Source organism: Gordionus sp. m RMFG-2023, chromosome 3 (assembly GCF_954871325.1).
Source record: "Gordionus sp. m RMFG-2023 chromosome 3, tfGorSpeb1-WG-v2, whole genome shotgun sequence".
NCBI lineage: Eukaryota > Metazoa > Nematomorpha > Gordioida > Chordodea > Parachordodidae > Gordionus > Gordionus sp. m RMFG-2023.
The window spans coordinates 18,413,330-18,542,162 of record NC_088777.1 but is presented as its reverse complement, the minus strand read 5'-3'; the positions used below and the strand labels follow the sequence as shown (position 1 = coordinate 18,542,162).

Below are 128,833 nucleotides of genomic sequence, written 5' to 3'. Positions count from 1 at the left end.
AAGAGGAAGTGCAGATCTTGGAATTTTTTTTTAATATGAATAATAGAATTAATCTTATTTTCTAGAAGGGTAAGATAGTGCAGAAAGTGAGTATGTAAATAATGTTTTAGATGAGATATCTGAACTTTATTATTCACATAACAAAAGCAAAGTTATGAATGTATATGACATTTTTATTTAGTATTCATAATGCTAATTTGAAAAATAAATAATCATTAAGAAGGCTAGAAGTCATTGAAGAAAAACAATTATTTAAGCATAATGCTATCTAAACATTAATTAAAAAATATTTCAAACCAGTTAATTAATTTCATAAAATTTATTTTTCTTTATTAAATATAATAAATAAAATATCATACTTGTAATTATGATTTTGAAATTTATTAATGTTAAAAAGTTTTTTATAGTTGATTCATTGATTTCCGTGCCTATGATCGTATGGACACTTCATCGTAAAGTTTCGTCCAATTCTGTGATTGGTTCATTAAAGTGCGGGAAAAGTAATAGTTTAAAAATATTTTTATTTATAATCATTGTATGGAAATTAAAACGGTATCAAACAACATCAAAATTCTTCTTGAGAAAATAATTAATCCCAATATAATTCAAAGTTAACAATCTAGATATAATCAATTTACTAATGTAATTTTAGAAAACAAAATTACTAATAAAAAATCCAAAAGAGGACCTGATATTCTATGTTTTAATGATTTGGAATATACAATGCATAGAGTAATTAATTCCAAATCATATTACCGATGTAGAAAAAGAAGTTGTTCTGGATGCAGGGTTAGATATTCTTCACTTGAAAACGTGAGTTTTTCTTAAATAATAATTAATGGGGGACTTCGCCCTCCATACCCCCCAATTTGCGGACCTTTGGCCCGCTTTTGCCCGGCCTTCGGCCGGGGTAATTGATGTATCATACTCATCTAAGTTAATATGTTATATTTAATATAACAAGATTTTAAAGACAATGAAAATTCTTTATTGATTTACTAATAACAATTATGATATATAATTTTCTCATGTTTATAAATATAGCATAATATTAATTATTATATTTTATGGATGATTTTAAAAGAGGCAATAAAAATTTCCCATCGGCACTGTGGAGATAGGCTGTGCATGAATAATTATATTTTGTTTAACCATAAGTTCAGCTTCCAATGATGACGTTCTTTTCGCCAAGCAGTAGTCAATAGACTGAATATTCTCTTTGATGAAGCATTAGAATGCGGAATAGAAAATAAAAAATTGCATATTTTCTCTATCAATGGTGAGTTTTTATTAGAAAGAAAATCCATCCATTTTTCTTGGGTATTCATGTGATAGTTTTTTGATAATTTTTCTTCATAATAGGAATTAAATTGTGATTATTCCTCAAAGAGAATTTCTGTATCTATGTTTGGTATTTTATAATTACTAATAATTTTTTTTAATTGTTCAAAATCTGGACATTATTTTAATGTCATAGGGCTAAGATATTTCCATATATTATCTATAATATCCTAACGTTTTACATATTTTATAATATTTTTTATAAATATCTTTGTTTCATTTTTGAAATTTATTGCCTTTCTACACCATTATTATGTTGTAATATATTTTTAGAAATGTTCCCATAAAAATTTTGTAGAATTTTTAAATTTAATGAAATCTTTAGTTTTAAGATAAAATCATGATATATTGCTAATACATCTTCAGATTGCAATTGTAAATTTATGTTATTGACTAAAGTGTCAACGTTAAGGACAACACCTAAATATGCCTCTACAAAATCATCTCCAAAAATTATTTTAAAAATTGGTGGGGTTGCTGATAATGATAAAAAATATTCTTTAAGGGGTTGAAAATACTTAAGCATCCGCTTAATCGCTGGGATTAATGTAAGCCAGCATGTTGGAACATGGCGAAGTGATTCTGACCATTCTAAATTGCACCATTCTACCAATTCTTTTAAAATTGTAACTCTTTTTGTCGAGTTGCTAAATTCATTATAGCATTTAATTACTATACTCTCAATATCATATTTAAGAAAAATTAAGGCCTTTTTAAATGAATTGTGAAGAATGTGGCATATACAACCCATTGGTATAATATTATTACTATGGCCTTTCAATTCTGTCCAAATACATTAATTTTTCCCAAAGTTTACAGAAGCGTTATCTGCACAATAGGCCGTGACATTAGCAATATTAAGTTCAGCGAATTTTAAATTTTCTAGCAAGCATCTAGATATGTCTTTAGGGGTTTCACTGTCGGACGAAAATTTTTTAAGTAATTAAACATTTATTCCATTCTTTTTGTTGAAGTATCTAAGTAATAAGGGAAATGTTTTTATATTACCTTTATTCTATGAATCCCTTAGTATTGAAAACTGATGATTATTTTTTAGATCTTTTATAATATTTGCCCTTAATTTATTTCATTTAAAATTTTACGAGTTTTAATATAAGATTTATAAAATCCATAAAAGAAATGTATAATTATTTAAATTCATATTATAATTACACTTTTGATAAACTTTCTAAAAATTGAATTTCTGTTGTGGGTAATCAATGAATATGATTGGTTAGTTGGACTATTAACAAATACTACAATTTTTTTAAATATTTTAAAATAAAATTAATTTAAAATTTTATATTTGTTTTTAAAAATATTTTGAAAAAATTTAAAAACGTGAGAAAAAGTGTGAGACTAAGTGTGTTTATTTTAATTTACTCAAAAAACGTGAGCAAAGCGTGAAGTGTGAGAAAACGTGGGTAAGTAAAAAATTAGGTATGAAATCGTGAGAATCACAGCTAAATCGTGACATCTGGTAACCCTGTCTGGATGGGGTATTTTCCAATCAGTAAGTTCACAGAAACTCAGGATCATACCTTAGAACAATGAAAATCCCCTATTGGTAAGTTTTTTTTATAGATAATTCACTATAACACCTATTATTTAGTCACTAACCTTCTACTTATGTCTGATAGTCAACCAATAACTCAATTCCAATTATCTCAACAAATTATACAACCTTCATTATCAAGTATCAGCTAACTCAATCTTAAATTCTAGCAACGCCCAACATGCAGTCTGCTAATACCATATCAAGTTTCACAAAATAAAATTTCTATAATCAATTTTTTTAGACAATATGTTTACTCAGTCTCAGTTCTTTGTTAAAAACTCTCAACCAACTTCAACTAATATCATCAATTATTATCTTTTTATATTCATTACTTTAGGTAATATGTTTGCTCAATCTCAACCCCTAGTAACACCTAACATGCAACCCTTAATGCCATATCAAGTTTAACAAATTATCAAATTTTATAATCATTTAATTATTAGGCATTATATTACCTCATAGGAATGACTCTAAAAAAACAAATTCCAAATATATCCTAAAAGGAAGAAATTTGGAAAAGCTGACTACACAATATAATAATCATATTATTAATAAATTGGAATTGCTGATAAATCATCAGCTTATATTAAATTAGTATACAATTCAAATGTATTTGATAATATTTAATTTATATTTGTTTTATACATGTTGAATAATTTATATTTATTTTAATCATATTTCTTTGTTTTATTATATATTTTAAATAATAAATATTTGTCTTAAACATTATAAATAATAAATATTTGTCTTATACATTATAAATAATCTATATTTGAATAATAAAATGCTTCTTAATTTGCTGTAGAAATTGAATCCTATAATAACATAAATACCTTTCCAAATGATTCAATAACATTTTTACCATTCCAAACCTGTTAAATATAATAAATAATACATTAAAAATTAAATTTTTACCAATCCAAATGAATTAATAACATTTTTACCTTTCCAAATGAATCAATAACATTTTTACCATTCCAAACCTGTTAAATAATACATTAAAAATTAAATTTTTACCAATCCAAATGAATTAATAACATTTTTACCTTTCCAAATGAATCAATAACATTTTTACCATTCCAAACCTGTTAAATATAATAAATAATACATTAAAAATTAAATTTTTACCAATCCAAATGAATTAATAACATTTTTACCTTTCCAAATGAATCAATAACATTTTTACCATTCCAAACCTGTTAAATATAATAAATAATACATTAAAAATTAAATTTTTACCATTCCAAATGAATTAATAACATTTTTATCACTTCAAACTTGTTAATCTCCATTATGAACGAATTGGACGAGTTGGACGAAAAATATGAGGAAGTGTCTTACGATCAAAGGCATCCCCCCCGATTCATTGAATATAATCGAAATTTAGTTTTTAGGAATTTCTTTTATTTAAGATACATGTCAGAATTCCCTAATAATATAGAATCCACAAGCCTTTCTTAACCGACTAACTAAAATTTAGACCAGTGGCGTTGCTAGGGTGGGGGGAGCAGGGGCTCGAGCCCCCTGAAAAATTTGAATAGCCACTTGAAGCAAAAATTTTTTTTTTAATGACATTAATATCCCCTTGAACTAAAAATAAATTTTTTTGATACCCCCCTGAATGATTTCTTTTATAATTCCATTAAGTAGTATATAGATTTAATCTTATTATTTAGAAATAAATAAGACTATTTAAATTTTTATTAAATGAATACTATTTTAATTATTAGAAGATTAATACATATCAATCAGGCCCGTACGCAGGAATTTGGTCTGGGGAAGGGGGGGGGGGTTATAAATTTTTTTATTAAATATTATTGTTATTTAAAAATATCAAGCATAAATTTATTAAGACTAATAACTATTTCTAATACACAATTTTAAATTATATATTTCATATTTGTTAAATAAAAAGAATAAACCTTCATAAATTGATTTTATTTAATTTAGCGTATATATTTTATTGGAATAAGAGTATCGCCTCTGATAGCGATACTCTGGCGATACTCTGAGTTAAAATTTTGTTAACTTTCTCTTTATATTTTTTTTTATTATTATAAAATTAAATTGAATCAAAAGTTTATATAAAATGAAAAAGTGATTTTTACAATTTCGTTAATGTAATAAATATCATCAGTCATTTACATAAAAATTAATACATCTGTTAAAATAAATCACTTTATCAAATAAAATATACATTAAAAAAGTGTACAATACAACATGCCACCCATTACTAAACCCAAGTGTTAGGGGTGATTGAAAATATATGACCAATAATATACGAAATATAAATACACATCTGACGTTTTTCATTTACTCCAAACTATATATTTAAACATTCCGCTTATTTTGGTGTCTATAAAATTTTCGCCGAAAATAAATTATCTTGATCGACTTTATAATAAGAATTAAGAAATGCGGCTTTATGTCCATAGGAGGACGCCGTTTGATTCGTCTCACGAATAAGAATAAATAAATGCGGTTTTTTTTTGTCCAAAGGAGGACGCCGTTTTAGTCGTCTTACGAATAAGAATAAAAATATTATATAATTTCTCCTGCTACAATTTCTCTGTAATACCGTAAATTTATATTTCCCCAATTTGCATAAAGAATAGAATATATTTTTTTAAATATTTCATCATAATTTTCTCCAATTCGAATACAGAATATAATGTAAACAATTTATACTCAAAATTTTCATCCACATCTCCCCATTATTATCGGTAAATCATTTAATATAATTTCGAATATGATTAAACATTATTTGAATATCCTGGAATAATTTCCTTATATTCTTGAATAATTTTATATAAGGATTTAAATTTTTTTTACGAAGTAAACATAACGTATACAATATCTTTACTAAAAAATGGTTTTTATAGGAATTTCATTTCTTTGAAAGAATACCAATGAATAATGTCATAGATAATATAGAAGGTTAGGTAAAGATTTCGAATAATTTGATGCATATATTTTATTCCGCTATTACTTTAATAATAATATTCACTTGAAAACCTCCTCCCAACAAAACAAATATCGAATAAGATCCTTTATGAAATTCTCTTTTTTTAATATTTATTATTTTATTTTATCTTAATAATATTAATTCCCAATTTTGGAATATTTATCTTTTTTTATTTTACCTTTATAATATATTAATTCCCAATTTTGGAATATTCATCCTTTTTTTATTTTACCTTTATATATTAATTCCCAATTTTGAATATTTTTATTTTTATTTTACCTTTATAATATATTAATTTCCAATTTTGGAATATTCATCCCTTTTATTTTACCCTTATAATATATTAATTTCCAATTTTGGAATACTCATTTTTTTTATTTTACCTTTATAATATATTAATTTCCAATTTTGGAATATTCATTTTTTTTATTTTACCTTTATTATATATTAATTTCCAATTTTGGAATAATTTGCCTATAGTGGCCTTCTCTCAAAGTCGAATACAAATGAGAATATACTGCACCTGAAAGAGTGATCATTTCGCCGCATTGATAATATAGTAGGTTATAAAATTGCGAACTGTGACCGCATTAACCCAGGTTCGAATCCTGGTCACGGCACCATTTTCATATTTGTTGAATAAAAAGAATAAACATTCATAAATTGATTTTATTTAATTTAGCGTATATATTTTATTGGAATAAGAGTATCGCCTCTGATAGCGATACTCTGAGTTAAAATTTTGTTAACTTTCTCTTTATATTTTTTTTTATTATTATAAAATTAAATTGAATCAAAAGTTTATATAAAATGAAAAAGTGATTTTTACAATTTCGTTAATGTAATAAATATCATCAGTCATTTACATAAAAATTAATACATCTGTTAAAATAAATCACTTTATCAAATAAAATATACATTAAAAAAGTGTACAATACAACAATATAAATTATAAAAAAATTATATATATAAACAGTCACATAAAAAACTATAAAATAAATGTGAATTGAAAAATATAAAGTGAATATAACCACCATATGGATCACTTAAATGCCCAAAATAGAAATTTGAAATTTTTAAGCCTTTAAAATTTATATATAAAGTAAAAAAATTTAATGTTGGAAAGTTGGAAATATAAATATTAATACACAAAAAGTTTCTGAAGAATAATTGTATTTTGTATTATATTTACAATGTAAAATCCAATCTTCGTTGGGATTGAGCTAATTTTTCAATTACTCATCCTTGCTTGGCGTCAAATGCTTATAAATATTTAAAAGATCCAAACCATTCAATCCACTTTCAGAAGTTGTACTTCTTAGGTATGTTTTCAGAGAACTGCAGGCCCGGTTCCCGGGTCGGATGGTATTTTAATTTTTTAAAGACACCTGGGCAGGGCGCAAAATTTTTTAAAAAAAAACAGCCGGGCCGGGCCTGATTTTTTAAAAAAAAATTATCCGGGCTCGGCTATATATTTTAAATCTAAATATTTGAAATTAGCTATAAAAATAAAAAATAAATATAATTTCTTTAAAAAAAAAAACCGGGCCGGGCCGAAAAAAAATCTAGGCCGTGCCTTGCAAATTGTATCTCTGCAGGGCTCTGTTATTCTTCTTAAAAAAAGAGAATGTTCTCTCATTAGTTTACTAATTGCTAATATATATAATTTTAATACATTGGGAATAAAATCTAAAATGTGTTTGAAAATATACAAAGCATCATAGCATTTTTTGGGACTATATCTTAGTTAATCTTTTAAACATAGTTATTCAGCTAAAAGACATAAAACAAATATTATTTTTTTTCTATCACCATTTGAAAAAGATTGGGAAGGCTTTTGTGGAAGTAATATCTGCAGATTGGTAAGTTCTGCATGATGAATTAAAAACCATTCATTTATTTGGATTAAAGTTTTATAATACTTTTCTTCTGATTTTATACTAATGTTTTGACGATGAGCTTGCCTTGCTGCAAATCGAGTGAGACAAATATTAAACACGTATAGCTCTCCTTTTGACTCAACGATAACATATAAAATTATTCTTCATCAACATTAGCCATAATTTCCTTGAGTTCTAATAAAATGCTCTCCGCTATTCTCATCTTCTTAAAAGTCAATGTCATGTTTTTGAAAAGTATTACATAAAATAGTTGTATAATTAAATAATACATTCTAATGAGAAAAAAAAATTGAAATAGGTATTGAATCCAATAATTTTCTTGCTTATTTGGAAATATTTCTTCAGTAATAGCTTTAATAATCGGTTCTTCTAACTCCATAAAAGCTGTTACTACTTGATGGCGGAGACTCCATCTCGTTGGACAAGCTTGCACTTTCTTTCTCCCTGTTGGACAAGGATTTTCAGAAAAATTATTATTTGACTAGAAATATGAAAATGGTAGATAAATAATACGCCACTAGAAATTTGAAAATAATAGGTAAATATTACGCCAATGAAAACTTGAAATCGAAATTAATTGATAAATAACTTAATAGATGAATGTGATAAATAAATGTAATTAAATATATATTTAATATGAGATAGGAATAAATATTAACAAATATAAATTAATATAAACATTAATATTTTTAAAAATCCGGCATCTGCATTTTTTAGCTTTGGGGCTGCTACGCCAATGATATCAATTATATTTTCACTATGTCAGCTTGCAATCAAATTCTGTATGAAAAATATAATATCAATATCTCATTTAGTATTAATTTATCTTTAACAGAAGTTTAATTGACTTTTATTATTTAAATTATTATATAACCCTAATTAAATAAATATAATCATATTATTTGAAAATTAACAAATTTAATATTGTAATTAGCCGAGTTCAAAATGACTAATCAACTGTATATTTATCTTTAAATTTAATTATCATACCTATTCCTAAAAATATTTTTAATTTCCAAATAAGTATAAGAGATTTCTTTATAAAAAGTATATAAATAGAAATATAGTTTATAATCCTCTATTATACACAGTTTGTTATAAAATATTAGATAAAATACCACTTTTATAAAGGTATTTGACAGTTATATAATATATTACAGTTAATATTATAATAAATAATTTTACTAATAAATGGTTTTGATAATAAATATGGTAACAATTTGTATTCAAGTATTTAACGCCATCTATTTTTTTACATTATAATTTAAAAATTAAACATTTTATTATTCATCCTGCAATAGATGTAAAAAATTTGATATATTTTCTTCTCTTTTTTACGTGTTTTTAGGAAAGCTATTTTTTATTTTTCGAAAAACAGTTTTGAGTTAAATTTTTATTGATATTATTACAAACTACTATTATTTTAAGATATAATATACGTGGTGCGACATATAAAATCTTAATTTTTTCATCATATCTCCTTATTTTATAGTTAGAAAATGTTTCATTTCTAATATGGCATTACTGTATAAATAACTCCAGGCTTCAATATATTTGCATAATTATTTCTTCCAAAGATTTTTAGTGTTTATATTTTATCAATTTATCCAACATAATAAATTCTGATATAAGTTTACATCGTGAGTGTCATAGCTATTACTACAAATTAACCAGTATCTATTATTTGTGTTGCTATGTAATTTAAGATTATTACAACAACGGCTGAGAGCATATAATTGCATATTTTAGATAAACAATAACCGTCAACCGTGTAGTTAAGTCATTTATATATCATTTAAAATGGAAGATAATCTTTTAGAAATTTAATATCTCACGATAATTTTCTCGATTATTAATCTAACTTCCATGATGTCATCTAAAAGGAAGCTCTAACCACCATATAGTTTTATGATTTGGATTGGTCGTTTACTCTTCTTCAAAAATTGTTGATTTGGTATAGGGCTATAAATTTTTCCTTATTAATTTATTATATAAAATATTGTCTAAAATAGTAACAAAGAGTTATATTAGTTTGATAACCTTTTGTCAATGTAAGTTGCTAAGAATTATATTATTGCATTATGTGGTTTTTAAAAACCTATAAAATGAGGCATATGTATGAATTAATTAATCTTTTTTATCACTTGTAATTCTTTAGACGCAAATTTTTTTTTATATCAGCAATCGAAAATACTTTATACTGTAATATATAGATTTTGTATTAAAAAATATTATTTTTAGAAATGTCTTGTATGGTTTTAATTATTTATATGCCAATTTATTTTGTATGCATAATATAATAAATGACAAAATATGAAATTGAGAATAATTATTCAGAATTAATAAATTTTTAAAAGTATAATATATTTATAAAAAACCCGGCCGAAGGCCCGCAAATTGGGGAGTATGGGAGCGAAGCCCTCCATAAAATTTTTTTAGTTGAACCCTCTGAGATTTTAAAGGCTAGCGATGCCACTGATTTAGACTTATAATTGCGAAAAAATAAATTTTTTCAATCCCAACGTTTCGAAATTACCCAGTTTGGACTTTGATATTATATATTTATAAGACACAATACACATTAATACAAGTATGAATTAGGTCATCTATTATTAATATTTATGGATTTGGAAATTTATATTCTTAAAAATCGTCACTTCATTGTTTGTATTTTTATTTTCTTATTGCTATAATAAATGCTAAATTAATCCTTGCAGTAAAATATAAAAAATTAATATAAAAAACTTCTATTTTTATAATATATGATATAGTAGGTAATATAAGTGTTTTAAACCTAACTATATTCTAATTGCGTGCCATATATTTATTTAAAAAAATATGCTTGTTAAAGTGTACTTTCCCCAGTGTCTACATGACAAGATTTTCATTGGATGCAAGCGCCTCTCAAAAACCTATGCTTACCCCTTAAAAAATTTTCGCCTCTTATTATAAATAACCTCTTTTTAATTATACTGGTACTCCATGAATTTTAAAAATAACTTAAATCATTTATGCTTTAGTGCCAACTATCAAAATATTATGAATATAAAAGAGATATTATTTAAATCAGGAATTAATTCAAAACTCCCTCATTTACAATGAAAACATTATTATAGAATATTGTTTGGCATAAATATGAGTTTGTTGAGAATGTCTAACCCTTTTAAATTACATTTAAAAGATTAGTAGAAAGTTTTATTTGGAAAATAATAGCAATATCAATGTATTATAGTAGGTCTATAATAAAAATATTAATTTTTACAGCAATATATTTTGTCCTATTTCATCTAAAAATTTAATAGATAATACCCCAATTTATTCTACTCCCCTTAAAGATGCCTACCCCTACCCCCTCCCTCCCCTCAATAAAAATGGATACAAACTACCCCCCCCCCTTCCTTGTTCATGAAGACGCTGCTTTCTTTCCCGACATTGTATTTTCATTAATTATTAAAAAAATGAAACATTTATATATTTTGTTCCTGGTGTCTAGGTAATAAAAAAAAACACCAAAAATATTTTTAATATGGGCATGATTTTTTTAGAAAGAGAAACAATTCGCGATTGTTTCCAGAATGTATATTTATTTATTGTACTAATAAATATAGTAATTATTTTTAATGTAGCATAAAATCAATTATTAATTTAATCTAAAAATATTTTTAATAAAAATGGCAAAGAAAATTATGAATGATACCCTTGCTTTTATGGATGTTTCTTCACGTTATGAACTAAATAAAAAGTGAGAGCAGAACCATATTTATTTTTTGCAGCATTGTATTGATCCTAGTTTTTATTTTAGTTAATAAGTGTTGTATCTGTTATTTTTATTATTGTCAGACATTTTATTTTTATTATATTATTATTATGGTTCATAAAAATAAAGATTGGACAATTATCGTATTTGACAATAAGTATAATAAAATTTAAGCGAAATTTAATTTCTTACTCTATTCAGAATTTTCATATTGTCTAACCGCTTTTAAAATCAATTTTATTCTATAAATATACCTTTTTTTTTTTACTGAAACACAGCAATACATAATAAAAATAATTTATATAAATTATTAAATTTAAATTATCAATATAAAACAAAGTATTATTTGGGTCACTTGATAGGTTTTTTATTCATTCATTATCATGCCAGAATTGTAGGGTAAGGATGATATATAACGTTAGAAAAACAACTATCACAGTATTGATAGGACCTATTTAATTTTCAATATATGTTGACGGATTCACGTGGTCGAGTTAAAGACGGAAAGTCCAAGTTGGCTATAGAAAAAAAATAACCCCTGCTGTATTAAAACCCTGAACTATCGGATTGTGATAAAAGTACTGAACCGAGTATACCAAATGCTATTCGATAACATCTAATTTTTTTGTATATAACGATAATAATACAATGCTATATGAAATATGAAGTGGATATGTATATATAATAACTAGGAATATTCATGTTTTGATTCAATCAATTTATTTAAATTTAAATCTTTTATATATAATATTCAGAATATTCAGTGTGAGTAATTTAAAAAAACAATTATTTTATAGTGTTATTCATCTTAATAGTCGCTCACAAGTGTTAATAAAATTATATAACAAACTATTAAATTAAACAATCAATCATAGGTTATGGTAAAATTAAGATTCCTTTTTTTTAAATATTATTATTTAAGTAGAAAGCCCGTCAAAAATGACGGGGAATTAGAATTTTATTCGTTTTTTTACGATAGATGTTACCTTTTATTTAAAAATCATATTCAATTTATATTCCTTTTAACCCCCCCCCCCCTATTAAGGCCAAGTCCAACCAATGTCATCGAGTTCAACCCATTAGGACTAAGAGTGAAAACTATTTTTTTAGTCAAATATATTTAAATGAGCTTTTACCCCATATCAAAGTTCTTTGTAAAAATATTTCTGATTAATATTACATAAGACTAACATTTATTATTAAAAAATTTCAAGCCAGGTCCAAGCTCACAATATTTGGAAAATTTCCAAGCGTCCAAGACCTTATAAATTTGAAAAATTTTCGCAAGCCCAGCTCAACCCATAATAATTTTTAAAAAAATTTCCTTGCCCGACCCATAATAATTTGTAAAAGATATTTCCAAGTCAGGTGCAAGCCAATATTAATTTTGAGAAATATTTTCCAAGCCCAGTCATATCCATAATAATTTTGAAATTTTTCCCGAAGCCCGGAGATAATTTCTAATTAATTTATCATCACATGAAGGGATCACTGATTACCAGTTAGTCTACGGGTTAACTCCTAGTTATATATGCAAAAAAAGCACGTGAATTCCGTAATAAGGGAAACTGGGAAAGCCTGGGCGAACCACTTATTAGAGAATTATGACAAAATCAGGTCTGCCCTATTATTATTATAAAAAATATCTGATCTTACTTCGTTTTATTGGAGATAACCCCAAAAATTAAGTTATGGAGAAAAATATGGAATAAAATTATGTCCACTGAAACAATTCTAACAAAATTTATTTTTTATGATGCTTAATGATTCATGTTTGTATCATTATTTGTTATCCATAAAATAAAAATGAATGATTCTTATACTTTTTTTGTACTATGATCAATTAAAATTAAATCTAAAAAATAAATTGTTGTTTATTATATTGGGTTATTGTTGTTTTTCAGATAAATTTAGTGTATGTCTTGAATTTCCGAAATTATTTATCAAAGAATTTGATAAGGGCTATCTATATCTTTATGTTAAGTAAAAAAAATGCTATCTATCTAAATTACAAAAATGACATTCAATACCAATGAAACTTATATGCAATTTATTTATATATTTTTTAAGAAATTTGTTTTTCTTGCCATATAAATCTAGGCTAATTTTTTTTATAAAAAGATGTCTACATTTAGGTTACTGAAAACTATTTTTTGAATCAAAATATAATTCTTTATAAAAATATCATGAGACTAATATTTAACATTAAAAAATCCCAAGCTAGGTTCAAGCCCACAATATTTGGAAAAAATTTCCAAGCATTCAAGACCTTAATAATTTAAAAAAATTTTCTCAAGCCCAGCTCAATCCATAATAATTTTAAAACCCAAGTCAATATTAATTTTGAGGAATATTTTCTAAGCCCAGTCCAACCCATAATAATTTTGAAAAATTTTTCCCAAGCCCGGAGATATTAAATTTCTAATTAAAAGAGGAAATCTCCGATTTACTAATTGTCTACGGGCTAACTCTTAGTATACATACAAAAAAACACGTGAATTCGTAATAAGGGAAACTGAGAAAGCCTGGGCAAACCACTTATTAGAAAATCATGATAAAATCAGGTCAACAAATCTTACCTCGTATTATTGGAGATTGTTGTAATGGAGAAAATATTTTAAGATTTTAACGTTTTATTCATAACCATAAACTATAAATAATAATTATCAAATAATAAAAAATTATAAGAGAAAGATTAAAAAAGAAAGTAAAAAAATATAAGAAAAAGTTAATATTAATATAAATTATATGCGAAAGATAAAAAGTTTTTATTTTAATTTTGTATAACCATCTTTTATATCTTTTTTTTTATCCAACAATTATTCAAATTTTATAATCATTCATTTTAACATCCAATTGATCTTTAAATTAAAATAAAAAACCGTTTCTGAAATATGAATAATACAAAAATTAATTTCCTTTCTCTTGAAAACAAAAATTTTAGTGATGTTAAGGTAACTAGTTACTTGTAACTTTGTAACTAGTTACCTGTATTGGCTAAAAATAACTGTAACTAGTTATATTTTTAAAATTGTAACTAGTTAAAATTTTTGAAATGTAACTGCCAAAAGTAACTAGTTACTTTTAAAGATATATTCAAATAATTAATTTTATTTTTAATATGTTGTGATAAATTAATTTTAAATTAAATTTATTTTTTAAATTAAATTTATTAATTTAAAATTTTGTGAAAATGTCTGATTGTTCCCAACAATAACACAAATACTTATATGTATGGCAGATGTGCAGGGATTAAAATATTGTCAACCTCTAAAGGATACTATATTAGCTAGTATTGAAAAAAGGTAACTAAAATCAAATAATTATTTATAAATTAATAATAACATGTTATAGGTTTAATAATCTTTATGATAATGACAACATCATTGCTGCAATTCTTCACCCTTTATTTAAAACTGACTGGCCTTGGATTAGGCAAGAAAGGAATAAAGCAAAAAAGGAGGAAATTTTAAATTTAATAAATACCTTAATACCTCCAAGTGAATCCCAGACAAATGAATCATGCTCAAAACCAACATCACTTGATGTAGTTGGATTTTTTGACCTAAAGCGCCAAAATATTCTGGATAATGAACTTATAGAAAACTTTATCAAATCTAATAACAACACTTTTTCTTTATATAACGATTTTCCAAAGTTAAAATTACTCTTTATTAAATATAATGTTGTTCTAACATCAAGTGCTCCCGTAGAGCGCTTATTCAGTCTAGGTAAGCTGGTTTTTGGAGATAAACGAGCACGTCTCCTAGATAATAACTTTGAAATTAATTTGTTGTTAAAAGCAAATAAACATTTATTAGATTCTAATTTTTATGAAAAATAAATGTTTTTTTTTCAATGCAAATATATATTTTTATATTGGATGTAAATATTCAATTTTGCGATATTTTTTTATATAAATAAATTGTATATTATTTTAAATAACTGATTATACTTTGTTTATCCTAATTTTTTTTATTTTAAATAAATGCATTCAATAAATAAATAATGCGCATATAAAGGATGTATAAAGTAAGTAACTAGTTACTTTGGAAAATAACTGTAACTAATAACTAGTTAATTTTGAAAATAACTGTAACTAATAACTAGTTACTTTTGTAAAAATGTAATTAGTAACTGTAACTAATTATGTTTTTGCCAATGTAACTGTTGTAACTGTTGAAAAAAAGAAGAAATAAATTTAATATAATACATCAAATGTCAGTTATTTTCTGACAGGGGAAATAAGTTTTCCTTGGGGGAAGAAGAGGAGGTGATGAACACATGATGGGTTGATGGGAAAGGATTCTTTTGTTATCCATTTTGGGATGAAGAGTTTGGATTAATTCGAGAAGATGTCAGCGAGGAACTAATAATGGACCTTTGGGACATGAAGAATTAGATAATTAGATATTTATGATTTGTAATTTTTTTGATAATGTATAGATATTGTTGTTGGTGTTTTTTAATAAAGAAATTTGAGTCGTATTCTTATTATTATTATTATGAAAGGATGACTTGTAATAGTAACTAGTAACTGTAACTAGTTATGTTTCAAAAGTAACTTTTAACATCACTAAAAATTTGCATGTCTACAACAGAGATAACTTCAAAAATTAAGTTATGGAGAAAAATATGGATTGAAATTGTGTTCACTGCAACAATTTATTTTTTATAGTGCCTAATGATTAATGTTCGCATCATTATTTGTTATCCATGAAATAAAAATAATTGTTAACCATGAAATAAAAATAAATGATTCTTATACTTTTTTTGTACTATGATCAAGGTTATTATTATATTTTGATTTTATAAATTTATAAAATGCTTTTTTATAAAAAAAAATAAATCTTGAAATTTAAAAATAAATTAAATAAGAAAATTAATTTTGAATATTGTAATATAATGAAAATATTATGTATCATATTACTAATTAGTAGATTGAAAAAGGGGGTAGGGGGGGTAGGTCACATCCTTGTGCTAAATTCGCTTAACACATTGACAAAAATGAAAATAGCCACCCTTAATAAAATGTGTATTTAAAATTCCCCCCTTTACAATGTAATAAATGAAATTTATGATATATAACTTTATCATTAATATATAAATATTTATTAGAGTATAAAAGGTTATTATTATATTTTGATTTTATAATATAATAAAATGCTTTTTTAAAAAAAAATGAATCTTGAAATTTAAATTTGAATATTGTAAATGTATCATTTTGTATTTTACATTTATAATTATTTTCACTATTAGCAACTTCTTGAGTACTAATTGTTTTGATAGTAATATTTTATTGAGTAAATGTATTTTTTTTGAATGGTAGCTTTATAAAATATTAATGATTATATGAATAATTTGAAATAAGATATATTTAATGCAATACTTTGGCATCCAATAGTTGCATAGGTGTAAAATTTTGTAAAAATAAATTAAAAGAATATTTAGGGTTTTACTTTGGCATCCTACAGTTGCATAGTTAACTGAATTATAGGCTCATCTGTTTGTATAGATATTGAAAAAAAATAATAAATAAATAAAACAACAAATAAAAAAATAAATAAATGCGTAGCGATGATATGACGTAGCGATGACATGACGTCACGATGACGTAGTGAGGACATCGGAAAATTATAATATAGATTTTTGTTTTTCTTATTTTTATTATTGTTAAAAACGTGACATCAATACTATCATATAGAGGTGGGCGTGGACCGTGAAATTAGACATGACCCATCGTGTCACGGTGGGTCACGGGGTGAGTGTGAATAAATTTTAAATTCCAAGGCGTGACTGGGCTTAACGGGCCTTCCCAAAATTTTCCCGGCGTGATCGGGCGTGAACATAAATTTCCCGTGAATCACGGAAATTTTAATTTTTAAAATTGTTTTTTATAAATATAAATTTGCAATTTTATATTTTATAATTATATTATATATTTTCTTATTTAATTTAGTTCTTTTTTAAAAAAGAATAAAAACTAAAAATCTTCCGCATTTTATAAACAACATCCGGTATCATTTTGTTAGTTTTATTTTCTTTTTATGTTTAGATGTTTTTTATCGCGAGACTTTATGCTAAATTTTGCTTAAACTTTTTACAGAAAAGTCAGTTATATTTTATTTGTAAAGATCTTCAATCTTTAAATGCAACAGAAAGATAAGGATTTTACAAGCTAGGCCAAGAGATAAATGTTGGTGTTACATATGGATAACAAGATATAAAAGTTGTAAACCGGAAAACTCTCATGAATACTATGGGTCAAAAATATACCATGAAATAAAATTTAAGATTAAAACCATGATCATTGTCCATAATCACTGATATTTGGACGGATGACTATAAAAATCTAAGTTTTTTAACCATTATAGGACATATTATCATTAAGGATTTTAATTAAAAACATTTGTTTTGGCCATAAGGGCAATGGATGAAAAAAACGTCAAAATTAAAAGTGTAGTCAATTCAATTTTAGGAGAATATACAGAAGTAGAAAATTACTTAAATAAATGTATAGTTGTGAGTGATAACGGAGCAAATCTTATAAGTGCATTCAAAGATGACGAAACGCTAGCATGTATATGCCATATACTAAATAATATTATGCATTAAATTTTTGGCAATTGTTTAACTGAAATAGCCTTAAATATAAATGGTGTAAAAAAAATGGTACAATATTTCAAACACAGCTAATAGCTAACAAAGCCACACCCTTAAACAATATGTAATAGCGAGAATAACAAGATGGAACTCTGTTTATATCATAATACAGAGTTTCTTAAAATCATATTCTGAAATTCAGGTGTACTTGTTTAGCAAGCAAGAATTAAATAGATTAGCCACAAATGATATCAGCAGCATACGCGAGTTAGATAAATTTTTATAAATATTTAAAGAATGCTCGGATAATCTGAGAGCAGATTCTCGTTTCACAATAAATAAAGTTTGTCTATGGAAACAAAAATTAATAAAATTTTGTTAACCTTCTGAACGTGATACAATAATAATCAAAACCTTAAAATACAGAACAAGATTTCATTTAAAAGATTATTATGCAGCCACTATAGTAGGCTTAATTCTAGATCCGAATTTCAAAAGACTTAAGTTTTTAATAAAAGAAGAAAATGATATATATAAAACTATCTTAAAAATGCTAAATGTTATAAAATTAGATGATATGCATAAGTCGATGCTAACTACCATTTATAACTTTCCTAACTTATCCTAAACTCATAAAAAACCGTATATTCTAAATAATTAATACCAACTATCACTTTCCTAATTCATCCTACACTCATAAAAGACCGTATATTTCTAGATGATTCTGATGAAGCATCAACATCACCCATGAAAGCTGTGAGGATGAACTTAAAAGATTCATATAAAATAAATAACAAGACAATATTTTGAAGTTTTGGAAGCAGGAATATTTATTTCCTTTTTTGAGAAAATTATCGAGTAATATTTTGTCAGCTGCAAGTTCGGCTTCTAGTGAAAGGTTATTTTCTGTAGTCAATCTCTTACTAGAGGAAAGGCGTACACAATTGAAATAAAAAAAGATGGACATTCTTCTTTTTCCAAATAAATTTTGATTTATAGATTGTATTTATTTTTTGTTATTAATATGGATTATGAAATTAGAGAAATAAATAGAATGAATTCAAAAAAGGGTAAAATTATAGCAATAGTTTCGAAAAATTTAAAAACACCGTGAATTTTCGGGCGTGACAGGCGTGAATCAAAATATTGCTTTTCGTGAGCGGGCGGGTTGGGTCGAAATATTTTTTAGTGTTAAGCGTGAATGGGCGTGACATTTTTTTATTACCACCGTGAGCGGGCGGGCCGTGAATAAAAAATTAGGCCCGCGCCCACCTCTACTATCATATTTTAATAAAACACATAAAAATCAATAAAGTTTAACGCTATGCTATGCATCATAACTCGAAATAAAATTTTATCACCAAATGGAGTTGAGACGTGCATCATGTATTTTCACTAATATATAGATCCCATATATGATGTCCACAAGTTTTATTATATAAAACGATATTTTTAAGTAGTCTGATAATAAAGGTAGAAGTAGATATAGCAAAGATTATCACTTCCGTTTCTGACAGGATAATAAAAAAGTGAATTTATATTCTTAAGTATGCAATATACATGCTACAGTATTCTTGATTACTTTACTTATTCATATCTTATGGGTTGTTGATAGTACATTGGGCGGGTTTTTGGACCATAAGCCCGCCCACCCAATGATTTAAAAAATTTAAACCGCTCTCCCAGCCCGCCCAAAGTTTTTCAAAAAAAATATACCTGCCCCCCCGCTCATTAGTCTAAAATTTTTTACCCGCCCACCAATTATTTATAAAATTTTTAACCCAAACCCTCTATTATAAAATTTAATCACGTCCATTCTTAATTTTTTATGCATCTAATAAAAAATAATTAGCATTACATCTTTTCAAAAAGTTTTATAATTTAGGAAATTACTAAGCATAAAAAAATATTTAATTAAAATTATGGATAACTTATTTGATCAAATAAAATATTTATGAAAAATATATAAATTTAAAATTGATATTATGTGTAATTATAACGATAATGAATCGACATTATCTGGATTCAAACATGTTCTTCTTTGTTCTAAAAAGCAATGCTAAATCCTTGTTTAGAAGAAGCACTAGTTGCAGATTGCCCATATTTTTCTTACTAAACTTGATAGCTTTGGCAAATCTCGTCATCTTCATCAAGGTAGACACAAAAGAGTTTATTTTTTTATGATACCAAAAAAGGACATTTTAATTTTTAATATCCAAAAAAGTTCATAAGGACAATTTTTTATTAATATTTACTTTAATGATTTTTAATTTTTTTTAACCCGCCTCTTCCCCCATTGTTTAAATATTTTAACCCGCCCACCCACTCGCCCATAGTTTAAAAAATTTTTAACCTGCCCGCCCACCTGCCCGTTCTTAAAATTTTTTTGCCCAACCCACTGGCTTAGATGGGAGGCGTGGGTGGCGAGCCGAAACCCCACCCAATGCAGACCTCTAGTTGATAGGCATCATAATGTTTTGTTATGTTAAACTTATATACCATAAATATTTCCATGCCCTACATATGGTTTCAGAGTTTTTCTTTAAGAAATGAGAAAATGGTTGGAGTTATCAAATCTATTTTTCTAGTCTTGTTATATTAAGATAAGTTTATTTCCTACGGTCAAATTTGGTCAATTGACTGAGGAGTATTTGACCCAATGACATGTCATTGCTTTGACCAGTCAAATACGGTAAAATGCTCTAAAATATTGCTGGTGAATAAATATTTTGATATAATTAAATAGTATGCATTAATTTAGCTAAGTCATGGTTTATTTTTAAATAAATTTATATTTAGCCGAGTACAAATTATAATAATTTTTATTTTACTTCCACTTGCTACATTTGAATTTATAAATTAATTTACATTTTATTTGTTCTGGTCAGATTTACAAAATAATTATTCAATTCTGGTAAAAAGTTATATATTATAATTTATATAATATTAAGCTAAATTAGAAATAATTGATTGATAAAAGGAACTTAGATCTCAATCGATAAAAGATCGCAAAAATTAATGACTTTATATTACTGTGATTTACTAATATTGTGTTTTTTTCCAATAAATGTGATTTTTATTTTAGATAAATTTAATATAATATAATTGAGAATTTTTTTTAAAAAAAAGATTGATTAACTTTCCAATAATCAAAATCTTTTATAGTTAAATTTTAATATACTAGGGATTATGGTCAAACCAAAGCATCAAGTTTGACATTTTCAAGAAGTGCGCGATGAAAAATCAGTTAAAGCGATATGCAGGTTTCGCAAGCCTATATTACCTACGTTGATAGAATGGTCAAGCATTTATTAAGCAGCTGTACTGTACTATGTGTCCTGTCATTAAGGAAAAAATTTATTCAAATTCCAAAATATCAACATCTACAAAAAATCACACAAATTTAATTTGTAATACCTCTAGCTCTAATGACAAATTGGGTAGAATTATTGAGAATGTTTATCAAATTGACAATATTTTGTCTTGTGACACAGTAGAATTTGATTCCATTATCTCTGATAAATCTATAAGCAAGGCGATAAAATGTAAATCTCAATCTTGTATATAGATAAATAAGCTCGATCAATTGTTTGCAAAGACTGTATATGCGAGTAATTTACCTTTTCACATCACTGAAAATCCCTACATTCAAGAATTGTTTTAAAAATACGTCCTATTTACAATGTACCCAGGCGAAGGCAGCTGACTGGATATCTTCTAGACAAAGCGTTTGGAGATATGGAGACGAAAGTTGCAGATATAATGATATAATAGATAAAGCTTCTCATATCAAATTTATCAGATAACTGGAGCAACATCAGAAACGAGAGTATTATTAATTTTATGGTGATGACGCCTGTTCCAGTATTCTACAAATTTTTAAATACTGAGGAAAATCGCCATATGGCAATATTGCCCAGAAATTTTAAAATGTAATTCATGAATTGAATCCGGTAAAAGTATATTCTTTAGTTACTGATAATGACGTTAACATGAAAGCAGCCTGGAATCTAAATCTATTTATAATCATATACAATGTTATGGTTGTGCAGCGCATACATTGCAGTTATTCTTTCACGATTTTGAACGATTGAATGATAACAGTTACCATATTTCAATAATTAAAAAAATTGTTAAATTTTTCAAGAATAAACACATACCAGCTGCAGTATTTTCCCTAATAAGAATAAACATGGTACCATCTACATTAAATACAATTAGCCAAACAAGATAGTATCGTCAATAAAATATATGGAGCAAATACAAATATGAAAGAAAGCTCTGTAAGCATCAGTTGTTGAAGAAGCTGTATGTGATATTTGTCCCATAGAAATTACCATGGAATATTTTGGACGATAAATTTAAAATTTTTAGCTATACTCCTACCTTAAGCTACATCATTGTTGAAAGTGCAAGGGGATAAATGTACTTTAGCCCGCGTAAAAAACGAGATGCTTAATTTGGAAAAACTAATAATACAATCATGCCTTGATTCTATATTTTCTCCCAAAAAAAAAATTAAGTTATGTTTGAAAGAGATACTGCTTATTTATTGAACCCAAATATCAAGGGGCGCATCTTACTAGTACTGAATTTGATGAAGCATAAAGAATTAGGTGTTTTACAAGGTGGTGATAATCAAAATATTTTAAGTGATATAATAAATTTCAGAAGTAAAAGCAGCATATTTAATAGTCAAAATATGTGGAAATTGGAAACTTCCATAAGTAACAATCTGATTTCGGCCTCAAGTTGGTGGAATGCACTTGCCCCTTGCCCATTAAGAGAAGTAGCTAATATTTTACTAACATTTCCTAGTTCGACTCCTTCTTCAGAAAGAAATTGGTTTGTTTGGGGCAATATTCATATGAAAAATAGAAATCAATTAAAGACTTCTACAACAGGAAAATTGGTAAGAGTATATCATACTTAATATTGATTAAATATATTAAAAAAAATAATGATAATAAATATGAATCGGACAAGACTATCCCACGGAGGGCGATGCATTATCTATGAAATTAATTAAAAAAATATTATGAAATTTATATTTATATATATAAAATAAAGTTAATATTGGCGTAAAAAACATTTATTTGAATTTGATCATATTTGACCTGTCAAATATCGGTCAATTGGCCGAATCGTATTTGATCGGTCAAATGCACAATCCTGTTCATAATTTACTCTTTTTTAGCTTTAGTAGAAATATTTACTCATTTTTAATTAATATAATTTGATTTGTAAGTTTTAATATATTTAGGTTTTTATCAAACCTACTAGCTAATAACCCGTCAAGAATGACGGGGTTGAGGGGAAATTAGTTAGTTTGTATATATGGTAATAAATATGCTTTATAGTAAAATCTAAGAGAAAAAGAGATAAAATTGTTGCAATGTAACCCGTGAGCATTAAGGGTATTAGAAATATCATAATTTAAATTTGTGATAGGAATCATATTGGGTAAAATTAAAAATAGAGATGCTTCTAAATTTTTGAATTTTAAATATGGGCTAGACATTGGAAAATTTTGTTTTGCAGACACAACAGGCCTGATCAAAAGACCACGTCCCATGCAACTTTCCCATTATTTTGACATTTATTTCTATTGTAATTGAATAATAATGTCTTAAATTTAATTTTATATTTAGAATAAAATTTAAATTTGTGATAAAAATCATATTGGGTAAAATTTAAAATAGATATGCTTGAAAATTTTTTAATTTTAAATATGGACCAGACATTGGCCTGAAATTTTTTTTCTCAAACCTGGCCAACCCATATAATTTTGATATTTTTTCCCAAGCCTGGAGATAGGTAAATCTCTGAAAACCATATTGTTGGGAAAATTTTCTCAAGCCCGCCAAAGACCATAATAATTTTTTTTCAGGCTAATGTCTAGCCCATATTTAAAATTAAAAAATTTTCAAGCATTTCTATTTTATATTTTAGCCAGGGTTGGGCAAATTTTCAGAAAATTGTATTCATACAGATACAGATACTTTATAAAATTTTGTATTTAAGATACAAGATACTTTAGAAAAATTTCAATAAGATATAAGATACAAGATACTTGTATTTTTTTTTAAAAAAAGTATCTAAGATACAAGATACTTTTTTTAAAAACTTTAAATAGTCAAAATCAAAATGTATAAAGCTTTATTTTCTTACCTATAATATAAATTTATAAAAAATTTGAAAATAAATTGTAGAAAATAACAAATTTATCATATAAGATAATGCGATATTTTTTTTAATAATTGTATAATTAGTAAATATTAATACGTTAGCATCATAAATCAGCATTATTTTTGTTAAGGTTGGCAGGGAGTAAGGAAGATAAAATAAAAAGATTTAAAACTTTTATTAAATAAATATATTTTATAAATATTTCAACTATAATTTAACTCTAAAACTATAATAAATTTATCCTTTATATATAAAATAAAATTATTAAATAATTAAATGAAACTATAAAGTAAAGTTAATATAAATTGTGTAAATTAATGAATGCAACATACAAAAATTTGCGCTATATAATAACCAATCCATGTTTAACATTCCACCCTCTAAAGGAACCCCGCCTAGGTTCTCTTTAGACGTAAATCTTTCGTGTTCAAGGAGTTTCCCATCTATTTTGATCATAAAATCTGTCATAGTTTCGTCTTGGTAAATGATAGTTATTTTGGTTGTAAAATCTTTGGTTGCTATAATATGGTCGAGTCTGCCATGGTTGTCTAAACTGATGTTTGTAATTATTATCATAATGTCTGTTGTTCTCAATATATGGCATCATCTGGGTATTGTCATATCGAATATAAGTTGATTTTTGTTCGTAAACTTTCTTATCTTGTCTTACTCCCTCCAAATCTTTGAAAAATGGTTTAGTTGTTCATATGAATTGACTTTGTCATCCTTCTGTTAATTATTATCATTGTTTGTTATTAAATATATATGCGAAGATTTTGAATAATTTTAGAATGTAGGTATTATTGAATAACGTAGTAATCTATATATATAATCCTCAAAATATGTCAATCAAATTTAGCCAATAGTTTTCTTTTAAATATTATTTGTCCAATCAAAATGATTATAGCAGTTACAGTCACAACTGTGACATTATATAGTCAATTATTTTACCTGATAATAGTCAATTATAATTTTGTTAATATATTATGTAATATTCAACTTCTTTATTAATTATTGGACGTTTGTCCTACTTAAATAGAGAGTGATTCTTAATAATATTTAATTAGTATTAACAAATTCGGAAGTATTTAAGTTATGTTAAATTGTAGTTTTAATCTCCATGATATTTAGCGCCATCTATAATATTATATTTTATTTTAAATAGCATTATATTTCTAAGTTGAAATGTAAATATTTTGTCTTAATTGATGTCAAATATATTGTTCTTTCTATATATCTATAATTTATCTATCTATCTATCATAGCAATTTTAAGCCAATTTAGATCATATTAGCAAAATGGATTTAATCTCCTATAAATCATGGAAAGCATTTCAGAAGTATTTTGAGGCAATAGGCAGGAAGGAACATTAGTATGAAAAAAATGTTTGCAGATAATCCTACAAGAGCTAAGGAATTCAAATCTATAATATATATATTCAATAAAAATCATCATAGCTTAAACATATCAAACACGCATTCATAAACCAAATCGAACCGCCATTTTCAAAAAAAGAATTTCAATACAAAAAACAATTACAAAACATATAATAATTATAATAATTGATATTTTTTTTAACAGACACAACATCGAGCAAAACCTTCAATCATCAGTAAATAATTATATTTTTTAACAGACACCACATCGAGCAAAACCATATACTTTCAATTTACACATCTTAATCTTGAAGATACTGAAAATCAAGAACAAGTTGAACATTACATATACTTACGTTTTATCTGAGCATCTTATTTTATATTTGAAAATTCATTTATCTATTCTATTTTAACCACGTTAAGTGGCAGATTTAGGGAAGTTAAAATTTTTATAAATACTATTTTTTAGATTCCTGCACAAAAAACAAACTTACATAATAAATATATATAATATTAGATAAGTTTTTTAAGGTTATCTCATAGGCAATGTAAGTTAAAATTTTTATAAATACTATTTTTTTAGATTCGTGCACAAAATACAAACTTACATAATAAATACATATAATATTAAATAAGTTTTTTAAGGTTATCTCATAGGCAATGTAAGTTAAAATTTTTATAAATACTATTTTTTAGATTCCTGCACAAAAAACAAACTTACATAATAAATACATATATTAAATATTTTTTTTAAGGTTATCTCATAGGCAATGTAATTTAAAATTTTTATAAATACTATTTTTTTAGATTCCTGCACAAAATACAAACTTACATAATAAATACATATAATATTAAATAAGTTTTTTAAGGTTATCTCATAGGCAATGTAAGTTAAAATTTTTATAAATACTATTTTATTATTTTTTTTAGATTCCTACACAAGATACCATTCAATAAAACCAAACAATGGAACGTTTCATACTACCAAAATCTAAAGAAGGCATTATTGCTTCAACAAGAGTGTATTTTATATTTTTAAGATGTGATTCCGAAATATATATTTATTAGGTGAGGGGCTATTCTAATATTTTCCATTATTTTTTATAAATATGTTTATGAAGTATATATTTAGTAATTTTATTTTATGTCCACAATAATAAATATTTTAAACTAAACTTATTTTTATAAAATTGAGTAATTCTTATATTTTTAAATTTTAATAATAAATCAACATAAGGAGAAAGCTAGAAAGAGACAGGCACTTTGTCGTATCAAGAAAAGGAACGAGCAAAGTCTTATTCCTACAACATCCAACCATCTTGAAGATACTGGAAATAAACAATTTGCTTCAACATCCAATCATCTTGAAGATACTGAAAATCAAGAACAAGTTGAACATTACTGTGGGCCATTAAAATCTATTTTATTATTTTTTTTAGATTCCTACACAAGATACCTTTGGTGCAATATCTAAGTATAATTTTTTCAGTGATCCTATATCAATAAAAACAAATCAAGTTAAAAATTTTAATTTATGACAATAAATAATTTTATTTAAATTAGATTCCACGGATCATATTGCCGAAATGTGCCATTCAACGGACTCTTAATCTACCCAAATCAATAAAAACAAACGAAGTTAAAAAATTTAATTTATGTTATCAAATAGATTTTTTTAAAATTAGATTCCACGATATATATTACCGAAATGTACCATTCAGCAGAATCTTAATCTACCAAAATCAATCAAAATAAACCAAGTTAAAAATTTTAATTTATGTTAACAAATAAATTTATAAAAATTAGATTCTACGAATCATATTACCGAAATGTACCATTCAACAGAATCTTAATCTACCCAAATCAATAGAAACAAACGAAGTTAAAAATTTTAATTTATGTTAACAAATAAATTTTTTTAAATTAGACACTACCAAAATCTACTATTCACCAAAATCTTAATCTACCCAAATCAATAAAAACAAACCAAGTTAAAAATTTTAATTTATGTATAACAAATATTTTAATAAATATAAATTTCTGAATCACATCTCATAAGATAGATAAGAAAATTTTTGATTTATCCATCATCAGGGGTTATTCAAAATTTATTATTTATTTATGAAGTATATGGTTATTAATTTTAATTTATGTCCACAATAAAAAATATATTTCATCAACTAATAAAAAAGAAAATTCTTATTTCACTATCATCTTGACGGGCAAAATATAAGATAAAATAAGTATGTGCTACATAATCGTAATTACCCATGGAATATTTTAGAAAAAATTATTATAAGCCTGGCATTCAGAGCCGGTGAATTGATTGTGAAATCAATACCCATTGTAACTTCAATACCGTATTGATATCATTATAGATTCAATACCGTAGTGATATATTGCTATTGTAGAATCAATACCGTATAGATTTTTAAGATGTTTGCATCGCTTCAAATATATTGGCGACCATTAAAATTATAAAATATTTATTTATTATATATTTTTTCATAGCTTTATAAATATTGGCGGCCATTTTCGATTTGTAAAAAATTTATTTAAAATAGATTTGATAGTTTTAAACATATTAAAATGATAAATATGATTTTCTATTCTTTTATATAATTTATCAGGGAATTTATTTATTTTACAATTCTTGATATCCTATATATTTTATATTTGTTTACTCATTATTTGTAATTTGTGAAGTGCTATATAATTGTTGATTCAAAGTTTTATAAATGATATTATGAATTCAAATAAATTAAATGGACCTTATTGATTGAGTTTATAAAATTTTGTGATTCATATATAAATGTCGAATCAAAGATTTATAAAAATCAATAACGTATTGATTTTTGATAGTATTGATTTTACAATTACACCGGGTCTGCAGGTCTCTGAATAATCACAAAAATATTAAATTATATGTATAATTTTTAGCAGGCCTCAAATTTATTTTATTTATTTTAGATAAATATTTCTGCACAACAATCATTAGTACAAGAACATTATTGTGGATTACTCAACACTAAGTGCGATTATTGCGATTCTCTAAATTTTTTATTGGAAAAACCCACAGATGGCAAATTTAAGAATTGCTGTCATAAGGGTAAAGTTAAGATACCATCAATCCGATATATTCCTTTTTTACAAGACCTTTTATCTAATCCTAACAATGAATTTCATTCAAACTTTATGAAATATATAAGATCTTATAATAGTTCACTTGCGTTCGCATCCATGGGAGCACAGATTTCTAATAGTTTAAACCCAGGCCCATATTGTTTTAGAGTTCATGGGCAAATTTATCACCGAACATCTCATTTATATCCTTCCACTGGGATGTCTCCTAAATCTGCACAACTATATGTCCTTGAGACCACCCAGGCTGTTAATGGCAGGTTACACATGAAAGAAAATTCTGGTTGCAATGAGGATCTCTTAAAAAGATTAGATATTTTAATAAGACAGAATAACCCATTTTCTATTAGTTTTAAAACCTTGGGAGAAATTGAGAAAGAAGAAAAAAATAGGGCTATTCAAGAAAATCGTCCAGTTCAAAAAATCAATATGATTTTTCGTGCAGATCGCTCAAGTGACAAGCGAAGATATAACATTCCTAATATAGATGAAGTAGCCATGATTTTTACAAATGATGATGGTGAACTCCCATTTAAACGGGATATCAAGGTCTATCCTCGAGTTGATGGTAGTGATCTGATAAATATAAATATATTAAGCCCTAATCTTGATCCAATGGTATATCCTCTATTTTTCCTTTTGGTGACCCTGGTTGGAAACCAGATTTAAAGGGCGTACAAGGGCAAATATCTCACTTCTACAGTTTAAAATATTTAGATTAGCAATTCGTGAAAATGAATTCAACCCAATCCTTTTTGCTGGGATTATCACAACAATATATTGTTAATTCCTATTTACAGGTCGAGGCGAATAATTTAAATTTTATTAGACAAAATCAGCCAAAATTACGAGTAGATGAATATTCTGGATTAATGGACTACTTGGAAACAAAGTCAAACAATATAATTCCCGGCAAAGCAGTAATATTACTATCATCTTTTCAAGGTTCTCAAAGAAATATGCGAGAACGCTATCACGATGCAATGGCCATTGTGCTCAAATTTGGCAAACCTGATTTGTTTTTTACTTTTACATGCAATCCTAATTGGCGTGAAATTAAGGAAAATCTATTTCCCGGGCAAAGTCCTACAGATAGACCAGATTTAATAGCCCGTGTTTTTAAATTGAAATTAAATGAATTATTGTTCGATATAAATAAAAAAAATTTATTTGGTAAATCTATGGCTTTTATATATACAATCGAGTTCCAAAAAAGAGGTTTGCCTCATGCCCATATACTTATTATTTTAAACGATGATAGCAAAATTGAAACATCTCAAGCTATAGATAAATTTGTTTGTGCCGAAATGCCAGATAAAATTCTCGATCCTAAACTTTTTCAGATTGTTACCCATTTTATGATACATGGTCCTTGCGGGATATTTAACCCCAAATCGCCTTGCATGGAAAATGGCATATGTACCAAAAAATTTCCGAAGGATTTTCAAATGGAAACAAGACCAAATATTGATGGGTATCCATATTATAAAAGGCGAGATAATGGCATTACAATTCTTTCCGGTAAACCTAAGGATAATCGTTATGTTATTCCATATAATCGATATCTAATGTTAAAATTCAATGCTCATATTAACGTGGAAATTTGTACATCTATTAAATCGGTAAAATATATCTTTAAGTATATTTATAAGGGTTATGACTGTACTAATGTTGACATTAATGTTGCTTCAAATATAAATATTCATGACAAAATTAAATCACATTTAAATGCGCGATATGTGAGTGCATGTGAATCAATGTGGAGATTATTAGAAAATAATATGCATGACCGCTCGCACGCTGTTATTCGCTTAGGAATTCATTTACCTTTACAACAGCCAGTATATTTCACTGCTGGACATGAAAGAGATGCTTTATTGAGATCAGAAAATAAACATACTACTTTAACGGCATGGTTTGAGTTAAATAAGACAGATCTAAATGCTAGACAATATCTTTATGGGGAAATACCTTATCATTATGTGTTTACAAATTACCATTGGAAACTAAGAAAAAAACGATTAAATGTAATTTCGAGAATGTATTCCGTTCATCAAAATTCTGGTGAACGATTCTTCCTTCGATTATTATTACTTCATGTTTGCGGGGCTACAAGTTTTGATTATTTAAAAACTATTAATGGAATTTTAATGAGTACTTTTAAAGAGGCAGCTATTAAAAGAAATTTGTTATCAGATGATAAAGAGTGGGAATCATGCTTAGAAGAGGGATCAATATATCAAATGCCGTCACAACTTCGGAGTACTTTTGCCTTTATCTGCATTTTTTGTCAGCCTGAAAATCCTGCATATCTACGGAATAGGTTCAGATTTATGATGATTGAAGATTATTTGCGTCAATATTCAGAAGTAATTGCAATAAACATGGCTTTAATGGACATTGAAAACGTTTTTCTTGATCATGGTTTATGCTGTCAAAGTTTTGATCTTCCTTCACCTACAAAAATATCTTTACAATACCTTAATGTGTTATATAAGAGGAAAAAATCAAATTGTATTGCCTTTTGCAACCACCGGCATATCCTCTATTCTTTTAAAGGGGGGAAGAACCATCCATAGCGGATTTAAATTACCTATGCCTATCTTTGAAACTTCTACATCCCATATGAATTTACATATTCGCTAGCTCTAGATATTAAAAATAGCAAATTGATTATTATTGATGAGGCCACAATGATGACTAAACACGCTTTGCGATGCATTGACCGATTACTTAAAGACATTATGAAAAATTCCCACCCATTTGGCGGAAAAGTAATTTTATTAGGTGGGGATTTTAGACACACTTTACCAGTAGTGCCTAAAGGCTCCAAAGTCGATATTATAGAGTCCTGTATAAAATTCATATTTATGGAGTCATTTTAAAATAATACATTTGATTGATAATATCCGTATTTCATCAGATCAAGTTGATTACAATGCTTGATTACTTAAAATTGGAGATGGGCTATCACGCAGCAATTCTGATCTTCCTACAAATAGTGTTGAAATTCCACCTTATTTGCTTGAAAATGATTCATTAATAAAATGTGTGTATGGTAATTCTATAGAAATTGCTGATATAGATAGTCTTTCTACTAAAATAATATTAACCACCAAAAATAAAATTGCACTTACCCTCAACAACGATATCATTAATATAATTTCAGGCCCTATCAAACATTATTATAGTGCAGATTCCATTGAAAGCGATAATAAGGATGATATAATGAATTTTCCACTAGAATTTTTGCATTCACAAACTCCATCCGGTATGCCACCTCACAAGCTAACACTTAAGGTTGGTACAATTGTTATGCTATTACGCAACTTGAGCCCAAAGAAAGGACTTTGTAATGGTACCCGTTTAATCATACGACATTTACATATTAATTTTATCGACGCTGAGGTATTGACAGGCACTAATAAGGGTTATCGAGTTTTTCTCCCACGAATAGATCTAGCTCCAAGTGACTCTCAGTTACAATTTACTTTAAAAAGACGACAGTTTCCTATAATTCCCGCTTTTGTGATTACAATAAATAAAAGTCAAGGACAAACTTTTGATCATGTAGGCTTATTCCTCCCTGAGCCCGTCTTTGCCCATGGACAACTATATGTGGCTCTTACTAGATGTAAATCTCAAAATAATATGAAAATTATGATTTTGCCATCAGAATTACAAGGAAAAATTTTAAAAAATGATAAAACATTCACACAAAATATCGTATATAATGAAATCTTAAATTCATAATTTGTAAGAAATTTAAAAAAGTCACCAACTTTGTTATTCACCATCAAATCACCAACTTTACATCATCTTCAAAAACTAAACCACCTTGAGCAAAGAAAAGAGAACTTCTTCACCTAAACCATCTTCCTCACCAAAAACAGTATATTCTATTTTATAATTTCAATTTACACGTTTTATTTCAGGTTATTTTCAGCAAACTACGAGCAAGAAAATCACAACATCATCTTCAAAAATGAAACTACATTGAGCAAAAAAAAGAGAACTTCTTCACCATCGCTAAACCATCTTCCTCACCAAAAACATTATATTCTATTTTATAATTTCAATTTACACGTTTTATTTCAGGTTATTTACGGCAAACTACGAACAAGGAAATCACAACATCATCTTCAAAAACGAAACCACCTTGAACAAAGAAAAGAGAACTTCTTCGCCATCGCTAAACCATCTTCCTCACCAACAACAGTATATTCTATTTTATAATTTCAATTTACACGTTTTATTTCAGGTTATTTACGGCAAACTACGAACAAGGAAATCACAACATCATCTTCAAAAACGAAACTACATTGAGCAAAAAAAAGAGGACTTCTTCACCATCGCTAAACCATCTTCCTCACCAACAACAGTATATTCTATTTTATAATTTCAATTTACACGTTTTATTTCAGGTTATTTACGGCAAACTACGAGCAAGGAAATCACAACATCATCTTCAAAAACGAAACCACCTTGAGCAAATAAAAGAGAACTTCTTCACCTTCGCTAAACCATCTTCCTCACCAACAACAGTATATTCTATTTAATTTCAATTTACACGTTTTATTTCATATTTACGACAAACTACGAGCAAGGAAATCACAACATCATCTTCAAAAACGAAACCACCTTGAGCAAAGAAAAGAGATTGAAATCTCCTTTTTTAGGTAAAATTTTCTATATTATAAAATTTATTATATTATATTTTTTATATGGCTACAAATGCATATGTGTTGTAACCCGATAATCATCAACTCTTGAAGTATAAATATTTAATATATTTTCTTATAATTCATATCTTTGTCTCTTTTTTTCTATTTCTTCCTTCTTATTTTCATTATTTTTTTTCATTTCTTTGCTCCCCTAAAATCCATCTCCTACCTTCACGCGGTGGGGAGTGAACAGTAATTCTGACTAACAGGAGCTCTGGTAAATAATGTTAGTATTTAGGGTGCTAATAAGAGATATTGTTTCATTTTTGTAATTTAAAATATAAATTTCGAAATCACATCTCATAAAAAGGAAAATGTCTGATTCATCCATCATCAAATAAAGGTAAAATATATTATTCATCAATCATTGAATAAAAAAGACAATTCCTCTCTCTTAGTTTTAATGGGTTGGAATTGGCCTGAAGGAGGAGGGGGAGGGGTAAAAAGAATTATCGTAAAAGAACGAATAAAATTCTCATCCCCGTCATTTTTGACGGGTTATCAACTAGTAAAATAAGAATTGTCGAATATCGAAATAGAATTAATTTAATGAATATCAAATTTGATTATGAATAATTGAAGTAGAATAAATTAATCAAATATTGAATAATCGAAATGAAATGAAATGAATGATTGGTCGCGTTTTATTTTAATTTTATATTATATATATTGCGTTTTAAATAATAGCGTTTTAAATAATAGCGTTTTGCGTAATTCAATTTCGCGTTTTATAAATAGATTTCATATTGTATTATTTTATATTTATTTCTTAATACAGCGTTTTTAATGATATATCATTTTATATGGTATTATTAATTATGCGTTTTTTTTAGAAAAAATAATTTTTATATTATATGTATTTTTTAAATAAAAGATGATATATAAATTTTATATGTATTTTTAATAAAAAATGATATGTACATCTGTACATCCATTTTTCTCTTTAGAGATTTAAACTTTGTGCCCTTGTTTTTTAAAGCATATAATAACTCGAAAATATTGTTTTCCTTTATCTTCAATGAAAATAATATTTTATTGATTTTTTTATATTCGTAAGTGTCAAGCTTTAATGATTTGGATTCTATTTTTTTTTTAAATTTTGTGTATGTGAATTTCATATATTTCATTTTCATTAATATTTTCAATACTACGATTTATATCATTATTTTTACAGTCATAATACTCTTATAAAATTTCATCATGTGATCTTATGGGTATATATATTTTTTCATCATTTTTATCTTTAGATACTAAAATTATTTCAAATCATATTATGTCAACAAAAATTTCGTTTAATTTATAAGTATTAATTATATGTTTATCTATATTTTTATTTATAAGATTTATATCATTACTTTTATAAAATAATTTTAGCCTTTTCAGCAAAATATCTGGAGATTCAAGCTACTCATCTGTCGATATGGCCCTAACTAAGTTAAAGATGTTATCAGGTAAATTAATAGTTAATAGCATAGCCTCACATCTACTGTTGAGCTTACTAATTTTAAAAAAATTCTCAGCCTTAGCATTATAATATTGCATGTTGCCGCTATATTCCGGAAAAGATAATATCATAATGTTTATGTGTTTATTTTTTACATATCATTATTTTAGAGATTTTAGAGATTTTATAATTAAAATTTTATTTTTTTTTTACTTTTTCAAATTAATCGTTACTTACATGTTTTTAGAATAAATATAACATTCCAGAATTTTTTCATCTAGTTGACCATATTTCAGTAGCTAAAATCATGTTGTCTGTAGATTTAGAATATTTTGTAAGTTATCATAGCCCAATTTTAATTAGTTCGTCTAGTTTTATATCTAGTTTAACAATTCTCCTCATTGTTATACTATCCATTTGATCTAAATTACATTTTGTATAAAATAAATAAGTTTAAAAGATTTTAAAATTATAAATTCCGGGCTGCCATAAAGGATATTTGATTTGCCCCGTACGCGCCAAAAAATCATTAATTTAAATCGTAGCCATTTTCACCATTTAACAAGTAAAATAATGTTTTAATTTAATCTTATATATTTTTAAACAATTATTTTTAGACAATAACACTAAGTCTTAATGCGAAATTCAATTCTATAGACGATTTAAACGTTGCTATATCTATATATGAAAAAGATATGTTATTAAAATTTAAAAATATATACCTATTAAATAGTAAGAATATCTATAATATATGAGTTAGTTCTAGTATATATATAATGATGTATAAGATGGTAATGGTTTTATGGTAAAAAAAACTTATTTAATATATATGTATTAATTATGTAAAATGTAGAGAAGACAATAGAACAGGACCTTCATGGCAACTATTTTTAAATTTTCCATGAAATGGGTTTTCAGAAATGAAAAAAAGCATTAAAAAATATATTGAAAATAAGAAATTTATATAGGTCTTGGTTTTTATTATCAGAACAGACTTGTAACCAGTTTATATAATAAAAAATAAAGAGATAATAAAATTTACTATTAAGGATTGAAGCAATATTACATTGATCTTGATTTTCAGTACTACTACACTTTGATATTGAAGCAATAAGTGCTCTTGTCTTTTCTTGCTTCGACAAAGTTCCTGTCTCCGTCTGGCTTTCTCCTTATGCTGATATGTTATTAAAATTTAAAAATATATACCTATTAAATAGTTTGAATTTTAACTTATATACACTAAAAAGTTATGCATAACTTATTCTTGTAAATTATCATTTTTAGCCCCCATAGAAGAAAAATCCAAGGAGTTGTATGTTATAATAATGTTCAGTTATGTCTAAATTTGAGACAAAAATTTACTGTACCTTCCTGGCAGCTAAAATTTAAAAATATAAGGGTTAAAGATGAAAAAAAAAGTTTTTTTTATCCTCCTCTTTTATTATGGTTAAGATGAAAAAGTTTTTTAATCCCCCTCTTTTGTTTATGTTAAAGATAAATAAAGTTTTTTTTAATCCCCTCCTTTGTTTACAATAAAATGAAAGTTAAAAAAAAAAGGTTGTTTTAAGTTAAACACAGTGAAAATAAAACATATGGCTTTTGTGTTTTCTCTCACTTTACTGGATTTCTTACTTTAGGAGTCCTCAGTAAGGTGATCCGAAAATATGAGTTAGACCGTTGGGTCCGGGAGACCACCCTGCATCCCAAGGTATATTTTGAGTTTTGGGAAGTTTAGGGGGGTAGGTTTTATCTCCAATTATGTACGATAAAACTAACACAACTCGGTTCCACAAAAACGTTCTTTTTTTCACTTTGCGCCAATTTAATTTTAATTTATAATTGCGCCTTTTGTTTTCCCTATAAAAGGGACGAATTTTTTATAGTTTAGATATACTTTATTTTTTTCTGTAAAATAATTTTGAAAATCTTTATTAATCTTTTTTATGTTTAAAATAATTTTGGATTTTTATTAATAAAATATCATGACCCGATCTCAAAGTTCTTCAATAAGAATACCTATTTAATAGTTTGAATTATACACTTAAAAGTTATGCATAACTTATTTTTGTAAATGATCATTTTTAGCCCTTATAGAAGAAAATCCAAGGAGTTGTATGTTATAATAATGATCAGTTATGTCTAAATTTGAGACAAAAATTTACTGTACCTTCCTGGTAGCTAAAATTTAAAAATATAAGAATACCTATTTAATAGTTTGAATTTTAACTTATATACACTTAATCAGTTATGTATAAATTTGAGATAAAAATTTACTGTTAAGGATCTTGAAACAATAATACATAGCTATTGATTTTCAGTATTACAATTTGATTGTTGATTTGTGAGAATATTATAAATAAGTTGTTGAAATATATTATAATCAATATAATGTGAATTTATGTTGTAAATATCTATTTTATCAGTATATCGTTGCCTGAGAATTAGAATATTCCATCTCTACTTTTTATAATTTGCAGGAGAGCAATTTAAAAATTTTTTTTATTGTTATCAATAGGATGGTTAACCTAGTATCAGATTTAACTTGAATTATTTTATAAATATTTAGGATTTTTTAATGTAAATAGAATGGCATAATTCTAAAAAACTAATTATATAAGAAGGACATTTTTGACAAAAAGTGGATTTAGAAATACCGAATTGAATGCTTTTAACTAATAAAGTAAAATTTATCTTATTCAAAAAAAAGTTGACCATCAATTCACTAAACATATTTTTGTTAGTTTGGCTTAAAAATTTTGTACCAAAAAAGATGTATGCGAGGACATTTTAAACGAATTAAGAAAATATAATTGACTGACTAGTAATTTGTAAATGTATATTATAAATATCTATTTTGTATAAAATCAAATATCATAAAAATAACAAATTGCGTCTTCATTTTGTATTCACCTAAATAATTAAAGGTTGGAAAAATATTTATAGAATAAGAGTTTATTTAAAATTAACAAAATATATGAAAATTCTTAAAAAATATACAATAAATTAAATAAAGTAATATTCTTATATTATCATCTAATATATAGATACTGCCATGTAGAATATATTTTCTTTTATTTCTTCATATGTGTTGTAGTTTTGTACTATTATGATATATATTTATACATATATATTATAAAATGTCAATCAAAAATATTATTTATTATTGTTATTTTTCGAGAAGTGTTAAAAAATTGACTTTGTTTGTTTTTACTTTTAACTTTTTTACTTTTTGTGGATTGAATTAAAAAAAAAATTGAAATATTTTATTAGAAGAAAATTATATTGTGATATAAATTATATGAAGAATAGATATTAAATAAAGAAATTGAAATTAAATAAATTCAATAATATGAGAATTTATATTATTGGTACCGAACGACCAGGATTCGTGAACACTTATTAGGAAAACAAGATAATTTAAATAAAAAAAAACAAAATAGTGAATATTTTTGTTAAGAGAATTTTAGATATTATAAAGGGAGAACAATTTCTAGGACCGGGTTCCTCAAAATAATAGTAATTCAGGATATATATAAAGGTAAGAAATTTTTTTTTTGTATTATAAATTACACGACGCAATAGTAAGATTTTTTGGCTTAAAATTAGAAATATATGAGATAAAATTTTAAATTTTGGGTAATTAATGAAAAAATGGCTATTTATTTTAATGATAATTATAATAAGTATAATATTAATAAAATGGCAAATTTTAAGAGTAATTTTAATAAAATTTATAAAACTTTAATAAAGTGGATGTGACCAATAATGTCATTACTGCAGTAATTTTTTTTGTGTTTTATGTAATCTTAATTATAATGAAACAAGTAATAAGGAAAATAAAAAGAAGATCTCTTAAAAATAAAGAAAATGATATAAAAAATACAAATACTAAAAATTTAATTCCTAAAGTTTTGGTGAAATCTCCAGATATTTCTGAAGATATCAAAAATAGTTTACATTTAATTTTGTTAGAATTAAAAAATTTAAATGGTAAAAAAAATGTTATACTGGAAGAAAAATCCGAGAAAATATTAGATACAGGTGAAGTATTTAATTTTACTCAAAATATTGACATATCAGAGGATTAAAAAATTAAATTCAATTGTGATAGAATTTAAAAAGCAAATTTCTGAGGTTTTAATCGAGAAACCAGTAGAAATTTTGAAAAATAATAATACAAATAATACCAATAATACTTTGAGACAAAGTACAGAGGAATCTCTAATTTTATGTGAAATTAGAGAAATGAGAGAAAATATGAAAAATTTGTCCAGAGATGTTTTCAACTTAAAAATCAAAAGTAATAATGTGATTGAAAGTTGTGAACTTTGTGGAAGAAAAGGACATATCGGTAAAAATTGTTATTCAAGAGACCGAAAAACTAATGAGAATGTGACTGCAAAACCAAGTGAAAAAAATGACATAGTGTGTCATAGATGTGGTTTTGTAGGACATATTAAAAGAAATTGCATGGTGAAAGAAGCCAATTTCAAAAGTGGATTTCCGCAACGAACATCGGTAGTGATAAATCCAGTGGTTCGAAATATACAAAATCCTAGTATTACAAATATGGATAAAACAGAAATATACAATACAGACCATGATAGAATGTGTTTCAAATGTGAAGAAATGGGACACATTGCCATACATTGTATCCAAAGTGTGAGTGGGTCACAGTGACTATATGATTTGAAAGAGAATCATATAAAAATAGAAAAATCATATTTAGAGAATAATAAATATTTTGATATATATAGTTTTATTAAAAATTTTGTGGATATATATAATAAAATAGATAATCATCATGGGAATGATGATTATACATTGAAATTTAACTCGAATAAAAAGAGTTTTAATGTATAAAATTTTTATTGTCATTTTGATGAAATAAAAAATTTTAAATTAACCAATAATCTGAATAAAAAGGATTATTGTAATCAAACAAGTGAGAAATATCCATGAGAGATTTTTAATAAAAACATAAATGAGATTCAGAGATCTTTAAATTATGAGATGAATTTAGGTATGAATATTAATTGTATTGAAAAAGAGATTCAAATTATACCATTCAACCGATTAAATTGCCTAAAAATTTAATAACTGAGGGTGCAAAGGAATAGAGTTCATGTCCTCATATTAATTTAAAATTTGGTGGACACAAATGGTTGAAATGTTATTTGATACCGGGGCAAGTATTTCAATCATGTCTTGTGAAAATTTTTATAAATATTGGCCTAATGATATTATTGAAAAAATAAATATGTGTATAAAACAATTTGATGGATCTGAAATCAAAGTTTTGGGTAGAACTCAGTGGGATGTTCTTTTTCATGATATTCGTATAATTTTGGATTTATGGATAGTGGAAAAAAATGTTGAAACAATTATGGGTTGGGATTGGATTAGTAAACTTGGACCTAGAAATAATTATTGGGATTTATTTATAATTGATAGCGAATTGGCTAAAGATAATGCCGAATGAAAAATAATGGCTAATGAAGTCAGGGAAAAGCTTAAAGAAAGGGAAATGAATAAATTAATGAGTGAAGTGAAAGAATCTATAGTTAATAAAAATATTTGTGAATATCCTGCAAAATCCATGATAGATTCAAATCAATATAAGATCAATAATGAAATTGATAATGATAAAAAAATTAAAAATGAAATTAATGAATTAAATAGAGTTAAAAATGCTACACCAATTTTAGTGGAAAAATATGGTATAATTTTTGAAGACACTTTAGGATGTCTAAATGATTATCAAGTGGATTTGAAATTAAAAGAGGGATTTTCACCTATTTTCTTAGCGTGTCGTAGAGTTCCTTTAGAGTGGAAAAAGGAAATAAATGAAGAATTAGATAAATGGGTTAATGATGGTATTATTATTCCTGTGGAATATAGTGAATGGGTTACACCATGTGTAGCATTTTTAACTCTATTTGAGGACATAATCTAATGGAAAACTTAGATTATGTGCAGATTTTAGAGTAACACTTAACAAATGGGTTGTGGAAGTGAAATATCCATTACCTCGAATTGAAGAAATTTTGGCAAATTTAAAGGGAGCCAAATATTTTTCAAAAGTTGACTTTTCATCAGCATATTTACAATTGCCTTTGAAAGAATAAATTCGTAAATTGTTGACAATAACACTAAAGGATTATTTGCATTTTGTAGATTACCTTTTGGATTAAGTGTATCTGCACCGATTTTCAGAGAACAATGGCATCAGTTTTCCAGGGTTTGGAAGGCGTATTTTATTATATGGATGATGTGTTGATCTGGAGTGACGGCAGAACAAGATAATCAACGTCTTGAAGAGGTTTTCAAGAGAATTCAAGATAAAGGTTTAAAAGCCAGTAAAGAGAAAAGTATTCTTGGTGTCACCGAAATAGTGTATTTGGGTCATCAAATTAATGGAATTGAAGTGAAGCCGCTTGATAAAAATTTAAAAAATATTTTAAACATAAATCAGGCTAGTAATAAAGCTGAAGTACAATCTTTTATGGGCATGATAAATTATTATCATAGATTTGTGGATAATTTTGCAAAAATAGCAGCTCCATTATATGACTTATTAAAAAAAGTGTTAATTTTGAATGGAAAATTGAACAAAGAAATGCTTTTGAAAATTTAAAGAGAAAAATTGGTGAGGAACCAATTTTAGTGTGTTTTAACAATGACTTGGAGATAATTCTTGCTGTTGATACATCATATAAAGGTGTCGGAGGCTCATTATTACATGTCATTGATGGTTTAGAGAGACCAATTATTTTTTTTTCACGAATATTTCATGAAGTGGAAACTAGATATTCTATTATAAAACAGGAGGCTTTAGCGATTATTTTTGGGTTGACCAAATGTCGCGAGTATTTAATCGGGAAAAGATTTGTGATTTAGACAGATCACAAGCCATTAATTCATTTGTTCAAGAAAGATAACAAAGAATTAATGATGTCCCCGAGGTTACAACGGTGGTTGTTACTTGTGGGAAGTTTTAATGTGGAAATAAAATATAGGCGAGGAAGAGAAAATCATTTGCCAGATATATTGTCGAGATTAGGGGCAGGTTGTGCTACTCCTGAAATAACTGATAACATGATTATAGATAGAGAAGATGCATTGGTGCGAACTCTATCATATATCTTAAAAGGAGGTCCCACAGATTGGGAAACTCTTAAAATAAATACTCTAAAAGATAAAGAATTAAGTCAAATAAAATTATTCTTGTTGGGTAAAAAACCGTGGGGTAATAATTATAAAAAAATTGAAAAAGAATTGTCCGTCGTGGATGATTGTGTAATGCGAGGAAATAGAGCTATAATTCTTTTGAAATTACGCATTAAAAGTGTGAATTTATTACATACCGGACATCAAGGTCGAGATAAAATAAAATCTTGGGCTCGTGAATATGTATGGTGGCCTGGTATGGGTAAGGATATTGAAAAAATTACAAGGAAATGTGTTCCATGTAATACATGTGCAAATATGCCCCGCAAAGAGTTAGGGTAAATATGGCCTAGATCAAAGAAACCGTGGGAACGTATTCATATAGATTTTTTTGATTTGGATAAAAGATCATATTTTTTAGTGGTGGATTCATATTCAAAGTGGATAGAATATGCAGAGGTACATGGTTATACAACTAAAATTGTTAATAATAAATTAAGTGAATTATTTGCAAGATTTGGTTTGCAGGACAAACTAGTGTCTGATGGAGGTCCAGCTTTCATAAGTAAAAATTTTAAACAATTCTGTGATGAATTAAAAATACAACACATACTTACTCCACCTTATCATCCTAGCTCGAATGGGCAGGCTGAAAGGATGGTAGCTATTGTAAAAAATTGGATAAAAAAGGTTAAAAAAGAAAAAAGTGATATTTGGTTAGCGCAATTATTTTACAATAATTCAAAAAATAAGGAGGGAGTTACTCCTGTAGAGTTATTTTTGAATAGGAGAACAAGATTTCTTTTGGATTTTTTAACACCAAATGGAAGTAATAAAATATTACCTTGTGAAAAGACCATTATAAAATTTCCGGTGGGAAAATTAATATGGGGTCGTATTTTTGATAATAAAGATCAGAAATGGGAGAAAGGTATTGTACTCAAAAATTTTGGATTAAAAATGAGTAAGGTTAAATTTTGTGATGGAAATATTGGGATACGTCATAACGACCATATGAAAGTAAAGAATCAATAGTGAATATATTGATTGTTAATTTTTATTTATTATGAATACCATATAAATGTATATATTGGTTATAAATCATTAATATTTAAAAAATACTCTATTGATTTAGATATATTTATTATAAATTATTAATTATTGGGAAAATATGAGTAGATATAGTTTCAATCAGTGGCGTAGCTACGGGGGGGGGGGGTTTCGGGTTTGGACCCCCCCCCCCCAGAGCAATTAATTTTTTTTTAGAATATTCGTTTAAAAGACTCAAAAGTGACTTTATATCAAATAAATACCATGAATATTTATATTTTTCTGGTTTTGATGTTTGTGGAAGGATATTATTACTTTTAATTTTAAATATATATATAAATTATTCTGTATATTATTTTAAAGTCATTGATAATAATCTATTAATTTTAATAATATATTATTGATGCATTTTTAAAAAAATATTTATTATAAATTATCCAAGATATGGTTCGATAATAATAATATGAAATAAAAAAGTGCATAATCTACCCCCCCCCCCCTCAGAGCAATTTTTTTAGATTATTCGTTCAAAAGACTCAAAAGTGACTTTATATCAAATAAATACCATGAATATTTATATTTTTCTGGTTTTGATGTTTGTGGAAGGATATTATTACTTTTATATATATATAAATTATTCTGTATATTATTTTAAAGTCATTGATAATAATCTAATAAATTATAATAATATATTATTTATGCATATTTAAAAAAATATTTATTATAAATTATCCAAGATATGGTTCGAAAATAATAATATGAAATAAAAAAGTGCATAATCTACCCCCCCCCCCTCTCAGAGCAATTTTTTTAGATTATTCGTTCAAAAGACTCAAAAGTGACTTTATATCAAATAAATACCATGAATATTTATATTTTTCTGGTTTTGATGTTTGTGGAAGGATATTATTACTTATATATATATATAAATTATTCTGTATATTATTTTAAAGTCATTGATAATAATCTAATAAAATATAATAATATATTATTTATGCATATTTAAAAAAATATTTATTATAATTTATCGAAGATATGGTTCGAAAATAATAATATGAAAATAGTGCATAATCTACTTTCTCTGCTTTTATTTCTAATAATATATATTTGGTTTATATTTTGTAGCATTTTTATAAATGAAATTATTAAATAGATTAAATTTATGACTAAAAAGTAAAGATTGTTATTTCCTATTTACGAACTTTAAGATTGAAGGAAATGGACATTAGAAAATATTTACTAAGTAACAAAAAAAATTTACCAGCTAATATCTCATGCAATTTATGCCCTGTTGAAAATGATAAGCATGATATAAATACACGAGGTTAAAAAATATTTAATCCAGTGTACTAATTAATATCTTATGCATTATAGGCTCTATTGAAAATAATAAGGATGATGTAAATACACCAGGTCAAAATAACATTTAATATAAAAGATATTTAAAATTAATAGCTAACTATTTTTATTTTAGAATTTAAAATTAAACACCTAGTCATAGTTTTAACTAAATTAAAATTGCCAGTACAAACCACTTTGGGTAATTTATTATTTTAAATAATTTTGGCTAACCAAAATATTTTGACATTTATAAGATATACCCAAACGTAGGAGGGAAGAAAATGATCTTGATACACTCATTTATATACCCAAAGACCATATTATTATAGATTTAGATATATCAAGTATTACATTTAATAAAAATGATGATAGTCAACAAAATGAACATACCAAATCACTAATTAATATAGAAAATCAAAATTTTAATGATGAACTTGATATCATAAGCAACAATTTACCACCCACATCAGGTATTTTATAATGACCTTATTTAAATGAATCACTAATTAATATAGAAAATCAAAATTTTAATGATGAACTTGATACCATAAGCAACAATTTACCACCCACATCAGGTATTTTATAATGACCTTATTTAATTGAATCACCAATTAATATAGAAAATCAGAATTTTAATGATGAACTTGATACCATAAGCAACAATTTACCACTCACCTCAGGTATTTTATGAACTTATATGACCTTATTTAAATGTATTCATTTAAATTTTAGAAATACCTAGATACTCTATAAAAAATTATGATAAAAATAAGCTAAATACACTTGATCACTTCAAATCTCTACCTAGTAAAAGTAATGTTAACTATTACCTTTAAATATTTATATCATAATTTTAGGTATATCAAGTATCACATTGAAGAAGAATGATAGTAGTCAACAAAATATTATAGGCTGTATCAATTTAGAATTTAAAGGTTATCTAATATGTTGTTTTATTTTAATTTATTTTTATAGGAATATCTCAATTAATATTCACACCAAGGGGTAAAAAAAATAGTGATAACAAACAAAAAAATACACTAAGTCACAACAAATCACTATCTAATAAATGTAATGTAATCAATTACTTATTAATATTTACATTAAAATTTTAGATATATAAAAAATCTAGGGAGAATTTAAATGGAAATGAAGTTCCACTCATGTCAGGTATTAGTCTTATTTAAATTATATTTATTTAAAATCTTAGCAATTCCCACATACTCCAGAAAACTAAAGGATAATAGACAACCAATTATACTAGATCATTTAGAACCATCACCTACTACAAGTGATATAGTCTATTACTTTATATTTATAATAATCAAAAGTTGGTTCCAAAGCTAACATGTCATCTATGATTATTAGCCTAGGTTTCTCAATATTAATTTTAAACATCTATCATATATTGGTAAAAAAATATTGCCAACACAATTTTGATTTTTTCACTTTGAAGGATATCGACTTAAATTTACAGTTTAAAAAAAACATTTATTTTTTAATCTATAGTTTTAATGTGTTTACTAATTATAAAATATATCATTTATAATTAAGGCAATATAATATTTATAATTAAAGCAATTTATATGTGTAATACTAATATTTATAATTAAGGCAATATAATATTTATAATTAAAGCAATATAATATTTATAATTAAAGCAATATAATATTTATAATTAAAGCAATATAATATTTATAATTAAATCAATATAATATTTATATTTTAAATAATCGCTTTTTATTTGTAAATAACTTCTAAAAGTATGATAAAATGAAACGTATATCAATAAAATTGTGTCAATGTGTTATTTTAATTAAAATTAGTGGCTCAATTTTAGCCGATATGGCTAACTCAATATATTAGCCAGAAAATTTTGCTCATGGAGATACAAGTTTTATATTATTCGAGAAATCTCTAGGCTTGAACAATATTTTTTGGCAAAAATATTGAGTTAGCTGTTTATAAAAATCACCTCAAGTCGAGCCGTTTAACAACACTAATTAAAATAATTAATAATTCTAGGACTTTTATATTATAAGAAAAACCAATATGATTTTTAAGATAAACCCGGCCGAAGGCCGGCAAAAGGGCCGAAGGCCCGTATAAAGGGGGTCTGGGGGGCGAAGCCCCCAGGCTTTTATATATGGACCCCCTCTAAGGAAAATTCCTAGCTACGCCACTGGTTTCAATAAATGCTTAATTATTGAAATTTATATAATGTTTTCCATTAATTATGGAATTATGTTTTTAAATATGTGATTTAAAATTAGTTTCGAGAAAAATATGAGTGGATATATAAAATACTTAAAATACAAACTTTTAAATATAATTAAATTCATATTTTTTAAATTAACATGTGCAAAAATGAGTTAAATAAAAGAAAAATTTTCCAGTGGGAACAGTGAATTTAGTGAGATAAAAAATTATTATTATGATCTTTGATAAAACAGTTATAATAGAAAATAAAAAAAACTTAAATAAGATAATCGATCTTCAGTGGTGTGAAAAGAAATAAATACGAGTGTATATATATGTATTTTTGTTTTTTTAAAAAAAAGTAGTGTTCATAATTGGTTTAAAGGACCAAATGTGAAAGAAAAGAAAATATAAAATTGTATTTTATGTTAACAAAATAAGTGTATATATGTCAAAAAATTTATTTTACAAATGTTAACAGAATATTGTATATATGACACAGAATTGTATTTACAAATGTTAACAAAATATTATATATATGTCACAAAATTATATTTACATATTATTATTAAATTGTACAATATTATATTTACATAATTATATTAAATTTTAACAAAATAATAGCGTAGATCACAAATTTATTATAATATGTAGTTAGTATAATTAGGTTAACAAAATCATTTTTTTATAATACAAATGTAAATGAAAATTCAAATTTCATTTGAGACCAAAATATTGAGTAATTATGTTGGGAAAGAAGTTATATTTAGAAGTTTCATATATTTTGATTATAATATTTTGAAAATATATTTATCATATATGTTACATATAACCCGGATGTGTTGGAAGATAAGAAAATGATTGAAATATGGGAGTATAGATGACCAAGAGCTATGACACAAATGTAAGACTTGAGGATTATGAAGGAATGATATCAAATAAATGAAGAGAATTTGGAGATTATGAAAATGAAGCGAATATTATAAATTATATGAAATTATATTTAGGGATAATGAACACGTGGCCTATGAAGGGTGGGCGTGTTGTAGTTTTGTACTATTATGATATATATTTATACATATATATTATAAAATGTCAATCAAAAATATTATTTATTTTTGTTATTTTTCGAGAAGTGTTAAAAAATTGACTTTGTTTGTTTTTACTTTTAACATTTTACTTTTTGTGGATTGAATTAAAAAAAAAATTGAAATATTTTATTAGAAGAAAATTATATTGTGATATAAATTATATGAAGAATAGATTTTAAATAAAGAAATTGAAATTAAATAAATCCAATAATATGAGAATTTATATTAATATGGATAGATAAAATCTTGTTGAGAAGACTATAAATAAACATGATAGATAAACATAATAGTATAGATTTTATTCATTCTAAGTTTATTCAAAAATCAATAAGATATAATAATTTTTAAGATAACATAATTAATAATCAATTTTTAGAATGTTCCATTTTTTATAAATAATATAATAATTAGAATTATTACGTTTTCTCCAAACATTTTAAAGTTAAATTTAAACCTCTGTTAATATCAATGACATATAATAATATATGTCATTGGTTAATATACGCTTATTAACACATTATTTATTGGCTCAAGCTCAACTATTTCTGTAACTTACGATGAACTTTCATGAGACGGAATAACTTAACGATCTCTTAACTGATCTGAGTGTTTCTACAATTTTCTTTAGGGAGTTTCAATGATATAACCTTTTTCTCTCTTTTATCATTTCTCCAACCTTTGGTTTTTCCATTGTTTAATAATCAAACAAGTTGTGAAATCTCGAATTCTCTCCCTTTCAAATGTAAATCATGATTTTTTGTTCTTCATTTGCTTTTTTAATCTCATGTTCTACATTTGGTCAGATCTATTTTCTGATATCCAGAACATACTTTGATATAATTTTCTATATCATTATTTTACCTGGGTCACTAACAATATAATTTAAAAATTGGTTCCATTACATTTTCACCAAGTTGTCCCCGATAAATCATTTCTAGCACTTCATTCCTTAATTTACTGTGTATCACCAATTTCTATCTCCTTCCATGATAAGATGATAGACAGATAACTCTTCCCATGATCATAAAAATTAAGAATTATTCTTATCATTATGATGTAAAAGTTTCACCAACTTTACTGAATATGCCATGCTATATATTCTAATGTTAAATCCAGCTCGACTCTTTTCATAAACTATTTTCGGACAAATACATGTCATCAAATTTATCCTTTGAATCTTCAAGACATTGTGCTGATTCATCCAATATCGGAAGCCTTGATAAAGCAACTGTGATTATACTATATTTGATTGCGAAATCGTAAGAAGCCATCTTCCAGCCAACGAGTCAAAAGATAATTAGAAATTTTAGTAGATCTTTCTCCCAAAATAATGGCTCTAATGGTTTATAATCAGTTCTAAGTAAGAATTTTCTACTATAGGTAAATCAATGTTCCAAATAAAATCGGAGCTTAGTGTTTTTCTGATTCTAATAAAGTCCGCGAGGCAAAAAGATGTGTTTTGCCCTCCCGTCTACTAATTGAAACAACAAAGTCTTATTACTGAATTAGAAGCATCGCATTACAAAATTAGGCAACTGCTCGATGTAACTAATTAACGGATGACAATAATTTTTTAACCACTTCAAAGCAATCTGTTTTTACTTCGTTCACCGCCAATGAATTTTCACGCGTTTGTCAGCTTTATTATATAGATTTCGAATAGAATGTTCATGATATTTCATAAGTCCCAGAAAAAATCTAAGTTGTATATTCTTAGGTTGATGCATTCGGAATAGCCTTCACTTTTTCTAAATTAGGATGAACCGTATTTATCGATAATCCCCCCTAAAAATTATATTGATTTTGCAAAAATCTAACTTTCGTCAATTTTGCCTCAATACTTGCCATTTTTAATCTGTCTAAAAAATTTTATGCGCTCCTCATCATTTCGACCAGAAATAATTACAACATCTAAGTATGCACGGAGCACTTGATAATATTTTAACAACTCATTCATATATATCTGAAATATAGTTGGCACACTCGCCAATACAAATGGCATTCGTCGATAACGAAAACTCTTATGAGTCACTATAGTTAGAAACTCCTGAGACTCCGATTCCTACTTCCATCTATAACTATGCATCCTTAAGATCTATCACCAAAAATTTATCACCACCTTGGATTTTCTCTAATAAATCGTCTAAGGCATGAATAACATAATGGTCATACAATAACCACGGATTAAGTGTAACTTTAAAATGAGCGCATATTTGAATATCGCCATTACTCTTGAGCACATTTACGGTTGGTGTCGACCAATGTACCCTAGTTGTAGTCGAACCAATTTTTATCACAGTAACTAGGTTTAATTCCATTTGCTTTTGATAGTAGTATGAATAAATCGAATATAGAAATAGAAGGTACTTGATAACTTAAAGGTGTAACAGTAACTGCTTTGTTTTAATTTCACATATTTTAGATTTAAAAAAAAATTAAACTTGGCACAAATATCCTAATTCACTAGCAATAAGTTAAGTAAATATGAATTGTGAAAAAAATTATAGGTTAATGATGCTTGGTACCTTAAGGTACCATCTATCAAATTTGAATTTTGTTCATTTTTCATTTGGATAGGCACTACCAAATATATTTATAATATATATTTGAAAAATCGTGATTTTTGGAAAGCCTCTATGGCCAAGTAGGCAAGAGCTTGGTTTACTTATCCCATGCTCCCGCTCCCGGGTTCGAATCCCGGGAATGATCATGTTTTTTTTTCTTATTCTAACATGGTGGTTCCATCCTTGGGGGGATAATATATAGGAGGCCGGACTCGACTACGTGATTCCGTATTATAATATTAAATAATAAGGATCTTATTACATTTTAATAAATTTTGGTCGATATTTAGCAAATTAAGTTGGTATTTAGAATATTTCCATACATTCACTTGGTAGTAAGCATCATTAACCAAAATTTTCCTTAGTATGGATATTTTAGGTTCGTTTTCTAACTGTGCATTAGATTTAGTATAAATTGTAATCAAACACAACGTTAATATTTTTAGAACTCCCTCCCAAATAGATTTTTTATTTTACTTTTCCTGTCTATTTATTAATTTTATTTATGTTTTCTTGTAATTTCTAACGATTATTGAAATTTTAATCTAAATACCCATATTTTTAACTTCTAGGCGCCACTGTTATATTAATTCTCTTGTTTTCTCTAAAAATATAAGTTTTTCTAATATTAGGCGTCATCGTTCTCTCTTTTCTGAACATTTAAATTTTCTCTTTCTTGCTTTTTGGTAAAAGGTTATACAACTTGTTATTAATTTTTGTATTATTTATTTAGAGATAGTATAATTCATAATTTTCGTTATTGTAAAGTGATTAGATTATCCCACCCTGTATTTTCCCCCTTATTATTGTTTTAATTATTTATTTATTAATCATTTCCTTTTCCATAGTCTTCGGTTATACAAAAGTTTTGTAAAGTTTTATTTTTATTTGTTATATGCTAAGTTGAATTTTATTTCCCTTCAAATTTTAAATATTCTTCTATTTAAATGTCTATGTCAACTCGATTTCCAAATGGGCACAGAGATATGGAGGTATATTTTTCTTTATATAGTCTTGAATGTATTTTCGTTTTCTGTATTAAAGATTTGTATTTTTTCTCTCCCTTTCCAGCTTAGGGTAGTTTTGCTTGTTTCGATGTTCTCGTTATTTCTCATTTTATTTTTTATACTTTAGCAAATGCATTCTTCAAACTTATAATTTTAAATAGTTGTTAGCTCGAATGTTTTTACTACCTAAATCTAAATTACAACGTTAACTATAGTTTTTCAAAAAATTTTTTCCTTCAAGTCAATTTTCAATCTCTCGGTTTCAAACTAAAATACCGATATGATGGTAAATCTTTTCCTATTCTAGAGAGATACCTTTCAAAATTTCTCTTTTGTCATCCTTTTTCATGGGCATTTAAAATAGGCAGATTTTCCCTAAATGTTATTGTTCGATTTTTTTTGTTTTTTTTTCAAATTATTTTAATCTTTCTTTAATTGAATATACGTAGTTTCTTAATCTTCATAAGCTATACTGGTGTTCCGATAAATTAAAATTTAGGTAAATTAGGGATAGAGAAAGCGAAAGAATTTAAAATTTTATATATACTTAATTGTTTAAATAAAGTTTTTTTATGGAGAAACTAAATTATTTTGAAAATGTATCTTTTGTAGTAATACGCTTGCTCTAGTAAATTGTATTTTACTCATTACTCATTACTCTTTCAATTTATTTTACTTATTACTCTTTCGGCAGTACATGAGGTAATAGGAATGATTAATAAATATTTATATAAAATTATTAGAAAAGCAGAAAAATTTAAAAATAGACGATAGGGTAAATAAATGTATAGTTTTCCAATCTGTATCTTATTTCCCTGAATTATCATTATCATCTTTAGGAAAAATTTTAACTCTCAACTTAATACATATTAATACATTCTGTATCATTACCGTTAATGGTAATAAACGACTTACATTATCATGGCTGTATTAGTATAATCATTTTTCCTGTTGTTTTATATATGTATCGATTAATATATTATACATATCATCAGATATGACTCTTTTTTCTTCCAGTTTTAAGAATCTTTACGCCCTAAAATAAGGTAAGACTATACCATAAATAGTGTATTAATGTTAAATTTTATTCTTACTTACCAAAGTTGGTACCTTACTAGGTATTTAGAACTGTTTTGGTGTATCTTCATTTCCAATGGTCTGATCTTTTCATTATAACATCACTAGCCTAAATTTTACGATAATTAACTTCTTAATGACCTAGTTTCTTATGCGTAAATACTTTGTTTAGAACAAATTTACAGGCAAGATCCAAATAGCATCTCTTAACATTAATGGATTGATGAATAAACTGGCAGTTCTTTTAAGGATGTTAGTGACGGAGAAAATTGACATTTTGGGCATCCAGGAAACCCACTACCCTGGAGATATTACGGCTAATTTCAATGAATATAAGATGTTTTGCTCGGGTACTACCTCCAATAGTTGGTCAGGGATCGCTTTCCTCATTAATAAAAGAATGCAGAAATATGTCATGAAATTTGTACCCATCTCGGAAAGGTGTGGGCTCCTATACCTACATACGAATTTCAAGCCTACAATAATCGTAAATTTCTACGTCCCACCTAAAAGGAATGAGCGATTAGCCTTTGTAGATATAATGATTAACATAATACACTCCTTACCAGAGAGATATAACATCATAATATTGGGAGATCTAAATATGGATATAGGCAGAGAAGTGGAATATATGAATAGAAATGTCACTGGGCACGCTACCTTAGTACAGAGTAATAGCGAATACAGTAAGAAATTACTTGACTTCTGTTGTAATAAAGGTTTCAAAATTGAAAACACTTTTTTTAGTCATAGTGATAGGAATACGTATACCTTTGTAAGAGCTCAGCAGCAATCACAAATTGACTTCTTCATCTCGAATATTCATCGTTGGTTCGTGGATGTTAAAGCCCTAACTAATATGAACTTGTCAGATCATAGACTGCTTAGAGCAATTATTATAGTTAAAAATTTATGGGGGTATCATAACGGAAATAGACAATCTTTTACTAGATCTAGCGCTACTCCCTTGTGTATTGTAATAACTCGCAAACTCAGTAAAATAAGAACATTAGATGATGCAAGATATTTTGATGAGATATTAAGTGGGAAAGAAGCCAGCTACTTGAACAGGGTTGCCATGTCTCCCCCCATCAGTGGGAGTCTCCCACAATTTTTTAGTTTACCCACATACATCTCACTCCCACAAAACTCCCACAATTAGAAATCCCCACAAAAAGCTCCCACAATTTTTTAATTTCTCCCACAATTTTTTTTAGCATTTTAATGTTTTTAATAAATAAATAATAATTTTGAGAGACAGTATTTGATTATTTTTATATTTTTAAAATAAATTTTAAATATTTATTAGAAAAATATGTCTAGTTCTTTTATTTTATTTTTCCGCTCTAAAATATATTTTTTATAAAATTCTCCACTCGACATTTTCAAAATTTTTGTGTTAGAAAGAATAGAAGTTAGAACAGTATGTATAATTATTATAAATATATTTTAAATTACTTAATATATTTTATATCGTTATCTAGAATTGCAGTGCTCCACTCGACATTTTCAAAATTTTTGTGTTAGAAGAATAGAACTTTTAGAAGTGGATATTTAATCTCTAATTCTTTAAAATAAAGTTAGTGGTTGAATAATATTGATTAAATAATATTTTTCACTACTTACTTTTATACTATTCCATAAAGTATATGTCAAGCAAAAGATTATAAATATAATTGATATATTATTCAATTCAACAATAGCTCAGTTATAACAAACGACAATCTACCAAATATAATCATTTTAAAAATATGCGTACCATCATGCAAAATGCATATGCTATCTGTCATAACAATGTGTGTCGAATCTTTTCTCCATAATATTTAACGACTCCAAAATAAGTGCTAACTTTACTTGTGGTAGGACAAAAATGAGCAAGGCTATCACAAATGTGTTAGGACCTGAATCCAAGAGGTCAATTCTAGACGATTTGAAAGAAGGACATCCTTATGCTACTTTAACAGATGCATCAAATAAGGGAAATATTAAAACATTTCCCCTGATCCTTCGCTATTTCAACAAGAATAAGGGCATTTCTGTAAAACCTTTCATCCGATAGTGAAAAATCCAACGATATAGCTAACCACATAATGGTAAATATAGCTGACTCAGGGTTATCAATGAGTTGCATGTCAGCTTTCTGTGCTGATGATGCCTCTGTTAATTTTGGCAAAAATCAAAGTGTATTTACCGAATTGAGGCAGCACAATAATGAATTAATACCAATTGGCTGTATATGCCATATACTGCATAATTCTTGCAAGAAGGCAATGTATGTACTATCTGTAGATGTCGAAGTGATTGTGATGAAATGTTTTAACGAATTTAGTTCATCAACTAAAAGAGTCACTGAATTAAAAGAATTGGTGAAGTGGTCTGATTTGGAATGGTGTGAGTTGTTGCGATCTGTACCTATCAGGTGGTTATCATTAATACCTGCCATCGAGAGAATTTTAAAATTTTACGAACCCTTAAAGAAATTCTTAAATAAAGATTTTAAAAGTCCTAAAATTTTGAAAAATTCTTTCGAGGATGAAATGTCAGAAGCATATTTGGGATTAGTTTCACATGTAGGAAATCTACTTCATGTAGTTAATATTCAGTTGTAATCAGAAGATTCTTTATTGGTAAAGATTCACAAAATCATGCTACAGCTCTGTTCATCTCTACAGTTAAAAATAGATAATAAATTTTATGGCGCTATTGCTAAAAATATTATATTAAAATGTTCAAATAATACTCTAATTAATACATTTTTAAATGAAGCAGATATTTTTATTTAGACAATTTTAGATACAATCAAAATTTGATTTTAATAACTCTATTTACAAATGTTTAAATATTATGACCTTGGAACAGAAACCATCATTTGATGGTTTTTGTAATTTAATAAATATATAAAAATTACCGATAGACATTGAAGCCTTGTTCGAAGAGATTGTAATTTTTTCCATTTTTTATGATTCGCCAGAATACTTAGTTAGATGGTCTAAAAGCAGAGGAGAAATGGGTGGAATTTTTTCGTAATAACGATAAATCCCCATGCTTGGAAAAAATTTGTGAGTATGTTTTCTCCTCTCATTCTAATGCCTCATCGGAGCGCATTTTTAGCCTGATGAGGACTGCCTGGAGAAAGGAGAGAAATCGAATTGCTTTAACAACATTAGAGGCCGAGTTAATGGTTAAACAAAATTATAAAATGTCATGCCAGGAATTTTATAAATATCTTAATAACGACGATAAACGTTTAGTTCCATTATTTAAATCTCAAATAAAATATAATTAACTATAACTATTTGACTTTCTATATTTTATAAAATCTTATTTATACATTTGCATAAAATCAAATAAATTTATTTTTTACATTGTAAAATTAATATTTTAAATATTTTGGCAAATCATAAAAATAAAAAAGCATTACAATCTCCTCAAACATGACATCATATTATATCTTATTAATAATTATCCGATAATAGTAATAATATTCTTACTTTGGTATTTCTGCAGCATAATTTAGTGAACCTTTATTAAATTATATTCTTCTGATTGCAACTGCATATTAACAGCATATAGTAGATTTCCTATATGTAAAATTTCTAAATATATGTTATGTTCTATCTCCCCACTTGTCCGGTATAACTTATTTCTTTTCTTTACGTTTTTCTCCACTTGTTTCTTTTGTTTTCCCATCTTCCTTTTTTTTTGTTATGAAATTGATATTATACTTTATCTTTATATTGCGAATGATTGTATCGCGATTATATAACAACCTTTTTTTTTCTCTTTGTTTTAAAAATTATAAAGGTTGGAAAAATACCTTTTTCTGGATCAGTGTTTTTTTTTTATTGTGTAATTTATTAAATATTTTTTTTGTAAAATTTAAAATACATGACTTTTATGAAAATTTATTGTGCGTAGTTTTTAATTATTTTGTAAATTGTAACATTTTAACAATAAAGTTAAATTACTAAAATTACTCTGGATGATGACAAAGTTAAAAACCGGTCCCACGAATTCTGCCGATCCCTCACCTTATCCCACGGTAGAACCGCTCACGGTCGTGGCCCCACACACAACAATATACTTCTGCCATTTATTTTTGAAAATTTTTTTCAAAATATTAGGACAGCTTTTATAATCTATTTATTTTTTAAAAGTTTGTAAAATTTTAAAATTCTACGATGGCGCGTATTAGGAGGAACCTGTCAACCAACATTATGCTGACTCAATTCTGTAAATACACTCTGGTTTTTGCCAAATTCACTGAGGAATTATCAGATCAGAAAGCTGCCATGCAATTCATTGGTAATGCCAAATCTGCCATATTTACCAATATATATGGTTAGCTATGTCTTTGGATATTTCATATCTGGAGAAAATTTTTTTAATAGTTTTATTGAAATGACATTAATTTTGTTGAAATAGGGGAGGATCAAGGGAAATGTTTTGATATCTCCTTATTAGATACATCTGTTAGAATTGCATATGTTTCCACATCTTTCAAATCGTCAAGAATTGACCTTCTGGATTTATATCCTAAAACATTGATGATAGCCTTGCTCATTAGTGTTCTACAAAGTATACTTTTTATTTATATTAGTCGTTAAATATTATGGGGAAAGATTCTACCAACATTGTGATGTTAAGTAGCTCTCTTAATATTATACTGCATGATAGGTATTTACCATTTCCGCAACTGTAGTTGCATCTGTATTATTTCTTATTTTTGAAGAATATTTTTGTTTTGCAATAGATGTTGATAGACATCCCTGTATTGATTTATGCTTTGAAGATTTTTGATGCCTCAAAATATCATATTCTTTTCCCCCATTGTATTAACTAAATAGTGTAGAACAACTTCCCCGCACTGATTATAATTATTTTTTATATTGTAAATTTAAAATTGTTTGTTTTTTTATAAAATCTTATTTATACATTAGCATAAAATATATTTTTTTACATTGTAAAATTACAATTTTTTTATAAAATTTTATCTTGTTTACATTCTTTTGTATTTAAAAAAGATCGTTGGTTATTATTTTTAAACAAAATTAATATATTATAATAAATCAATATGTTATTTTAATAATAAAGATAGTATTTAAGAAATTTTGTGTCGTACTATAATTACCTATTTTGAAAAATAGTTGCGTATTTTATTTTGGAAAATAGTTACCTATTTTATTTTGAAAAAGAGTTGGATATTTTATTTTGAAAAATAATTTTATTTTGAAAAATACTTGGCTATTTTATTTTGAAAAATAGTTGGCTATTTTTTTTAGCAATTTTCATATTTCTCCCACAATTTTTATATTACTCCCACAAAATACCGAATTTCTCCCACAATTTGAAAATTTTGACCTGGCAACCCTGTACTTGAATACTATTAGGCTCGCAAGTGTTGAGAAAAGTTGGAATCTTTTTAAAGATGCCCTAGTCTATACATACAAAGTATTGCCAGATGTAAGTCTGATCCATAGGAAGGAGTGGATGGCGAATGATACCCTGGAGAAAATAAACCAGTTAAGAATAGCGTTTAGCTCTAATAAGGATCTTTGGAAGATGATACAAAGATTACTGCGTAGAGATAGACGGGTTTATAGTGCGAAGAAAGCGTTTGATATTGATAAAGATGTAAGAGAAAATAGACTACATGATGCATATAAGAAATTAAAATATTTTTGTAAACCTAACAGTTTTCAGAAGGTACCCTCAATAGTATTAAATGATGGTAAAATAATAATTGATCAAGATGAACAGATGGCGCTGTGGCTCGATTACTATATTACGGTTTTCGATGGACGTAAAGTAACAAGAGCAACTAGTGTAAATATAAATATGGCTTCACCCCAGTCTGGGTTCACTGTAATGGAAATTATGAATATAATAAAGAAATTACGAAACAACAAAGCTCCGGGGCTTGACAACATTACGGCGGAACATCTGAAGATTGCACCTAGAACGACATCTTCTTTCCTACTAGCCCTATTCAATAAAATATGGGAAAGCGGAAGTACCCCTACAGAATGGAACAAGTCCCTTTTATGCAATTTTCCCAAAACTGCAAACCCTCTAAAATTTACTGATTATCGTGCGTGTGCTTTAACATCTTGTGTGTCAAAGATATTTATGGTACTTATAAAGAATAAGATTGTTCATTCGGCGCCTTTTCTAAATATATTTGTGCTTACAGGCCAAATAAAAATATACTAGAACCTATATTATCTCTGAAGATAATAATGCAAAAGTGTTATAAATATAAAATTCCGTCATTTTAAACATTTATTGATTTCAGTAGAGCATTCGATAATGTTAATCATGAAGCGTTGTAGGAAACGCTTGTAGAATGTGGTATTGAAACCCAGATAATTCGTATCTTAAAAAATCACTATTCGAATTTATTCGCTTGTTTCAAAATAAATAATAAAATCTCTCCCTTTTTCAGGATTAAAAAAGGGGTAAAACAAGGCTGTACCCTCTCACCACTCCTGTTTAACATAATCATCAATAAAATAATAAAAGAAGTATTGGGAGCTGCAGATCTAGCAGACATAGGATCTAATGAGAAGATTTTTTTTGTTAATAGGATAATATCCTATGCAGATGATATTGTAGTGATTTCGAAAAGTATTGAAGAGACCAAAAATCTACTTTATCTAATTGAGACAGTAAGCTATAGAGTTGGACTTAGGATCACTTTAACAAAACGGTTATTCTTCCCTCCCCAAACGCGCCTTCAATTCAAGATTTTACAGTTGGAGGGAATACAGTGAAAATAGTAGAGAATATAAAATACTTAAGGGTAATCTTAGATAACAAAGGAAGTTGTAAAGATGAGATGAAGATGAGAATACAGAAAGCTAGAGGTGCTTTCTACAGATATATGAAAATATGGAAAGCTAGCGAAATTTCAGTGTTTACTAGATTGATGATTGTTCCAATTGCATTATATGGTGGAGATATCTAAGAGGCAAACAAAACAGAGATTAGACGGCTTCAATCTTTTATAAATAATTGTCTTCGTACGATACACGGGATTTTCTATCCAAGAGTTATCTCTAACTCGAATCTTTGGAGGAAGTCTACTCACACACCAGTGAATATAACTCTTAAGAAAAGCCGGATTCAGTTCTTAGGCCACGTAATAAGAAACTCAGATAATAATTTAGTCCACGATGCCATAACATGGCTGTACTCATATAAAGGTAAACAGTACACAAAATACAAAACATTATGGTACTATAAAACTATAAAAGATATAATGGATCTAAACGTTAACATGAAACAATTCATTAAACTGAATAACAATAAAAGATCCATTAAAAAACTGTTTCGCATCAAGAAAAGTTACCTTCAATAAGTATAAAAATACATTCTCAGAATGTATGTTACATTATCATCACCCATTAATCCTATCGTATATTTACCATCGTAATAAATTTTAAAAAAATTTAAACTCATCATTATCAAACATTTCCAATACCATCATACATTCAAATCCTCTCATAAGTATATTTTATATTTCCTTACTAAAAATTGTTTTAATATAGTAAAGATTTTTTATGTTAAATTGTCCTCAACCCACCACAACGTAATTAACTTTCACTGTAGTTATTGGGTATAGGCTCTTTTTTTATCCCATTCCCTTTTGTATAAGCCTATAGAGGTTTAAGTAATGTTTTTCGAAATGTTGCGCCTACAAGTACGTGCGGCTTGCCCACAAACGTGTGGAGGGCTCCTCATATTTTAACTTTTATACCCAAATTTAATTGTTCCAATAAGATGGAAATGAGGAAAACCTAGCGTAGCTCTGTTGCATTTCAACACTAGAGGGCATAAGCGCTATATATCACGTATCACGTAAATTATGCATATTTATATATATCTGTCAAATTTGTAATTGGTTATCTGTCATTTAAAAATTCGAATCCTCCTTTTTTTATAACACGTTCACATTTAAATTATGGCTGCCGATGATAGAAATGATATTGATGAATTATTCGATGTTAAAAATGCTTACTACATTGGTAACTATCAAAATTGTATTAATGAATCTTCTAAATTAAGGGTAAAATAATGATAAGCATGTATATAATAGTTGATATTTCCTAGAATATATCAGCTGAAAATCAAATTATAAAAGATGTTTTTGTTTATAGAAGTTATATCGCACAAAAAAAATATAAATTAGTTATTGATGAGATAAATGAAAAAAGTGACCAACAATTTTATATATTAAAACTGTTGGCACAATACCTAAATGATCCATCTTCTAGGTATACATATATATATATATGTCTCTTCTATAAATAATATTATATATATGTCTCTTCTATAAATAATATATCAATTTAGAGAAAACATAAAACATGAGATAGAAAATTATGCTAATCCTACTTTATGTTTATATAAAATTGTGGCTGCATCTATTTTCATTCAAGAAAAGGTTTATTGATAATGTCATTAATTTTAACTTATAATTAGGAATTAGAAATAGCTTTTGATATACTTTATGATTCAAATGATTTAGAATGGTATCTTGTTTATAGCCATTTTTTTTTATAATTTAAAAATATAGCTTGGCTATGACAATTCAAATATATCTACAATTAAAAAGAGTTGATTTAGCCAGGTAATTATATTAACATTTAAGTAAAATTTATATATAAATTAAGGACTATACTGCTAAAGATGCAGGCTATTGATGAAGATGCATCCCTGACACAATTATCAACAGCTTGGATAGATTTAGCTATTGTATATTATATAAAAAAATTAGAATCAAAAATATTTTAAATTTTGTTCTTAAGTTTTATAAATAACATTTTAAAAGATGAGAAATAAAAAAAATCCATGTTATATTTTATGATATATAAATAAGTCTTGATATAAATCGACATTTTTTTAATAGTCTAAATATTTATAGTACTCTCAAGCCATGTTATACACATCACTGTATTTTTCAAAACAAGGTAAAATATATAATAACAGGATGATGTGATGACATGAATTACACTGCTATGGATTATATATTTTACCTATTATTTGCTTGCTTTTGAATAATATCCAGTGATGTATGCTTAAAATGAGGTTTAAGAGATTAAAAAAAATTATTTTATATTTTTTTGATGATTCATTATATTTTAATATTTTAAGGGAATTGATAAAGCTCAAGAAGCTTTTTACATATTTCAGGATTTTTGTGACAAATACACATCTTCTGTAATTCTTTTAAATGGACTTGCAGCCGCACACATTCATTTAAAACAATATGAAGAAGCTGATAATTGCTTGAGAGAAGCCTTGGAAAAGGTTTATCCTATATATATAATTATTTTATAAGGAAATTTCTTATTAGTGATCTGCATAGGGCCTAACTTTTCATGGTCTGGCCCAAAGTTTTGCTGGCCTGGCCCGAACCCGAAATTTTTTTAAAAAATTTATAGGCCCGGCTTGACCCAAATTTATTTAAATATAGAAATTTATTTTTATAATTACTCAAAATAAAAGACATATTTTATATGTCGTTTAGTTTCAATAAATAAAATCAAAAAATTTTATTTTACATAAAAAATTCAATATAAAATTGATAAATTATGATATATTTAAAAAAATTTCCAAGATCCGACCTGGCTCGAATTTTTTTAAAAATATTAAGCCCAGCCCAAACCCGATTATTTTAAATAGAATTAGGCCCAGCCCAAATCCCGTTCAGGCCGGGTACAGGCCAGACCTAACTTTGCAGATCTCTAATTCTTATTACATTTTTAAAATAAATCCAAAAGCTCAAAATTAAAATATTGGCTTTAGAAAATATTTTTAAGTTTGGTTGAAAAAAAATTGTGAATCAGACAATTGGGTTATTCCATGTCAAATGAGCAAAAAAATCAAGATTTTCGGCCAACCCCTTTCAATTTCGATAAAAAGTTGTAGACTGGTTATATATGTTCCCATTAGATTATAAACAAAATTTTAGCGCATTAGCAACTATATTAGCGGAGATAATCGGGGTTAAAGGTCCAAAAAACGTCTTTTTTTTGCTTTTTACTGATGTCAAATAATTAGTTTTTAATTTAAAACTAAATATGATCAAATATTGAATCTAATATCAATAGCTAAGTTAATAATTGATAATTATGGCTAAAACATCAAAATTAATTTTTGATAAAATATGGGTCATCTTATGGTCAGTTGAAAACTTGAAATTAATATTTAGAAATGTATATGATCTCCGATTTTTAATTTTTTTAAGAAATATTATCCGTTTACTATTTTTTTAATAATTTCTTCAACAATTAGCATGGCTGGATATTTATTTAAAAAAATATTGGGATTTTTATACTTTAAAAAAAATAGATGGCGCTATATATAATAGTTATAATATGTTAAAATTAATTTTTCTTATTGATTAAAAATATTTTAATGTATAATATATCATAAAATTCTATTATATAACTTTGTAAACCTTATTCCCCTGAGATATTCGCAGGATAAAAAATTTTAATAATTTTTTTTAATATTTCAATGTAAATTAAAAATAATTAAAAAATCCGACTAGCACACTAACAAAAAAGCAGGATTAAAGGAGTGCAGGAAAATTATTAAGGGAAAAATCGAAAATCACATTAATTACCAGGCTTACCCCCAAACCTCCACCCCCTCCCCCCAGACTAAGTCTTACCCATCAAGATCAAGAATGTTATGAAATTTTCATTATCTTAAATTATTAAAATAACCAAAGATAAAGAAAATTTCGAAGATTTTGAAAAAATTTTTAAGCAATAAAAATAAACAAAATTATAGTTCTGATGAAATAAGCCGACTCATGCCTGGAATAAAAGATTGTGTATCTGTTAAAGGCGAGAAAGAATCAGTCCAAAGACTTATATTAAATAAGCTTAAATAAATATTCAAAATGTTTAAGGAAGAATACCCAAATATATCAATTGAATTCTCTAAATTTGCCGAACTTAGACCAAAAAACTGTATTTTAGTTGGAGCTAGTGGCACACACACTGTTTGTGTCTGCGCCATTCATCAGAATGTGAAATTAATGACAAATGTAGAAAAATTTAAAAGATGGGGAATTTTTAACAATTCTAGATTATTCTGAGAATTATTCCTTCATTTTACAAGATGAAGTTGAGGGATTTCATTGGAACAACGTGCAGGCCACTATACATCCATTTGGCATATAAATCTGGAGAAGAATTAAAAAATATAAATTTTGTTATTTTATCCAAATTTAATTGTAAACCAGAAAAAATAATATATTTTTCAGATGAAGCCGCGTCTCAATACAAGAATCGCAAAATTTTTCTGAACATATGCCTTCATAAATACGATTTTAATATTCCTGCCGAATGGCATTTCTTTGCCACTGCTCACGGCAAAAATGCAAGTGACGGTATCAGAGGAACTGTCAAAAGATTAGTTGCCAGAGCTAGTCTTCAAAGGCCAAATAAAAATCAAATCCTAACCTCATTAGAATTATATAATTATGCTAAAGAAAATATTAATGGAATTCAATTTGAATATGTATCCAATCAAGAATATATCGAAGAGGAATTAGCCCTTCGTAAAAGATTTAATGCACTGATTTTACATGGGACCCAAAAAAATCACGGGATTATTCCCATTGATCAAAATAGACTAAAAACCAAAATATATTATAATTCCAAAAAATATAATATAAAACAAGTTTCGTTTTTAAATGAGAAAATTAATTTTTAAAATATTAATGGATATATAACATGTGTATATGATGATAAATGGTGGTTAGGATATATAATCGATAAAAATGATATAAATGAAGAAGTAAAAATCCGATTTTTACAGCCTTGTGGACCTTCAGCCTCATTTAAATTTCCTCTGAAAGATGATATTTTTGTGTTGCCTAAATCTCATATTCTCTCGCTGGTCAATCCTTCTACTCCCACCAGTCAAACATATATATTATCTCCTGAAAAAATCTCACAAGCTAGCCAGGCTTTGTATTCCTTTAGATGAAGTAAGATTTAATTAACTTATAAACTATCTTAATTAGGCTAAATTTGTGAAGATTTTAAAAATTTATGATCTGAATTACAAATAAATATATATAATGGACATTGTAATCGATTTAGTATGATATATACATTAAAATATTTTTAATCAATAAAAAAAATGAATTTTAACATATTAAAACTATTATATATAGCGCCATCTATTTTTTTAAAAGCATAAAAATCGCAATATTTTTTAAAATAAATATCCAGCCATGCTAATTGTTGAAGAAATTATTAAAAAAATAGTAAACGGATAATATTTCTTAAAAAAATTAAAAATCGGAGATTATATACATTTATAAATATTAATTTCAAGTTTTCAACTGACCATAAGATGACCCATATTTTATCAAAAATTAATTTTGATGTTTTAGCCATAATTATCAATTATTAACTTAGCTATTGATATTAGATTCAATATTTGATCATATTTAGTTTTAAATTAAAAACTAATTATTTGACATCAGTAAAAAGCAAAAAAAGACGTTTTTTGGACCTTTAACCCCGATTATCTCCGCTAATATAGTTGCTAATGCGCTAAAATTTTGTTTATAATCTAATGGGAACATATATAACCAGCCTACGATTTTTCATCGAAATCGAAAGGGGTCGGCCGAAAAGTGATTGATTTGACATGGAATGACCCAATTTTAGTATACACATAATAAATAATAATAAAAAATGCAAACAAATTTCTGAATAAAATTATTTAAATAATATATAACTATCTTTTACTTTATTATAGGACAGTAATAACCCAGAAACTTTGATCAATTTGATTGTCACATCACAATTATTAGAAAAGCCAACAGAGGTTTGAGAAAAATATTGATTGTTGTTTTAATTTTATAATCAAAGATATGTCAAAGATTCATAAATCAATTAAAAGACGAATTTCCTGGGCATCCTTTTGTTAAAGAAATTAATAATAAAGAACTCGAGTTTGACAAATTGGCCAAAATTTATATGGAGGATATTCTTGTTAAATGAACGAGTGTTTTATAAAAATAATAATTATAATATTTTTCAAACATAGTTAATTTAATATATATTTGATATGACAATAAATATGATTGCTTTTGGAAAAAATTCACAAAAAACACTTACAAAAAATTTCATTTATCTTGGTGGTCAATGATTTTTTTATATCAAACAAACCCCGGAATATTATGGTAGATAAATAATCTTATAAAGTCCAGCCTGGATTTAAAAACATATTTTTTTTGCTATTTTTATAGAAATTTTTTTTTAAAATATATTCTATTTATTTTTAAATTTACATAAAACCTAATTAAAAAAATTATAATTTATAATTAAAAATAAAATTCTATAATTGAATCCCCAAAAAGGAACCATAATTGTGTCTAAAAAATTCTATTTGAATTTTTAGTCGAATAAAAAGGAATTCTCTGGGTTCATTTGTGAAAAGTCTTATTTTATTACCCAGATTTTTTTAAAATATAAATGTTGAAGGCGAAAAATGCCCGTTAGTATAAGTCACTACTGGAGTGAATATGTAGTTTTTAAAATTTTTGTATTTGTTTGTCTTTTTAATTTCTGCCTGTGTTATTAAATTGAAATTTATGTTTGAAGGGAATGTTGATACACACGTGTAGTTTCATATTTTAAATTTAAAAAATAATGCTATAATATAATACGATGATTTTGATTTTTAAATTTTAACATAAATGAAAGAATTAAAAGATAAATTTTGGGTTATTCTTTTTCATATGCCATTAAACCTAAATTTTTTCCTCTATCTTTTTTTGACTCTAAACGATTAGAAGTACAATGTCAAAAATAGAAATACTGAATAACTTAAGTTATACTCAAATATTATGGATGGAAATAAGTAATTATAATATAAGTTGTTGGCATGATTACCTCCTGGTGTTTAAGAGTGGTTCATTCAACTCCACATAAGTAGGAAGTAATCTGCAATATCTATAATATATCTTAAATGTTTAAATAATTAAATCTCGCTAATATTGACTGACAATATTCAAGAAGTTGAGAAGAATTATCATGGGAATTGACGAATTCACTAACGCTGATGTCGAGGAATAAAAAAGGCGGATATTGATTATTTTTTCATTTAATGTTTATTGAGTGAAGTTATAATAAAATAAAATTTTTTTAATTATTTTCTTATTTATTTGATTAATTTGGCTAAATAAAATTTTAATAATTAAAATTTTTCTATTTGATTTTTGGCCACCAAAATTTTTATCGAAATGTCAAATTGGTGGGTGCCTTCCGTGGCTACTGGCATGTGCCCGTCCCAGGTTTTATTAATTTTTATACCCAATGGATTTTTAAAATTATACCATTTTCCAGCACATTCGAATTACATCATCTATATTAATATTTTAGGCAAAAAATATTTTCCAAGCCTCGATATTTTGTCAAAACGGAACATTACAATTGGGATTTGAAATTAAATTTATATTTAAGGATTATATTCTCTGAAAATTTAGTTTAGAATATATATATTGTAATTCAGGATATGAGAGAGAATCATTAATAGTTTATCTTGAATTTATTTTATTATTATAATTATTATTTTATTAACGTCTTTAAGAATAATGTTTTTTTTTATTGTCATGTTCTCGATTTACTTTTTGGCTAATCGTCAACCTTATTTAATCAAGTTGTCTATAAAATATATTTGCTACTTTTCTCGAACTTATTATTTTAATTAATAAAATACTTGTTAATCTTATCGTTACTCTCTACTTCCCTATCGTGGGGTGGGGTGTTAATCAGATTTTTATTAACTCTTAGGATTTGACACTGGCTCTCTTTATAACTCAATCTTCCTGTTGTACTTTTAATCATTGAATAATTACAAAGACCAGGCCCTTGTAGTGCGAACTAATTGAGCGTTTGCAGTATGTTTTTTATAAAAAAAAAGTAAGGCATCCCTTGTCTAAATTCAAGCGTGGTTTTTAATTTTAATATAATTCTGTCATCCCATATCCGTTTATCAATTAATATATCCTTAAATCAATTAATATATGAAATTAATTATATCTAGTGCACTCGACCATTTAAAATGCATAATTTACTTTTGCAACTCTGCGTTTCAACGCTCAATTTGATCGCACTATTATGGCTGGCCAAAGAAGTAGCCTGTTTACGCCCGTCCATTCTGCGGGAACGATCGGGCCAAATGAGCAGAACAGTTTTATTTATTTAATGATATTGCATATTTTAAAAGTAAGTAAATAAATTCAAATAAAACACCAAATCAACAATAAAATAATTTTTAAACATTGGGTGGGCGTGTTAAAAATAAATTGGAGGGCAGATGAATTAAAAAAAACAATGGACGGGTGGGCGAGCTGGTTTACTATTTTAATGTTGGACGGGCGTTCGGATTAAAACCCGCCCATTTCAGACTAGCCAGAACACTATCTCCCTTGATAGTTCTGCTGAACCTAGAATGAAATAAATCTTTCAGCATCCTTTAAAAATTAAATTATTTTTTTCAAAGTATTTCTAAACTAAAATTATACTTTGAATTTTAAGCTGATTATCTTTAATCCAGTTAATCATAATATAATATATTCAAATATTTTATTTCAAACATCTTTCTGGTTAATAAGATAATTAACTAAATTCTTAGAATTGTAAAGCTAAGCATTTTATAAATATAATATATGCTAGTTATAACGAAAACAATGCTGTTCGATTTGTATAATTGGAATAAATTTTATTTGTTCTAAATAATCTGATAAAAAGTGCATCACAATTATTAAGCATTAATATAAATACAATAGTAAGAAGTCAGCATTGAGACCAAATAGAAAAATACACCATTTATTCTGAAAATGTATATACGTTATTTCCGTTAAATCCAACTTGTATTAACGAGCTTTGTGTGTTATATGAGATTGAAATATAAAAACAAATGTGATTATAATGCCAAAACATTTATAGAGTTTTTTTTTTTAAAATTATCATTTTGATTTATTAGAAGCATAAAGATTTTTCTTTAATTTAAAGTTATATTATAAGACACATTGAAATTTTTAGCTGATACAATTGTATATCGTGCGGAATTTATATTCCCTTGTTTGAATTTTATGTTCCATCCCTATTTATTTTTTCCTATATATTATTAAATATTAAAGAAATTTATCACCCCTTTTCTTATAAATTATATTATACTGTGTAGGGGTTGATATAAATTGATCACTTAATTTTCTTAAATATAAAATAAATATATTGATACAATTCGATTTGGTATTTGATTATTTAATCTAAAAATTCATATTAAGCGACCACTTATAAGTTGCAATTTTAAATAATTGTAGTTATTATTTGAGACAGATCCAACTATTCTTTGTGACTTATAGCTATGAAATTCAAAATATTTACTATTTCTACTTGAGAGAACTTTGATCCTTCTGACTGATTTCTTCTCATGATTCTCCATATATTTTCAATTAGATCTGAAATAGCTGTTGGCTATTCTGTAATATTTAATATTGTTAATTGGCTCCAGTCTATAGGAGTTTTAACAAGATAAAGTCTGTTGTTTGATGGAATCTTGGCTTAATATGAATTTATATTTTGTAGAATTTATAATCCAATCTTAAAAGTGTATAGAGGACTTTTGCACTAAGCAACTCTACAACTGGGAATTACATTGTTCTTTAAAGATAAATAAAATTAAAAGCTTATAATTCCGTTAAAGGGATCAATCCTAACACTATACTTTGATTCATCCTAAATATGGCATTATATATCCAATGCTCTATTATCAAATTAATATGATTATTTCATCCAGTTTATTCTTTTTCTCTGAAAAGTTTCAAGTATGGCTTTTTCTCATAAAATTGAAGTATTCTAAGAAGAAAAAATATCATAGAAATGTGTTATCCTATCCTGAAACTTCATTTATAATTATTGAATTAGAATGATGCGACTGATATAGGATAATTTTTCTCAAGATTCATTCTCTGAATGTAGTGATTGGTTATATTATTAATTGCTACTATGTATGATTTCTCTTACAGTCAGGGGATATTAAAACTTTTAGAACATATTTCTTTCAGATACCTTCACATGATGAGGTGTGAAGTTTCACCTGATTTTGCTCTCCCACAGACCATTAGAATGGCAATTCATTCATTCTGCACGTTGGTCTACGACCCATCATTTAAAGAACTCACGTGAATTATGCGAAACATATCCTTGCATAACGCCGTTTTTTTAAAAAGGTAGCTGACACAAAACCTTACCCGAGAGCACAAAAATCCCTTTCTAGATGCTTAATTATATATAAAATGTAATAAAATATAAAAACAAACTTATAATGGAATATTTAGAAACGATATAAGGATGCTTCTTTTTCTTGCAATGACTCACATGGAATTCTTGCAACTATTTTCCAATCATTATAATTCTTTAAAATATGTATTGTCTCGTAACTATATTCTGAATTCAATCGAATCATAATATATTAGCTCAGTTGAAGGAAAATCAGAAAGTAAACTCGCTTACCTGGGTAAACCTGGAAATCGCCATTAAACGGAGAAAAAGAAGAAGAAAAGTATTCTATTTTCTTAACTTAATTGATATCCTTATCAATTTATTCAAAAAGGGGAAAATAATAAAATAAAAACAATTAGAATAGTCTAAAATGGTATAAATGAGAAATTTTAATAATACTCATGAGCGGATTGATTGAAAGCCGTAGATCCACATATACATACTAAAACATTATTTATGGTACAAGATCGATGAATATCAAATATTTTGGTTTCAATGTCGGCATCTACGTTAGGCAATAGTATAGGCAAAGCATATTTTTTTAACATGTTCGCATTGATCCTACCAACTGGTCCTTTATGAGATTTAATTTTGACGTTAGGCCTTGATATAACGCTTATATAAGTAAACCTATATAAAATATTTAGTAGGGTTATAAATTTCTTTTAAACAAAATTGAGAAATCAGTACATACAATATTCCCGAAAAATAACCTTTTACTTAAAATCTACCTATAAAATATTTTTATATTTCTATAATTTACAATATGATAATATGTAAAATGAAATAAATATATACCTATTAGACCAAGTATCTCGTAAATGGTTAAATTGATTATGATAAATGATGTCTTCGGTAGTTTTATTGAAGTCCATGAGTAAAATTTTATCGAAATTAGATCTAAAAGTAAAATCAAATTCATAATTTAAGTTAAAAATTTTTTGAATAAGATAAATAAAGATCCTATCTAAAATCCACCTCAACTAGGGAATGCGTTTTTTTTAAAGCGCCAATTTTATTAGATATAAAAAACATCTGACCCTAGCTCAATTTGAAAGCAAAATTAAACCATATAATAATCAGGCGAATTTGAAATACGTAGAGCTGAAATAAAAAAAAACCTAAAAATGATGATTATTAGTCTTACATGGCACTTCTGCGGTAATATTAATAAAATATAGGTCTGGCCCGCACCCAGAAAAATATTATATTTCCTTCCTATTTTTACTTTAGCTTGATAATATCAAAATTATAAATTGAATTTAAAAAATAAAAAATTGTCTTAAAAAAATTAGGAAATGGGAAATATTTACTATTCATTTTCATACCATTTTTTGTAATAAATAATAAAATAGATAAACATAATTAAACTAAGTTATTAGTAAATATTTAAATTTATTGCATAACATAAAATTAAATAAAACAAATATTTTGAGTTTGACATTTCTTCCCTATATGTTTTTTTTTAAATTCGGGCTGCAACGGGCCCAATATAGATCATTTTGCCCACTGGACAGAGGACAGGCTAGGATAAAAATATATTTTGCAGGTCTTTAGTGGCAATTGCCTCATAGGCGAAAACCAGCATATGACGGTAGATGAATTACTTCAAATACAAAGGTAAAATCATGAGCAACTGCCTTACCAAGTCAGCATAACCTAACCAGTATTCAGCAAGCTATCAACGCCATATCCGCCAGACTAGCCACTCTAAAATTCAAGACAGATATCCAAAGCTAGCTTAGCCCGGAATGTCTACTGAAGAAAGATAGTAGATCGTTCATGGGAAGAGTAGCATTCACACCAGCCCACAAAGCACCCACGCCACTAATGATTTCCATGTCTCTTCCGGTCCTGAAAGTTTAGGGGAAAAAATATATTCGATGTTATCGAAGAAGCCTCAGGACCGTAAAGAGATGAAATCATTGATCGTCTGAAAAATGTGACCGGAACGTGACGTCGATATAATAGTTGCAGTGATTGAAAGAATTCTCATAACAATCCATTATAGGTGGTCAAGTTCGGTGGCAAATGCCTCCCCATTTGTCTTTAAACTAGCTTGGATCAGACATAACCGACATGCCTTTGGAGATGCCTGTCGTCCCTATATTTCTTCGGCTTAAGGGAAAAGCTAGAATAAATCGGCCCTTTTGTGATGTATAATTATTCCCCCGCCAACACCAATGACCATTTTTAGGGCCATTTACTATAACCGAATGGTGCCAGCTGTCGTAATGGCCAAATGTCAACAATCAACTTATTACTTTTCCCCCTAATTCTCCGTCATCATCCTCTTGTAGGCGCCGCTAATTGCTGTTATGAGTGCAGTCCCTTATAGATCTTTTTTCCGAAAAATCTAGGGACTCCGGAATGGCTTTCGGATATATGCTCTGCACCGGCCTCCTTTTCTGTCAATTCAAATTTACGGCTATCAGACAAGGGTTGTAAATAATGTTTATTTATTACTACAATATTAATATTTTATTTCAAGTTTTTTTATTTTCATAATCTTTAAATTTAATTTTAAAATAAAATAAATTTAACAATATAAATAGTAGACAATTAATCATTCATGAACAATGAACATTCCGTCATTGAAATAAAAATTGGCTGTATTGAATCCTGTAAAGAAGATATGATAGAGAGTTAGTGCATGCTCATGATGTTGATGTTAGAAGTAAAATAACAACACTTTCTGTTTGAGCATTTATCATTCTTACACAGTTTGTATTATGATCCTTTAATCTGCTGCTATTTGAGGAAGAAATATGCTATCAGCAAAATTCACATTTATAAATTCCAATATTTTCCCTTTTCTCCACCAATAAAAAGTTGAATACATTATGAGATTTGTATCGCGGAATATTTTAATTTAAAGAGTAAAAGAAATTCTATTGTTTATTGAACATTCTCATTCGATCCAAGAAATATTTTTGCATGTTCTAAGTGTTTTTATAATATAAAATAATAGCTAGATTTAAAATAAAATTCCATTGCCGTTAGATTGTTTTTATTTTAAATTTTTTGTTGTTTTTTTAAATATATTTTTTTTCTGTTTTTATTATTGAAAAAAACATATTTTTGTTTTGTTTTGATTTTTTCCGTCCCTATGTCAGACTCAAACTTTGCTTATCATGACTTCTATCCTGTTTAAGATTCTGGTAGGCCCCAGAAATATGTCTTCAATTGTATTATCAACCCGAGACATGCGAACTTTAACTTCTAAATTTTCCACCGCTTAATATAGTTTTGATTAACCTAGAAAAACGTGTCTATTCAATTCGCTCTCACTAGAGTCGTTGCGAAAGAGGGATAGATAAAAATTTGATCCCAAAGATGGTTGAAAAAATGACGAAATGCACTGAAAGTGACAACAATGACTGCATCTGCCCTCTACCATAGTAATTAAAAGGCAGAAAGATCTAGAATAATTAGTTTTTTTCATCAGTAATCAGGAACTTTCTATAACATCCGTTTGAGCTAAAGTAGGTCCTCTCCCTTTAAGAAAAATAATTGAATATCTATGCGTGAAAGATTCACCTTAAGTCCTTCTTTTCAATCCCATTGCCCCATAAGCAAGTAAAATATTCGGATTCAAATTTTTCCAGTAGGTGTTTTCTCTAAGGCTTATAGTTTTCAGAGGATTCCTTAACTCGTCGACATAAGCTATGAAATGGGTTTCATACATTGTATATTTTGACGTTCTGATCTACAATAACCCAGGTTGCATAAAATAGTTCACATATGTCTAAACTACACACTGAAAGTGTAATTTGCTAATCTCTTTATTATGTGGCGCTTTAACGCTTTATTTCTGAAAAAAAAACCTACATGGCCTCCAGAAAGCCGACGACTTCATTAAGTCAGCACTATAACGTCCGCTACCCATATATGTTATATAGCTATACTCATCCATTCAATCATTATCGTCAATTAAAATGTCTTTCGTAAAAATTCGTTGTAAAGTTAAATTTACTTTTGTTTTAATTTATATTACTTTATCTATGTTCAAATATTTTTTCAAATTTTATAAATATTTATATTCAATTAATAAATTTGCATCATATAAAATAATTTCAAAACTAAACTTAGAGATATTTTTTGTGGAAATGTCTTTTGAAATGTTAGGATCAACTGGCGCTGCATTATTATCATTATAAATCCTATTAAGGATCCCCAATATAGGTGTAATTCCTGTTCCCGCCCCAATCAACAATAATTTTTGAAGGTTTTTTAGTAAGAGGCTTTCATTGAAATCTCCCACGAAATCGCTTATCCAAACCGGATCACCTTAATCGTAAATAAAATAATTTTTTAAAGGTTATATATAAAGGAATGTATAGTGATGTAAAATTCTCGGGAATTTAAGTATTGGAATCTCCGGGAAAAATAGCGGTAGCGGGAAAACAAGGAAAATTAAGAAGTTAAAAAAATATTTTATTTATATATAATAAAATTAATATATAAACAATAAAAGTCCAAATAGAAATAATGTATATTATAAAATAGTAATATAAGATAAAATGGTTTAAAATAATCCCCAGAAACATTCACTAGAAGATATAGATCGCTTCATTGGTTGTTGCCATTTTATTGGATTCTGGGAGAATATCATGTAGATATTGATTATAAAGGATTGAAACCAATTTTTTCATGATTTAGTCGATTTCACATCTTTGATTGTATTTTTCCAAAAGCAGACCTTCTTTATGAGACTGCCCTGGATGGGGGGGATTACAAATTTGTAATGGATAAATAAGTCTAATAACATATTTTTATAGTCAACTTATAGGGATCACATCCATAAATATAAGAAATAACAAATTAGCATATTTAAGCCGTAATAAATAAAAAAAGGAACACTGAAAAAATGTTGAATTCACTTTTTATCTATTTCTAAAATATATTTATAATATATAACGATTGGAAAGTGGCAAAAACTGATAAAAATATTTTACAATATAGCGAAATTACAAATTATATAACAGAGGAAATAACGTATAGTAAAATTAAGTGATTGTATCCAATTCCATTATTATAAAAATAGTAATCATGAGTCATTCGTTTGTGACTATTATAGATTTTTTTTTGATAATGATAAAACATTAGATCCATAGATGTACATGTGATACCAAAATGGATGGGGGAAATAAAGGGACTATATATAAAGACAGATAGAATTGATTAGGATAGCTTGCCATATGTGGAAAGACAATGGAAACTTTTCTAGAAATTTACCAAAGATATTGAATGTAAGTAAAAATATAATACTTTATTATTGAAACAATATAACAAGCACATAGGAGGCGCCTATTTTTGATAAAATCATTGATTTGATAAATGTTACACCACCAAGTTCAGTAGATGATACCCTGAGAATTTTCCAACATAAGTTGTGAATGTAGTAAATTAATGGTTATCCGATGGGTATATTCAGGACAAGATGGGTAGATCGAACATGGGAGTTAAGCCTACCATAATATCCTAAAATAAACCCACACCATTATACGATATAGCTTATCTATCACATACATTATGGAAGTCAGGCTTACCACAATATCCTAAAAATAAACCCATTCCACCTAATGTTGTTAAACGGCTCGTTTTGAGCCGATTTTTAAAACGGCTAACTCAATATTTTCGCCAGAAAAATATTGACTAAGCCTCGAAATTTCGATACAATATGTCTAGACCTTTGCTCCTTCCATGAACAAAATTTTCAGGCTTGCGTAATATTTTTCTGGATAAAATATTGTGTTCGCCGTTTTTAAAAATCGGCCCAAAACGAGCCGTTTAACAACACTCCATCATTATATGATGTAGCTTATCTGTCACATATATTATGGCCAAAATATAAAAAGAGATAAATTATTTATTTCAGAGAGATTCACAAAAAAATATTTCATATAGTAAAGGGTATGAAATAAAATATTAGAGCTCTTATGTTGACCTAAATTTTGTAATCCCGCAGATATTATAATAAATATATAAAAAGACGGGTTTAGACCCCGAGAAGTTAAGAAATATAGGGCCGGCACATGATGAAAAAATTGTTTAAGCACGAAAAAGATGTACTCTAAAATAAATTCAAAATTGTTATTATAATTATACTATAAGACAGACATAATAGTGCAAACAAGAAAATAGAAAAAAAAGATTATTTCTAATATTATAAAATAACATTTTTAAAAAACCTATTTTTATTTTTTGGTCTAGCGTTTGAGTGAACACTCCATCGGCATATATTTTGATGATAAAGTTTAATGAGTTATTGTAAAAGGGGATGATATCGGCCAGAGGAGAAAAAACAGAGTCCCTGGATAAAATTAAGGATGTTGGCACGGGAGTGTACGGTTTGACTAGATCTAAATATATATTTATAGAGAATTTTAATAACTTATTGTGTAACGATCAAATTATCTTATTATACTTTATCTATCAATCTCTTATCATTTGTGATATGGTGTAAATATTAGTTTACGCTTATGTATCATGTATGTTTAATATCGTATTAAGTATCCTAAGGATATAACAAGGTTGTTATGTTAAAAATCCTATTAAAACGCAATTCCAATTTTCTTTCAAAAATAGAATCATAAGATCGAATTTTTCACAAATATATAAAATAAGAACTGTCGACATTATTCAAAAAATTACATTGTTACATTTCGCATTAAAAAAAATAGTAACGTCATTAGGTTTACGTTATATATTCGGAAAAATAGCACTATTTGTTAATTTATAAAAAAAGTAACGCCGTTACTTTTTTAAGGTTTGTTTTCCTTTTATTTCAACAATTGATATATTTATTACAAAAATCCAAAAAATATGTAAATTGTCTATAAATATATTTTTTAGCAAATTTATGAAGGTTGTTTTTCTAAGTTTTTAAGATCGTTTACCTTTAAGCACCACTTTTTGCTGCACTAAACACCCATTCAATAAGATGATAAAGATGTATTATATTTTATAAACGTGGTTATGATGTTTGGAAATTGTTAAGGTTTTCTTTTATAAAAATGTATCTTTTATATAGATAGGTCATCATCCTAGTAAAAAAGTGATCTCTTGTAAACATCTTCGCTATGAGTTGTATCCGGGTTCGCCAAGTTCATATACACTTAATTTGGGAGGCCATGGGTAGATATGGCAAAGAGGCCCCGATATATTTTTAAATTTCATTCTTAGTATTCTTGCCGATTAATTTATATTTTAAATTACAGTATTTATAAAATCTCTTAAAATTATTTTTTTTATAAATTAAAAATTTTCGCAAATAAAATTAAATGGTAAAAATAAAAAAATTTGTTCAATTCTACAATTGCTATCTGTGAGCATAAGTGTATTTTGTATACTACAAAAATAATAAACATCTATAATCATTATTTTTTTTAAAATAATTTTTGTCATAAAGCCTAGCTACTATCGGAGGAATGAGAAGAATATCGTATTATTAATCATTCAATGCGACCCAGTGAATGTTGACATTTTCTTTCTCATATTGTATACTTATCACTGCACTGATAAAAATATAAATTTAATTGAATAAAATGTGTTCACTGGATATTTTTTTAAGTTAATTTCTCAAATTTGACTGGAAATCCTCTTTTGCCATTCCAAACCCCTTTGATGCAGTATTGATCTTGAAATATAGTAACTTTCATAATTTTTTAATTTTCATTTAGGTTGCGCAAAATTTTATAACCATCCAAAATGAAAAGGAAATTTCAGATATATGGAACCGATTAAGGTATAAATATAAGAATTGTATTTTTATTATGAATTATATACAATGAGTTTTGTGCCAATTTTTAATATTCTCAACTTCGTAGGTTGGATCTTTATTATGTCTATGATTTATGAATTTTGTGCCAATTTTTAATATTCTCAACTTTGTGAGATTACTAATAATTAAAAAAGACTTGACAAAGTTTCACTAAAAGCCTCAACCGAACTTCTTAGCTAGTCCTTAAAAATTAGTTAGAATGAAAATCATAAACTGATTACATTTTTTGGAATAGTAGAGGCAAAATGTCATTTAAATATAAAATTATAACAGTAGTGTGAGTATCCCCAATAAACTTAAAAATACTATATTAAGAATTTAGGCAGCGAATTTAACCAATATTAAATATTAAATTGAACAGATAATATTGCAATAAAATCCTGATATTAAAAACTGGTACTATAGTCTTCAAATAATACATATTCATTTGCAAAACTATCCGATGAGAAATTCGTGATTCTGAATGAATACAGGTCAATATCATTTAGCAATTAGACGATTGAAAAATTTAATTCGCATGAAGAAAAATCCCAAATTATCTAGGGTCTGAGAATGGACTAGACACAATTGATATTCAAGAATTTTTAAATTCAAACTAAGAAATTAAATTAGTATCACATTCCCAATATTCTATAACTTTTAAAATAAAATATGAGTTATTCAACAATAACTATAACTATATTGTGGAAGCGCAAATATATGATTAAAAGAATATAATCTGGGAAGTTTAAAGGTAGTACATTAAAACAAAGATAATGGTAAATGACTTAGATTGTATGGACATACGATGAGAAGGCCTATAAAATAAATAGAAAAGGAATAAAACTCCAAAGGGCCCACAAAGTTAAAGACAGTATCATTAAATATAAATTGAATAAAAAGCCTGAAAAGGTGAAAGATAAAAATCAGCAATTATTTATAAAAAAAATGCCTAAAATATAAATATAAAATTTGAAAATATAAAAATAAAAATATCTAACTCGGCTTATTTTGATCCAATTTTATGAATGTGTGAAAACCCAAGGGCGTTTTCATAGATATATCGGGAGGTAGGGCGAATATAAATGAATAGGTATCGAATGTTAAACGTTCTTTTTCCACTAATGTGCACTTGTGATATTGCATGTGCACTTTATTAATTTTTTTTTAAAAAAATGTAAACATAATATAACAATAATATAGATATAAACAGGGTTGGCGAATTGGTCAATTGACTTAAGGAGTATCTGACCTGGTCAAATACTCTAAATATTGGTATAAATATATTGATTTAATTAACTAATATGTATTTAAAGCATGTTTATCAATCCAATTAGGTTATAATTTATTTTAAGTTATATATCCAATTAGGTTACAATTTATTTTAAATTATATTTGCATCAAGACATCGATTTAATTATAATTTTATATTAAAATATAAGAATTTCATATTAAAATATAAAAATAAAATAATTTTTCTCATTATAAATTTGATTGGATCTCTATATATAAATAAATATAATAATTTTTCTAAAGTATGATTTAGGAAAATTACTAATTGTCAATTTATATTACATTATTTACAATTATCCAAACAAGATGGGCATCGTCAATAAAATGCAAGGACAAATACAAATATGCAGAAAGCTCTGAAAGCAGCTGTTAAAGAAGTTGGATAGTTGTCCAAAAGAAATTACCGATAATATATGAAATGAAAATATATTTTGGACGAAAAATTTAAACTATGATTAAACATTTAGCTGTCTTATTGTTGTAGGTGCAAAGGGATAAATGTACTCTAGCCAAAGTAAAAAACGAGATGTCTAATTTGGAAAACACATAATCAATCAGGCCATGATTTTTTTATCTCCACCTAAAGATAAAAAAATTAAAGATATGTTTGAAAAAGAAAAAAAACAATCCAAATGATGCACTCACACTTCTGATTATTTATTGAATCCCCAATATAAGGGAATCATCTTATTAGTAGTGAGTTTGATGGAGCATGTGATATAAAAAAAGAATTAGGCATTTTAGAAAGTTATGATAATCAAAATATTTAAAGTGATATCATATTCAGAATTAAAAGTGGCGGTATTAATAGCAAATTCAAAAATTGTTAGAATGGGCTTTGCTTACCTTGAACATAAGAGAAATGTCGAATATCTTACTAACAATTCCTAGTTATACTTCTTTTTTAGAAAGAAATTGGTGGTTTGGGGTAATAATCATACGAAGAAAAGAAATCGTTTAATGATATTGACAACTAAAAAATTGGCAAGAGTATAACCTATGATTGGTTAAAAATATTAAATAAGGATAATATTGAAAATAAATTAGAAAAAAAAACATTTATTTGAATTTGACCATATTTTACAGGTCAAATGCACTGGATATAAATGTTATTGTTGGTATTAAAATATATTTTTTTTAACTGGACTCAGGCCTAAATAAAATAGAATTTGCAGGTCTCTACTATGTACATAGCATGACAATTTTTAACTCCGATTATGTTATGCTAGATAAAAATTATGATATAATATATTTTTTAAATTTTAATATATGACTTGTTATATTTAATGCGATTAAATTTCAGATTAAAATTTTTTTAATATATATATATTTTAAAAAATAAAATAATGGCCCAATAACATAAACATATAAACATTTATATAAAGAATTTAATTTTTTAGATTATTTAGCAAAAAAAAATTGAAAATAATTGTAAAAAATAATTCACGTGTAGATAGATATCAATGAAGGGGGGTAGAATATACATAATAAAAAAGAAGTTTTATAACTTGTGTAATCAAGAGCTGGATAAATAAAATCATTGTTTATCAAAGGCCGATAACGATGCGAAGAATTATTAGAATTAGAATTTGTAACTAATAAATTCGGATTCGAATAATTGGCTGAAAATAAAACAAAATATCAAATTTAAATATTTTTTAAGCCAAGAACATGAATTATTTTATCGTGTTTTAAAATTTATTGTTACCAGTTGATAAAAATAAATATTAATTAAATATACCTATCGTCTTCTCTTTACCCATAAGGTAATATATGTCTATTTCCACTGAGCCTATATCAATATTATCCCATTTAACTAATTTTATAAAACTGATAATTTATCATAACAATTAGAGTTAATTATACTTTTGCAATAATTTTTAGTGGGAGGTAGGAACTCTATTATTTTATTTTTAATAAAAATTATTATATTAAAGAACGTTTACTAGTAGTGTTGTTAAATAGCTCAATTCAGCCAATTTTAAATTAAGATTTTAATCAAAATAATATTAAGCAAGGCTCGAGATTTCGTTAATAGATGTCCAAATCTTTCTGTCATCTATGAGTAAAATCTCCAGAATTGCGTAATATTTTTGGTTAAAATATGGGGTTAGACGTTTTTAAAAATCGAGCCGTTTAACAATATCATTTACTTGAGATTTTTATGAATATTACTTATATTATAATCCCATTTCTGAATATTAACTCAAATGCTTAAAAGCATAATCTACCATGTAGAACTAATCAAAACTCTATAACAATTTGAGATTCAATTTTAAAGTCTTCAACTGTTTTTAAGGTTTAAATTTAAATTCAAATGGTTTAGTGGTTCCAAATCGATTTTGGTGAATCGGAAGGATCGTTTAACAGTGGTTAGATAACATGATGAGAATCAGTCATCGATTATATTTGAAATAGGCCACAAAATCAAGAGACAGTCTAATTAATAGAATTCTAAGTAAGATGTTGTGAAAAGAACCCTCATATATAAAAAAACCAAACTCTAGTGATATACTGATGTCTTCCGAAATAGGTAACAAATAATTTTTTAAAAACAATCGTAAATGGCTATTTATCTAATAAAAAAATTTTATTAAATTTATTAAAGCGTTTATCTAAAAATGGTTTTAGATTTACATCCAAAGCTTGAACCAGACAAGTCGTTACTATATATTTTTGAAAAAAGAAACGTGAAAGCCTATAATAGAGTTTGAACAAATTATCGTTTTATATTAATTGTCTCAACCATATATTTATTAAAATCATCATTAAATGTTCTATAAAAAGTGGAAATATAATATTAAAAAAAACAAACCTAAATGTAGCATATATCTTAAATCGGTAAAATAGGCCAAAAATTGGATGGAATTCGATTTTAAACGAGCGACAAAACCTTTTTGAATTTTAATTGAGTATTTCGCTGATTTAATAACTAAGGCTAATGTATCGACCTGATTATGTAATGAGTATTTTCTCCGATCTTTTTCATACGAGGAAAATGAGCTAAATATGAATTTTAAAAAAATAATTAGAATATTAAAATTTAGAGCAAATAAAAATATGATAAAGATTTCAGTTTTAAGAAAAATAACCTTATAAATTATAACTATAGTATAGTAGTTTTTTAAAATAATAAAATTTTTAATGCTTTATTATAATAAACCTCGAACAGTATTATAATAAATTGATTTCTTCAAAATTTTAAACCAATTATATATAACTCTTCTAAACGATTCTCACAAAATGGGTCATATATATAATAATAAATCTTTTAATATATTGTAAATAAGTAATTAAATTAGTCTATATTATATTTCTTTACATCAATTTAGAAATGTTGGAGTCTTTAAAATGATTAGATACGTCAGCTATTTCTGTTAATATTGAAAACGACGCAGATTCTAAAATTTTTTTATTATATCTGAGCATAGAATATAAAATGTAGTGGAAAAATTTAAAATATCAAATTTGTAGTTTTAAGAGGCATTAGAGAGGCAATCACCTGCAAGCTTAAAAATTTACATATTGATAATACGTGATATAAGTGTATATGTCCTCTAGTGTTGTGCATACAACAGAGCTATGCTAGGTATTTCTCATTTCCATCAAACTGGATATAAAAATTTGAGGAAACTATATGAAGAATTAAAGAGATTGAACCAACTAAGAAACTACACCCACGAACTACAGAATTATTTAATTAATTCATAGGGAGGTGGGACTAATTTAATTTTAAATTACCATATTTCTATGGCTGAGGAGTAAAGTCACTCTATTTAAAAGAGCGAATATCCTGACATCATGAGGAGAAAATTTTTGGTGTAGATATTTGTTGTGATTACAATATATTTAATTTATAAATGTTAATATAGCAATTAACTAACCATACCAAATTCGAAAGTGATAAAAGAAAATCCGACAAAATTTAACGATTACAGAGCCGTAGCTCTCACTTAAATCGCTTCAACAGTATTTATGGGACTGTTAAAAATCCGCATAGTATCCATCACGCTCACCTTATTTAAATACTCATGCGCACATAAAGCAGGAAAAAATATTTCAAAGTCGATCTTAGCGTTAAAAATAATAATACAAAAGTGCAATACAAACTACCCTTCTTCTGCACATTTGTTGACTTCAAAACATAAAATATTGTACCCTATGGGTAATATTGCAGAGTGTAGCATCAAAATGAATATCATACGCATCCAAAAACATCATTACTAATCTTTAGGCCTGCTTTAAATAAATAACAAAATTTCCCTCTCTTTCTGAATTAAGGAAGGAGTGTGCTGTTTAATTTTGTAATAAATAAGGTGATAAAAGATACTTTAGGTACAGATAATGTAATGGAATTAATGTCGAATGATTTCGATAAATTTTATCTAAAACACAGAATCATTTCTTATGCTGAAGATATTGTAATAGTAATGAAAAATTTTAAAGAAACACAAAACCTTGTTTAATATACTTAAATTCATTAATCGCAGTTAGCATTGACATAAATTTCAACAAAACCGCATTTTATCTCAATACAGAGCTTTAGTAGACTACCAAATGCTTAATACCATAGATAAAAGAGGCAGCTGCAGATAAAAGCTAAATACAAAATGAATGCAAGGAGAGCCTTCTACAAAGATTTTAAACATGGAAAACGAGGGAGATCTTCGTATTCACTAGATTGTAAATTTTCAATTCCACCATCATTCCCATTTTACTATTCGGTGGAGATATACGGGAGTTAAATAAAAAGGAGAACAGATGGTTACTGTCCTTCATAAAATTGTCTCAGAATAACGGTATCTCTTACCCGAGAATCATTTTAACGATAGATCATAGAAAATATCTAAGCATTCTCCAATACATGTGACACTAGAAAAATATGTATCAAATTTTAGCTTATATAATAAGAAATTCTTATCACGATTTGGTTCATGATTTAAAATTAATGGGAAAGCATATAGCAAATATAAGATATTGTGGTTGTATAAAACGATAAAAGATATAATTGAATCTCAAAAATATGAAAGAACAGTTAAATATTAAAAAATTATTTAAAATTAAATCTGAATATCCCAAATGAATTCCATAACCGTCTTCTATTTTACAAATTATATACACCATAAACTTTCTCAACATGACGTCAGGATATTCGCCGTTTCAATATTTGTAGGTGCTTGCGGTTTGTCGACTAGCGTGATAGTTTTTAAAATTTTATATCCAGTTTTAAGGTTTTCCTAAATCAATCAATATCATTCTCTTAACTTTTTTTAAAATCGTCAATTTTTTTTTATTTAGCAGAGTTATTAAAAGATACTTTTTAAATGGAACTAGATATAGATACATCGTCTGAAAAGTTGTCTAGATATAGATACAATTTTAAAAATGTAACTAGATTAAGAAATAATTTTCATTATACTCTTATACAAGGTTTGCATAAACCTAATCTATATGCTTAAAAGTTGCAAGTTGAGGTAATACTAACTGAAATTTTCGTATTTTTTGGTAGGCAAACATTTTACTATCAGAGATTTGTTTTCTTTATTTTGAGATATTATTTTATAAAATATGCTCTATTAATTGGCCATGGAAAACATATCTAAACTTGTTGATGCTTCATTGATTACTCTTCATCACTATTAATATTAATCTAAAATAAATTTTTAAAATTAGTATAATAAAATAAAATTAACCAATTCCATTGAAAATAAAAATGGCAGATTCCTTGAGATGGATTGTAATAGTGTTTGCAACAGTCCGGTCTGGTTTCTTTTAAATGAGACCGGACCGATAGACCGTTAAGTCAAATGAGACCGTCCGTCCAGTCCGGTCCCGTCTAAAAAATGTTTTTTAAGTTATAAAAGTTTTATTCTGCATGAAATTTATTAAAAATGAAATGTGTTAAATTACCAATATTTTAATTATATCATCAAATCATTTTTATTATATTATTTATAAAAAAGATTAAACCAATACAAATTTATTGAATAAAATTTAAATCAATTTGATTAGCATATTTAATTAGTTTTTATTTTTGAATGTGATAAATATTTGGTTATAAAATAAAACTGATTTATAAATAAATATTCTAATTATCTTCTAAAATATCAAAATTTATTCCATTTTTTACCCATCCAATACCAATACAATATTTCGTTAATCTTGGGCTTTTATTGTTTCCAGCCCTAATCATAACTATAAATAAATTAATCTGATAAAGTTTTTGTTCATTTATTTAAAATTTTGATCTCTCAATTTGATATATATAAGCATAATTTACTTGTGCTTAAAGAATTGGAAATATCTGAAGACATATTTTACATGTTTTGCCAGAATTGTCCTTTCAAAAATTTTATATAATTATTTGGCATTTGAATTCTAATACTATTTTCTAAATCAATAGTTATTCTTTGGCTGAGGGTGGTGATTAAATAATATTATCATCTTCTATAATTTCAATTTTCATTTCTAATAAATTAAATTACTTGACTGAATGAATCGGAAGAATATAAAAGATGAATGAGATATTATATAGTGTTAGGCATTAAATAATCATGTTTTAAGAGCTCATGAACTTGTACATTAAATAAAAAGCAATTCATAGTAAACTTTTATCTTTTTTAATCGTTCTTAGATCGGACCGTGTTGTCAGACCGGACCATCAATCTAGATACAGATACCACATTTTTATATCTAGATAGTATCTAGATACTTTAACAACTCTGTTATTTAGTATCTAATATATATTGCAAAAGAGGAGTAAATTAATGAATGGATAAAAAATATAATTAAGCAATATCATAAAAATCTAACTGATAGCGTTATTGTTGACTGGCAAATTTTGAATAGCAGGTATGACTATTTCGGGTATTGACAAAGTATTAAAGGGTATTTTCTTGAGAGGAGCTATGTAGCATTTGGCCAATAATTTCGGATAGTTTACCCATTTATGTATCTAATTTTTATATTTAAAAATGGAGTGGGTAAATTAGATGACCTTCTGAAAAAGTAGACATATCATGGACATGGTGTGTCCATAATAAATTACTTTTTTTGGTTTATAGACTATTTATTTAACAATTTAAAATAAATATACAATTTAGAATCAACTCACTGACCAAAGAAAGACTATGTTGGGAATTTCCCAAATTTGGGTTCGAAATCGACCTCTAGAACGTTTTTTTAGTTTAAGAAGTTTATATTTAGAGAAGGCCTATTTAAAAACATCGAATATTGGAATCGAATGGCAACGAATATAAATTTTCGTTTTTTTCAAATGAGAATAATATAATCTTCGATTCGAATAAAAAGAATGACAAGAAAATTCAACGATAATTTGTTTATTCGATAAGTAATTCGAATAAACTGTTTTATTCGAATATTCTGAATAATTAATAATATGTATATAATAATTTAATCATTTGTTTGATGTGATTAACAAGGTTATGAATCAACTGCTTAGTTTGACTTGGAACTAATTTGCTATCAAAAAATCGCATGTCTTATGAAGAAGAAACAGTAAGAAAAATATGTTTTATTTTATAATAATTTTAAAACCAATTATTCGAATCAAATACAAACTATTAGGTTTGTATTTGTTTTTGAATGGGCATTTTAGACACAAATTTTGAAAATAGCTCACTGTTAAGGATAAATAAAAATATGTACCCTGTATCCAGGATAAAATGGCTAAAATGAGTAGTATGAAATAACTAATCATAGTTCCTAAAGTAATTTTGTAGGTGTGGGATTGTGGTATATATTGGCCTATAACTTGTTGTTTTGTTTTACATGTTTATGATAAATATGCAAAAAACCAATCATTTTCCCTTGGTCTCCTATACTTTACCTAAAAATATTAAACTATTAAAAGATCCAGAAAAAAATATAGAAAGAATTTTAAGTAATAAAGTTTAAAAAATAACTGGAGTCTGCATAGACCTACTTGCGCTATGAAAGTTAAAGTAATAATTATTCAATATCGCAAAAATTCTACCTAATAAATAATTAATGCACTAGCACAATAAATTATTTTTTTGCCAAATTATCGATTTTTAGAATTAGATTGAGATTATTAAAAACATTGCATAAATAAGATATGAAGCCAAATGGTTAATATAATATGTATTACACAAAATATATACCTGTCTCAACTTCTAACGTAAATAAAATTAATTAAAAATATATAAGCAGTAAAAAATAAACTTCGGGTTATGATCATAACTAGAATAGAAAATTTTAATTAGAGATGAAAATGTTCCATTTCGTTTCTTATGGTAGTATGGAAAGAGTAAAGGTCAATTTAAAATAAATATACTTGGTAATTCAAAAATGTTTGAAACACAATTTAAAATAAATTTATTAAATAATACCTCCATGAATAATGTTGTGGCGTCTTTTCCAGCTCCTTTCATTAACTCCTCTATACCTCCGGGATGGTATTCGAGATAAGGCGTCATGTTAAATACATTGTCTTTATATAGAAAATTAGTAGCCAAATTAGAAATCTGCAAAAGTAGGCCCCACGGCCAACCCTAATATTTTTAAATAAAATTCGGGTAGGGCCTTGGAATTTTTTATAAATATATTTAAATTTATCAGTTTTATATTGAATTTTTTATGTAAAATAAAAATATTTGATTTTATTTATATAACTAGAAACAATATAACATATGCCTTTTATTTTGAGTAATTATAAAAATTAATTTCTATATTTAAATAAGTTCTGGCCTGTCCGGTAAATTTTCTTAAAAAAAATTTGGGATTCGGGCCAGGCAGGCAAAACTTTTTTTAAAAATTTTCGGGCTTGAAAAATTAGGCCCGATGTAGATCACTAAGCCAAATATCGAAATGAAATTCAAAAATAGTATTTATTTTGAAAATCATATTGCAAATAATAGAAAATAACAAAATGATATATAATTTTGCAAATATATTTATGATTTTAAAAGGGGTTATATAAAATTAAGCTTATTAAATGAGAGAGAAGGGCAAACATCTCGTCTAGAATAGAAGGACATATCTCTTCCAAATTAAGCCTCCTAAGAACGGAAGGGACAGTAAGGCAATTTTAAAATATAATTATTTTTAAAAAATGACTAATAAAATACATTTACTTTTCTATGCAAGGTGATATATATAAGTAAGACCCTCCCTCCTAACAAATATTCGATATTCGAATCAGACTCGATCCATATTAAATATTTTAGATATAATAAAAAGTATCGAATAATTTTTTTTATTAATTTAATCGTCAACTATTCGTATCCGAATAATAATTTTAATATTAGCGAATATTATTTGAATAATAATAATATTTAATATTTTCATATATATGTAGTATTAAGATATGGAATTCACGGGATTTTGAATATCTCAATTTTAAATCGTTTACTGAGAACGATTTTTAAATATGAAAAATCTGATTTAACCAAATATGTATTTCAAGATGTATAGAGTGCACACACTACGAATTTCAGACAATTTTGCCTAGAACTATTGGAATACTTTCATTTTATATCCTTTTTTATATAGATTTTCATATTAATTTACAAAAAATACACAAAAATTGCATGGAGAAAATTCTAAAATTTATAGATTATATAGTCTAGACATGCTGGAATATATTTCCGTTGAGATAGAATTTTTCAAATTTAAAAATTGCCTTCAGTAATTGATATAAAATTATGAGATTCCAAATCTCTGTGGATTCCGTACCCCAATATGACATATATATTAAGTTTATACTATAGTTAATTAAATTTTTAATCCACATGTCTTAGAATACTTATTGCCTTGATAATTTTGAAAATATATTCCTTTCTCAGCCACTCGAACAAAACTACTCAGGTAGCATAAGCATAATTCATCTGAAATAAGGTTTAAGATAGGAAATGTTTATTTCATGCAAACCTTAATTAAACATCATATTTAAAACTTTGCTATCTTTGATAGCATATTGTCCTCATCTTGCATTAATGCCCAGCACATATTTTTCTAAAGATCTGTGAAAATTTTTATTTATAATAAATATAATGGAGATGGATGGTAATGGGTAGGAATTATTATTTTGTGGCATGCCTCTTTTCTAACAAAATGTTTAATGCTTTTATGACATTTACTTAGAGGTTTGTATCAGGTGGGTTTAAAAAATTTAAACATTTGGCAGTGGATGGGTTAAAAATATTTCTAAAATAATGGGTAAATAGGTGGATGAAGTTAAATTATTTCTTGGGTTTAGCAAATAATGGGTTATATTTATTAAAATATTATTTTTATTCGTAATATCGCATATTTTATAAGTTGTAAAAATATATTTAAATCTAAAAAAAAAACCAAACCAACCCAACCCAAGGTTGGGCAGTATTGCTAACTTATATTTAAAATACTAAACAATTTTTTAAATTTACATATAAATGAATAACTTATGTTATTTAGTATTTGTATTTTAAATACCAAAAAATAAAAAGAGTTTTATATATTAAAAGTAGTGTTGTTAAATGGCTCGTTTTGAGCCGAATTTTAAGAACGGTTAACTCAATATTTTATCCAGAAAAATATTATGCAAGTCTTAAGATTTTGCCCATAGATTGCACAAAGGTTTGAACACCTATTAACGAGATCTCGAGGCTTAGGCAATATTTTTCTGGCTAATATTTTTAATTAGCCATTTCTAGCTCAAATCAAGTCATTTAACAACACTAATTAAAAGACTTCAAATAAGTACAATTTAGCTTTTATTATATTATAAAATGAAAAATCCATATTTATTTCTTTAAATATTAATTTTTTAATCCAAGTTAGAGAAATAAATCAAATCTGTTTTAACAGATTTTATTAAAATAAACAACATTGATACTAAAAATGAAACTGAATAAATATTTTTTTTTGAATAAAATGATATAGAACTAGAAGGATTCCAGTTCTACTGAGAAAAGATATTATGATGCTCAAAAGATTATGTAGCAGAGTATCTGAAATGCTTTACATCCCATACAAATCATTAAACCATATTAGATAGAAGGCCCTTCTAAATATCTCCATAAATAAATAATAAAATAAAAGAACAATAAATTCTTTGAAATTGGTTTGTATGTTTGCTCTATTATTTGAAAATTTAGTATCTGTGATATAATTCTAAAAAAAATTCTTTAGTAAAAAATTAGTAGTAGTACTATAAAAATCTATAACTAAAAGTTTTGTCAAAATATTTGTATTTAAAATTTTTTCGTGAATATTTAGTTTTTATATTTAAAATTCATCTATTAAATTGAAAATTATCCTATATACCTTGTAAGAATGGTACAAATTACCATATGAGTTTACATATGAAAAAAATATAAAAGTAAGTAACTTTGAATAGACATCCAGCAATCGTTTTCAGTATTGTGCTTACATAGTTCCTCAGATGTTATGAAAGGAGGTTTTGATTTAGGGTAAAATGATGAAAGATCAGGTTTGGAAGCACAATAAGATATCCAATTTAATAATGAATGTCCAGGCTTAAGTGCTACAGGTTTTCTTTTGTTTAATGCGTTTACAGAAAGTGAATTTATAGGCTTCATATGTTTTCATGTCATAGTAAAAATAATATTTGTAAAAATCATCTGGTATAACATTGTAAGCTAAATCACGAATAAAGGATCGTCGATTATTAGATGGCAGGCATTTCAATCATAATTACTTTTATTAATGTTGTTTTTAAAAAGTATGTTTATTTATTTAACAAGAAATAAATATTTATACCAGATTGCGACCATATCATCAAGAAAATTAGCATTGTTATATAAATATTTGATTTAATGTTCCATAGGCGTAGCCAAGGGGGAAAGGGCAAGGGGAAATTTCCTCCCCCCTCCCTTCAGAAATTTATCACTTTGTGAATATCATTTTAAGCTAATAAAAATATTTCCCTTAGCCCCCCCTTCTTGACCCCTAAAAATGTATACATACATCTTAAACAGTAATTTGAAAGAAAGAATGTAAAAGTTAATATTTTTTTATAAAAGTATTCATCATAATTTATATATTTTTGGGAAAAAGCATTCATATATAAAAAAAAGTGAACCAAAAATGTTTTTTAAGAAATGGAATATAAGCCAAAGATAAGTCTTAATTTTTTTATTTAAAATAACCTCCTCTCTTGTAAAAATATTTTATGACTATATATAGACCAAAGCAACCAGGCCGAAGGCGGGGCAAAAGCGGGCCGAAGGCCCTCCCAAATGGGGTCTGGGAGCGAAGCCCCCAGAAATTTTTTAATCCCCCCCCCTTAGGGAAATCTTGGCTACGCCTATGTACTGTTCTGCGGCTATATACGAACATATAAATTTGATTTAATATATATAGAAAGAAGACGATACGAGATACATATAATCTTTTTAATTTATTTAATGACATATTGATTTAATATTTTTTTGATTAATATATAATTTATTTTTACCATATACAAAATTACTTTTAGTTTCATATTATTATTATTATAATTTCATGTGAGCTAATCCAATAAATTAACACCCTTACAGGTAAATGTGAATGGTATGTGTTTTAAAACATAAAAAAATTTTAGTCTTTTTAAAAAACATAAAATATGCAAGAATAGAAGCTCTAAATTGAATTGATTATCTATTGCATTTTGGTATTCTTATTATTTAATCATATTTATTCTCCAAATACTTTTTTATACAAATGTAGCATATATATAACTTGGATATCATGTAATTCTATTGCAATCAAATAAACCATTTATACAAATTATATTAATCATAATTAATCTGATAACAACATCATAATAATACAATCATAAACATTTAATACAAACAACTTCATCCCATTCCATACTATCATTCTTAAACTTTCCTCCATCTCTAATATTATGTGATGTGGATTCATTATTCTAGTGTATCTATTCCCGTATTCGATAACTAATCACTACATCTCTCGTCCACCTCATTTATACAATCCAAAACATCTCGTTATCGCTTGGACGGCATCGCGGTCACTATAACCAATTCCATCCACCATTGTCACCAATCGTACACAAGATCGATTCTACTTATATTTCAAATATAGGATGGGGACCATGGTTGCTCATTCATAGACCCACTCATCCTCATATTCAACTTCTATGGTGCTAGAGGTTGAATATAATAGAGTCACATCGTAATTATTATGATTATGTCTAATTAGCCAGGTTTTTTTTTAACAGTATCCATTTTCCTAAAGTCCATTTTAGCTAGATTCTTTTATTAGTAACCCTTTCCCAAAGTCCAAATTAGTCGTGTTCGTTTATCAGTAACTTTTTCTGAATGTCTAAATTATCATAGATCCATAATCTATATCCATAAACCAAATTACCATGTAAATGTCACTATATCATTAGTATCCATGTTTTCACAATATTATTTCCTATAATATACTATTTTTACTGAGTAACCAATTTCCCATATTTTCAGTGTTGTTAAACGCTACTTTTAAAAGTAGCGCGCTATCGCTACCGCTATCATTTTCAAATGAGTAGCCTGCTATTAGCTACTTCAAAAAAAATGTAGCTAAAGCATTTTTATTTTTTTTTAAATATTTTTTACATAACTTTATTTCCATAAATAAAATATTGGTATAAAAACATGACTATATAATTTATTTAATATTGCACTTTAATAATAATAACATTTTGTACTCGACGATCAGAAAGTATAAGCTTTGCCATACTAAATAATCGTTCAGCACTAGGACTTGAGGGAACGCAGTATTAAATTTAATAAACACACTTTTTATATGAAAAAAATCATCAAAGATATTTAAAAGAGTATTTTCAGATTTAAAAAAAGCATCTAGAGATTCAATAATATTATTATTAAAAAAATCGTCTATGGAAGGCCGCGGTTTCGATCTTGCTATAGTATTAGTATCGTGGTTAGGTATGACATTTTTTAACGTTACCATCAGCCTATCAAGTTGCCCTTTAGATTCAGTCAAATTAATATATAGCCAATTTAACTTGAAACTAGGATAAACTATAGCAGCTATTACATTTACATCATCATACAGATCTGGAAAACTAACTTATATAAAGCGATTATTAATTATAAAATAAGAAGAATATCTTTTTAATTTTCAAAATTTAAATTTATCTGAGATTTAGATTCATTTATAAAAAAATATTAAAATAGCATTAAATTATGGTAAATAAAGATTTTAAAAATATAATTAAATACACAAGGTAATTAATAATATATTAATTTTGAATTTAATATTAATACTATATATTAATATTATAGATTGTGTTGTAAATTAAGCCAATTTAAATTATGGCTAATCAAGCAATAAATCAGAAAATAAAAATAATATTTTGACCTCTTCTCAATGCCTTTTAGCATAGACTCTACCAGTGGTTGGCAAAATTTTCTTGCACCGAAACCGATATCCAGTAGTAATTTTTTCTTCAAGATTAAAGTATTTTTTGAATTTTGGGAAAGGATAATCTATATTTTTCTAATTTTCCAAAGAAATTTTACTATCTTCAACAATATCACACATTTTAATAACTAGATTTATAATGATAACTAAATTTATAATGTATATTTTTAAATATAAATTTACAAAATTAAATTAAATAAAAGGATTATAATTTTAGATATAATAAAAAATATATTTTAATAATTTTTAGATGTATATATTATGTAAAATTGCTACTTCGCTACTTCTCTACTTTCTAAATTATTAGCGAGCTACCGCTATCGCTATTTTCTAAAAAGGGTAGCTAGCTAAAGCTACCGCTACTGAAAAATGTAGCGCGCTATTTTAACAACACTGCTAATTTCATATCATCACTATTACAAATAAATCCCCAAACTAGTTAGCACAAATTATCCATAATCTCAAAATTAGAGATCTGCAAAAGTAGGTCCGGCCCCTACATTGGCATGGTCTAATATTTTTTAAGAAAATTCGGGCCGAGTCGGGTCGAGCCTTAATTTTTTTTTAAAATATATCTAAATTTATCAATTTTATGTTGAATTTTTTATGTAAAATAAAAATTTGTGATTTTATTTATAGAAAGTAGACGCCATATAACATATATCGCTTATTTTGAGTAATTATAAAAATTAATTTCTATATTTGAATAAATTTGGGTCGGGCCGGCAAAATTTTTTTAAAAAAATTTCGGGTTCGGGCCGGGCCTGGTAAAACACTATAAAAAATTTCAGGCCGGGCCGGGCTTAAAAAATTAGGCCCGATGCAGATCACTACTCAAAATAATATTTGAATCCATTTGCCACTTTGTTCATGCCAGGTGGCTCTTCATTTTTGAAAAGTATTTTCAATAATCAATAAAATAATCATTACCCAAAATCGATTAATTATTCAATTTATTTTTCATTTGTACCTAATTAACTATTTCTTATTTTATTATTTTCTTCGTCAATCCATTCATCACCAAATTTTTCTTTGCCAGCAATTATAATAATTCATTTATTATCAGGACCATTACATAATCATAATATAATTAATTCATTATAATATTCCATAATTTATTCATTGTCTAAATTCTGATTTACAATTATATCTTTATCCTAATTTAATTTCATGAAATATCTAAACATTGCTCAACATAATATCACATATAAAAAATAATTCATACTTTAATACGATCATTAATATATTTCATTTGATCAGGTTAATCCCATAATGTTGCCAATCTGTAGATATATATAACTTGAACTTCATGTAATTCCTTATTGCTAAACCATTTAAACAAATTATATAAATCATATTTTATCCGATAACAACATCATAATAATAATATCAGTATCATCCTATATAAATCATCAATAACAACATCATAATAATAATATCAGTATCATCCTATATAAACATCATCATCCTATTCCATAATCCACTGCAATCTTTCTCGAACTTTCCTCCATCTCTAAAACCATATGATGTATATTCGTTATTCTAGTCTATCCATCACCGTGTTTGGTCACTAATCATTACAACATCATAAAGTTAAATAAAAGTGAAATTAATCTCATCAAATTTATCCCTAATCAAAAAATTAATTAATCGGCTAAGGGCCTTTATATATACATATTTTCCCCGTGAGTGTTTGGGGAAGGAGCTTTTCTTGCGCGCAAAGGTAATTGAGCTTGCCCAAAAATGTAATAGTCCCCATGGTTCTCCCAATTATTTAATGCAATTAGATGGAAATCAGAGACTGAGTGAAATTGTTGCTAACTTAATTTACAACTCATAGTGCCACGTACATCTACTGCAGAATGCTTATGAACAACTCTGGATAAAAATATTAATATTAATTTTTTTAATAAATTTAGAGCTGGCAATATTAATAATTAAATTGATTTATTTTAAGTTTGGTATTTTTATGTTATTTGAAATATAAATTATATATGTACACTTAGAGTTGGTGAAGTCCCCCGGAAAAAAATCTAGATAAAGTTTCTTTATAAAAAAAATTAATCATAGATACAAATACTAGAATCTTTTTCAAAATATCAAAAAGATACACGATAAAATATACTTCTATCTTTTGCTAAATTAGAATTCTTATATACAAGATACTTTTAAATTATCATTACCAATTAAATTAGAATAGTTTATAAAATACAGTTTATATTATATATTTGTGGAGAACATAACATACACATAATAAGAATAAATATTTACAATAATTAAATATTTAATTATGAATTATTTATAATAATCAAATCAGGAATTTTAATATTAGTATTAAGCCATTCTTGGCATAAATAGGGAAGGGAGACTAATATAGAAGTTGAAATATTAATTCGCAAATAGTATTTAAAATAGATAGATTATTTTATAAGATAATCAAATTTTTCAAATAATTTATCATTTGACCTTTTTGCCTTTTCGGCGTTCTTGAAATTGAGACAATAAATAACCTTTCAGTTGGAGCTGAAAGGTATTGTAGTATTATATTTTAAAAACATTACATTAATAGAAGGATATAATTATGTTAATAATAGTCAATAACAAGTCAACGTATAGCAATTTTCTAAATACCAACCAAATTTGCTAAATATCGACCAAAATTTATTAAAATGTAATAAGACCCTTATTATGTAACATATTATAACGGAGTAACGTCGTCGAGTTCGGCCTCCTATATATTATCCCTCCAAGGAAAAAACTACCAAGTTAGATTAAGAAAAAAAAGTTGATCATTGCTGGGATTCGAACCCATAACCATTGGATTGGTAAGCGGCACTCTTGCCGACTAGGCCACAGAGGCTTTCCAAAATTCACGATTTTAAAATATGTATTATAAATAAACTTGGAAGTGCTTATACAAATGAAAAATAAACAAAAACAAATTTGATAGGTATTACCTTAAGGTAGTGACTATCATTAACCTAGTAATCAATCATTTGTAATGTATTTCGATTTCGACCTATATTTGGAAATTTTTGAAATAATGGGGCCACTATCATTATATCTTCAAACTAAAAATTTCGATATTTTGTAGCATGGAAAATGATAAAAGATACTAAGTCTTCTGTACATCGATAACTATTACATCGATTCAGAATAAAGCAATAAAATGGCATCTTATTTATATGAAACACTTTCATATTTATAACTCCCGGAGAATATCTGGGTACAGAATGCTTTGCCAAAAAATGAGGATATATAGTGACGAAGGCTAAGATGAACCTCCTCAAGAATCGATTGACTATTATAGGGCCGTAGTATTTCGTCATATAATTGATTAAATTATAAACAGCTTATCGTGACGATTGTTACAGATCAATGTCACGTTAATATTCCTATACATGGTGAAATTGTTTCCGATATAATAATTCACTTTGTGAAATATCTGAAGGTATTATTGATGTAGTTGCTTCTAACAAATGTGAAGATAATAAAAATAGAATTCCTATAATTATAGATAATGTATTTTCAGGGTATGTGAATGATTTATCTACTGTAATTGTGGATGATATAGTTTTAAGTGGGCGTGGCAATGATTGAACTGATGCAATAATAAATGCAGTTATTTCAGATAGATGTGAATGGGAGGCAGTTGTTGATATTCCTAAAAAAATAGTTTTTTTATATGAAGTAATAGTATTAGAAATACTTGGTATTATTGTTCGATTTCTAAGTTTATCGAGAACTAAAACTTGTTTATCTTCTATCCTAGGTAACTTAATTTTATCAAAATCATTCTTTATTATTTCACTATTTACCTCATTATTTTCAGAAACTGTTTCAAAAAAATTCCACCAATTATAAACAGAACCTATTGTCATTATATCACACCAACCTAAAATTGGCTCAATCTTCAACGTAGTTATCCATAAAGTTATATTTTTATTAATTCCAGGCATCCTTATCCTATAATAACCTAAAATTTTCATAACGCTACCATTTAATTGTTTGGCTCTTATTTTTTTACAAATCCTTCTTCTGGCCAAAATCTATAAATCTTCTACACTCATCAGGCTAATTACAACTCCTGTATCTAATAAAAAAAACATATTTCTGCTTCCTTAATTTTTATCTTAATTCTCGGGCAAAAAATCTTATAGTTCAATCTTTCGCACATCTTCACAAAACGAATTATTTGTTCTATATATTTCAAAATTTCTACTTTCTATCTCTCGTTTTATCTATACTTTTATTATTATCACATGATTTATAATTAATAAAATTAAAAAATTTATTATTATCAACAAAATTATCATTAAAATTTCTTTCTCCTAGTCAGTTCTTACAACTTTCTTGTGTGTCCTTCTTGACCACATATATTACACCTCACTACAAAACTGTTAACTCGACATTTTATTGCTACATGGTCATTCTTGCCACATCTCGTACACTTTAAATCTTTGGTTAATTCACACTGTCGCGACATATGACCCGGCTGACCACAACTATAGCACCTTATTTGTCGGTCATTATCTATAGATCTCTTATCTTCTTTTATTAAATTTTTCGATTTTTATAATTCTCTACTTTCTATCTTAATATATGCCGTATTTCTTCCTATTGTTTATACCTAATACAAAAACTAAAATCATAAACACAAGAACTATTAATAATGTTTTCTATTAACAAATTCCACATATTTATCTATATAATATACATTACAAAGTACTTAACAAAAATTTAATTAGAAAAAAGTTTAAATATTCTACCGAAATTAATTGAATAAAGAAATATTATAAAAATTATTAATATATAGCATAAATATATTATAAATTAATCGTATTTTATAATTTTTACCTTAAATTTCCTTGTGAAATCTTTCTTCCCTGGTTTAATTTTATTTTAAATTTTCCTCGCTCCGACACCACTTTAAAAATCGTGAGTGTTAGAGAAAGAAATTTATTTATGAGAAAATATAAAATAAATACAATGAATGTGAAATACTAAATTAAGATAAATCTTGTTACAAAAAAAATAGTGAATAATAATTTTGTATAACATTCTTTTATATCTTTTTTTTATCCAACAATTATTCAAATTTTATAATCATTCTTTTTAACATCCAATTCATCTTTAAATTAAAATAAAGTACAATCTCTTTTCTAAAATATGAATATTACAAAAATTAATATCTTTTCTCTTGAAAACATTACACATAAATTTGCTCGTCTACAACAAATACAAGATACAAAAGGATCTTGTATATTAGGTACAAGTATTAGCGGTACTGTCCAACTCTGGATCTAGATAGATACATAGTCTAAATACATCTAGGTTGATATAGTTGCAATTTTTTTAATTCTCATGTAAGATGTGCATAATGTCTAAATTAGATTCCATTGTTAAAATTTAAATTTTGAAGTGAGCTAAAAAATTTATAATGTTGATATCACATCTATAAACAAAATATATTAAAATCTTTGGTGTTACACTTTATGAATAACATTTTTATATTGGGATCAATGACATATAATAATACCTAGACTGACAATGCAATCATTAAAAGTGTACATCAATAAAAAACAGATGAGGGTGTCATTGGTTATGCATAGCATATATAAAAATTTTAAAGTAAAATAATGTCTCACAATTTTTACAAGGCTAATCTCACAAGAAAATATGTATTTGGTAAATGAAATAATTTAAGGTATTCTGTATCCTATAAAGGTTATCAAAATGGTGTATCGCGTAGTTTCCAGCTGATTAGCATTCAGCGATGCTTTACAATGAATTATTATGAATGAATATTCTAAGTTTTATGTCATAATAGATTGGGATAATCTTTAAATATTACATATTATTGTCAGGCGTTTTGATAAAATGAATTAGCATTAATATGTGCCCAGCTTTAGTAGACACCCTAAGCCTCTAATCCTAGAAAAAGGACAACAAAAAATAATGATATTTATAGTGCTTCAAATCAAATAGGAAATAAATATATTTCCAAGTAAAGAGCTATTTATCACTGCATAATATTCAATCGTGATAAGATTCAATATCTTCTCCACCAAAAGAAAAATATGTTTGAAATAAGTAATAAAATTCTCAATAAAACTTTTCACAATGTACTAACTTATTACACACCGATATCATACAAATAATAAATTCTACACGTGATATAATAAAAGAACTAGGATCATTGAAGGTTGGTAGCAATCATGCCATTTTAGCTTTAATACAAATTTTCCATAATATGTAATGATGTAGAATCGACAAACATTAATCAGATGCCGGAACCATGCTAGTGTAAGGAAGCTTTGCCAATTTTGACCCTTAAGCTAATTGACAAATGTTAGTAATTCTTATATATATTTATTCATACAAAGAACAGAAATTGATTTAAAACTCTGCCTATGAGAAAATTAATAATCTATGATTAGCTATAATAATATAAAAAACCGAATAAAAATCTTAAAAAAAATGAGACATTATTTCTAGAAAAAATCAATCAGAAATTAATGTTGTATACATTCATTTATTACCATATTTTGAATTATTATATCATAACAAATAAATTTAAATTGACAAATAAGTATATAACATATTGACTATTTAAATACCCAACCATGATTATTAAAAACTTAATTTTTTAAAAAAAATTTAATTCATTTTCCATGTTCAAATCATTTAAAAAAATTAATTCTATCGAATAATGGTTTTATATTGTATGAATAATGACTTATTGAATTTGCACGAGTACGATAAATTCGTATTTTTGTAGGCCTAAGGCGAGAACATTTAATTAATAAAGAGACGTAACACGATTAAAATGTCCATATTTTTTAAATTATATATACTAATTTTTGTAATTAAATATCAATGACCGATAAAAATTGTTAACTGATATATACAAAAATTTTATTTCAAAATATTTAAAATCAATATCAAATTATATTACAGGCAATTAAACTAAATAAGAAATTAGGCAATTGAGTCTAAACAATAATAAAAAGAAATAAATAACATATTTAATGATATGATATCTCAATAAGATAAAATATTGTACATACATTTAAATTAGTAACCAAAAAATATTATAAAACAAGAAATGCATTAATTTTGAAACCAAAAATATAATTTATAAATCACAAATTATAACCTTGCATTTACAAAATGTGGCATATGTCAATAATCATAGCATAATGAATTATGTTAGATAAACAATTTGTGATCAAAATTATCCGAATTTCAGAGTTGATTTGAGTTTTGTAGTCATCTCGCTAGCAATTATTTTTTGTTGTCCTTTTTTTGTCCTTTGGAGGATTTTAATAGTTTTCCTTAAAAAAAATAAATGGAAATTTAATGAGAATACTTTTACCCTTCCCCATCCTCTTTAAAAAAAGATGGTTATTTTATTTATTTTTTATTAAAAAGCACTAAATAAAATTTGTTCTGAAATAGAACATTACAGGTTATTATCCAAGGCTATAACATACATTATGACAATATCCCCATATATACATTAGTATGATAGTTTTATTTGCATAAAATAACCAAAGCACAAACATACATTGAGGGAATATATAATAGATTGATATTTCACGCAAGTATATGGACATTTTTTGTTGATATAAATAAATCAATAGAGATTTGTCATAATATCTTTGGTAAATAAATTCATTTTATCTGGTTGCAAAGATTTTCTAGAGCCAAAGTCTCTATGAAATACGGCCGGTCTTTGAATTGCAAAAAAAATACAATTAAATAATTAATTCAAAAATAAATGTGAGTATCAGTTATTTATCGAGAATTGTAAAATCACAATAAATTAGTTATATTAGTATTTTAAAGTTAATCTAAGGTAATTAAAAAAATTATCCGTTTTCCAAAGTTCAAAAAGTTAAACTTTATCAGAGATGAATCGATATAAATTCTTTTGCCGATACCACCACCGTTACTCATATAAAATATACTGAAAAACATACATGATAATTTAACCATATTATTTAAATAAATAAATTTTTTGTTTCTAATTATATAATATTAAAGTGCTAATTATTTTTACCTTCACTTCTAAAATTATCTATCTTTTGCTATTGATTAAATTTTTCATGTATCTTTTGTAGGTTGTTCCAATATTAAATATCGGATAAAATTGGCACCGAAATTGATTCGATCCGATATTTCTATCGTTTTTGATTTTATTATGATTGTATATAATTAATATCTTTTATTTTATATAAAATTTCATAAAAGGAATTTTAATTCAATTTATTTGTAATGTTTAAAAAATCAAATTATTTTAATAGATAGAATAGCTATTCAATTTTTCTTGTTATATCTGCAAAAAAATGATTTTATAATATATAAAGAGTCACAAAGCTATGTTTTTAAATGGCTAATTCAAGATTTTAACTAAAGATAAATTATCCAAGCTTGGAGATTTTGTTGACATTTGGCAGAAAGGTTCGGACATTTATTTTTGAATTTTGAGGCGTAGGAAATAATATTTGCTTAAAATCTTGACGGCCATTTTAAAAAATCGACGAAATTGAGCCTTTTAACAATACTACATTCAGCCATACACTTTATCCATATTTTAAATGAGATACTTCGTGAGAATAAAAAATACACTCAATAATTAGTGGGGTTTTTTTGAATAGAAAATATTAATTTTTTTTATGATATTGATTCAAATATAGATGGTAAATAAAATAAATTTAAATATCGGAAGAGATAGGTGAAAAATTTGTGAATCGGCACAACCCTAATATTGAAACAAAGATATTAAACTTATTTTAATTAAAAAAAAATTTTTTTAAACAAAATGTAACAAATAAAACGCCAATGATGGAATAAAATTTATTGATATTTTTTTCTTACTTTTTAGATTGTAATTCATTTCTTTTCTTTTATTAGAAAATATATCATTTCAAAAAGAACGGAAAAATAATAAATATCAGTCTGAAAATACAGAGAAGAGCGGGAAATTTCTTAATTAATAATTTTTGAATAAAAATGATCTTTAAAAAATATAAATTTTTAAGACAAATTATAAAATATGTAATATATTTTGCAAGATATTATTTTTTTGTTTAAAATTGCACGGATTAGTTTCTTCAACTGACCTAGGGTTACATATCGGCCGATGGTATAGGCAAAAAAATAAAGAGCATCGATCGATACTAGATACATCTCTAATTTATAATACAATATCACAACTATATTGTAGTGGCACCCGTAATTGTGGTCATTTTTATAACTTTACCAAAAGTGAAAGTAATTCTCATAAATCAAAATTAAAACTATTCCATTATAATCCTAATAAATGAATTGTCCTACTATACTGTATTAGTTTTCTGCTTGTTGAAAAAAAGAAGAAAAATATTCTATATCTGAATTAAATTCAAGATTACAATGTTTTTTCCGGTTTAGCTCTGTTTAATATTTTGAGAAATTCTGAGGTTTTCGCACGCATCCTGGAATGAATATAGGCCTAAATATATGGAGACAAAAAATGTTATAGTCAACTAAAATAAAATATAATTAAAAAAACACATTGTACATCTCGCGAATAAAAGTCAAAACTGAATTAAATGAAAAATATTTACCGATTAATTATCTATCATAAAAATCTAGATTGTTGAATTAAACAAAAAAATATTTGAAATTACTTTTGAACATTTGATATGGTAATGTAAATAATTTCGGAACATGAATATAAGGTCTATAGTATTATCTCTGCATTGGGGAGTTAGGTGACGCGGTAATAAAACTATTATAAATTAAAAATATATAATATCTTTATAATATATATTTTCAAATATCTTATCACATTAGATATAAAATAATACTCCATATAATGTAACAAATGAGCATTTTGTAAAAGAAATTAGTAAGTGGGTTTAATCAAACCTTCCATTGCAGTGTCAAATTACAATTTAAAAGAAATAGAAAGCTAACACACAATAATATCAATCAATATATATTGCAAAAGCATATTTATAGTTAATATCGATTGTTTTATATATCAATACCAAAAATCCGTCAAACATTATAATATTAAAACAATTTAAAGATATGGCGAGACCTCCAACGGCGATTTTGCATACCTTTATTTACAAAGTGACCTTTCAGATTAAACTTTAAACATTATAAAAAAAAATCGATGAAATACAATATTATTTAAACCACCGATTCATTCACTTAAATGTGTATCAATACAAATTAGCTGGTAACATGCCATTTTTGTTTCCGAAATTAATTTACATTAAAATTACTTTTTAAGGCTGGGTCCAAAATCATAAAAATATAAATTAAAAAGAAAAAAATAACTAAGCTATTTTTAATGTAAAAATAAAATGGTGTCCAATTTCATTTTTCAGTATTTATTTATTTTTAAAATTTTTGTAAACAAATAGTAAGTACAATTTTTAATGCTGTTAATTTTTATAAATTTATTAACTTACACGATTATAGCCTTTTATATTAATATATTTTTTAGTGTCAGAATATAATTTTATGGAAAGCATAAGAGTGCAACAGGAACCTCTGGTGCAAAAATGACTTAAAATTCAGAGATTCTATAGAAAATAGGAAAATTTGGGAGGAAATTGGAAAAACATATAATCTGAATTATGATCAAGTGAAGAAGATTTTAGCTGTAAAGGCTAAATTTAATAAATTATATTCTCTCACCCAACAAAAATCTGGTAAAATTTTTTTTATATTATATAATAATTAAATTTTAATAGGTGCTGGGACAACCAACATAGAAAGTAAAGATTTACTATATGTTGAAGAATATTTATGGTTAAAAGAGAATGTTGGTAATATTACCAAATATTCTGAGTCAAGTTTCAAATTGACACATACAAATGTAAAATATTAAAAGACAAAAATATAAAATAGTTTTTTATTTATAAAATTATATATTTTAATAGGCTGCACAATACCTTAATGAAATAGAAACCCCACTTGATGATCAAAATATTGAAATTGCTTCAATTGAGGATACTATAATTTCTGTATTTTATATTCTATTATTTGATATTTATTATTGAATAAGAGCTAGATCAAGATATTGCTTATAAAGAAAATGAAAACCCCATGAATTTTACTAAAAATATTCCTATTCCATCTATTAAATGGAAAAAATTAAAAATTATTGATTCTGAAAGAACAGAAATATTTAAAGGTAAAATAATTTTATAATAAATAATATTATTTATTATAAAAAAAAATAGATATTTTAGATTCAAACAAACTGGAGAATATGTTTTGTCAATCTAATTTAAATCAAACAAATGCAATATCAATAGAAGATAGATATATTTAAATTAGGGGTGTACCGATACCACTTTTTGGAGGCCAATCCATATTACAGATATTAAATTGATATCGGTCGATTACCGATCCGATATATTATCTTAATTTTGTATTCTGTAAAGATAGCAATAATTTTAATTTTTAATATATTTTTTATTAGGATAACATCTATAATTTAACTATACCATAACATATGTCAATATTTATAATGGTCAGTTATAGTTTATATTCAATTAAAAAATCACTTATTTATATAATAAGTAAACATTATAAGTAATAAACAAATATATTATGAAATTTGAAATAAATATTTAAATAAATATAACGAAGATTTCTTTTTAGAAATACCAAAATTTTCAATTTATCAGAGGTCAGTCTGCGGTGATGGGGACTGTAAATATCACTAGCTTCACTAAAAACAGATTCTGAAGAGATTATTGCACACTTTTATAAACAGAATGCGAAAAGAAATAACAATATGGCAGAATGTTTATTAACTAATTATTACTATTAAAAATATTAAACATAAAAATGGATTTCGATTTTCTTTATAAAAATAAATGATTTTTCAGATATAACTTTTTTTTAAAAAAGCAATTTTTTTCGGATCAGATCGAAAAGTAATATATTTACCGATAATCGAATGGGTGAAATATTGGCCAGATCCGATATAAAATATCGGTACATCCCTAATTTAAATTTAAAAAATTATTTTGTGAAAATTTAACTTTATTTATGTAAAATATTTATATTTTGTATTATATTATTAACTCATATAATAATTTATATATAATATGGAAAAATTATATTCCTATATAAATGAGTCAAAAACAATTATTATTTCAGGTTTTCCAACTGTTTATTAAATAATGATACAATTATTTACAACATATATGTATTTATTAAGTATAAAAATAATATTTATTATCACCATTATCAATAATAGGTTCATACAAAGTTTAATAAATGAAATATAAAATAAATACAATTAAATATTTACATATCTTTGAAATGTGTTCTTAAATTAATAGTTTCCATTTGAGCAAAGGTATTGAGATTCATTAGAATCTGGTAGGCATTATTCATTTGAACTAAGTTCTATATTTTGAATGCCCTTTTATTACATTATGTAAAAGGCAATCTGCCTTAACAATTTGAATTGTATTAAGTATGTTAGTTTCAGATCCTTGATCTTTATCATGAATAATATATTAATATTCTAATTATAATATACACCTGAACCAAATATCTAAGCCATTTTTTATGTTCAGTCGTATCTTCAAATATTATATAATAAATAACTAATAATTGAATCATATCAAACATTTTAAATATTTTAATATTTATTTTTTTAAAACTTAAATGTGTCCAAGAAAATTTAAGGATTTTTTAAAAACATTTTGGACGCAGCCTAAAAAAATCAGAGATTTATAAATATTTTTATGTTCGATACATGACGTGTCACCAGCTGATTTGTAAAATTGAAAAAAGAGATGGTTTGGTCATTTGAAGGGTAAATGATGACTAGGATAAGATTTGCACAATTATGGAAGTAAATAAACCATAAAAACAAACCTTAGAGGGTAACCAGAAGACCTGGAATTGTAGGGGATGGTGTGAAGCTAAAACTGGGAGGCTTGATGTGCAATTTTGAGAAAGGAAATACCAAAAGACAAATAGAAAACTGGGAATTCTTGACCAATGAATAATTAAATTAAGTGTCATAAATAATGACAACTTGTACGAATAGAAGGTTTCATAATATTAGAGGTATAAAAATTTAGGTAAATATAGAATAGTTCGATTATTAAATAATAAAAAAAGTATAATATAATGTATGATATTAGCTTACTGAAAGTTATGTAACTCATATTAGGGGCTGTTTTAACATCAGTTCTTTCCTTGAATTCTCTGGGCGGTTCCGAAGACGAAAATAAAATGTGGGGTGCATTTTGACTAGCTTTTCTACCCTCTTTAAACTCCTAGTTATAGTGTATAAATAAAACATTTATTAAATTTAATAATCTCACTAAATTATTACATGCAACTTACCCTTCCCCACTGGATTGAGAAATCAAACTTAAATTGATAGCCCATTTATTTCATATGCATAGAAGGGCCCTAAGTGAACGTGTTGGTGTGACAAAGAATGCAGGCCAATCATTTTTTTAAAAATTTAATGGATTATAAAATTGCATTCCCACAATCTAATCCAGATTTTTATTTTATTTTAGGCATGGGTGAAAAATAGATTCGAATAAAATTTAAATTTTTTCTTATAAATATAAATAGGTATTCATTTTTTTTAAAGAAAAATCGCTTATCTTGTCCTGCAAAGAAAATGATATGAAATCAGGGTCATAACAATAAAGACCCATGAAAGTTTTAGGCTAAATAAATTTCTTAATTATATTGAGCAAACCAAAAAAAACTCTTTTCATATAAACGCGCATATATCGATTTTATTGCAGAAATGACAAAATAAATTTGTTCACTATTAAAATTATAGGATTGCGTGATTTAAATCATTTTTTTGGTGTAAAAATCTCAATTATTTCTCTTCTTTGATTAGTTTTTGTCTTCATATTAATTTTTTTTTTATTCTGCCTCATTTTATTATATTTTGTATAATAAATATTAATTGATTATATAATTTTATTATTTTGGTATAATAAACTCCTATAAAAATCATTTTAATATTGTTAAAATTAAAGGAGATATAAAAAAAATTGCTATAATTATTTCTGCCCTGTAATAATATTGATTAAATATTTTTTTAGACACCAAGATTAGTCGAGGTGCAAAACAAATCTTTAATAAAAAAGAATAATTTTAAAGTAATAAAATATTGTAAATATTAAAATTCAATTAAAAATTATACTGAAAAATCAGAATTTATTAAAATTATCATAAATGAACAAATAATTTGATAACACATGATTGATTACTACTTTAGTCAATTCGATATTGATAATCTAACATACGGAATACGGAATAAAGCGCATACGCCCTCTCCAACTTTCGAGATTATAAGGCTATAGCTCTCACCTCTATTGCGTCTAAGGTCTTTATGGTCTTACTTGAGACGCGAATTCTACAAACATCACATAATCTTTTCGCAAAATACATCTGTGCCTAGCGTCCAGGCAAGAATATCATGGAGCCTTTCCTTACTCTCAAAATTATAATTCAAAAATGTGATAAATATAAATTGCCTTTTCTTTTTACCTTAATTGACTTTAAAAGAGCGTTCGATAATGTCAATCACAATGCGCTCTGGGAAATACTTTCAGAAGTAGGTATTGATAGTAACATAATTAAAATTTTAAGAAATCATTACAAAAACTTGCTCACTAAGTGTAAAATAAATAACAAAACCTCCCCATCTTTTAGAATAAAGAAAGGTGTTGAACAGGGATGTGTTCTCTCCCCCATCCTTTTTAATATAGTAATGAACAAAATTTTGAAAGACACTCTAGATGCTGCCAATCTGCTGGAACTGAACTCAGTCCTAAACAATAGATATCATCTTGTAAATAGAATCATTTCATACGCAGACGACGTTGTGATTATCACCAAAAACCTGGAAGAAACTCATAATTTCATTCTTCTATTAAAATCTATTAGTCAAAGAGTCGGGTTAGAAATAAACTTCAAGAAGACAATGATTCTATTGGCTAGACATACTCCCCCCATGGAGAACATTGTCATCGGTTCTGAAGTAATCAAGGTAACTACAGAAATAAAATATCTTGGGATCACTATAGACAATAGAGGAGGCTGCAAAGATGAGCTGAAGCTGAGAATACAGAAAGCAAGGACAACTTTCTACAAATTTTTCAAGCTCTGGAAGACCAGGGAGATTTAGGTTTGTACAAGATTACGGTAATCCCCATTTTGTTATACGGGTGTGAGACCTGGGAAATTAGTAAAGCTGACACCAGAAAATATCAAGTATTCATCAACAAATGCTTAAGAATTATAAATGGCATTTTACCCCAGGTTGATATCGAATGATAAATTGTGGAAAATGTCAAGACATATCCCCATTCGCATTCTGCTCAAGAAAAAACGTATTCAATTTTTAGATCATATACTGAGACATCCTAACTCAAACCTAGCCCATGATGCTCTAACATGGCTTTTCACCTGCAAAGGCAAGTCATATAGCAGATATAAGACACTCTGATTCAACCGTGTTCTAAAAGATGTGGCAGACCTTAACTTAAACTGGAAACAATTTACCAAACTAAACAATAATAAAAAATCCATAGATAAGCTTCTCAAGATTAAGTTCAACTATCTGAAATAACACCCCTATCTCTTGTAACTCCACCCCCTCCCCAAACCCTTACATTCCCAAAATACAGGTTTCATTTCTTATTTATTTATCATATTTTTCTTTTAGATTCTTAAAATTTTATTTCTAGAGAGCCTTCCCCGTCCAGTTTACTTTTAAATACAATAGGGTGTGGGATGTTATCTTGGTCCTCCCTTATCTGTCCCAGCCCACAGACGTTTAAATAATAGTTCACGAACTATTATGCGTACAAGTACGTGCGGCTTGCCCACAAAGTGTGAAGGGCTCCTCATATTTTACTTTACACTTAACTTAAATCTTCCAATTAGATGGAAATGAGGAAAACCTAGCGTAGCTCTGTTGTAACTACAACGTAGAGAGGCGTATGCGCTTTATTCCATTTATTATTCATAAATTCCATGGGGAAACAGATGTTTAATAAATAAAGATGAATGCATGTTCAATTAATGACTGTGCCTTATCAGAAATTTCCTTCCATGTCATATTTTACTTTAGTATAAAATTTGATTTAAATATTTAAAAAATCGTTATTTAATAAATAAATCATGATTTTTGCCAATCTTAGAATTAATTATCATGCTATATATGCTTCTCAAAATAGATCAAAAAAATATTAAAAATATAAATAATAATTTATGCCTGCAGAAATATTTTGCCTATGATACAGTCATCTTCGTCGTGAAATAGTGTGCTAAAAACAACTGTTACTCTGTCCTCTTTAGCTTCAATATACCTAAAAAAATTAAAATGCAATAAGAGAAACTAATATTTATTCCTACTCTCTTTATTATCACTTTTATGTATTTCAATATCGCAAAGTCTATCTCTATTATATTTAATATTGTTTGACTTCATTATATTTTGTATCCATATAAGGAAATATGACAACAAGGTTAAGAATGTTTTATTAAAACACAAGAAATAAAAATAAAAAATATAATTAATTTTTCTCACGTCTTTTACACCCGCATCATATAAATTTATTAAAAATAACTCCTATATTTATTTAATAAAAAATATAGTATTAAATTGCTAATATTGAATATGATCAATTTTATAAAGCGAAGAAATAATAATAACCGATAATAATGCCTTGACATGAAATTTATACATAATTAATAAACTCAAATATTTAATGAAACTGTTTCCACAACTTCCTCCCTATCAAATCTCCAGATTCGTCTCCCAAGATTTACTCAAGCTCCGAGTCCGTAATCACAAAATCTATCCAGTCGCCTAACTCCATTCCAGTTATAGGGCGGCAAAAATTTACTTGGGGCTTTTATCACCCACGGTTGCTTTTCTTAATTCTTCGGGTAACTTAGTCTACAGTTTCCCTTTCTACCGTAGTGTCGCTCCTAAGCCTTGTTCCCATAACTAATACCCCACGGGCCAGTGTCTCCTAAACGCGCGAATTGGCTTCTCCTAAAGCATATTTTCCCTCACTTCCGCCGTAAGTCTCGCTCATGTCGTTGCCCCCCACTAGATCGGTAACATGTCCCACCTCGGATTTCCACCCATTTCTCCGTGAAAATTGATTTATTAAATGGTCTTGAATTATTATTTCTTTCGCTTTATAATCGTATTCAATATTAGCAATATAATATTATACATTTTTGTATATAGGATATATGCAGTGGTGTAGACAGGGAAAATGGGGGGGGGGGGGGAGGGGGGGTTGCGAATAATTTTATTTAGAAAACGGTTTCAATTTATAAAAAAATGAAATATATTTAAAAAAACAAATAAGAATCTTCGATTTTAAATGAAAACATGGTTTAAAAATATATATTAAAAATTATATGTAAAATATTAAATAACAATAAAAATATATTGTAAATTTTTTTCTGGCATAGTTAAATTAGATATTTATAAATTTAATAATAAAATTTATATTATTAAACTAATTAGATAATTTTAAAAATTATAATGAATTTTTTATAATTTTAGAAAAATCATTTAATTTGGTAAATGTAATGAAAAAGTAAAGGTGATCGCTAATATGTTTGGGATTATGTATTTTAATAGTGTTTCTAGATAGTCCAATCGCTTAAATTTTGATCATCTACGATTGAGGATTTTTATAAAATAAATATTTTTACTCCCCTTATTGATACATTTTTATTTCAATTAAAGGAAAGAATCATTAGTCACAATTTTATTTTAAACAGCTTTTATTGAGAGGATATTAAGAAAATCTCAGAGTTTTATTCTGATGAATTATCAGGATTGTATGATAAGTTACTTTGTGATGTCGAATTTTGGTATAAAAATTTTGACAGAATAGAGTACTCTTTGAGACCAAAATATGCTTTTTCAGGCCCTTTCCATGTGTAATTGCACTTTAGATTTCCTGCCTAATATCAAAACATTGCTTTTTATTTTAGCTACCCTACCGATTAACACTTTCACTAATGAAATATCTTTTTCAACTTTGAAAAGGTTAAAAACATATTTAAGAAATATCACGGGCGAAAGCCGTTTAAATAGATTAGCACTTTTAAATATTTATAAGGAGATTATTCTAGATAAAAATTCTAGATGAATTAATCAATTCTCAGAGAAAAGTAGACCTTTCTTTATAAATTCAAATCATAAAATTGCTATATTATTATTATATGTTCTTAGTCATAAAATTTTTATATCAAAACGTAATTATAATAAATTCTTAGTCATAATATTTATATATTATACTATTCGGCCTAACCCGAATTTATTTAAATATAGAAATTCTATAATTACTCAAAATAAAAGATATATGTTATATGGCGTATAGTTTTTATAAATAAAATCAAATATTTTACATAAAAAATTTAACATAAAATTGATATATTTAAAAAAATTTCCAAAGACCGACCCAACCCGGCCCAAATTTTTTTAAAAAATATTAGGCCCGACCCAGCCCGAACCTGATACTCATGCATGTATATTAATTATAAATGTTAAATTAGAATTTTTTTAAAATAAAGTACAAAAATTACTCATATTTATTGTAATTTTATTTTTTTTAAATATAATTATTTAGAATAAATTTTTAATATAATCTGTATAAAATTTATATTAAAATTTATTTTATTATATAAATAATAAATGAAATCTATAATGAAATTCTCTGCAAAATTTTGTTATATGCAAAAATTTAATTAAAATAATTATTTTTAACATAGAATAAGATATAGAGTGATCATAAAAAATGGGAAGTTTGGGGGGAGATTTTATTCTTCTTTCTATACCGAATGGATTGAATTAATTTACAATTGACTAAACATTGATAAAATTTTCAGAATAATGCTTTCAGTCGCGTATTAATCATAAAATTTGGTCAAAATTTCGTTACTAATATTTTTTTCATTTATGCTGGCTACTATAGTGGTTAGACACTAATAAAGCACAAAATATTGACAAATTTTTATTAACCCCCCCCCCCCCCCATGGATAAATGTATATTTATTTCGGCGGATATAAAAAACTCGAGAAAATTTTTTTTTATTATTTATGATTTTTATTCCTTGTTTTAATAAATATTCCGTGATATTTGTTTATGTGGCATACAAAATATAATAAATAAACAATATTAAATATAATAGCGATAGACTTTACGATATATTTAAAGAAAAATATTGATAAACATAAAAGTGACAATAAAAGAAAGTAGCAATAAATTAAAATTATAACAATATGAAATAGGTTTTATATCGAAAATAATGCCACCAACATTTAGTAATATCACCGTAGTGTAACCCTTTAAGGAGAATGATCTTAACCTGATACCTTTTTACAAAATACTAAATTTAAGGAGAAAAATACTTTTTATGGAACCACCTGAATAAATTCTTAATCATGATTCATTATGTTTTACTCCATATTATATTTTATTCATTTTTGAAATAGAAGTATTTCAATATAGCATTTGTGATTTTTAAATTAAAAAAGAAATAATTAACATTAAAATAATAAGCAAGGAAATAATCAAAATCAAAAGGTCCGAATTGCTACAAACCCCATTAAATTTTTGAATATGCTATAAGAGAATTCAAAATTAATATATATTCTTTTAAGAGTGTATTTTACATTAAAAAAGTAGTGTTTATAAAAATAAATGTGGATCCATATTCTTATACTTTCCAAGAAAAGCTGGTAAATTAAGTTGTCGGCATTTATTACACAATTTTATGAGCCATGGTAAGGATGGCGATTAATAGGAAGGGAGAAAAAAAAACAATTAATATTTTTCGAAGGTAACTAGTTAGTTATACATCATTAAAAATATTCGCCCACTTAACCTTTAATGAAAATTATAAAAATATTATAAACAAGTATATTTCGAAAGCTGAAACCATAATTAATTACACTAAAAATTTATGAAATCATAAATTTTAAGCTTCTTTTTAAATGAAAATTAAGTCGACTTCGAGAATTCGCTAGGAAAGTTGAAAGCTCAACAAGGTTAAAATATTTATATTTGAGCAACGCCTTTTATCTCGTCCATAAATAAAAAATTATTGCCTAAATGATAAGAGTTAGTGACATCACTGGTTTTAGGTTGCGAAGAAAGTGAAACAATTCAGAAAAATATAAAAAAGAGACTTTGTTTAAAATTTTCTTACATGGCTTCATCCTCCCTGTAATGAATGAGGGCTCCTTCGAGTTTCACGTTCTGCGAATCGAAATATTTCAAAAACAAGCCGGCTAGACAATTTCGTTTGAGAGTACTAGCTTTGTATATCAGAGAGTATATTTTGTCCTTGTTGACTGACATTATAAATTGTGCAAAGGTCGAATATATTTACATATTTTAAAGCATCTATTTGGACTAAATTGTTTTTTTGCTAAAGACATCTCACAATGAATCGGTTCGATCCGAATTTTAGTTAATCATCTAGTGCTTTTGATATATCTTAGATTAATCAAAATAATATCAAATAAACATAGTTGTTACCTGGCAAAAATTCCTCTTGGCCTTCTTCTTTTTCCGATACATCCCCGCGAGATTCTTCAACTAGGGTTTTGAGATCATAACATATAGAGAAATCGTAGCCTATCGCAAAATAGATCATTATTATTTATAGTTAAATATAAAGATTTGAAGGAGATTGAAGTAAAAATAAATTGGAATTTAGAATTTTGAAGTTTTATGGGGAAAAATAGAAAGTTGGCGCCGAAATGTATAATAATCTCGAAGTTAAAAAAAAAGATGAATAAAGCACTCCTATTGTTGAACGGGTAGAAATATTAAATAATGCAAAGGGGTATTATTAACTATTTTAAAATTTCATTAATTATAAACAATTTAGCGTTAACAAAACAAATTTCAAGTAAATATTATTCCTCAAAACTAGTATTTCTTTATATATATAAACCATTTTCGGGTTCGGACATGCAATAGCCTTGATATTCTTTCTTGAGAAACTAAAAAATAGCAACAAAAAATTTAAAATGTTATCATGATTATTTATTCCATCATATAAATATAAAATATCTGTTTATTTGGGAACTAAAGGTTATATAAAAATATCGCAGTCTAAGAGTGGAGATGGAAGATCCTTAGAATCGGAATCACGGCCGATACAAGCCACTTAAGAATTGGCCCATTTTATAAAAAAGCATTCTTATATTTAAAAAAATTATTTACGTAAAGTGAGATAAAAATTTTTAGAAGTGGGTTTTGTTCTTGATCCTTAATTTTTAAATGATACATTTCAAGAATTTGTATAAATATATTTAAACGTAAAAATTATGAAATAAGAAACATAATGCAAAAAAATCGAGATTTCCAAAAAAAATAAAACTTTCATAAAAAAGTCAGTATCTAGGGTGCAAATTTTGTTAATTTTAAGAATGCATTAATAAATAAGTATTTTTTGCTAACATTTTTTATCTAAAACATGATGTAGGGTAGTTTTTAGACAATGTATAAGTCCATTCACTGAGAATATTTCTTAATACAGATCAGCATCGCTTGAGAGCTGAAGATGTCGGAATATATTATTGTTTTATAGAAATATTAAATAATGGGTCCCGTATTCTAAAATTGAATTGTATCGGCATTTACAAAAATTGAAGTAACGTATCGGAATAGTCAATTTATTTTAATAAAATTCTACATCTCTATTTAGAAGTGGGATTAGGGTCGGCATGATTAAATAAAATTGATCTGAATCGTGATATTTTATTCCAATTCGATATTGCTAATTTAACAATGTTTTCTTTATAAATTCCATAGGGAAATAGATATTTAATGTAATAAAACGATTATATGTTCGATAAATAACTTTTCCTCGAGAATTAAACTTCTTAAGGTCATATTTAAGATTATTTTTATTACGAAACTTTATTTAAATAAAAAAAATTTTGATTCAATAATCATTTATTTTCAAATCATGATTTTTTCCAACCCTATGTGGGATTGATTCGAATAATCAACCAATAACGTCAATAGGGGACGCAAAAGCGTGCTCAGCACTGCCCGCCTGATTAATAGGTAGAGACGCCACTGGTTGGCATATTTTGTAAAAAAAAATTTAAAAAATGTTTACCGTATCGGCTCCGTATTTCAATAATTCCTTGAAATATTTTAGACTGATACTGATCTAGAAAAATATTTTTTGAAAAATAAATAATTATAATATATTGGTTTTTATTATATATATGATTTTAACTTAATAATTAAATATAATAATAAAAATATCTAAGACTGTGCCGATATTAAATATCGGATCGGTACCGATACTTAGCATTTCCCAAAAATATCGGATCGGGCCGATATCTGTAGACCTTTTTACTTTTTTTTAAAATTATTTTAGATTAATAATATTTTCTAAAGAATTTTTTTTTAAACAATGCAAATGCACAACACCTCTTAAATTTTATTTATTTTTTTAAATAGATTTATAGTAAAAAGTTTTTTTTATAGAAAGGAGCACCCAAAGTTTTATTAATTTTAAATCTTTTTAAATAATAACGCCAATTTTATTATTTATACCTTAATGAAAGAATTTTTTTAAATATGATATCTGAATTATGGAAATATTTTACAAAAGTCAAAGATAATTTTGCAAAATGCGTTATCTACGAAATTCTAATTTCACGAGGAATAATAAAAAATTCATTTAATATTACCAATATCCGTAAACTTTTTAAAATTACTGTAGAAATAATAAAATTAAATGCATAATTCGAATTTTTGCATAAAAAAATATTGATTTCTTAATTACATTTGGTTCAAAGGAGGGTGATGAAAAATCAATATAAATATCGGATCGGTTTTGAACCAATATCGAAAAATGTCGGATCGAATTGATGAAAAATATGTGGATCGGCACAGCCCTAAAAATATCCTACCAAATTTTTTTTAAATAAAAAAAACCACCTTATATTAACACAATTTATTACTCTAATTAGATAAAGGTGATAAAGGAGGACATGACAAAAATGAATCTCGTAACAACGAAGCTCAGACAGGACCGACAAAAATAGAAGGAGAATTAGAGCGGAAACTAGCTTATATGGCTAAACTTGGAAATCGTCATTAAATTTTAAAAATTGGTGTTTGTGGTTTCGAGGGGTCCAGATTCTGGTTCCAAACTTTGCTAAAGCAATCAAATTCAAAAAATAAATATACTAAGGATGCGAGCCTCTCAACAAAAGATCAGAGATAAAAATTTAAAAAAGGGGCTCGAGTTCAGAGTTTGGAGTGCATAAAGAATATTGACTTGATATTTTTTATTCTACTTGATATAAAAATTTACGCAAAATATATTAAAATTAATTTATTTTTAATTTTAAATGTTTTTTGGATGAAACAATCATAACATCTTCCAAAATATCCTCTTTAAGATTTTCGTACAAACCTAAATTCAAGAAAAATTTTATTTTACTTTCTTGATTATTTAATTTTTTAAAAAAATGATAAAACAATAAAATATTAAAACAACTATATAAAAATTTGTAAAAATAACGTATTCCTATAATATTTTTAAATTATCATTCATAATAAAATTTTACCTACAAAATGGAAACTAAAAATTTTGAAAAATGCGAAGAAAAAAAATCTACTTTTATTTATTTTTTATAAAATAATAAAACCGTCAAAAATATTTTAAGAGATTTTTAATATTTTTTCGAGACCTACCTCGTTTTTAAAAGGGGTTCGGGTTCACATCGCTGAAAAATGAATTACACAACATTTAAAAAAAAAATAATTATATATAATTGAAAAAACAAATATTAATATTAAAAATGAAGCTGATATAATAAGCCTTGTGAATAGCAATGGCTAGTCTTTGCCTCAAGAAAAAGCCTTAACGGAGTTCATTGGTAAATTTGCGAATGTGAGAACCAAGTTCCTTATCAAATGATAAAACTCGATACCAAGGTAGTGGAAATTATTGGAATGAAAATGTAGTCTTTTGTGAAATTTCTGAACATTAATTGCACTTTTTCTCGAGGATGTTCGAAGTTTGATTGAAGGGAGCCTTAGATCAATACAAGAGTAATCCCGACCTAAAATTAGCTCTCTTCCAAGGATTTTAAGAAATTCTATCAGAACGTTTCCCATCAGATTTGAAAAAACCTGATGGAATGTTAGTTGATCTCAAAGCTCTTAGGAGGATCGAATTACATATATTATGTCTAATAATATAACCTTTACAACATTTCCCTCAACAGTTAAACTGCATCCGAAGTAAAGATGGGATTGAGTTAAGCAATTTAAACGAATACTAATGGTATGGGTTATTTTGATACTTTTAACATTTTTTTAAATTAAATTTTGTAATTGTTTTTCCAAATATACTAAAAGGGATCGTTTATATCTCAGAATTACGTCTGTAATAAACAAATTCTCAAGATGAAGGATGCCTATTATTATTGGTGATCAAATGTAAGTTCCATCTTTAATTCTTAGGACGCGACGCGTCTGAAAGCGCTTCTGGAATGGGACGCATCTCAATAGGACTAACCTTGCACGGGCTGCGTCTAAGTCCGTCCTACCTCTCCTGTCCCAATAATTTTTTAAATTCATAATTGCTTTATTTTTATTTATATATTCTATCTATTTACTTTTATTATAGAATTCAAAATAAAATAAGGACATATTAATAAATCACAATGTTATATTTCGAATAATTTTAAATTCTAAAAAAAATCTGTCTTTTTTGAAAGAGCGACGTATCCCAAAGACACTAATCTTGGATGGGACGCGTCCCAAGAATGCTAATCCTGAATGAGAAGCTTTCGTTCCCTGATGGACGTTTGATCACCTATACATATCATATTTTTATAAATAAGGTTTTATCTGAGGATGTTTGAAAATTGCCAATGATGTATCTGTATCGTCTTCAAAAATTCAGTTAAATAATAGAGTCTCAGCTATAACTTTCAAGAAAAAAGGATTTCTTTTTTGGGTATAAGTGTAGTCGTGTCTTTAATTTCCTCCTGAACGCCTTATTCATAAAAATATGTTTCCTACAAAATTAAAAAATAAATCAAATATAGTTTATTCTTCTCTTGATTTAAACAGCACCAGCACACATAATATTTGGAAAAGTATATAATGAAATGATTGTTGGATAGACTAAAGAGAATTACTTAAGGAGTCAGTGCTTGCGAAAGAGCACTTGTGGTTTTTGTATAGCTAAATTTACCAGAAAAAAAGGAGAATTGGAAATTAAATATACTATGTAAAATTTAAAAAGGTAAGAGTAACCCGACAAATTGTAGGGGTGGGGGAAATAATGATATTTAAGGAAAATTTAATAGCTCATTTATATAATACCCAATTCGACTGTAATACTGATACAGTGAAACGAGTGTTAATAATAAACTTACAATAAAAGGGAGTAAGCATAATAAGATTTTATTTTAATTACATATTGAAATTAAATATGGACAAGCAATTAATTAAGAAGATTAATCGTTAAAAAAGAAATGTGTTGGAAATTTAATTTAAAATAAAAAAATGTGTTATAGTAAAATATTTATTAATTTTTTTTTCTCTTAAATTAATAAAAAAAATGTTTAATATAGAATCTTTATTATCCAATAGTAATACAAATTTTTCCAATTTAAATGAAAACTCCCAATCTTGTCGAGAATTCAAAGACCAAAAATAATACACAATATTGGAATAAAGAAAAAATAGAATAGTTACTAAAATGTTATCAATGCCTGATAAACAACAAATGAATATTAAAGATATCGCAAAATACGTCGAAATGTCTACAGCATATGTCCATAAATTTAGACGGGACACATTCCAAGATATAAATGGAGATCCTTTAAATGAATACAGTATTTCAAAATGAGGAAGTAAGAAAAAAGATTATCCCATAATTGAAAGATATCATAAGCTTATTAATGGAAAATAACACTCTTACTATCCAAGTGATAATAAAAAATTTACCCGCTAGCTGTCCAAAAACAACTATTAGTAAAATATCAAAAATAAATATAAGGTTGGTCGAAAAAAAGAGCTGCCAAGGAGCCTAGAAGAAATACTCCTGGGGCAATTAATATTGATCAAATCTATTGTGTAAAAATCTTAAATATCCCAAGAGAAAAATTATATTTCTTAGATGAAACTGGAATGAACTTGCATGTTGTACCAATATACGCCTGGGCGCCATACCATGTTTGTCTAATAATAAAAATCCCATCCTCTAAGGGTAAAAATGTAAGCATGTACAATTGTATTTGGAGGGGTAATCCATTATAAAATAATCGAAGGAGCTTATAATGGGTTATGACAGAGCTTATCAGTGTCTCACCACCAGATGCAATTATTGTAATGGAGAATGCATCTATCCATAGAAGCCATCTTATTGATGCTTATAAAGATAGGATTGTATACCTACCACCATATTCACCTCAGCTAAATCCCATCGAAAATTTTCGCACTCTTGAAAAATAAATATCGAGCAATCAATCCCGCCCTAATTCAAGAGATGAAATTATTGGGAATATTATTCAGCTTTTACACGGATTCATTCCTAATGATTTTACTAACTTTTATAATCACATGCAAAGCTATTTGGAGTTGGCTTATTGTGGGCAAATGATGAATTAGGTAATTCTTATAATTGATTTGTATTAATTAATAATTATAATATTAACTCTTTTAATTTCTAAAAAGGCACCATCATCAAATTCGTGGAACAATGGAATATTTTGATAAATTATAATTATATTTTTTATGTATTAATTATTTTATCAAATTATTATAAAAATTTATAGAATTATCATATTTTTATCGAAATAAATGGATAAGTTATATTTAAGAAATTCTAAAATATTTTCAAATATCAAAAAGACTTTTTACAAAAAATGATTTAGAATTTTGATGAAATTTAATTAAAAATCTTACTTGTGCATCTCAAAGAAGATCAAAATTTTTTTTACTTTTTTCATCACAAATTATATATTTACAACATAATTTTTATAATTTTTCTTTATCATTTAAAAACGATTAATCTTTAATTAATTGCTTGTTCATATTTAATTTCAATATGGATTAAATTAAAATTTTATTATATTTATTTACCCCTTGTTGATTTATTTGTATAAATACTCGTTTCACTGTAATACATATAATTTTTGATAATTGCGATGATATGGGTTCAAAAAGGAGAGCATGTGCAAATCAAATTTCGAAAACAATTATTATGAGAAATAATGAATACGTGAGAAAGAACAATACAATTTAATATTTGAAATTGTTTACTACAATATTTAAACAAATATAAAATTCATTGAGAAATAAAAATTATTGGGATCATAAAAGTAAAATTCAAAATTTTAAATTAAGATATACTCTATAGTTTTAATTATGCTCTTTTCGATCTAATTTTTGACAAGTTACATTTACACTTGAACATCATTAAATCATAGGAAAGATGATTAATATTATCTTATATTTATTGAATTTCAATTATATTAAAATATATAATTTCTTATAATGTTGTGAGTAAAGCGCTTTTCAGCAAAGTAGCGCGTTTACTTACACCATCGTGAAAAATTAATATTTGACGAGATAAATATGGAATTCCTTATTTTACTTTAAAAATTACAACTCTCATTCAATTGAGAAAAATGAAAAACAATGTTTAAATTTGAATGTCCGTAGGAAGGAATTCATCGATTCTGATTATAATATATTTTCGCTGACATTAAGGTAAACTAATGTGTACAATATAGGTTATTTTAAATTCTATTTTGGGATTGGCATATTTTTTTTAAATATTATTTCGGAAAGTAAGATATTTATTACCAAAAGAGTGAGTCATTAGAATTTTATATATATACTCACGATTAATTTAGTTTTGTCATTTTCGGGATTGGAAATGTGGTATAATACTCCATCGAAATCTAGTGACATTTTTTTTTATAAAATTATATAAAAAAATATAAATATATTATTTATTACTCCATTATTATATACTAAATAGCCAGGCCGCGTCCTGGTTCGTCTTATTTTTGAAACTTATTTCACTTTAGTCCAGGCTGTTCAGATTTGAATAAGAACACCCTATTTTAGTTTTTTTCAAGTCTATAGAAGGGGGAGTCCATTTATTTTTTAGTGTCCTGTTCTTAATTTTTGGTTTAAATCTAAATAGAATGAAAATTTTCAAGATCAAAATGTTGTTCTACTATTTAGAAATAAGACAATATATAATTTTATATTTATATTTTTAAATAAAATTAATTGCTATGTTCGAAGATCCATAATTATGTTTTTATTATATAAAAGTGTCTACACTAATATTGTTAAACGGCTCAATTTGAGTCAAATTTAAAAAACGGCTAACACAATATTTTATCCAGAAAAATATTACGCAAGCCTGAATTTAGCTCATAGATGGCACTTTTTCTGGCTAAAATATTGAATTAGCCGTTTTTAAAAATCTGCTCATAAGAGCCGTTTAATACTAGTCTACACCATACCCAGGTGTTGGTAATGGTATAGCAAGTGGACTCACAACCAATTACATTTTGAACAACTTATAATATATATATACAAATATCTTAAATAGCCCATGTAGTTCAATTCTATCGATGGTCGAGTTAATAATCCGAAGGTATGAGGTTCAAATCTGGATTAGCGCAAAAATTTTTTTAAAAGGATTTCATACAAAATAAAATAATAAAGGAGCTGAAAAAAATTCAATTTAATTAGAGTTATTAATGTAACTACTTAGAGATACCGAAAATATGCGCAAAAAAATAAAACTAGTTATTTTTGATAAAATATAAATACGAACTTAACGACAATCGAATCGTTACTTTTCAAATTACTTTTAAAATATATTTGATTCATGATCTTTATATGATTATATCCCAAGAATTCATGCATGCTAAATATTTAAAAAATTTTATATTTCTAGCCTTAGTATTTTAAAACTTACTGCTTCCTATTTATAATTTCTAATATTCCCATATTTTAAGGTAATAGGTTTATTTATCATTTAAATTTTTTATAATGTAGCTAGCTTTCTATTTCTTAAACTTCACCGTATAAGACACAAGTAAATGTAAGCTTTTAAATAAATTATATTTATAAATGTGTACTTCGTTTACTATATTGATATGTACAGCCTTTATTAAGAAAATTAAATGAATGGCATTCTTAAATCTAAATAGCCACTTTCTTTCCAGGATGTTTAGAGGAAGATAAAGGCTAAATATAGTTCTGCTAAATAAAACGAAACAGCAAGGCCTCAATAATTTAAAAAATACAACATAAATAACAAAATCTTCAGTATTTATTTAATTTCCATTGAAGAAAATATTCGTATCATATGTTCAGTATAAAAATTGTCAGTTAACCGTTTTGTATTTGAATTAATTTATTTTAGATATATTTTCTACCCATATCTTAATTACCAGTAAAATAATTCTTTATTTTGTTATAATTAATTTACAAGTTAAATTTAGTTACCAATCTATATAGTTAATAAAATTAAAAAATAAAATAAATCCTCGAAAATGGCGTTGTAGTGATTTTTCTCTCTAAATTTTTGAATATTATGGGAGAATTTTAAATTATTTTGTAAATATTATTTGGAACCCGGCAAGGTTTTTGATAATTCGCTACTTTATTCATAAGTTCCAACCTTCTGCTGAAATCTTTTTTTTTAATTATTAGGCCTGACCCAGTTCAAATCGGCCAGGAATTTGCAAATCACTACTAGAATGGGTTCCATCTCAACTTCTAAGCTACTGCATATATAAAATGAATTTTAAAAAAATAATACGTGATATTTTATTTATGAAAAATTACTGGTCATAATACGTATCATTTATTAATTTATCTGCAGCCAAATAATAATTTTATAATTATAAAAATATACCAATCAAAATACAGGCCATTTCTTATAAATACTGCTAGATTTAATAATTGCGTTTTCTATTGTGGGAATTAATTTCACAAAAGAAAACAAAATAAATTGGGTTGTCGTTTTATAACCTGCACTACAATATAAAAGAAATTTATTGATAATGTGCATGTTTATATAGCACATACATTAATATAGGTTAAGTCTAATTATCCTATATGATATATAAATCTTTTGAGTAAAATTTTTGTAAGATAATTATTGACATATATTATGTATTATGAAAGATATATAAATAATAGAGCCGTAAAGTATTAATGAAATGACGCCATTACAAACAGCGTTTCCTCATAAATAAATATAAAAGGTAACAGCGTTACTTTGTTAAAGTAGTATTCATAATAATTATAAAAATATATTAAATATACATGAAAAAACCCCCCAATTTTTATTTTATTCCGACCAATAAAAATAAACTATTAAAAATTCTTAGTGGCCAATAATCACTTTTATATGGAGAGGTTATATTTTATTAATAACAAAAATATATATTACCTGCTAATATTATGTCTGTTTTTTCGAGCTTGGACCTATATTCGATAAGTTCGCATTTTATTTTTTTTGGTAATAAATATGTAAATTATTTAAATACTTTGAAAAATAATAAGTATAGTCCCCTAAAGGAATTATAATGAATCTCAAAAATTATTTTTATTAATCATCGAGTAAAAATTAAAACTCAAACGAATGCTCTCAAGAGATAAGTTAAATCATTTTAATTTAAAATCTACCAGAGATGCACCGATATCACCCTTTTAGCAGATACCGATACCCAACCCAATGCCATAACATGAATAGTACCGAAAATAATAATGGCATATTTCACCAATATTTATTCTGTCATTTATTAATTAATTTATGAAATTCTTCAAAATAAATTAATAAAGTTTAACCGCATCTTCGTTCTTTCTTTTTTATCTAGACATTTTTATTTTATAAATTCATATAATAGCAAATGTTGGCTCAATATTTTTTTAAAATTCATAGTTAATTATCTTTTTGAATATTGACCAATGGTGTGAGTTAAAATTTATGTTGCGTCACAATATGAGCAAAATAGAAATTCAAAATAATAAAAGATAATATTTTGAAATTATTTTGTTTGTAATTTATAAACTATTTGAAAATTGTAATTTTTGAAGCTTCTTTTTTCGAACTTATAACACTCTAAATTTTATAAAATAAAATTTTATTTTCAAAAAAATATTTATTTTTAACAATTCAATCTAACTATATTTGTAAAAATATTAGCTTCAGAAGCATTAATTTCTTAAAGACATAGGACAATAAATTTTAGTACTTATCTTTTTGCATTTCTTAGAATTCTTTATAAAAAAAATTCTCTAATTTTGAAACTGATATAGACGTATTTTTAAAATATTCATGTGTTGACAGGTTTAATTGTTATTAAATACAATCAAATGACGTGAGAGACGTCACTCAGTATGAAGATGCAGGTTCAAATTTTATCCAAAAATGTCTAAAGATCTTTTTTCCTCCATCTAACATTCAGTTTAATGAACTATTGAAAAATTTCTATCAAAGCAAAATTTTTGAAAAAACATTCCTGACGATCTTTGAAGCCTTCAGAAATCCTTGGATTGAGAGCATCCTGAAGCCTTAATCTGCCATTATCAAAGAATATTCACTAAATCGTGTTAGACAATAGGTCTTTAAGCAAAAAGCTTATTTTATAATTGGTCTACAAAATATGATTGATTGTCTTCTATCATCAATTTATGCAAAGGGTGATTACTTAATAAAGTTTGAGTATTATCGTTCTTAATTTTGTATAAAATTTTTCCTAATTTTTGTAATTTAGTAGAGTTTGAAGAATGTAGTGAATACACATTTCTTTTAGTTCACAAATTAATACACTTTATTTTCAATCTATATTATATAGTTCCTTTGATTTGTAAAGCAGAATAAATATTACATGCCTTGCTCTCCCTGATAGTCTATTGATTCAATTTGAGATATAGAAATTGTATATAAGTTCCAAGCATTAATCAAGGTTGTTACAAATAGTATAAGATAAATAAAATATCTATATGAAAAAAATAAATGTATTACCTACTACATACTAGTATATTAAAAGAAAAAAAATATATTTTATTTAAAAATTTTATTAATAAATTAATATTCACTTCCTGTTAAAATTTTCAATTTCTCTTAAAATAATTTGTAAAACACAGCCAAAAATTTTTTTTAAATAATGAAATCTTAAAAATTCTAGGGTGGGCAGTAAAATGATTCAAAATAAAGGGCTAAAGATGGAAAAAGGTATGAATTTTTGGAGAGCAATCCATTGTTTATTTATAAAATATTATAAAACCAGCTATTATGATGAATTAATGTTTAAAATAAACATTTAAAAATGAGATAAGATCAATCTATTAAAAACTGACAGATTTAATATTTTCTTTAAAATGTTATTAGCGCTGATCAAACACTAATTCTTGATATCAGTGCAGCTCTATGAACAATCAAAATATTTTGTCTTGTACTCCTTATTTAATATTAACTTGGGGGAAATTTACTTAATAGACTCAATTTAATAAACCCTAATATTTTATAAATAGTATTCAATAATAAATTAAAGGTCAAGGCCTGAATCTAAGCAAAGGGAGGAACCAAAGTTCAGTAGGATAAGACCAGATTGCAAGGTTTTAATTATACAAAATTTTATAAATTAAATGTTAGCACTTAGCATTAACAATTATATTAATGTTCAATATAAATAGAGCTGTGCAAATTAAATATCGTATTAAACCAGGGTCAATAGAATTTTAAAAAAATATCAGATCAGGTTAATATTTTTTTTAAATTTGATCCAATATTTATTGCTATTTTATAATTGAATATATATTATATAATACTTTTTATTTCATGCATAATTTCAATAATAAAAGAATCTGAAATTTAATTTATTTTTTAATGTTTAAAAATATAATAATTTAAGAAAATAAAGTAGCAAAAGCAACAAGAAAAGGGTTTAAACATATCTAATGAGTCATAATCAATTCAACCATAAGCATTGCTCTTATTTTAAATAAGATGATTCGTTTTTGAAGAATAATAATATCCTTCATAAAAGTTAGTTGATATGAATATAAAATATTGATTTTTTATATAGGCTCAAATATAGATGGTAAATGAGAATCATCAGATTGGCATTGGTTATAAGGTTTTATAGCAATATCAGGATTAAAAAATTGGTTGATCCAAAGCCCTAAATATAAATAATGAAAAGGTAAACTGATCATATTTTATTATGAATGTACTTTAAAAAAATTAATTTATAAAATAATAATTAAGGCTAAAAATTTAATTAATAAATATCGATTAAATTTTTTAAAAAAATGCTTTATTTAATAAAATTAGGACAAATCTTTATTTAAGAATATGTATATCAATTATTTTTACCCTTCGAAACATGCATTAAATTTTAGAGTTAGTGCCTCTTCTAAAGCCTGATTTTTAATATCTAGAAGAATCATTTCATAGAATTGGTAATTGCATCTGTGATTGTGTTGTAAATAGAATAAGCTATCACCATGTGAGTTTAAAAATTTTTATTTCTAATTTTGTTAACATATCGACAATATTTTGCAATAATTTATAAATATATTTATTTAATATTTTCAATTTTAAATGAAGATAACCATGAAACTTGTCCATTGGCAAAAAATTAATAGGTTGTTATGTCCTTGTATCAAATTATAAATAAATCTTAGATAGTATTTTATTTATTAAGAAATCAAACTATTTATGCAGCAAAAGTACTTATTAATAGTATCAATTTCAAATTAACCAATGTTTTACAAAATATACAAAAATATAAAGTTAATAAATAACACTTAAAAATAAAGTGAGATATTTATATACTATTATATTAATACTTAACAAAGGTGAATACATAGTTAAATTATTTTAATTTATATAAAATATCATTAAACAGATGTTAAGATTTTTAATCCTTACTCCCTAATCCAAGTCACACAACATCACATCCCTCAAAAATATTACTCCTCCCTCTCTTACTCCAATTAAAATGTGTAAGAAAGTGAAATCCAAATATAAACTAATATCCTATATTAAATATATTTTAAATGTTAAAATTATTCGTACGACCTTTCGTACTTTTTCTTTCTTTTCTTTTTGTAAAATATATTTGTATGATCTTTAAAAACTTATTGTACTTTTCTTTTTATATATGTTAAAATAACTTTTCTTAAAATAACCTTAAAATGCACATATGTAAATTTTGTTAAAATAATAATACTATATATAGTTGTAAAAAGATATAATATTTTTAGAGAAATAAAGATAAAATAAAATAAATGATATCGCCTTCTTTGAAAATATCATGGTGGCAGAAAAGCTACTTTAGAGATTTTTTAGATATTTTTCAGAGACAAATTTTAGATATGATTTTAGATACTGAAACATGATGAAACTAGATGAAAGAGGATTATGGAATATGATGTTATTTAATTCTAAAACACGTAAGAGATAATTAAAAAGTAAAATTAAAAATAAATAAAATAAAATAAAATTTTAACAATAAGATATTTAAAATTTGATTAAACCTATATGGGACAATAATGACAAAAAATCCATAGGTAAATTAGAAGATTATTTAATATATCGAGATAGTAAAAATATTTTAAACTTAATACTTAATTTACCATATGATTTATTTTTGCTTATGGAAGGAATGATACCGAAAGATGGAAGTTCAAGTTATGAAGAAGCAATGTTTATATTAAAATGTTTTTGTAATTATAAAGAGGTAAAGGAGATAAATGAAACATCTAGATCAAATAATATATCTTATTCTAATAAAAATTTTAAATGTCAAAATTATAAAAATAATTATAATAATAATAAAAACTTGAATAAAATTGAATTATGTAAATTAATACCAAATGTTAAAAACGAAATAAATTCTTATAAATTAAAAGAAATAAATCATATGATAAAAATTGAAGAAATAATAGTGATTAAAGAAAATAATGAAATAAAAATTAAAGAAAATAATAAAATAACATAATTAATAAAAAATTTAAAAAACTTTGAAAATAAAGAAAATTAAAACAAATATTAAAGAGAAAGGCAGGGTAATTAAATATATTGATGTTGAAAAAGTTTTTAAGAATATGATATGGACATCGTATGATAAAAATGGAAGGAGAAAGAGAAATTTTTTTATAAAAAGTTAAAGATAAATTATAATATAAAAAAATTGTTTAAATTGAAAAATAAAGGAGTAAAATTCAAAAATTTAAAAATAAAAATAATTGAATAATAAATTTAAAAAAAACTTATTATATAAAACGCGACAATTCAAAATATTTTATTATTCTATATCCCAAATTATGATTATTATTCTTATTCTATGAATGATTTCGATAAATTATTTATTCCATTATCATTCAATTATTCCAAAATTATTTTATTCGAGATATATTCATCATAATATCTATTTAC

The 128,833-nt window shown here is 26.1% G+C and overlaps 5 protein-coding genes across 12 annotated transcripts; 3 read left to right on the top strand and 2 right to left on the bottom strand.

Annotated features, from left to right (window-relative positions):
- Positions 1 to 29,032: 29,032 nt before the first annotated feature.
- Positions 29,033 to 32,294, top strand: LOC135926780 (uncharacterized). The gene is made up of 5 exons (XM_065462712.1): positions 29,033 to 29,449; positions 29,632 to 31,255; positions 31,478 to 31,684; positions 32,001 to 32,239; positions 32,289 to 32,294. The coding sequence occupies exons 1-5, from the start codon at positions 29,033 to 29,035 to the stop codon at positions 32,292 to 32,294; spliced, it is 2,493 nt and encodes an 830-aa protein (XP_065318784.1).
- Positions 32,295 to 39,244: 6,950 nt separating this feature from the next.
- On the top strand, positions 39,245 to 39,679 carry LOC135926779 (DNA-binding protein HEXBP-like). Its single transcript, XM_065462711.1, has one exon. The coding sequence runs from the start codon at positions 39,245 to 39,247 to the stop codon at positions 39,677 to 39,679; it is 435 nt and encodes a 144-aa protein (XP_065318783.1).
- A 20,746-nt stretch (positions 39,680 to 60,425) lies between these two features.
- LOC135926361 (coatomer subunit epsilon-like) lies at positions 60,426 to 65,793 on the top strand. 2 transcript variants are annotated; one of them, XM_065462211.1, is made up of 10 exons: positions 60,426 to 60,566; positions 60,611 to 60,774; positions 60,854 to 60,944; positions 60,983 to 61,032; positions 61,077 to 61,130; positions 61,174 to 61,255; positions 61,655 to 61,810; positions 65,291 to 65,359; positions 65,404 to 65,541; positions 65,582 to 65,599. In XM_065462211.1, exons 1-9 carry the CDS (start codon positions 60,462 to 60,464, stop codon positions 65,533 to 65,535), a joined length of 903 nt encoding a protein of 300 aa, XP_065318283.1. In that variant the 5' UTR covers positions 60,426 to 60,461; the 3' UTR covers positions 65,536 to 65,541; positions 65,582 to 65,599. The 2 variants fall into 2 exon arrangements, with proteins under 2 accessions (XP_065318283.1, XP_065318282.1); XM_065462210.1 differs by having other exon boundaries at positions 65,404 to 65,793.
- A 2,500-nt stretch (positions 65,794 to 68,293) lies between these two features.
- Positions 68,294 to 90,482, bottom strand: LOC135925987 (cytochrome b5 reductase 4-like). Of its 5 annotated transcripts, none has more exons than XM_065461606.1 (14): positions 90,237 to 90,482; positions 87,256 to 87,356; positions 85,697 to 85,838; positions 82,206 to 82,284; positions 81,699 to 81,886; positions 80,750 to 80,782; positions 80,625 to 80,699; positions 80,392 to 80,505; positions 78,592 to 78,741; positions 76,020 to 76,190; positions 73,914 to 74,115; positions 70,624 to 70,725; positions 70,225 to 70,455; positions 68,294 to 68,422 (listed from the first exon to the last, which is right to left on the bottom strand). In XM_065461606.1, the coding sequence occupies exons 1-14, from the start codon at positions 90,445 to 90,447 to the stop codon at positions 68,368 to 68,370; spliced, it is 1,854 nt and encodes a 617-aa protein (XP_065317678.1). In that variant the 5' UTR covers positions 90,448 to 90,482; the 3' UTR covers positions 68,294 to 68,367. The 5 variants fall into 5 exon arrangements, with proteins under 5 accessions (XP_065317678.1, XP_065317683.1, XP_065317682.1 ...); XM_065461611.1 differs by having other exon boundaries at positions 87,256 to 87,417; positions 90,237 to 90,357; XM_065461607.1 differs by lacking the exon at positions 68,294 to 68,422 and adding an exon at positions 69,485 to 69,823.
- Positions 90,483 to 100,363: 9,881 nt separating this feature from the next.
- LOC135927619 (actin-related protein 2/3 complex subunit 2-B-like) lies at positions 100,364 to 126,930 on the bottom strand. 3 transcript variants are annotated; one of them, XM_065463727.1, is made up of 12 exons: positions 126,767 to 126,930; positions 123,836 to 123,870; positions 121,255 to 121,313; positions 115,487 to 115,540; positions 114,311 to 114,359; positions 113,890 to 113,988; positions 113,558 to 113,666; positions 109,590 to 109,683; positions 106,482 to 106,611; positions 102,976 to 103,076; positions 102,718 to 102,797; positions 100,364 to 100,638 (listed from the first exon to the last, which is right to left on the bottom strand). In XM_065463727.1, the coding sequence occupies exons 1-12, from the start codon at positions 126,838 to 126,840 to the stop codon at positions 100,539 to 100,541; spliced, it is 984 nt and encodes a 327-aa protein (XP_065319799.1). In that variant the 5' UTR covers positions 126,841 to 126,930; the 3' UTR covers positions 100,364 to 100,538. The 3 variants fall into 3 exon arrangements, with proteins under 3 accessions (XP_065319799.1, XP_065319797.1, XP_065319798.1); XM_065463725.1 differs by having other exon boundaries at positions 100,379 to 100,638; positions 113,558 to 113,702; positions 126,767 to 126,929; XM_065463726.1 differs by lacking the exon at positions 100,364 to 100,638 and adding an exon at positions 100,919 to 101,037 and having other exon boundaries at positions 113,558 to 113,702.
- Between the last annotated feature and the right edge of the window lie 1,903 nt (positions 126,931 to 128,833).

What these genes read in the sequence shown, in the direction of transcription:
- LOC135926780 (XM_065462712.1), top strand. Translation starts at nt 29,033, where the DNA reads ATGTCTCCTAAATCTGCACAACTATATGTCCTTGAGACCACCCAGGCT. An exon ending in GCCCTAATCTTGATCCAATG is followed by an intron (nt 29,450 to 29,631) that starts GTATATCCTCTA and finishes TCCTATTTACAG; the next exon opens with GTCGAGGCGAATAATTTAAA. An exon ending in AGTCGATATTATAGAGTCCT is followed by an intron (nt 31,685 to 32,000) that starts GTATAAAATTCA and finishes ATATAATTTCAG; the next exon opens with GCCCTATCAAACATTATTAT.
- LOC135926779 (XM_065462711.1), top strand. Translation starts at nt 39,245, where the DNA reads ATGAGAGAAAATATGAAAAATTTGTCCAGAGATGTTTTCAACTTAAAA.
- LOC135926361 (XM_065462210.1), top strand. Translation starts at nt 60,462, where the DNA reads ATGGCTGCCGATGATAGAAATGATATTGATGAATTATTCGATGTTAAA. An exon ending in ATGAATCTTCTAAATTAAGG is followed by an intron (nt 60,567 to 60,610) that starts GTAAAATAATGA and finishes GATATTTCCTAG; the next exon opens with AATATATCAGCTGAAAATCA. An exon ending in CTTGGATAGATTTAGCTATT is followed by an intron (nt 61,256 to 61,654) that starts GTATATTATATA and finishes TAATATTTTAAG; the next exon opens with GGAATTGATAAAGCTCAAGA.
- LOC135925987 (XM_065461606.1), bottom strand. Translation starts at nt 90,447, where the DNA reads ATGAAGCCTATAAATTCACTTTCTGTAAACGCATTAAACAAAAGAAAA. An exon ending in AGTCAACAATAACGCTATCA is followed by an intron (nt 82,285 to 85,696) that starts GTTAGATTTTTA and finishes AAAAAATTTTAG; the next exon opens with AATCTGCGTCGTTTTCAATA. An exon ending in TCCAACATTTCTAAATTGAT is followed by an intron (nt 81,887 to 82,205) that starts GTAAAGAAATAT and finishes ATTCATATTTAG; the next exon opens with CTCATTTTCCTCGTATGAAA.
- LOC135927619 (XM_065463725.1), bottom strand. Translation starts at nt 126,840, where the DNA reads ATGATTCTTCTAGATATTAAAAATCAGGCTTTAGAAGAGGCACTAACT. An exon ending in CATGTCCGAACCCGAAAATG is followed by an intron (nt 113,989 to 114,310) that starts GTTTATATATAT and finishes ATTTTGCGATAG; the next exon opens with GCTACGATTTCTCTATATGT. An exon ending in ACCATATCAAATGTTCAAAA is followed by an intron (nt 102,798 to 102,975) that starts GTAATTTCAAAT and finishes CCATATATTTAG; the next exon opens with GCCTATATTCATTCCAGGAT.